At 39.9% G+C, this 122,192-nt stretch overlaps 8 protein-coding genes across 8 annotated transcripts; 5 read left to right on the forward strand and 3 right to left on the reverse strand.

The window, feature by feature from the left end:
- Positions 1–6,238: 6,238 nt before the first annotated feature.
- Positions 6,239–27,340, forward strand: LOC148160130 (V-set and transmembrane domain-containing protein 2B-like). The gene is made up of 5 exons (XM_088004651.1): positions 6,239–6,702; positions 6,993–7,165; positions 8,389–8,418; positions 8,808–9,243; positions 26,697–27,340. The coding sequence occupies exons 1-5, from the start codon at positions 6,630–6,632 to the stop codon at positions 26,783–26,785; spliced, it is 801 nt and encodes a 266-aa protein (XP_087860777.1). The 5' UTR covers positions 6,239–6,629; the 3' UTR covers positions 26,786–27,340.
- A 23,810-nt stretch (positions 27,341–51,150) lies between these two features.
- LOC148160131 (cytochrome b-c1 complex subunit Rieske, mitochondrial-like) lies at positions 51,151–53,881 on the forward strand. The gene is made up of 2 exons (XM_088004074.1): positions 51,151–51,415; positions 52,963–53,881. Exons 1-2 carry the CDS (start codon positions 51,166–51,168, stop codon positions 53,571–53,573), a joined length of 861 nt encoding a protein of 286 aa, XP_087860200.1. The 5' UTR covers positions 51,151–51,165; the 3' UTR covers positions 53,574–53,881.
- Positions 53,882–65,948: 12,067 nt separating this feature from the next.
- On the forward strand, positions 65,949–73,700 carry LOC106930654 (uncharacterized). The gene is made up of 7 exons (XM_088004075.1): positions 65,949–66,120; positions 66,338–66,474; positions 68,365–68,417; positions 68,506–68,889; positions 69,170–69,292; positions 70,412–70,502; positions 70,582–73,700. The coding sequence occupies exons 3-7, from the start codon at positions 68,378–68,380 to the stop codon at positions 70,907–70,909; spliced, it is 966 nt and encodes a 321-aa protein (XP_087860201.1). The 5' UTR covers positions 65,949–66,120; positions 66,338–66,474; positions 68,365–68,377; the 3' UTR covers positions 70,910–73,700.
- A 3,315-nt stretch (positions 73,701–77,015) lies between these two features.
- LOC148160132 (ras-like protein family member 12) lies at positions 77,016–88,229 on the reverse strand. The gene is made up of 5 exons (XM_088004076.1): positions 88,059–88,229; positions 87,671–87,727; positions 86,949–87,022; positions 79,782–79,976; positions 77,016–78,359 (listed from the first exon to the last, which is right to left on the reverse strand). The coding sequence occupies exons 1-5, from the start codon at positions 88,138–88,140 to the stop codon at positions 78,030–78,032; spliced, it is 738 nt and encodes a 245-aa protein (XP_087860202.1). The 5' UTR covers positions 88,141–88,229; the 3' UTR covers positions 77,016–78,029.
- Positions 88,230–89,735: 1,506 nt separating this feature from the next.
- On the forward strand, positions 89,736–92,436 carry LOC148160133 (kelch repeat and BTB domain-containing protein 13-like). The gene has a single exon (XM_088004078.1). The coding sequence runs from the start codon at positions 89,798–89,800 to the stop codon at positions 91,265–91,267; it is 1,470 nt and encodes a 489-aa protein (XP_087860204.1). The 5' UTR covers positions 89,736–89,797; the 3' UTR covers positions 91,268–92,436.
- Positions 92,437–93,103: 667 nt separating this feature from the next.
- On the reverse strand, positions 93,104–98,593 carry LOC106930658 (uncharacterized). Its single transcript, XM_015008338.2, has 5 exons — positions 98,486–98,593; positions 97,564–98,151; positions 94,606–94,812; positions 93,883–93,984; positions 93,104–93,804 (listed from the first exon to the last, which is right to left on the reverse strand). The coding sequence occupies exons 1-5, from the start codon at positions 98,591–98,593 to the stop codon at positions 93,670–93,672; spliced, it is 1,140 nt and encodes a 379-aa protein (XP_014863824.2). The 3' UTR covers positions 93,104–93,669.
- Positions 98,594–100,821: 2,228 nt separating this feature from the next.
- On the reverse strand, positions 100,822–107,953 carry LOC148160134 (programmed cell death protein 7-like). Its single transcript, XM_088004077.1, has 5 exons — positions 106,586–107,953; positions 106,362–106,500; positions 102,903–103,133; positions 102,724–102,811; positions 100,822–102,164 (listed from the first exon to the last, which is right to left on the reverse strand). The coding sequence occupies exons 1-5, from the start codon at positions 107,531–107,533 to the stop codon at positions 102,026–102,028; spliced, it is 1,545 nt and encodes a 514-aa protein (XP_087860203.1). The 5' UTR covers positions 107,534–107,953; the 3' UTR covers positions 100,822–102,025.
- A 350-nt stretch (positions 107,954–108,303) lies between these two features.
- Positions 108,304–121,515, forward strand: LOC148160135 (maspardin). Its single transcript, XM_088004079.1, has 8 exons — positions 108,304–108,664; positions 117,090–117,251; positions 117,677–117,757; positions 118,258–118,403; positions 118,480–118,588; positions 118,695–118,802; positions 118,895–119,035; positions 120,974–121,515. Exons 1-8 carry the CDS (start codon positions 108,602–108,604, stop codon positions 121,097–121,099), a joined length of 936 nt encoding a protein of 311 aa, XP_087860205.1. The 5' UTR covers positions 108,304–108,601; the 3' UTR covers positions 121,100–121,515.
- Positions 121,516–122,192: the final 677 nt, after the last annotated feature.

Raw genomic sequence — 122,192 nt, forward strand, 5'->3', positions numbered from 1 at the left:
CTAGCAACCACTAATCTAAGAAGACCCTGAATGCCACATGAAGTGAGTTAACAATCTGGTGTCGGCCTCAGGGCAGTGTCGCAACTACGTATTTCTACGCTCCTTCATCTCGGGGGTAGTGCATATGCACTACCCCCGAGAACTGAGGGGGTAGTGCATATGCACTACCCCCGAGACGAAGACACGTGAAAGGTAAAACTCGCTACATTTACCCCGTTATGTGAGCGAGGTGAAGGAGCGTAAGGGCGCTCTGAAGTGTATGCGAGGACATCATTGGCGCGCCGCCCCCTCCAGACGTGGTTTTGATGCCCCCTCTGGTGCAGCGCCCCTATGCATTGCATGTCTGCATACCCACTTTTTGCGCCACTGCCTCAGGGGTTCCATCCCTATTTAAGCTCTCATATTTAAGCTCTTGATGAGCCCCAGCTGGAGACCATACCTGCCAGTCTTACCCTGTAATGAAGGTAGGAGAAACACACATATATAAAACACACATTCTATTGCATGCCACCCTATAGAGTTGACGTCCATAGGTGTAGATAACATATCAATCCCAAACTGAAAAGATTATCTAAATGTAGCTTAAAATTTATACCCATGTGTTATCCAGAGGAAACTAGAAATTCCTTTCACTGATTGCTTGATGTGATGACACTAGAGTACATTACTATGTCTGGATATTAGCTGCAAAACCAATTAGAATAGAATAGAATAGAATAGAATAGAATAGAATAGAAACAGCCCTTATTGTCCTGCAAAGGGGAAATTCACGTGTAGCAACAGCGTCAAAGATAAAGGTTCACACAGAAAGTTCTTAAAGCAATCACTAGAGCAGCCGTGCCGGATTCATTTTTGAGTTGGGGGTGGGTCCATAACAGTGCTCTGTCACCTCTGTTATGCACCTTGAATGTCGGGCACATGTGTTCAGTTGACATGATGGCACCCGTTAGTCAATCTGGTGGCTCTGTTGTTTATTCCATTTCGAAAACTGGAGTCTAGAAAAATGTAAAAGATGGATAAATGTCTGTGCCCGATCTAATCAATAGTGGAATACTACAGTATTACAGCAACACAACAACATGTTCGTATAATCATCATTATATCATATGCTTAAAGGTTAAATCAAAGACTCTTGCTTTGTCATAGCTAGATAAGTTCAAGATATGAGTCCAAAAGTCTGTACAAACATTTGTCTGGATGTAAAGACACATGTTGTGAAATCATCTGTGTGCTGCAGAAAAAGAAGCAGATTATGCTAATCTCTATGGTGTCAAATGTTTCTCTGGCTTTTAATCCACCATCTGTATATTTCTGAACTGCCATAAACTCAGGTTTCCCAGCTTTTAACCAGAGAATACCAAGAATATTGATAGGACATCCAAAGGCACAGGGGAAGCTTTGTGTTTGTGTTTGTTTGTTTTTATATCAACCTTAGGGTTTTGTCTATATTCAGTTGTACAATATGAGTTTTAATATTTGAATACAGTGTTCCCTGACATTAAGTCCAGAACACTGAAAGTCATATCTGATTGTTTTTTGGGAGCTATGATGAGGGATTACATTGCTTATAACAAAACTGTGACTTCAGCTTTGAGAGAAAAATTATGTGGAGGTCTGTGTCACCATCTAGTGGTGAAAATTAGCTTTACGCAGGAATAGAATTACTGTTATGACAGTAATTACACTACTACTACTAATATTGCAAATAATAATAAAGTGTACTGTACAAATTGTGTTTTTTCTTTTTGTGCAGAATTCATACATACACCAACTGTTAAATCAGTGGTGGATGTATTGTATAAACAGCCCCTGAAGCTGAGGACATTTTCAAGTAGCAGATTTTCTCCAGGACTGATATTAGAGGAGCTACAGTTCGGCTCTCTCCCATCTCTGCTCTTTATCTGTGAAGCATCACAGGACAAAGCTGGTCCTGCGATGCCAGTTTATTTTGACTAGCATATTTTGAAAACAAGTTGGAAACTGCATTTCAAATCTTAATCTGTTTGTCCCGTTTTATTAGATGCTTTTTGTTGTGCCAATCTGAAATGAGGACAAGGTAACGCATACCCAGGTCAAGAATACTGTCAAAAATAAGCAGTGTTTTAAAATAAACACATTTGTCTTCAACAAGTTTTCCTCCATTCAGAGAGAATGGAGGAAAGCTTTTGAAAAGGGGAATATCTCTAAAGCAAATGGAATTAGAGACGTGATCTGTGACTTTTGTGTTAAAGTGTCAAGGGAACGACTAAGGAATTTTTTTCTGTTTGGGAAAAAAGTACAATGGAAACAGTACAAAACTAAAGAACTCACCCATTAAACCTTTGTTGCGTGTGTGTGTTCATGTGCATGTGGATGCGCGTGTGTTTATATGTGTTTAAACAGCAGCTAATTAAAGCTTAAGTAAATAATTGAGAATTCCCAAACTGACTCACACTGTATGATTAATTCAGTTTATTTTCAGTTAAAGGACTTGGGAGAAAGGTTGCCTGGAGTTTGCTTTCAGCTGTTGTGCACAATTTAAATCAAATGCAAATGATTTAAACATGACTGTTTTCTAAAGTTCTCTATCTTACAATTAGTACATTTAAAGTAGCTATTAAGATTTAATTGTTATTCTTTGCTTTTCATTTTGTTTATAAGTGGTTGAAATTGAGCTCTTCTAGGTTTTAGAATAAATTGTCAAAAAATATTTAAACATAAAATATAAATGTTGAAGTCAAATGTTTACAATGACTTGGTAACTTACGTAAACAGCTTTACATAGTGTTAGTGTCTGATTTTATCAATGTGAGTACTAGCAAGGATGCTATGCGGTTGTTGACAGAAAAAAATGTCTCTCAAGAAGCTACAGAAAAATCTGCATACAATTTCATCATTTTTTAAGCTGAATCTGAACAGCAGACAAACATTTTGAGCTAAAGCCTGGGAGGCCTGATGTTTGACCAAGACAGAGAAACACAGAGCAGGGATTTGAACCAGCAACCCAACTGTTACAGGATGAACTCCTACTACAGTTGTCAGTGTCACCATACCACCTTAATAAAGAAAATTCTGAATTTGTCAACAAAAGCTCAAAATAAATATCTCATCATATCAATTAAGGAATGTAAATAAACTTTCTCGGCAGCTTCTCAGCTTCAGATGCATCTGCTGCATGGGACATTGACGTTATTCTGTGTGACGCTGCAGTCTTTCTGATCTGACACTGAAATTTATTCGCTGCTTTGAGGTGACAGTGGAGCGTGAGCATTCAGGTCACACTGGCATACACAGATTTTTATTTTATTTCTGTCAAATAAATGTTTTTATTTAGTCGTTTTTTCCAATCTCAAAGAATCAAAACATTATACGTTCTAGCAGAAAAACCTGGGTTTGTCCTGTTCATTTAAACTACGTTCATTTTGAACATGCATAGCGCTGACAGCACTGCCATCTCAGTTGAAATCTTTGTATCCTCATTTACAGTGTGAGCAAATTGTTGGACTTGCAAATATCTGTAGGACAAACACATGTTTCTGGTGAAGGAACTGAAAAAACAAACTACAAGACTACATAAATTAAGCTTATAATGCTCAGAGATGGAGAAAATAAAGAACCCTGGAGTCTCATGTATTAAGGGGATGAACTATAAAATGTATTTAACACCTTTTTTCACACACGTATCAATGATGAACTGAATGTGGAAACATGGATTCATGGTTTCTAGAGTTATTGGAACTCCCAGAGACAAACAGTAAATTTTTGTGAACAATTAAGAAAAAATTTGTCCAATTCATCACCACAGAAAAGGCTGTAGATGGTATGGTGGGCCAATCAGTGGCGCTGTAACACTGCCACAGAATGAATGAAAAAAACACTGGGCATGCTTAAAGAAGTCATGTGAAGTAAACGGCAACATTTAGACATTCAAGTTGAACTAGTCTGAACCTAGGACTGATTTTACTGTGCGCTGTGTTTGTACCACCTGCCATAATGTATCACAACTGTCATTAAGAAGCTCCATTGATTTTAGCAGGATTAACTTCCTATGCAGTCAGCTCCTGTATCATTCCTGGAGCTGAAAGTAAAGAAGTTCTTGGACTGCATATCCACCAGATATGAATACATAATGCTATACTAATGTTCCTGTTGTAGCATGCTGGACTGAATTGTACAGTACATCAGTCTCCCCTGTTGTCCAAGGTCTATATAAATGCTAATGATGGCAGGGCAGTGAAAGGCCACGCCGCTTTTATCATGTTAATAATACATTTGTCTCAGAGAAAGTTGCATGGCTGCAGATGAGATCTGGGGCTTTGAAGATCTGAAGTAAAATCTCATAAAAAGGCAATGATTCTACAGAATGAGAGAGTCCCCTTAAATCATGTTCACAACTGTTCACCAAAAGATGAGGGCAGATAGAAACAGGAGGACTAATGCAAAAGAAAGACATCGTACCCAAAACACGGTTGGATCCACTTATAGCATTCTGATTTTTAATTAATCCAGTCTGGTCTGTTATAGTAATAGTTATAGTATTTTCTTCAAATCTTGTGGCATGAATTCTTGCCATATAATTTATACTTGTTTGTCATGAACTGATTCCCCTTGCGTCAAAGCTGAGTTAAAGGTGTAGAAAAGTCTCGATGCGTGCCACTTTTCTGTCGCTGTCACCGGATAAGTGATACTCCCACATGGACTGGACATCTTGTGGACTTGATTATTAATGCTAATGTAGTTTTACTCATGTAGCCCTTTGGCTCACTGTATAAGAAAAATAATTTAGAAGCATTTAAGAATCTTTTAGCTCTGTATGTAACATTTGAGTAAAATTTAACATCACATTGCCAGGCAACCTCATCAATTCTCCACAATAATTTATTCGGAGTATTTCAAAGTAAAGAAACAATGCAAGGCAGGTTTTAGTTTTCTTCCAGAAACTCTGCCCTGACCTTAGCCTGGTAGAAACCAGCTCCTTGAACTAGTCACTTCCTGGAGGTGTAGACTGTGTTGAAGTTTTAAATATTACCCAACCGCTAATATTTGTTGGTGATATGGGAAAAGCTCCAGTTCATTGTTATGACGCTTATAGGACACTGCCTGTGATGTAAACAACCAACCTCCACTGTCAGAGAGAGGAGTGCCGATCCGAACCAGATGGCTGTTAATGTTTGGAAGTGTGACCAGTACGGATTGGATGGCTTCATTCACTTGCTCTGCTGCCATTGCTCAAACTATAGGCAGACTACAATTCTAAAACTACATAGAAAATCAATGTCATTATTTACTAGTTCTCTTTCTGTTCACTAATTGGCTTGGTTGAAATTCTACCTGATGAATCTGAGAAAACCCAGACGACACTCACTGAAGACCCTCTGTTTTTTTAAGACAGTCTCATGTAAAGGATAGTTAGGGTTGCCCATAATTTTCTTGATTTTATGTAAAATCCTTCTTTTCATCATCATCTCCAGAGGTTCCACAGTTGTCCCCAGAACCAGAACAGAACCAGATCAGAACCAGAACAGAACCAGATCAGAACCAGATCAGAACCGGCCTTCTTTATCAGGTTGTTGAGCTGTTTTAAATCCCTGATTCTGATGCTGCTGCTTAGCAAAAGAGACAAAACTCTCAAAAACAGACTGCAAACCTTGACGGATCTAAGTTTCCTCAAGAACTACAGTCTTGCACGGTAATTATGCACACTTGTTCAATAATTGTGCACAAAGACAGGAAAGCTATAATCTTACTTTTTTCCTAGTTCAAAGACGGAAATAGCAACAACAATGCTGCATTAGATTTATTCTGAAAGTCACAACTCGATTGTGGGAAGATAATTTGTCTTATTGACCCAAACATTAACGGAACATGTTAAAAATAAATTAACATGTCATAGAATACATGTCAAGTCTGAGGTTTATTAACATTTTTCATTGGCTGAGAACTCTAGAGTTGTTTCATAATTGTCCCTAAAAAATGCAGCTTTTCAAATAGTGTACATCATCTGAAATATCCTTATTTGTTGGCATGAGCTGTGAGTGATCAGATGTCGTCAGAAGTGCTAGAGTCCCAGTTAAGTCAGGAGGAGGAGAGCAGTGTGCTTAGACCACAGTCTGCCTGCAGAGGAGAGAGAGCTCAGCTCAGTGCAGTGGGAGGACTCCAGTGCCGTGACAGCAGCAGTGAGGACACACTCAGATTATCACCAGGGTGAAGTTCTCCTCCCCGGTCTCAGCCTGCTGCAGCCCCACGCTGCCGCCTCTCCCTGCTCTATCTGGAGCCAGGGATGTGATGGGGTTTGGATCTGAGCCCAGCCCAGTAGAGGTTTCCTACAGCTGGATGTCGGGCTGATGATGGAGCGCCGCTGACCGCAAGGAACTTGTCTGTGTCCTCCCAGAGGCTTGGTGGGGAATAACTCAGCCACTGGATCAGCAGGAGATTAAAGCCGCCTCCCTGCACTGCTACTTCCTGCCCCTCTGCTGCCGGGCTGAAGTGTGGGCAGACTCAGTGTCCAGCTCTGGGTGTCGGAGCAGCTGTATGTTGCTCCTGGGCTTCAGTCTGCATTCCCACTTATTGGAGCTGACTGGTCCCATCGCTTCCGGGTACAAACCATGAGCTTTTCATGTCTGCCGTGAAAGTGCCAGCCTCCCTGTGACATGGAAAAGTCCAGACTCTATAGACTCTTCTGCTACTTCATTCTCAATTCCGCCTTGGTGATATATGCAGATGGTGAGTAGCCTGAAGCAGACAGTAGAACAACCTGCACCAGCCAGCGCTTCTCTTTCTAATGATAAAACTTAGCCAGTACAGCCTGCTGGAGCATCAAAGCACATCAAATTGCTTTTGTTCTAATGACTTGATTTGATAGAGTCAAATTTATTGTGATAATGAAGCTTAAGAATAGCAAAGTCAGGAGAAGTGGGGTTATATTGTTGGATTTTCAGAAAGTAAATAGATCCAGTTGCAGTTAAAAGTCATTTATAAAGCTACTGTTTTCCTCTTCATGCATGGAACCGAAGCCGCGTTCACTGAAGTCCCGAAGGATACGAGTGTTGGGGAAGGAGAGAATGTGGAGATGCCCTGTGCCTTCAAAGCCCTCAGCTCTGCTCCCATGTCTTTGGAAATTCAGTGGTGGTACATCAAGCTGGACGGCCCCAAAGAAGGACCTGATGAGCTGCAGTACAGGGCCAAGGTACCTGCAGCCCCGCCTGGTCTGTCAGACATTTCTAAGACATGTCAGACATGTCCCAAGAAATATGTTCCCCAATAACAGGTCTAGTTTTAGAGTTCTGACAAACTTCTAAAAATATGGAAAATAGACCAAATAGCTACCAGTTTTAGCTTTCATAACTATGGAACATTTAGATATTTTTAAACATATCTTCAGCAACAGCATGCCCCCTACCACAAAATATACAGTGTCTCTGTCCATTAAGAAATTCCATGCAGTTTTTAGTGTTTGAAGCTTTAACCTATTTAAATGGACAGGATTGTGTAAGATTGATTTTTTTTTCACTTTATGTTATGTTATAATGTTATTCCCTCATTATAAACATACCTGGAGTGTTGCTTTAATTCTTTCATGCATGTTTGAGAAATCCTTTAATCTCCATGGCAACCATTCAGTAGTGCAAAACATTTCCAAGCTACTGAGCTTCTGCCTCATAGGCCACCCCGCCTTTGCGACTCTCCCATTCAGCTCCTTCTAGCCAGCATCTATTATCAAACACCTGATGGAACTGCGTATCTGCTGATCTCATTATATGAGCTGCTTCTCAGAGCAATGCTGGGAAAAACATTGTTAAAGAGTTAATAGAGCAGCCATGTTGTGATGACTTCCTGATGGTGGAGTTTCAGAAAGTGCAGGAGTTTTGAAAAAGATAAAGGTCCGATATCAGGGCATGAAATTATAACGTCAAATTTCTTTTAAGTCATATTTGATAAAACATTTTTATGCTAACTGAAGGTAACTTAGTTATTCGATTGTGCTATAAGATGGCACTATGACCCTGGAAAATACATAATAAGCAGTTGTTCCAAGACAACATCCTTTCCATTTTATCTCCATAATAACATTGTCATATGTTCCACTGTTGCTGCATCTGTTTGAACTGAGACAAGTCAGTACCAGGGCAATACCATCCTGACTGCAGGAAGGGCTCTTGTATCAGTAACCATCACATTTAGACCCTCCACTTGACGGAGGTGCTGCAGCAAGATACTCTTCCCTGCACCATGACAAATAAACTCATTGATACAGTCACATCTGCAGCATTTCTTCTGTTGCTGTTTCCAGTGAACAAAATGCAAATCCTGTTTGAAATTCCTTCAATAAAACGTTTAGGTTTTTGTTTGTTTGTTTTTATTTATGTACGTACTGTGTCTGTTTAACTCAATATGCTTCTGTCGTTTCAGGGCAGCTTAAGAGAAGCTACAAAAATAAGTGTAAGTGACCACTTTTACAAAACAAGCTAGAAAAATACAGCTCCAAGCAAACAGTAACTATGTTTATTAAAGAGATGAGTTTGAGCATTGGCATCAGTGCCTCATTTCATTCTTTATTTACTCATTTCTGCTAACATAACTTTTCTCCTTCTACTTTTAGACTTACTCAGGTTCAGTTGTCACATTTTAGTCAAGGAAAAGGTTCATTGAAGTTTTGTAAGACTGACTGACGGTCAACAAAGTATCATGATTTGGTGCTGGAGCTGTAGCTTCCCTCGCCCCCAAGCCAGCCTCATTAAGCCGATGATTAATGGCTCCTAAAACCAGCTGTTATCCAAACGTTAGCCAGTTTTGTAATACTTCCACATGTCTCTGCCTTGGGCTTTCAGACTGTGCGTGTTCAGGGGAACGCCATCTCCCACCGCCTTAGCCTGTCTAAAGTGAAGAAGGAGGATGGGGGGGTGTATGAGTGCCGTGTGTCTGATCTGTGGGCTGAAGAGGATCAGGACTTTACAGCTCATGCTACACTGACCATCACTGCGGGAGGCGGCATGGTGGCAGAGGAGGCTGTGTCACACATTCAGAACCGCTGGTCGCTAAGGAATGCCAACACAGCTCTGGGAGGGGGCCAACTGGGAGGAGGCACTTCCAAACCCAGCCAACTACTGACAGGAGGATCCAGGGAAGGGCAGGAGAAACAGCGGGTTCCTCAGCTGGCCCAGTCTGACCTCCTGCCCTCTATGTCATCCACCACTACTACCTCAGTGGCCAAGTCCGCCGCCTCGCAGCTGCCGGGGAGCGCAGCAGTCCTCTGGCACAGAGCTGGTGAGTACTGGAAGGTCGACTGGGCCTGAAACAGAGCCGCAGTACCAAGAGTATCACCAGATATCTGGATAACCAGAAACACACACACGCACACGCACACATTCATCTCTCTATTTTCACAAGGACTTTGTGTTGGCTCTCATTCATCTTTCATTAATTTCTAAAACCAAACCATGAGCCTTACACACAATTGGTTTTTTCCAAAGTAGGTGCCTCGGACCCTTTGGGGGCCATGAGGAGGCCTTTAAAGTATAAAGAAAGATATGGAAAGAAATGTAATCTAATCAATTTTAATCATATTTTTTTAATCCTCTTTTTTTAATCATAAACTCATCTGTTTTTCAATCATTATAAAATATGAGTTAAGATAATTTATTCAAATATTATTTGCCATTCTCATTTTCTGATTGGCAAATTTATCCAGCTGCTTTACTTATCAAGCTAGCATAGCTTGATAAGTAAGGTCTGAGGCAGCATCTGCTAAACAAATGTAATAATTATTGAATAGTTATTAAAAGTGAGAAAAAAAATCTAAAAGTTGATGTTTCATTACATATTTTGAAGCATTGTCTGTGCGTTTGTAAAGGGGGTCCTAGGCCAGATGCTACTGCTCTTTGGGGGGCCCATCCATTACCAGTACATGCCTAACCCAAGACCTAACCTAAACTCAATTCACACCTTAGTCCTTGGGGCCCAGGCTTTGGGCCCCATGACGGGCTTGTGGTCCCCACAATGTCACATTTGTTGGAAAAATGGTCCTTGCAATGTATCAAATTCAAGGCCACACACACACTCAACTCAACAAATAGTGTGGTTACGTTGCTCTGTCTGCTCTTGTTCTGTTGTAGAAAATAAAACTTAATGTGTGCCTTTGTTATCCTGACAAGAGCTTGTTAGCTTTGAGTTGTTGTGAAACACAGCGTTAAATCTGCATGAATCTTTCTTTTTCCAGACCTTTTCCAGAACTCTGTCACACTTCAAACCTTTTGGTTAAGGAGGAAAGCTCTAGTTCACTCGTATATAGATGTTTGCAACCTATTTCTATCCACCTGTGCCAGCAGCAAAGCAGATGGTATGAGAATGAGGGTTGTAATCTACCACCTCATTGCTTTCTCCTGCCCTACTTCTGTTTGTTGAAGCATGCTCACAAATAATTAAAACTCTAAGCAGGATTGTAGATTTTTGTCCAGCAGGCTGCTGAGGCAAAGAGCCACCAGTCTGGTAGAAAAATCAAACAGACATTTAAATACTGTAGGTCAGGAGTGTCCAAAGTGTGGCCCAGGGGCCATTTGTGGCCCTAGAAATGATTTTGATCAGTCCCTCAAGCCACAAGTCAAGAACATTAAAAATGTAGCCAACAAAGTAGAAGATAACTAATAACCCCCACAATTGTTGATATTGTCTGTTTTTCTTTTAATAAGGACACAGCCCAAAGCCTTTTATATGATTTGGATCTTTAACAATTTATAGGTTTCAATAAAATGTTATTATCGAGCAGGTAAAGCAAAACAAACAAAGAAAAATTACAATAAACTAATTTTTGCAGTTTTGATTAAGTGAATTGTGTGACCTGTGAGGTGCTGGAATTTGCCAGTTGTGGCCCCAGGGACAAAAGGTTTGTGCACCACTGCTGTAAGTTGTCATGATGGATCCAGCTTTGACACACTCAGGTGTTCATGCGTCCATCTTGTCTGTGTGTGTTGCTGGATGACTGAGGCCATTGAAAGGTGTTGCCCTGTGTGCTGAAGCCCTTCCAAGGGTCAGAGCAGGAGTGGCAGCTCTCACTGACACAACTAGTTCTCATTTTAACTACAGTTTGTGGAGAGTTCATCCAAGTATAAACTGAACTCAATCTGTAAGGAACTGGAATCTGGAACTGGCACCAGGCTGCATTAGTGCTGGTAAAAAGCCATCAATGATACCATAATAAGGCATAGTGACGGTCATCTAACAAAGATCAGTGTTTTCCCTTTCAATATATAATATAAATACATATATTTAATATCTCAGCAGACACTCTTTAAATTTATGTCATTACTTCTGAATGAAGAATGAAAATTAATCTTTGATTTTTATAAATGCCTTTGCCTAATAAAAAGCATGATAATTGCATGACAGCTTGAAACAGGACAAAATTTAAACGGAATGTTAACACTCATCTGTGTTCTCTCATGTCCCTCTCAGTCTTTGTATTAACATCAAAGCAACTATAAATACAAATTGTCTGATATTTAAGAACACAATTTTGTGAAATAATGTTTGATGTGTTTATAGTTAATATGTTTATTCAGCTAGGATCCTACCAGCCAATATCTATACTTAGCAATATCTATTTATGCAGGCACTTTTAGATATTGGTGTTTTGTGTAACCTGGAACTAGGCCGCTGTACTTGTTGCAGGTATTCTCTGTTTCGGTCAGCAAATGGAGAATACCTTATTGTTAAATACTTGTGTTTTCAATTCATCAGATTGGTCTCCAACAATCAAGCCTCCCCCTTCGTTGGGAGTAAAATTTGATTTAAATCTAAATGATTAATTTTAATCTTCAGAAATAAATACTACGGTTTTTTTCTCAGAACAAAAATCATCTTGTGTACATTTGAACTCTATGGTGAACACTTTGCCAAAATAAGACTACAGCTATAATTCCATGTGATCTCTGTTCATTTATGTAACCTGCATCTGTTATTTGTGCTCTGGATGATTACTGAAGCGGTACATAAACACTCACAGCCCCAACAGTTGTGGCCTTACGTTTCAGGATTGACAACAGTGATAGAACCTTTACTGCCTCATCAATGTGTATTCATTTAGTCTGCTATGAAGAATGATGGGATGTAATGTATTTGCAAAATGTATTTGTTTAATTTAATTAGCTAAAGATGGACAGTATGCAGGGATAAAATGCATCCAAGTACAGGCGAAGGCTGATTTCCAATACTTGCCCCCCTCCTAGGTGATACTGGTCGAACATTGTAAAAAATATTAAATTAGTGGCTATTATGCATCTTTAAAAATATTACAATCTATGATAAAGTGATTGGTCAACAATAGAGAAAACATAGCAGCAAATTTCAGGGATCACCACAGTGAGTCATCCTCCTCCATCTAACTCTGGCTTCTCCTCTGACTTCATCCACATCTCCTCTTTGTTTCCTGGCAGCTGCATCTCTAACATTTGTATGCATACTGTATATTCTGGCAAATATCGGTCAATACAGAAGTGACCTAGTATAACTTGGAGCACAGCTTTGTAGGCAACTGAACCAAAATGGCTGATCATGGTTTTTGCTTTAATCCTTATCCAGATGATCCTGAGCTGCCCTCTTTGATCCATATGAATTATTGTGGCTTATGAATCAGTAGTTTCCTCCCCCACTTCTCTTCTTTTACTGTTTTACGATGTGCTGAAAGAACATGGGAGTTCACTTGTTGGCTTTGCCACTAATTGCAGATTATTATGGATAAGAAATCCATTTTTCTCTGTTTATGGATCAGAAGACATCATTAGGCTTCCTTGTCATGATTTGTATTCTTATTTAATGAACTGAATTGCTCCTCTATCAGCATCCATTAATCACAACCAGAGAACAACTCATCTGCATGTGAATGTTGATGTTTAATTTTTTTAATGTGGGTCTTTCCACTGAAGTTTCCTTGGAGCTGTAGAGAGCTGTTAGCTCACAGCATACAGAAGCAGCCGTGTGGTATTGAGACTCTGCTAGAACTCTAACTCTTTTTATTTTTCAGAAGGTTTACGTGTACAAAAACAGGTGCAAACCTGATCAATACGCATAAAGGACTGCATCAACAAACTAAAGAGAATAGGCACAATAAAGCAAAACGCTCAAAACACTGGGAGAGGGGGGTGCAAATATAATGACTTACCATCCACAATTTATTAAACCTAACCAGATTGCGTTGCTGTTTTGCATCTACATTGAGAATGTTTGAAAAACAGGTGCAAACTGGGACGCAAATGCATAAAAATGAAAGGCATAAATACAGTTATAGAAGGCAAATATTTCTAACATTTAGAGACTATAAAGTAAACATACTAAAATACAGATTAAAAATATCCTACAGCAGTGCATATTTTGAGTTGCATAATTACTGAGTGATTCCAGTGCACCAACACACCGTTATGTTCTGATGCTCTGCAGCATGTCTGTAAAGCCCAGAAAAGGAAAAGCTGGTGCAGATGATATTCTTCTGCTGCATGTTCCACAAATTGAGTGGGGCAGATTAATGCAGCCAGACTGCTGACAATATTTATGCAATTAAACCAAAACACAAAACACCGACACTAAAGTTCAAATTATGGTACTTATACAAAACCGAACATTAATAAAAAACATCACAGATCCACATGGATGTTGAAGATAAAACAAATGAAAAGAAGGGCTCCGTACCGTACCGTATAGAAGGGCGCATTAACATTGTAATATATTATAATGAGCGTCCCTTAACGTACAATGTTTGGTCAGGTCAGTAATATCACTTATTTCCAAAATGTCATGTAAGATTGGAGTTAAGATGGAAAGCATGTGGATGGATGAGAGTTAAATACAGCTGTTTAGAGAGTTATTTTTAGAGATATTTAAATGTTTTTATTGTGGAGTTGTTCCACATTGAAATGTACTCTTATTACTTTTATGCCTCCAGCATAGTGATTTTAAGCTTCATCTTTTTGTTATTACCACCGCTCTCCGACACGCTTCATGAGGACAGCCAGTAGGACAACCTGAATGAAAACTTCCTCTGTGACTGTTTTGATTGGTCAGGAGGAGTGTCTTCAGTAGTTTTTCCTCTGAATGGTGATTTGGAAGCATTTGTCATCAGATCAACTAGCAAAACTGAAGGGTTATTTCAGCTCGCAGGTCCCCTGAAAATAACCTCTGACACAGTGAGCAATCATGGAAGATTCTGCTCAAAAAATACAGGAACTGTTACTTTTCTGCAACGTCATCTGATTGTCACAAAAGTGCTGGGTCGGATACAGTGCAGGAGAGATGGGCTGCTGTGTGCTTCAAAGTACCTCTCACATTTTTATCTCTCCTCTTTAATCCATTATCATTGTACCCTGCTCTGTTTAGTGAGCCGCTGCTACCGCTGCCAAACATCTGGAGAGCAAGTTGTCTGTCTCCATGAAGATCCACGTCAGTCAGGGTAACATGGTGAATCATTTATCTCTGTAAAAATGAATAGCTTCACCTAAGTTGTCAACTAGTCCTGGTATTTTAAGAACGCAAAGGCTCAAGTGAATTTAGAAATAACTGCTGACTGACTACAATGCTAAGGCTGAATAAAAAGCACTGAGTGGACTTGCAGGCTCAAATGACACATTCTCCACAAGACTAGAGCACGTTTTATGCTAACATTAGCATTAGCTTCACAGACAGAGTCCCAGAGGTCCTGATTCAGAGGTTTTAGTTGACAGATTAACAAAATGATCTGGTGGAAACATATAGGACAGTCTGCTCACTGTCTGATCAAGCTGAACTCAACATTTTCTCAGTTTCAGCATGCTGATGTTAGCCCAATAGCCTTTGCCATCTATCATCCCCATTTCACTGTACTTTAAGTGGCAATAGTTGTACAGATGAATGTCATTACATATGAGTGTTTGTTCCTGACAGCTGACCTACTTCTGAGGTAAAATACCAGCCTTCTTTGGACTGCTATTTTTATCGCTTACTTTTAATTTCTTCATTCTTAATGTCAACTTTCATGATTAAGTAACTACTGTTATGTCAAGTTAACTATACTCAACATTCAATTCTGATGTGGTGTTGTGGATGTACATATCTAGTCACTAGAATCATGTGTCATTTATTAGCTGAAATAAATATTTTCTAATTTAATGAACAGGACAATTTTCTGCTCCAACAGAAAAGTTTGTTCTTTTACTGAGGCGGCAAGAAGAAAGTTTGTTCTGTCCATGATGTTTCATGCTTCAGAAGAACTCAAATGTAGAACACATCACATTCTCATAGAGCCATCCAACTGCAGTATTTATATATAAAAGTTGTCTGAAGGCACTCAAGAAAAAAAGGTTTGGGCTTAGATGTTGTGTCAGGAAATAGCTTCAACAACTCCCAATCAGAATGCAAAAACAGAAAGAGATTTACATTCCTGGAGGAGAGAACACATTTCTGTGTTCTTGCAGACTTTGAATTGGCTGTAAAAGTCAAGATGTAGAAAGAGGATGTTTCTTTTGTTTTATTTTATCCCAAAAAACCAGACATGCTGGAAAACTGATAATAAATATATTAAGATTCAACTATTTGGACAAATAAGATAAATGACAAAACCAGACTGCAAACACAACTAATTACTATTTCAGGAACATTTACCTGTATTGATTCTAATCAGTAGTTTAAGAAACCCATCAAACTGCATTGAACATTCCCTTCAGTTGAATTGCTCAATAGGAAATGAAGTATTTGGAAATATATAAGAATAGCTCCAAACATCATTTTCCCTAACAGTGTTCCTGTAGGTAACACACCTGAAGGCATGACTAATCAGGGTCGTGCAGAGACCACTAAAGGGGCAGGTACTCAAAAAAAAAGGGCACATCTAACTACATTCTAGGACAGAATATTAACAAAGCCTCTCAGCTTTCACAGTTTAATAAACAATGATAAATTAGAAAATGTGAGATATACAATCAAAGCTAAGGTAAATCTCTATACAGAGCATACAACTATGCATATGTAAGATATTTTATTAGTAATTTCTTTCTGCAGGTCTATTTTGTTATAGGAAAGTATTGCAATATTCAAACCTACAATTTAGTAAGATATGTAAATCAGAGCTAGACCACCAGACATATTTTGCCTTTACAGAATTACACTATTAAAAATATAAACAAGGGGCACAATGCAACCTTTTAGTGGACTGTAATCTATGAAAAGAGCTGCCTGGTTGCTACACTTGCAGTGGAGATGAAGATGGTCCATTCAGGAAAGCAGAGCTGCATCACACTTTAACGTGGAACTGCAGAAAAAAGAAAAAAACAAAAGCAAATATTTAATTGTTAATGCAGGTCACCATGAGAAAAGCCTACTGAGTTTTGCTTAAAAAACTTTTTTTTAAATTAAAATCACACATTTTTGTCTCATGAAGTGATTTTTTTTTCTTTTCAAAGTTTTTGTTTGTGACTCAAAGTTTTGCTTGTGATTCTCACATGACATCGTTGGCAGGGCCTAAAATCGCAAGAAAAGATTTCTGATGTGTGCAAATAAAAGTTTATGTTTGGCAAATAACTTTTTAAGTTCACGAGACAAAAATGAGTTATTTAATTAAAAAAAAGTTTTCAAAACAAAACGTTTTGTTTTTAAAAAAGGAATTATTACAATTCCAAAAGTTTTTATTACAGTTTTATTTTCCATTGAATAATTGGGGAAAAAAATTTAACTACATACTCTGCGAACCAGACCCTAAACTTAAAGTCTGGGTTGAGTTTTTTCCCCTTCATTAATGACACGCTTTTATTACATACATTATATTTATCATGGTAATTCAGGGTGAGTTATTTTTAAGTCTAAATGAATATCTTTGTTGGACTATTATTTAAGTGCTATTCTCCTTCAAGATACATTTATCTAATGCTAGAATAAATACAATGTAAATTATGCAGCAAAGGAAATTAGAACACATATATCAATTATGGAGATGATAGGTTTTGGACGGGCGATGTCCAAAACCCCTCTTATTCAATATTTATATGCTCCCACTGGCTCAGGTTATAACAGGAAATAAGATCAGCTAACATAACTATGCGGATGATGCACAGCTTTACATCACGATGTCATCAGCTGACTCTGAACCCATCCAATCACTAGATCAGATAAATGTGTGGATGTGCCAAAACTTTCTCCAGCTGAACAGAAACAAAATTGAAGTTATTATCTTTGGACCTAAAGAGGTGTGAACTAGAATCAATGCACAGCTTCAGTTATTACAACTGAAAACCAGCGATCAGCCCGAAACCTGGGAGTAGTGATGGACTCTGACCTGAACCTTCAGAGCCACATTAAGACTGTCACAAAGTCGGCCTTCTATCACCTGAAGAACATCTCCAGGATTTAGAGGACTTATGTCTCAGCACATTCTATAGAAACTCATCCATGCGTTTACCTTTAGCCGCATTGATTACTGTAACATCGTCTTCACAGGTCTGACTAATAAATCAATCAAACAAATGCAGCTGATCCGGAACGCTGCTGCTCGTGTTCTCACTAAAACCAGGAAGATAGAGCACATAACACCAGTTTTAAAGTCCCTACACTGGTTCCCTGTAGCTCAAAGAATAGACTTTAAAATACTGTTGTTAGTTTATAAATCACTAAACGGTTTAGCACCACAATACATTAAAAATCTGTTATTGTTGTACCAACCGTCTAGACCCCTCAGATCTTCTGGTTCTGGTCTGCTCTGCATCCCCAGAACCAGAACAAAATGAGGAGAAGCAGCATTCAGTTTTTATGCACCACAAATTTGGAACAAACTTCCAGAAAACTGTAAAACAGCTGAAACACTGGTGCCTGTAAATCTCAACTTAAAACCCACCTGTTTAGAGTTGCTTATGGCTAAATTAGGGTTAGGGTTAATGTTTTTTATCTTTATTTTTTATCTATTTATTAATTTCTTTTTATTTCTCTTTCTCACTGTCTACGTTTTAATGATGTAGAGCCCCCCCAGAAAACATCCCAGTTAAACGACGTTTATCTAAAGTCCTACGGGTTTAGAATCCCAGTTGACGGCATTTCAACTAACACGATAACGACAGCAACGTAAATGAATTTTAAAATTGCTAAAGTTCTAGAGGTTAGAGTCCTTGTCAAACGGCGTTCTGACTAAAGTCCGAAAAACCTAGAGGTTAGAGTCCTTGTCAAACGGCGTTTTGACTAAAGTCCAAAAAACCTAGAGGTTGGAGTCCTTGTCAAACGGCGTTTTGACTAAAGTCCAAAAAACCTAGAGGTTGGAGTCCTTGTCAAACAGTGTCTTTGACTAAATTCCCAGAGGATTAGAGTCCCAGTTAAACGACGTTTAACTGAAGTCCTAAAGGGGGCGCGGGTTTTAATGTTTTTATCTTTTTTAATCTTTTTTTTTTTCAAAATCTTTCTCTTTCTCACTGTTTATTCAATGTCACATGCTGTTTTTATTTTAATTATGTAAAGCATTTTGAAATGCCTTGCTGCTGAAATGTGCTATACAAATAAAATTAGATTGATTGATTGATTGATTGATGTGCCCCTTATTGCATAAGCAATACTGAAGAATGACTGCTATCATTAACGATACAGGGAAGAAGCTTTTTAGTTATCTTGCTTTGCTAGCAAAGTTGTTAGCTAGCCGCAAGATAATAGCACAACAACAGCAGCCTAATGTCTGTATGATAAGAATACTGAATCGATAGATAACAGTTTTTCCTCACCTGGCTGTCTCCTCCCGCTCAGTAGTTCTTCAGAGAAAGGCAGACGCAGAGGCCTGTCAGTGTCTGTTGTATTTCATTACCTCTCTGATTAAACCGCGACTCCATGCTGAAGCAGAAACTATACTTCAACGTTTTCCGTCATCTGACAAGTAGCAAGTCTACTCCACTTTATAAATCAAAAATGTTTTTTTTTTAATTCACCAAAAACTGTTCTGTAATCTGGAACATTTGCTACGTTGAGCTCCAGTTAGCCGCTTTATCTCACTGTGCGAGAGGCAATTGCGTCATGCGTCATGGGCAAAAGGTCAAAGGTAAAAAAGGTCAAAGGTAACAAGGTGACCGGCTTATTATGTTGTACAAAAAAAAAAAAAACTAATAATTTTAGTACATGTCCTTATGTGTCAGAAGAGGGCTTAGGAAATACCAAAAAAAAAAAAAAATGACCAAAAGGGCACTTGGGGCAAGGAGCAAAAGGGGCAGGTGCTCAAGAACCCCCCCCCCCCGCACGTGCCTTTGACTAATGATTCGTCCCTAACTTTGACCTTAGTTTAGTTCTCATCTTAACAGCAGAAAAACATGTAAAGATGTCTGCCTCACTGTAGGTTTTGATTTGATCAGCTCAATGTTTTCTGCTCAGGGAAATTTGATTGTGTAAAAAACAACTTAATGCATCTTAGGACCAATAATATTCAAATCTGATCAAATTGTCAAAAGTGAATGAGAAAAGCCGAAGTGTTCATTTCACCACTCAGATATGTCATTAAAATGCAGATGTTTTGTGCCTGGAACCAGAGACTGAACATGACAATAAAGCAAAACCACAGTCCCATTATTAAAGGTGTAAGTAATTTGAAACAAAAAGAAAAAAATATTTTTTATTAAGTTGGAGAAAAAGTATGCCATTCAGCTCTTTACACAGTCTAAGCACATGCAGCCCCACAGTTTCAATACTTCATGAGGCTTAAAAGAAATGCATAAATGAATATCATCTGCATAGTGAGGAGCATATTTAAATGTGCTCAGAATGTGTTGAACAGGGAGCATGTAAACCATAATAAGGGCCCCAAAATAGACCCCTAAGGAACACCGAAATGTAGATTATTTCAGAAATATCTATAATTTATAACTACAACACAAAATGAATGATCAGAGACATGAAAAAAAGCAGATTTTAATACATCAGCTCAATAACTCAGCCTGTTAAGCATTATTTAATTAACAGAAAGTCACATTGCAATGTTCAAGAATTGTGCATTTGCTACTTTCAATTTGAACAAAATCAGCACGACCAAATGTGTACTTTCGAGAATAATTTTGTTTAAAACCAATCAAGTAACAGGGTATTTTCCTTTTATTTATTTTTTTCAAAAAATACTTCTTTTTTTTATTTTAACACAATCAAAATTAAAACTTTAATATCAAAGAAAGTTATCATTTAAATTCATTGTAATTAAAAGACCTTGATGAGTGTTTTTATAGCATTATTATAGTTAGACACTGGATCTATGAATATCATTTAAAAAAAACTTTTACCATAATGCGTTAGTGAAGGTTTTATAGTCTTGGAAGGGGACAAATGTTGCACAGAGGGACACAATCAGACTGACAGCAGCCACGCTGTGTTTAGTTGCTGTGTTGAATCTCACTTGGCAGCTGCTTCAGTCCTCTCTGTGTGTGTGTGTGTGTGTGTGTGTGTGCGTGCGTGCGTGCGTGCGTGCGTGCGTGCGTGCGTGCGTGCGTGTGTGTGTGTGTGTGTGGGTGTGTGTGTGTGTGTGTGTGTGTGTCTATGGATGAGGGAGAAACATTTACCTTAACTGTCTGTCTGAAATGATAGGGCAATGCTTTGATGTGCTCTCTGGGACACTTCATCTGAAACATAAGAGGAATTATGATCAAGTCATGCGTTTTATACAATACATGGATGAGTCAGGGAGTGTCTGGATGACATTCCTGACACTCCCTAATGTGTCAGGTATGTGTCTGCATACATTTTACTACATAGTATTTAGATAATCTAAAATAATAAACATGTTTTAAATTTAGAATGACCCACAGATAATTTTGCAGTTCTAATTGTTTTCTTTCCCTTTTTCCTTATTAACATTAGGTGAACATTATAGCATCCCTCAAATTTGGATGACATTCCTGACACATCCACTTCTGTCATCCATCTTAGTTAAGCACATAGGTTTATTAAGCTCCCACTCATTACAAAATCTTACTTTTCAAAGTACGGATTTGTTGTATCAAATTTTTCTAGTAATATTTTAGGAGTGTGAAATCTTGAAATTTCCCTTCATTTCATACCAGCCAACCTCCATTCTGTCATGTGTAGTAGTACCTGAATATCTGCTGGACTTTGTCAGCCAAAGTTCAAACTATGCCAATTCTCTTTCCAAAACACAGCTTTTCCTTTGCTAAACTTAGACAAGAATGAAGAATTCCTCTGATAATGCAGATATTTGACCAGTTGCCTGGTAACAAGAAGATCCCAGCCAGGGCCGTCTCTGCATGCATGTGTGGTTTCTGCCAGGGACTCTAGCTTCCCCATCATTCTGTCATGAAGCGTATGGTTGGTGGTGAGGAGATGACGCCGAGGCCCAGGTAAGATGATGAGTGAGAAGAGTTTAAAGATGATAATGCTCGGTACACAGTCCAGGAAAGGCAGCACGGCAGAAACAAGCACGCAGCTAAACGCCGGTAGCAACAGACTATACGGACTGAACGGGAGCAAGCAAAAACCAGGACTTGGCAGTTCTACTGGAGAGTGCGGACTACATTAGACAAACAACTAGACATTCGTAAGACACAGTTAGACAAGGACCCGACCAGGAACACAGACAACAGGTGGTTTTAAATACACAAGGGGTAATTAAGGGAATGAGACACACCTGGGAAACAATCAACGGGGAAGACACAGAGACAGACTCACAGGGAACAGGACTACACAGAAACTCAAAAACACAAACACAGATCGTGACACATTCAGGACTCTGCATTTTAGCTCAAGTAGCCAGTCTAATTTGCTACTAGGTATGGCTATGTGCCTGCAGGTTTGCTGTACTGCATTTTTAAGTTGCCCTGTGATGAACCCAGACTGCCCATTTAGATTGTTGATTGTGAACCATGCTGTTAATAGTCAATGTTCCTCATGAGAATTAACTCATTCCAGAAAGATACTTTATTCTAGTTTTTTTCTCATTTTCCTAGTTTATAAAGAATTAATAATTTCCTAATTAATAATTAAGTAATAATTAATAAATTGTCAATTATTCATTGTAGCAGACAAGTTTAAATCTGTCTGCTATTTTAATCAGGAGGCTTGTCATTATTTAGTAGAAACTGGCAGATCACGCTTCACTGACAAAACAAGTAATGGAGATTTTGCTCTTTTTCCTGACACCATCCCGGCCCAAAGTCATCAGCATCCACAACAACATTTTGAAGAAAGCTGGATAACATGAGTTCTAACAACATTTAATTTCCCTCTAGGATTCATAAAGTATTTTTGAATTGAATTGAAGCGGCTTCTTTTTACAAAGCAGATGACACGAAACTCACCTGCACAGACTTTATGATCAATATCAATATCTGATGAACTCCATCAGAAAAGTTTTTCTAAATAAATCCATGATGCTGAACTGTAAAAAATAAATTAAAAAGAGAGAATACAATGATGCAATATTTTTAATAGATTCATAGGAGACATTAAAGTAAGCATTTCATTAGACAATGAAATTATTAAACAGTCTACACAAATGTATTCTGCATACATTTGACTACATAGTATTTAGATAATCTAAAATAATAAACATGTTTTAAATTTAGAACGACCCACAGATAATTTTGCAGTTCTATTTGTTCTCTCTCCCTTTTTCCTTATTAACATTAGGTGAACATTATAGCATCCCTCAAATTTAAGACTGATCAATATGAATATTGGATAAATAAATACAGAAATTGGGCAGTAATTATAATAAGCGTGTTTGAGAGGAGTGTTCAAACATAACTGCAGCTTTTAAATGCACAAGTTATGTCCTAAAAAACACAACAGCTCCTGAACACAATCATTTGACTGCAAATTAGAAGAAAACATTATGCCTGTATTGTTTCCTATTTATTAATATGAAACATTTTTTTAAATTAAGATTTCATAAATGTGAGTTATTTTTATTAAGTCATTGACATTTAAAACATTATTACATCCTTTCGGTTAATTCATATGACTTGAGTTAAATGATTTAAAGAATGTTTATTGATGTTCTTTAAAACACAGGTTGGAACTTAGGAATCGAGAAAATTGATTTTTGTAGATTAAAATCACAGCCTGTAGGATAAGGCATTTTGTTCAAGGGAGTCAGTGCCTTTTCACTGCTCTATTTAACTACAGACAAGGAAGAAGAACTTCCTGTTGGAGGAAGAACTTGGAGGAAGTTCTTCCTCCAACATGAGAGTGATTGACAGTGCTAACACCCTCCTCCTGGCTCTGATTGGTTGGTTCTAACTGATTTATGTAGTTCTGTAAATGATAGTAAGAGCACAGAGAGAAGGCAGAACAAAATTTTTTCAGATATTATCTGTTTCATGCTGTCACCACAGGGTGACAGTTTTAACAAATATGTAAAAAAAAAAAAGTATTTTTTTTTACAAAAGTTACACACTGCAGGTTTACGTTATTTAACACGTTAAGACTTATTTTATGACTGTGTGTCATGATGTGTGTTGGTTTTGGACCCAAATGCAGCAGACTGAGACTTTGAGTTAATTTTGAATATTAAATAAAGAAAGAACATACAAAAATTTAGAACAAAAAACCATGAAGGAGCCAGGGAGCCAGAGTAGAACAAAAATAAAAGGAACAACAAGAAGGTAATAGGATTGGACATGATTTAACAAGGTTTGATAGGAAGAACCAGCAAGGAGGAACTGAGAATGAGCTTTACATATACTCGGGAGCAGGGGTCCAACCAGGAATCGTGGGCCCCTTGACAAAAAATTTGTTTGCCCCCCCCGCACAGCTGCTGTTACAATTTTTTGAGTCTATTTGACCCATAAAAAGCGTCACAATTTTAAAGGCTTGCATCTGCCTTGCTTTCTTTGGTTCAATACTGATACTGGCACAATATTTACTGCTCATGAATTTAACATCCAACAGTCCACATCCAGTATGCAAGTAGGTTCCTTAAATTTTTTCTTAGTTTTAGATTACTGAAATGTCTCTCCCCATGAGCAACAGTCAAAAGCAACGTGCAACTGCACATAAAGCAATCCAGACTTCTCAAAAAATGCTATGTAGTTGCATTTTATTCAAACTGCAGTACATAACTTTAATAAAAAATATGTTTTCTCCATATTTGTTAAAGTTGTCATGATGTCGTAGCACAGTGTTTCTCAACCCTGGTTCTCACCGCCCCCCTGTCCTGCATGTTTTAGGTTTTTCCCTTCTGCTACACACCTGAATTGTATCTCTGGGTGATTAACAGGCTTCTGCAGTACTTGATGGTCATGCAATCATTTGAATCAGCTGTTCTGGAATAGAGGCAGATCTAAAACATGCAGAGCAGGGGGGTGGTGAGGACCAGGGTTGAGAGTTCAGCAGAAAAAGTGAACTTGTCTTTCCTTTTCTTTTTTTCACTTCACGCGTCCATCTTAGAAGTCGGATGATCTGGGAAAGCGTTTGTTTAGAGTTGTATAACTGTTTTAAAACAGAGACTCTCACGCTGCCCAGCTTAATCGTTTCCGGATCTCTCTCGCTTACACACTCAATGCTGCGGAAGGGCGGGTCCTGCAGCAGCAGTCCGAATTCTGATTGGTTTAAACTCACTGGAAACTAAACTTCCTATTGGCTAGGTAGACCACCTAGCTTCCCTAACCTCCGTTTCTTAAAGAGGCATCCACATTTTATGTGGGTTACAATTGGTAGCTATTCTAACTAAACTGAGCATTCACAGTTTCAATCTGCACAGCTCTGTGCTATGCTAGCTGCAGCACGGCAGCACAAATCGAGGGGGAGAAAGGAAGAGCAGCACCACATGAGATTGTGATTGACAGCACTAAAACTCTCCTGTCACTGACTGGTTGTTTCTAGCACTGGGAGAAGGCAGATGAAATAGATTTTTCACAGATTACCTCTCATACCATACTGTCACAACATAATGACAGTTTTAAAAAATATGTGAAAAATATATTTACATAAAAGTGACAAACTGCAGCTTTAATTTCACTCAGGAGAGGACGGGTCAGGAGGGACGTGGGTTAGAGCTGTGGCTGACTGACTCATCTGTTTGTTAAGTGGTAAAAGGTACAAGTTAAATATACTGCTCAAAAAAATAAAGGGAACATTTCACTTTAATTTTGTGTGTGGCTCCAAATCCAGGCCTCCATTGGTTAATAAATTAGATTTCCATTGATGATTTTTGTGTGATTTTGTTGTCAGCACATTCAACTTTGTACAGAACAAAGTATTCAATGAGAATATTTCATTCATTCAGATCTAGGATGTGTTATTTGAGTGTTCCCTTTATTTTTTTGAGCAGTGTATATGAATATGTTGGTAATTTTTACCTTAATTCATTAAATGCTAGTGAAATTGAGGCAAACAGTAGTCTGTTGCTAAGCTAATTATGCTGAATGGTTGATAATCTCACACAGTCTACTCATTTCTCTTGGAGAAAAACTGGGTTATAAATTAACACTCTTGCCTTTTTCTCTCTCTCCCTCTGTTTTTTGGGGTTTTTTTTTTTTGAAAACCTGACTTTATAACTTTTCTTAGCAGCATAATAACTGCCACAATCGTTCATGTCTTCCACCGACGTCACTCTCAAGCGCTCCAAGCAGGAACAAACCACTTAACGCAGATAGCGGGGTTCAGGGCAAATATGGATGTGTGTTTTTTGATCTGGGAGTGGGAACATTAAATTTTTACTGCTAAAAACAATCTTTGAAAATACAATATAATTAATTTTGTAATTGACAGGGCCCCGATTTTTTTTATTTATTTCTATGAACAAAAAATAAATAATTAAATTGTGGAGGGCCCCCTGTAGGTCAGAGCCCCTAGAATTGTCATCACTTCCCTATACCACACCCCTGCTGGGGAGGTTGATTACTGAAGAAGGAACAGATGACTGATTAGAAACGAGTTCCAGGTGTGAAGGGAGAGAGTAGAAGGCAGGCCGAGGAGAGAGAGACAAGGAAGAGACAGAGAGAGTACCACAGGAGGGAGAGTACACAGCGAACAAGAAATAAATCTAAAAGTAAAGAATAACTAGACATAAATTAAACTACAGTAACAAAATATAACTACACACAAGACATAAACATGAATCACAAAGGACAGAACTAAAGTAAAACAGAAGTAGGAGCATAGAAAGAAAGAGACTAAGGAACAAAGAATAATAAACAAACTTCAAAACAACCCAGGATCCTATCACAGTGTTTATTTGTCATAAATGTAGATACACAGTAAAAATGCCAGTGTTGAATTAACACCTAAAAGTGTGTATATGTGTCCAAGTCAGCTGGTGTCAAAGTAAAATTTTTGAAAGTGTTAAAAGATCGTCGACACCCTTTTTTTTTTTTTTTTTTTTTTTTTTTGTTAAATTAACATCGGACAATGGGTTTAATAAAAATTAAACTTTCCATTTCTGTGTATTATTTTGAATATTTTTCCACTGGATTTGGTTGATATTGACACTTATGTTTTGTGATCAACACTACACTGATGTTACTTTTAACATTATATTTTAACACCAACACCGCTGTAATGTTATTATGACACTCGGTATTGTTGAATATTAACAGTGTGCGGTGTTAATTTAACAACAAAAAAATGTGTGTCATTCTTTTAACACTTTCAAAAGTGTTACTTTAACATCAGGTGATTTAAACACATATACACACTTTTGGGTGTTAATTCAACACTGGCATTTTTACTGTGTACAGTGTAAAGTTGACATCATTCCAATGTGTTCTAATGCTTTTCCCCACTCTCTGTCTTTCATTCAGCCTGCAGCATGATGAGCACTATGGACCCTCTCTGCTTCATTACTCTTCTTTTCTTGCATAAACTCATATTTATACTGTTGGGCCATTGAAGAAACTATAGAATGCAGTTGGGCTTGCAGGTTTTCACTTTCAAAACCAAACTGAAACCAAGCAAAAATCCAGCTGTGGGAGCCATGCAGCTCACAGATGGGAGACAGATCTGCCGTGGACGTGTAGCAGCAGGACCAGTGACTGTTAAGAATGTGGACAAGAGAAACTAGCTTAGAGAATATAAGCATCAGTACTGTTCCCCAAGAAGCCAGAGCAGCAGAATGGATGAGTTCTGCTTCACACTTTCTCATGTTTTTGTTAGCCTCTCCACTGTGTGACCATCAGAGGACTGAAAGCCAGCTCTTCATCTGTAAGGGGATGCTCACTTTTGTTGTTTCAGGGACAAGAGACTTCCAACATTCTTTGTTCTTATTTTCTTTAAAGACAGAAGTTTAATTAGCATGGCATATCATTTCCGATGTCTATTTCTCCGCAGCTTCATCACACCTCCTACTGTTCAAAATGTGTTTCAGTTTAACGTCCACCCATTTCTCCACAAATACATTTGCACTAGTCTTCCCATTACTCTGTTCCATTATGAAAACAAATTTGTGATACTATATTTTCAGCAAAATGCACCTTAGTATTGTTATTATCAAATACTTCCTACAATGTCTATTGTTGTTGAATTTATGGTGATCAGTGACACATTTCATCTCTTTGACACAGATCTATTGACAACTTGCACCAGCTATTTAGATGAAGGTTAATATAATAAAAGATTACAAACATGTTAAGTTAATGTCTTTCCTTGTATCACAAGATGAGATGTCGGCCGTCCTTTCTTTGGTGTTGCCTTTACCTCAGTACTTCTATGCAGTAAACATTTTATATGAGAGAAACTTTGTGATTATGCGTCAGTTTTCAGTGAACATCTGGCATTGTTATGACACTCAGAAATGAGTTAAGTTCAGTTTTGATTTAATTAGGTACACAAGCATGCCACTGAACATGTATTCCAAGGAGCTGCCAGGGGTGGAAAGGCTAGTGGAATGATAGGTTACAACACCAGAATTAGAATGAAAAGCATTAAACAGCCCTTCAAAACAATGAATTGACTTCAGCAGACATATCAGATGTCTCATAGATACATTAAACAGCTTCACTAGCGCTTGAACAGGTTGCTCTTGTCATGATGTCATTCAGTCGTTTTGTCCAGTTGCTCAGCATGAGTAGACCACAGTTTGCCCAAAGATTGTTTGATTGTGTGCCAAGCATCATCAGTATCTATGCCTGCCATTTAGGCATAGATACTGAACAATTTGCAACACTTTGTGTCTCCTTGCACAAAGTCTTCAGCAACTTTGGTTTAGTGTTTCAAGGACTGACTGTGATTCACAGAATATCAGAATATCATCTGGAGTAATGCCATAATCCAGAGGCATGGACTGATGAGTGGTGCATCACTCATAACATTTCATCTTGCATTACCATAGATCATGGGATGTGTGCATGTCATAGTCCCAACGGGAGGTGCTTGCACACTTTCTCGTTCCTAAGACAATTTCTTGTTACAATTTCTTAGCCAGAAACTGATTTTCCAGAAACATCCAAATTATTGCTGGACATCCTGCATGATGTGATGCTCGTCCTGTGGCCTGACTAGTTCCTCAAATGTTTCCCAACAAAACCAGTGTAGATCTGCTGTATCTCAATGACGGGGTTACAATGATTATTATCTGCACAGAGTCACAACTGAGAGGGTCCAACACCCTAACCAACCTGGGGGCCAGTCTAGGACCATTAGTGTACCCACACTTTGCAATACACAGAGGGCCAATGTTTCAAATTCAGTGTGGAGTAGATCGAGCATTCAAATACCCAGAGTGCCAACCCAAAGTATGGGTGAAGAGAACCATCTGTTTTAACCTCAAAAGAATCCAAGAAAGATGAAGACTGGTAGATGATAAAGCAACAAGAGAGTTGCTGATGTCATCTTCCATGGACTATGCCACTGATCTGGACAGGTTGTAAAGGGAACTGCAATGAAGTTGGGCTTCTGGAAGGAGATCTGTAAACTGCAGAGTCAGTGAGGTGGTAAGTAGAGTACAATTCAATTCAATTTACTGATGTGGCACCAATTCACAACAAATGTCTCAAGGCACAAAGACGTAATTTCAATCCACACATACATTGCAATTGATCCATACTTGGATCCATACAAAGCATTAGTATGCTTTGTGTTTACTGAATACTTGATGTACCTTAGGGGACTACTACCCTGGTAAAAACCAGACCCTTGCTCAATGCTTTGGTTCCTACAGAGTGTCTGGACCAGGGGGGGAAATTAGTACCACTGGCAAAATTTGGGTAAAAGTATGAAGTGGCGTGTAAATTTGAGCAGTTTGGGTTGAAATTGGGTTGACAATTTCCTCTGAAGTTCTATTTCCCATTTCAGCTAACCGGAGTTACATTAGACACACCCGAGTCAAGATTAAACAGCTAATGTATCTTCTGTTATCACCAAAGGTAACAATATGTTTTCAAAGTAGCTATTTTAAATGTTTGTGCCCTTGCTGAACGCTCAATGTCAAATAGTTTTAAATTTCAAAGATTTTGTGCGGGGAAAAAATCAGTTCATAATATTGTATGTTCTGCATATGCTAAAAGAATGACATTAAACATCCTTGTTGGGAGATTAGGAGACTTAATAAGACAGATAGGGTTGTCAGGAGGTGACTCAATTTGCATGTCCTGAGATGCAGCTTTTCAGATTACCACAGGACCAGAGAGCAAATATCATGTCAGACTGAGTCAGAAGCTGCAGATTCACCACTGAACTAATCTCATCTCATGGAAGCTGAGCCAAGCAGTTAAAATATGACTAACTTGCATCTTACATAACCCAGAATGATATGTCATCAAGCATATCCAATAACCAGTGCTTGAGAAAGCTTTCAGTGTGTTATGTGCAGCCAGCCTCTGACAAAAAAAACCCTATCTAAGCTGCCAAGGGTTCACTGTAGACTTGACAAGGGTGTTCTTATTCTTGTCTTATTCCTGTTATTATTGTATTATAGCATAGCAAAAAAAATAAAAGTATATATATATATATATATATATATATATATATATATATATATATATATATATATATATATATATATATCGCCCATTTCGAGAGATAAACACCAGAGCAATAGAGGCTCAGATCTACCACACCAGACAAGACCCAAGGTGTAGATTGTGCAAGGAGGCCCCTGAGGCAGTCCAGCACATAACAGCAGGGTGCAAGATTTTGGCAGGGAAAGCGTACATGGAACGACATAACCAAGTGGCGGGCATAGTGTACAGAAACATTTGTGCAGAATATGGACTGGAAGCCCCGAGATCAAAGTGGGGAACACCCCCAAAGATGGTGGAGGATGACCGAGCTAAAATCTTGTGGGACTTCCAGATTCAGACAGACAAAATGGTAATGGCGAACCAACCGGACATTGTGATGGTGGATAAACAACAGAGGAAAGCCGTTGTAGTGGATGTAGCAATACCAAGTGATTACAACATTAGGAAAAAGGAGAACGAGAAACTGGAGAAATACCAGGGCCTCAGAGAGGAACTGGCAAAGGCCTGGAAGGTGAAGACCACAGTGGTGCCTGTGGTCATCGGGGCTCTCGGGGCAGTCACCCCCAAACTGGAGCAGTGGCTAAAACAGATCCCAGGAACAACATCAGACATCTCAGTCCAGAAAGGTGCAGTTCTAGGCACAGCCAAGATACTGCGCAGAACCCTCAAGCTCCTAGGCCTCTGGTAGAGGACCCGAGCTCAGAGGATGAGAGAGAGAGACCACCCACAGAGGGTGAGAAGGGAATTATATATATATATATATATATATATATATATATATATATATATATATATATATATATATGTGTATATATATATGTAGAGAGAGAGAGAGAGAGAGAGAGAGAGAGGAAACTGTGGGACAGTTTAAGCACAATGATGATGCCACAGTGAACATCTGGCACTCAAGCACATGGTGAGCTGCAGCTCACATATCAGGCAGGGCCTCTGGTCTTTGCACTAATCTGATTGGATTCCAGGTCACAGAAGGTCAGAAAGGAAAGCAGAGTGGAAGGCTGCAGCAAATGCACAAACACACCAGCAATATATAAAGTGGACTGATCCTTCACCTAAATAGTAGTTCCAATACAACTCAGTATTTATGCTGTATTTATGACCCTGAAATTGAAGTGGGTAAGTATGTTTATTTTTTTATGTATGTACAGTTATATCATCCAATTATTATAATTGTTGTTATTGTTATTCCTCTGTGTGGATTCATGTAAAAGAGGGGTAATATTGTAGTTTGACTTGAACCCTTCAGTATAATCCTCCCACTGGTGAAGCTTGCACCATCAGTGAAACTTCTGTTTCCTTCCATCACTGGCTTTCCTTCAGTGGCCTGTCAGAACAGTCCTGTGCCATGAGGCGGACATGTGATCCATTTGCACTTGTTCTTGATTTTGACTTCACCAAGACCAGATTATACTCAGTCTTCTTACAACAGACAACAAGGTAATCTCTACCACAAGCTCTGCCATTGGTGAGAGAAAAATACATCTTTGTATAAATTAAGGAAATTAAGGAAAATAAGTAAAGCACAACAATTTCGGCAGGATCTATTTCATTTTGGTCACTTTTTAAAAGTAAAATATGAAAAATAAGTGAAAAAAAATGTTTATTTCTAGGAAAAATTATATAGTCCATAATTTCATGTTATATATTATTCTATGTTATACCAAGTACATTTCCATTATACTTTGATGGCATGAATGTTAATGATCTTCTAAACCTTTTATCCATCCAGTCATCTAGTTTTTATACTTGCCTTAATCGGACCATAACAGGCCTATCGCTAACCCTAGGCTGTGCTTGGAGTATTGGTTGTCTGATAGCCTGAGGTTGCTCTGTTTTGTTTGTATTTCTTCGCTTTCCCCTCTCACTAACCAGGATAAAAGGTAAAGGCAGTATTGTTCTTAGAAACTGGTGAGATACTATTTGTTTATCTCGGCTGCTAGCGCTAAACTTCTGACAATGCGATTGCTGAGCCTCTAGTTTCAGCCTTTCATCAGTCCATCAGCCTTCCTAGCCTGAACACAGTTTTGTCATATATCTTGGTTGTTAGAGTTCTAATTTAACAAATGATTTTTGAAATATAATTTATTTTGAAAATACTGTTGTACTCTCCATCTTATTTTGCATTGTGAATTGGTTATTTGAACCAATCCACAATCTGTTCTTTGTTGGCTTTATAGCTAATTTAGCCTTATTTACAATTCCTCATAACCTCTCCCCCATCCCTGTCTGACAGATATTCTAAATATCAAAGCTGAACTGCATTTTTATTTCATTAGTTCGTTCTTTCAGTTTTATTCTTCTTTGTCCCTTTTGTCCTTTTTACTGGTATTATTCGGAGGTATTCGGAGTTAGTTTTTTCTTATTTGTTGCCAAGTCAAAGAGTAGTTCAACTGAAAATGTTACTCAGTTGCACATTCCTGTGGATTGGGGTACACCATTTTCAATAACTGCACAGTATTTTATGTTGGAATTTTGCCCATGCTGTTTATGTTGCAGTTATATTTATTTATTATTTATATACCCATATACCTTTATCTTTGTCTGAACCTACATGTCTCAGTATTCTGTCATGCTGCTGGTTAATGTTTGTCTGAACCTACATGTCTGACAAAGAACATGTAGGTTCAGACAAACATTAACATAGTATTATGTATGTTAAATTGGAAGTTTAAGTATTTTGTTAATAAAGTCTTATAATTTGGAGAGATGTTTATTCTGCAGGTACAGGATGTCCAGCGTCAGATTGTCTTAGTGTTTTCTCTGGTTTAACACACCTGAATCTAAAGATGGTGTTATCAGGCCTGGCGGGTCCTTCATGACTGACTTTGGACATTGATAGGCTATATGTGTGGAGTGTTTGCTGTTTGAGAACGCCAGTGAGCAAATCCCATTGTTCTATAACACAAGTCACCAGATTGTCACAGAACAATAACTTACAAACTGAGAGCTGTTTGTCTATTAAATTCTGATAATCAAGCAGTGACCCGACTTGTTAGCTTTGATTAAAAACCCTAATTTTGCTATTATTTTATTTTATCTTGGCATTAAGTAAGAATTATTCCTAACCAAACCAGATTATTGTCACACATCATAGACTAAATATGAGACTGTTGATTATTGAGGAGGGTATAACTATTTTCTGGCATCTGAAAATATCTACTATATCTATATCTGTAATATCTACAGATAGACATCTGTCTTATTGATCAACAAATGGGTTGGCCTGGCCCAACTAGCATGAATCTTCCTTTGAATGCTGAAAAAGTTCAAGCATATCCAGTATTTGGATATGGAGATTCAAATGCTAATAAAGTTCCAGAGAAAGCAGCAATAAAATTTATGTTGCATAGTAAAAATTGAAGCAACAAAACTAGCTTAGCTTGGTTGATGAGCAGGGAAATAAGAAAACAAGATTCAGTGAAACTGAATAGAAAACATGAAAATACAGCAATAAAGGAGAAAGACATCGTAACCTAACACACTATCATAAGATACAGTTTTATACAAAACAAGAACATTATTCAAATAAAACCAAGCTCCGACCCTTCAGATTACAGAAAGAACACGTCAATAAAGTAATAAATATTAGACATCTTATGCCAAAAGAACAATCAAAATGAATCATTTTTTAAACTTTTTGGAGAGTTCCAGGACACAGATAATGAATAAAAATAAAAAAGATTGTCTTGAAAACAACTCTGGCAACCTGACATAGCAGTAAGGATGTTGCTAACTGGATGCGTTTCGCACACTATTAGCTGCATCTGCTGTAGTAGCTGGGCAGATGTCCATCGTTCTCTACACTCTAATCTCCTTGCCGCCTTAATCTAAAAAAAAGACACACAAAGCCCAGAAACATAAGAAAGAGCAGAGTCGTAATCTCTATCAAATCTGAAGGAAGACTCATAAGCTTCATTAGTTTCTACTTTCATCACATGATATCAGACAATTTTCAGTTGTTTAGTTAAATGACCTTCCTCCCTGAACGCACTTTCTGTGATCAATTTGTCAACTGGAGTTAATGTTTATTTGATTACATTTATCTAAATAACCTCACTTATTTATATTTCAATTACAGTAATTAAAATATATCAATAAATCACGTTGAAAAGCCATTTGATTTTATTTGGAAGATAGTGACCACAATAGTATTAAGTAGAGATGTGCCGATCAGGTTTTTTCCTGCCGATTCCGATCACCCATGAGGGCCGATCACGACCGATCACCGATACCGATCACATAATAATATTATTTTTAATCATAAGCACTACCGGTTACATTACGTGGAAAAAGGAACCATGAATTCACCTTAATTTAGACAAAAATTTGTTTTTAATAACTTTTTCCAAGAAAAAAACAAAAGAAAACAGGCATTGTGCAAATTGTACTGCTATTGATAATACTATCTTTAACAGACTGATAACATATGAAGGCTCTGAAGAGGCTAAATAATGCAAAAAGTCCAAATAAAACCTCTCAACATTGCCAAAACATTCAAGTATAAAACTTAACATTCAAAGGCAAAAACAGGTTCCATTACAATAAACAATCCAGAGTTACTGAATGAAAACTTCCTGATAGCATGGCGGCTAGCTGATTACTGCTAGCTCTGATTGGCTGTTTCTGACTGAGCGGAGTGATTATGCAGATCAGGGAGGAGATTGATTATTTTTTCAGAGATTATTTGTATGATGTTAGGACAGCGAAAGTTTTAATACGTATGTAATTTTTTTTTTTAAGTTAGGTGCTGCAGCTTTAAGCAGAGGTTCAGTGTGAGAGTCACTACCAGGTGGAGCAGAAGCGAAGCTCCGTCTGTGAAATATTACTACCTGTAGCGCGTAGCAGCGGTTCAACAGTGAGAGCAGAACCAGCGTCTTACATCGCAGCTCGAAGACTTAAATAATTTTCCAGGTTATTTGTTTAGCTTTCTGACCGTCATGCTAATCCGGGTGAGTGTTTGTAGCTGTGCGCTGCTTTACCTGCTATCTGATCGCTCCATATGTCTTTTTTACTGCAATGAGCCTCGATGTAGCCAAACTCCGTCAAGTATGGCATTGTTTTTATGTCGTATTAGATTCGTAGTTGTGATGCATTTTGACGCGCTTCACCCCACGTGCTTCAATTTTCGGTAACACTTTATTTGAAGGGGGTTGAATAAGACTGACATGACACTGTCATAACACCTGTCATGAACATGAATGTCATGGTCTTTGGAATATTCCGAACCCACATGCAGCAGGCACTCAGGAGAAAACTGAAGTTTAAGGGTTTTATTCAATAACGAAAAAAAAGGTGATTCGAGCTGGAGTGGCCTTGAACAGCAGACAGGTCGGAAACGCCGGGGCTGAGTTTGGGGTCCAATGAACTCCGGCTCAGGGGAAGTGAGGGAGAGGAGAGCGACTCGGTGCTGGTCGCGGTGCAGGGCCCTCCAGGGCGAGGAGATCCAGATCCCTTTCAGCGGGCTTGACTGGGTCCGGATCTTGCCCGGGTCCAAGGCTCGATCAAACCTGAGACGAGGAAACGAGAGGTTAGAACAGGAACTTATTATAACTCAAGGCTTTCAGATGGCTCTTAGTTACCACAAGGGTCAACACTCTGGCGTTGAAGTGTTGGCTAGAGACTCCTCTTATAGTCCTGGAACTGATCAGATGATCTGCAGGTGTGTGCAGACACACCCGCAAGGTGGAGCGTCAGGAGAGGGACTGAGGGGACCCCCTGGTGGCGAGCTGGCGGCAGCACGGAGACAGAGGGCGACAACAATGAATAAGCCTTCATGAATATTTATGACTGTTGTCATAAAGCGTCATTCGGTAAATTATGACACTTTTAATACAAAGTTGACATTATTCAAAATGTCTTTGTTACGACAACTTGACATTAACCAAGAAATCATTACTGATATAAATTTGTTATAAAAGTATTATTGATTGCACTTTAAAAATTAGGTAGCTTTATGTTATTAAAGGTAAAGTTTAAACAGTGATGATTTCCTGGTTAATGTCAAGTTGTCATAACAAAGACATTTTGAATAATGTCAACTTTGTATTAAGTGTCATAATTTACCGAATGATGCTTTATGACAACAGTCATAAATATTCATGAAGACTAATTGATTTTCATGACAGGTGTTATGTCATGTTTATGAAAGTGTCATGACAGTCTTATTCAGCCCCCTTCAAATAAAGTGTTACCCAGTTTTCTTGTAGCAAATTTGTTTTTTTTGGCCCTCAGTGTATTTGACTTTGACCTTCCTGCTTTAAGGAGTGTAGGAAGACAATTGTGTTAATTCTTAAGTTGGCATTGTGATCTACCGGGAGAGGAATTCTGACTCACTCTGCTCTGTTTGTCTTTGTGTCACTTTTAATTCACGGCAAAAGATCTGTCTTTGGAGGAATTGCTCGGCAGGGAAATAAAATTAGGTCTGTGATAAGATAACTTTTGGTTGAACTCTGTAAATAAAAATAATCTTTGTTCAAACCGAGGAACTGTGAGAGAGACTAGGTTTCAAACTGACAAGAGAAAATCCTGTCTAAAATTAACTTTGATCTCCCTTGTCTAGAGAATGAAACGCCGTTCTGAGATCAAACAGGTCTCAGAAGATAATAAAATTTACTTCAAACAACCCATTTTAGTAATTTGAAACTTTTTGCAGCTATAGGAGAGAACACACCGCATATGTTAAAAAACAAGAACACCCCTTTTGATAAAGCGTCTCCACCAGAGCAACAAGTTAGATTTGCTATTGCAGCTGCACAGTAATCTCCAAACGCTTTTTTGCCGTTTTCTTCTATCTTTAGGCCCGAGCAGCTAAGCGCTGCGAAGGCCTATTGAAATCGTGCTGTTTATGTGATTTTATGCTTTTGATTGTCTGAATAAACTCTGAAAATGTGTGATGTGGAGCGCTGACTGTTATCTCTGTGTGCTTTCACTTTTACGCACATGGCACCTTGGACTTGGGGAGAAGAGAATACAACGAGCTCAAAGTTTTAACAATTTTTCTGTTTATAGCATCGACCAAAATAAAAAATTCAGCAAAATAAAAAAAATTGCTTTTGTTTATATGTATGATGTAAAACCATAAACAAAAATATTTTACACCAGAATAGAAAGCTGGTGTGATATTTTGGTTTCTTTTGTTTTTTAATAATTAAATTTATAATGCCTTTCATATATCAAACTGAAATCTCAAAGGTAGACCAGGGATTGAACGGGCGACCCACCAATGGGGTATATGCCACGAGAGGTGGTGACGTATTTCCGTTTGAATTTATTCCACATAGGTTGGTTCCGGGTCCTGCTTGCTCCTATTGTTCTTGGCCGAAGCTGCAAGATCTGTACCATGAAAAAGACGCAAAGCTTAAAATATCTGTGAGCTGCTGGTACAACGACTGAGTTTTGTGGTGTGCCGTTGTTTCCAGTAATTAGTCGGTACCATCCAGTGCTTAGTTTTTTCATTTTCCAGCTGATATCAAGGCGACAGCGGACTGTAGCCAAAACTTAGCCACTACAGCTAACACGCGGTTTGTAGCTGCCTGCTATTTCAAAGCTTGAGGATATTGAAGATCCAGCGTCAGAAATGGGAAGATGGGGGATATAAAGGGAGTTGTACGTGGTTCATTTAGTGGAATAATTTGTTGGAGGAAAATAATGGCGGAGGAAATCCACTGCAACGGGAACAGGCTGAGAACAGAGGCAGCGATTTGGCACAAGGTAAGTCAATACGTGTTTGTTGATGTGCGTTTATGTTATATGGAGTATGAAATTATTTTTAGGCAAATCCTTAGTTTTTGTTTATGTGACAATTATATAAAATACATTTAACATGCAGTCGGAGCGATACCGAGCACGGTAATTTAAATACAGCCGAGAGCAGCAATGCTCCAAACCACACAAGAAGTCAGTCAGATTAAGGTCCAAAACCTTCGCTTTACAGCCGTTTAAGTGGCACCGACCCACATAAAAAACCCACAGAACAAATGGTGCAAATCACGTATTTCCCGAATCCCGAATATATGATTATCTACCTTTGCTGTTTCATAATTATTATCCACGTTAGAGTGAATTTTTCCACTTGACTGCTATAATCTGTTCTTGCGTTACACAATGTAATTTATCTTTTTTCTCTCTGAGATTCTGCTTAGAAAATGAGGTTATGAAGTTACATCCTCCTGCTGCTTTTTGTTTTTAAAATTGTTAACGGTTACTGTGGGCAAATCCAGCAAGGACCAAGTGAAAAACTCCATCTCTAACACAGAGAGCAGGCTATGTGGAAAAAAAATGCGGAAGTGCTAAAACGGAAGTCCGTGGCATATACCCTATTACAAGGCAAATTCCTACAGCCGACGCCTAGGCCTGTCGCGAAAAACGATAAATCAATTAATCGCACGATAAATTAAACCTATCGACCTCATTTTAATTATTGGCTTTATCGTCTCTTCCTGCCTTTTTTCTTTCTGTTGATGACACTGATTGAAAAAAGGCTCAACTCCGGTGCTCTCCACTGACCCTCCCTTCCTCCTTTCCTTTGTGTAATGTCCAGCGCACACTACACAAGTTGTCGGCCGATTGTCGGCCCATTTTCAAAACCTGAGAGACCACACATCAGCCGACAGAAATCCTAGGTATAACAGTTTCATCGGGTTCGATCGTGCCGTGTGGAGTCCAGCCACATGGGCACAAAATAATGCCTGACTTTAATCATTTTAAAGTCAGGCATTAATCAATGCTTTACTAGAATCTACCTGTGATGCATGTGGCTAGAGTCAGCGTAAAGTCCTGAGTGAATGAAAATCGTCAGCTGTTCACGTTAACGAAGAACAGCTGAAAAGTTACAGGGTTTATCAACTGACGTAGCAATTTGGCTCCAACTTCTCTCCTCGTCATTTCTATATTCTTTGCACGAAATGTTGAATAAATATTAATGTTGTTTCCACATATCATCTCCAATGTCCACTGGATTTTGGGTTGCACCGTGTCAGCTGTTTGGGATTCCCCTCGTTATTTCCCCTCAGAAAGCACGGAGAAGAATCCGCTCTTTCTGATTGGCTACCTATCACATTCAGCAGGCTGCGTTAAGCTCCCAGTCAGGTAAAACCCCTTAGATCGGAGCGGCCACGACTATCTACCATAACACACCACACACTGCAAGACAATCAGTTACGAAATCACCAGCAACAATCTTAGATCGGCCAACGATCTAAGATTATCGTAAGGGGAAAACGGGCAAAAAATCATGTAGTACTGCATTAGGTAGTCGGATGTGCCCGTCTTCTTTATTTAAATCTAGTGATTACTGAAGGGCAATATAGTATACAGACTTCATAATCTGCAATATTTTTTGTTGAATGCAGTATTTATTTCTACTTTGGCTTTATGTTGTTTAGTTATTTCATTCAAGTACGTTTTTTGTTAATGGAGACTAAGAATCCATTAACACTGGAACTAATTTACTTTATCAGTTCCAGTGTTATGTGTTCTTTTGAAAATAAAATGTATATATAACAAAATAAAGTGTTCTATGGCAGGAAATCGCATGCATTATTAGTCATTTCCATTAAATCAGTGTCAAAAGGTCTTGAAACAATATTATCGTTTATCGCAATAATTGTTTAGACAATTAATCGTCCAGCAAAATTTGTTATCGTGACAGGCCTACCGACGCCACCATCATTTATGAGAGGGTTTGATTAAATTATGTATTTGGGGTTATTTAATTTTATGTCGACCATAGATTTGTCATATAGAGAACTGTATGTTAGGCCCTGTTGCTTGGACGAAGACGAAGTGGTTCCAATTCGGGAAATGGCTAAAGGGCGATTCTACCTAATTTTTCACTACCGTCAGCATCTTTAATTTACTCTAGCTAAAAACTACAACACCTAGACTCTTCAAACCTGGACTGGATTATTCTCAACTCATAGAGCAGAATATTTAAAACCAAGTGTGGGGTTTATCTGATTTGTGAAACTTCAATAAAGAACAATTCTAGTGTTACCCAAAAGCATAAAAATTATGAAATCAACTCATTCACAATGACAGGGGTGTCAAACTCCAGTCCTCAAGGGCCGCTGTCCTGCAGTGTTTAGATGTGCCACAGGTAAAAAACAGTGGAATGAAATGGCTTAATTACCTCCTCCCTGTGTAGATCGGTTCTCCTGAGCCTTGCTAATGACCTAATTATTCTTTTCAGGTGTGGTGCAGCAGAGGCACATCTAAAAGTTGCAGGACAGAGGCCCTTGAGGACTGGAGTTTGACACCCCTGTCACTAGAGGACCCAAATTTGGGTCCTCTAGTGACAGACAGGTTAATTGAAGTTTCACAAATCACACATTTGGTTTTAAATATTATGTTCTTAGTTGAGAATAATCTGGAGAGTTTTTCATTTTATTACTGTGTTAAATAGCAGGGTTTACAGTTAATTGAGTTACTGTTATTTGTCATGTAAACAAAGAATTGTCTAGTTTGTATTTCTGCTTGATCCTACAGCATCAGTAGCAAGACACTTTTAACTCTATTACTGTAGTTGAGCGTGGCTCAGGATACTGTGGTGTCCTGAACTCACCACAGTATAGTCCCACTGCACTAGCTAAGGCTGTTAACTAGCAGGTGCTTGCAATGGTGCTGAGAGCCTTGTAGGCCTGGTCCTTATCAGGATGCAGGTAGTCTTTCAAATCAAGTTTCTGCTATTTTTGCGCGTTCAGGAGGAGAAGGACACATTTCTGCATCACAAGTGAGCCCCTTTCATGGTGTCGTGAAACCTGGCTGGAACTAGTTGAGATCTTTCCAGAACACACAGAAAACTGGTCACAAAAGCTTTAGCTACTAGTAATCTTGTATTATGACTTAATGTTGATTGAAAAACATGTAATCTTTGTTTTTAAATGCAAAATGAATTTATTATGTTTTAAAGATGAGTAAAATACATATAATAATTTCTTTAACTACTGTATGAGGTTGAAGAGTAAAGAGTAAAAAGAGTCTGATACTGTGTCACAAATATAGACTGCAGGGGTGAAAGAATGGAGGAAAGAGGAAGTGAGATTTTGAGACTATATCTGCACCAGAGGTTTTGAGTTGTTGATCTTTGAGTTTTAAACAAAAGGGAAGGTTAAAAGTTGAGTGGAAGAAAGGTTAAGGCTAACTGAAGGCACTTGACGTCAAGGAAAGTACGCACCGGACGTTCAGTATGCAGTATAAAAATATATGCAAACGCAGAATCGAGGTTCTTTGTTCCGCGGCGTTCGAGTCGAGCACACATCGAGATGCAGAATCAACGGAGGGCTGCGTGATGATACCCCGGGACGACTACGCGCTGCACAAGAAAGGAACAAGATCCGTTTACCCACAACCCGGGATTCTGATTTGACTGCGGCCACGCTCAACCCAAAAGATTCCAACGATGCTGCAGTGGACATGGGGAATAGACAAAGATCTGTTATGGATAAAGAACTGAGTTCGTTGAGGATTCTCACCAGTTCAACTTTGGATCTATTCTAAAAGGATTCTGCCAAGACAAAGACAGGACTCCATCCATGGACGTTAAAGTTATCTGCTGCCAAGATCGTCTCTGCATCTGGGTTCGAGTAATACTGCCTCCCCCAAAGCCTCTGTTTAGATTAAGACACAGTGTGGGGTTAGAAGTAGGAGCAATTTCTAAAAATTCTTAAAAGTATTAATTTCTTAATTTTTATTGATAAAAAAGCTAAAGCTTGCTAATAAAATACTAAAGTCTAATTTGATGTTGTGGACAGTTAAATTAATTGAGTCAACTAGATTTAATTCTTCTGATTAATGTAAAATCAATGTTAATGGTCTTAGTAAATTAGGGTGGCTTTGTACGTTTTTTTATGAGGGGCCGTTTAGGACAAAATTTACGTTTTGTCTCTCACACACTACCAAAAAGTCTCGCATACTCAAAAAAATTACGTTTCGTCTCTCACACACTACCAAAAAGTCTCGCATACTCCAAAAAAGTAGCCTCGCATACTCCAAAAAATTACGTTTCGTCTCTCACACACTACCAGAAACTCTCGCACACTCCAAAAATTACGTTTTGTCTCTCACACACTACCAGAAACTCTCGCACACTCCAAAAAAGTAGCCTCGCACACTCAAAAAAATTACGTTTTGTCTCTCACACACTACCAGAAACTCTCGCACACTCCAAAAAAGTAGCCTCGCATACTCAAAAAAATTACGTTTTGTCTCTCACACACTACCAGAAACTCTCGCACACTCCAAAAAAAATAGCCACGCACACTCAAAAAATACTAAAATGTCACACACACACAAACGTTAACTTTCTCGCACACATACACTACTAACAGCTCGCACATTCACAAACGTTAACTGTCTCGCACACATACACTACTAACAGCTCGCACACACACACAGACGTTTATCTCTCACATACACAAGACTAAAGTTGAACACACACACACACAGTACTAAGACTCGTTTTTTGAATGTGTGAGAGCGAGACTCTTTTTGAATGTGTGAGAGTTGTCACGGAAGAGGCGGGGCATAATTTTTGGATCAAACTGCGCATGCGTAGATCCTAAACCATAAGTTTCGATTGTTGACTCACTGTATGTTCTATTACTTAGTATATTTGTGCTATATATATTTTAAATATATATAGAACGTTTAACTTTCTTGTAGATTAAATGTGCTATAAAAATAAATGAATTTGATTGATTGATTAAAAATAGCTGTCCACTGGGTGCCAGCATTACAGGAATTATTAAGAGGTCTTGTGAGAAATTCTGTTCCCCCGTGAAAATCTGTTCCCCCTGTGACGGGAGAGCTCATTGCAGCCAGAGACGTGGATCCGGTGAATCTGACCATTTTCACGGCGCTTCTGATCGATTTCTCGGTAAAAACTACTCATATGATCATATCAATGTGTAACTTTCAGTTTAATCGGCAGCTATCAAAATAAAAATACATACATAAATAAACGAGGTCTGGTGTGGAGGTCTTTTTTCGCTGTTTTGTGTTATTTTGAAAGCGAAGAAAATCGATCTTTTTTCAGCTTTTGTCTCGTAAGCCTGACAAATAAAAGTCAGTCAACAAACACAGGTTCCCAACACATAGTGTGCATTTATAATTTTTCATTTCTGATGAAGGAGGAAGGAGATTAATATACCTGCAAGATCTTTTACTTTGTTTTCAAAATATTTGCACTATGTTTGACATTTGTCCTTAACATAGTTTAATATAAGGTAGCTATTGAAAGATAGTTTCAATATATTTATATATATTTAAAAGCACAAATATACTAAGTAATACAACATACAGTGAGTCAAAAATGGAAACTTATAGTTTAGGATCTACGCATGCGCAGTTTGATCCAAAAATTATGCCCCGCCTCTTCCGTGACAACTCTCACACATTCAAAAAAAGTCTCGCTCTCACACATTCAAAAAACGAGTCTTAGTACTGTGTGTGTGTGTGTTCAACTTTAGTCTTGTGTATGTGAGAGATAAACGTCTGTGTGTGTGTGCGAGCTGGTAGCAGTGTATGTGAGCGAGACAGTTAACGTTTGTGAATGTGCGAGCTGTTAGTACAGTGTATGTGAGCGAGAAAGTTAACGTTTGTGAATATGCGAGCTGTTAGTAGTGTATGTGTGCGAGAAAGTTAACGTTTGTGTGTGTGTGACATTTTAGTATTTTTCGAGTGTGCGTGGCTATTTTTTTGGAGTGTGCGAGAGTTTCTGGTAGTGTGTGAGAGACAAAACGTAATTTTTTTGAGTATGCGAGAGTTTCTGGTAGTGTGTGAGAGACGAAACGTAATTTTTTTGAGTATGCGAGGCTACTTTTTTGGAGTATGCGAGACTTTTTGGTAGTGTGTGAGAGACGAAACGTAATTTTTTTGAGTATGCGAGGCTACTTTTTTGGAGTATGCGAGACTTTTTGGTAGTGTGTGAGAGACGAAACGTAATTTTTTTGAGTATGCGTGGCTACTTTTTTGGAGTATGCGAGACTTTTTGGTAGTGTGTGAGAGACAAAACGTAAATTTTGTCCTAAACGGCCCCTCATATTTTTTAGTTCAGATAAATAATGACCCTGGGACTTATTCCTAGTCGCTAAAATTATCTAAGCCGGTAAGAAGTGCACGTTAATGACAGGGAAAGAGCTACCGTGAACAGATGTGGTTTATGAGCTCGGACACCGGCGGGGCTACTCCGATGTCTGAATCATAGACTGAAGCGGGTCATAACGTCTTGGATGAAGGTAGTTAGAGCTTAGACGAATCTTTCTCGCTCCCAGCTTAAACAAAAGTTCTCTATATTCTTATTTGCGGTAATACCCAGGAATTAGAAGCTTTTCGGACCCGTGAGATGGAGAGCTGGTCAATAGTCAGTCCGCTGAAGGTTAGGAGGAGTTAGGGGCGTGGCTGAGTACTGTGGATTAACAATGGTTTTAACTGAAGTTAGCTAACTTTAACCAACTGAATAAAGAAATGTTTTTCTGTAATTTCTGAGCCACACTGTTTATGTACATGCACTGCATCTAGACATTTTTGCTGTATGGAACATTTAATTTTCCCAGACACAACACTTTAATGTTTCTGTATGGATATATTTAGATGCTTCAAATATTATTTCAGGTCTACTTTAGACTGCATATGCTTTAAGTTATTCTTAATGGCAGAAGTAACTTTTTTGAAAGTTTGGTTCAGTGATTCATTTTAATTACTTCGAGTGCAAAATGTTCATGCATGCAAGTTAAAACTGTGAAGCTTGTATAAAGCTTGGCATCAGAGGTAATAATGTTTCATATTTTTCTTTAACCTCTTGACTGTCACCTCCAAAATACTTACATTAAAGTCACTGGGTCCATGACAGTTAATGGGTTTTAAGATAAGAAAATTTAAATATTAAATATTTTACAACTTTTCTCAGTTTGAGTGCATTTATCAGAACAGAATTTAAATTCTTAAAACTACTTGTTCAATCTTCAAATTATTGTGTCACTTGGCTGCCATGGAGATCCAAGGATGTCGCAAACATGTTTTGATGAGGAAATGACTCATAATGAACATGGAAATATAACAAGGTATAAATCTCAAATCTAACAATTGATGGTGATGTGCACACTAAATAAGGGCTGTTCGCTTTTTAAATAATCTGCTCTTTTGTTTTTGAATTTTCTGGGATTTTTTCTGATATTTTTGGACATTGGTATTAGGCCAGAATCTTTCTGCTTTTAGTTTGTCTCATGCCATCTATCTTGAATGAGAGATCAAAAAGTAAAAATTTGTAAACAAAAACATGTTTTTCCTTAAAGGGAGAATGGAAGATTTTACCGTAAAATCTATGTTGTTGTTTTTTACAGTGCAGCATCATATGAAGGAGCAGACTGTGAGTTTATGTCAAAAGTTACATTAGCAGATATGTTGATGATGTCACCACCAGCAGAGTGATAATCCACCAGAACTAGAAGAATTGGCTGACTGCAAAGGTTAGCTATCTGCAGAGGGGAAATGATTGAAGCATTCAGGACTGGAGATGCTGAGGTGTCCTGGGCTTCCAGACCCTCCCTGGATCTGACTGGAATTGAGAGGAGCACCAATGTCTAAAGTCCTGCCTCTGCCTTATGCTATCAATACAGGCTGTGTTTGCTTTAAAAATAGGAACATTCCTGTTGTCATAGTCCAGTCACTCTTGGAAAAGAACTTTTACATAAAGGACACATACATACATGAATCTAGTGTGAAGGATGAACACAGGGTGCTGAGACAGATTTGAAAATTTAGACCCTAAAGGTTTTGAAGCAGGATTGATAAGAAACTCATAAACGGACGGCGGTATGCATGTCACAAAACTGTGGAGAGAGCAGAAAGTTTATTCCTGGCACATATCAACATTTAGTTGGTATATGGATCACAGTTGGATGTAAAACCTGTAAGGATGTAAAAATCCTCAGGTTGACAAACACTTTCCAGACCAGCTAAGACATTATCCATAAGCCCAGGTTGAAAAGAAGGATTAAGGCATAATGGTGGGGAGATATTACTGTAAGACAGAGTGCAGTTTATATTTGCCTTAAAATATTAAAAGGATACAATAATTATCTTATTGTTTATTTAACTTGCAAGTTAAATAAATAGGTAATTAGTAATATTACTTGAATTTTTGTCTTAATTTTAATTTTGATTCTTAACTTAGATAATTTATTAGTCTCCCATAGGAGAAATTTATCATGGAAGAAGGGGCCAAAAACTGCAGTACAACAATAAAAAGGACATAACAATAAAATAACTTCCCTGCCTGTTACCTGTAAACTAGCACTGTTATGTGTTCTTGTTCTTACAATGTATAGGAGAAGATATAAAAAGAATATTTACTTCCATACAGTTCAATCAGTATTCAAAGGTGTCTGAAAATCTCCTGCTAAATGTATTTGATCAAATAAAACAGTCTTCCTTGGTTTTTAGTTGGTTGTAGTTATAGGTGCCTCATTAGCACGTTTCCCTCTGCTTCAGAGTCTGCAGTTACCTGACGTCATTGATCTCACTTGCCATGGGACTCTACCTGTGGCCCTTCATTGTGACCCCATTCAGTCAGCCAAGGTTCCTGCCAGCTCTCCTCCCGTTGCCCCGGCTCACAGAGGCGGAAAAGAGCCACAACAGCCTCTAATCATAGCCGCTTCACTGTTTCTGCAGTCTGCAGAGATGATTATGTCTTTAAAACCAGAGAGTGGAAAAAAATACAGAACAGTGTGTTCAGTAAGAGAGAGATAGAAACATGCCATATGGTCAACTTCCATCTCTCACATGAAATATTTGTGGAATAGTGGATTTACACTTCTTTAAAATCCTAAAACAAAGATCTAATCCTCAGCTGTACAAATTAGCTTGTTAGCTAGATAATGTTAATGTTTATTATGTCATGTTTGCCAAATATGTCATGTTTGCCAAAATATGATTTTAATAGTACAGTCATAAAACATACTGCCGTTCACATATACATATATTTTATATCTCACATATTGCAGATTTAATTTGTGGAGAATGTATGTGTGTATATGGAAGAATATATGTATATGAGAGAAGAATGTGAATGTGATGAAATATGTGTGTCTGAAAGTGTCCCTCAAACCATGAGGGATATGTCAAACCATGTCCCTCATGGCTTGGCATGAGGGACATGTAAGGCCCCTCATGTCAAACCACGTAATGACAACAGTCATAGTGACAACAGTGACAGAAGCTACTTTTGCCATTTCATTTCTTCATATCCCTGATATTAAGAAAGTATTTCTGTCCATACAACTTCCTGTTTGCTGCATATTTCCTTTTAATTTTAACATTCTTTGTAAACTCAATAGAATGATTGTGCATGAAAATCGCAATAAATCATCTTGGAGTTTGTGAAATACATATATGAACTGTTTTCTTATACATTGTGATCCTTGTGTTTTGCTTCGTCTAGGGGCCCTGACAAACAGGGGGCCCTCCACAATTTATTTTTTGTTCATAGAAATAAAAATAAAAAAAACACCGGGGCCCTGTCAATTACAAAATTAATCATACTGTATTTTCAAAGATTGTTTTTAGCAGTAAAAATGTATTGTCCCCCCTCCCAGATCAAATAACACACATCCTTATTTGCCCTGAACACCCCCTATCTTCGTTAAATGGTTAGTTCCTGCTTGGAGCGGTTGAGAGTGACGTCAGTGGAAGACACGAACAATTATGGCAGTTACTATGCTGCTAAGAAAAGTTCTAAAATCAGGTTTTCAAAACAAAGAGAGGGAGAGAGAGAAAAAGGCAAGAGTGTTAATTTATAACCCAGTTTTTCTCCAAGAGAGGTGAGTAGACTGTGAGATTATCAACCATTTAGCATAATTAGCTTAGCTACAGACTACTGTTTGCCTCCATTTCACTAGCATTTAATGAATTAAGGAAAGAATTACAAACATATTCATATATTTAACTTGTACCTTTTACCACTTAACAACATATGAGTCAGTCAGCCACAGCTCTAACCCACGTCCCTCCTGACCCGTCCTCTCCTGAGTGAAATTAAAGCTGCAGTTTGTCACTTTTATGTAAATATATTTTTCACATATTTTTTAAAACTGTCATTATGTTGTGACAGTATGGTGTGAGAGGTAATCTGTGAAAAATCTATTTCATCTGCCTTCTCCCAGTGCTAGAAAAAAACAGTAAGTAACAGGAGAGTTTTAGTGCTGTCAATCACTATCTCATGTGGTGCTGCTCATCCTTCCTCCCCCTCGATTTGCGCAGTGCTGCAGCTAGCATAGCACAGAGCTGTGCAGATTGAAATTGTGAATGCTCAGTTTAGCTAGCATAGCTACCAATGACGGCAGATAAACGGTTCTTGTAATGATAAGTTGTTTCTCCACCATCAGCACATTTAGCAGTGAGTGAATGAGGCTAATTGACAGTGATAAGAGCATCCTAGTAGTTCTGATTGGTTGTTTTTGGTCAGAACGGTGCATTACTTTAACCAGCAATAGTAATTCAGGAAGGAGCTGGAGGAGATTGATTGTTTTCACAGATTATCTGTCTCATAACAAACTGCTACGACATTGTGACAGCTTTAACAAATATGGAGAAAACATATTTTTTTATTAAAGTTATGTACTGCAGCTTGAATAAAATACAACTACATAGCATTTTCGAGAAGTCTGGATTGCTTTATGTGCAGCTGCACATTGCTTTTGATTGTTGCTCGTGGGGAGAGACATTTCAGTAATCTAAAACTAAGAAAAAGTTAAGCAACCTACTTGCATACTGGATGTGGACTGTTGGATGTTAAAGTCATGAGCAGTAAATATTGTGCTAATTATCAGTATTGAACAAGCAAGGCAGATGCAAGCCTTTAAAATTGTGACGCTTTTTATGGGTTAAATAGACTCAAAAAATTGTAACAGCAGCTGCGCGGGGGGCCTAAACAAATTTTTTGTCAGGGGGCCCACAATTCCTGGCGGCGCCCCTGATTGCAGCTGTATGATTGGCTGATGCTAAACTGTTCAACAAGTACGTCCTGACCATTTCATCTAGAAAGTACATTTTAAAGCTTTACACATCTTTAGAAGGCGAAAGGAAAAACTAATACTGGAACATATTGAAAAGTGACTTCAATTCAAATTCAAAAATACTTTATTAATCCCAGAGGGAAATCTAATTTTTTTCTGTTTCAAATTTTTACATTTAAATAAAACAATAAAGAAGACCTGTATTTTCTGAAACTGAGCATAAGTACAATAAAACATGCACTAAAGTAAGCTTGTCAAGTCATAGGTCGTATCAGCAACTGCTTTAAAATCAAATAAGACTGTTGCAAGTGATTTAAAAAAAACTATCAGCCATTCTCAGGAGATAATCAGTCACTTTAGGAAATGTTGAAAAATACATTTTGTCTGTATAATAAATTTCTCGTGGCTCTGGCTCAGGCCATTAGTGTAATTAGAAAGTCAGCTTGCATTAAATTGATATGGATGTATTGCCTGGGGACAGCAGAGGAAAGCAAGTGTGTGTGTGTGTGTGTGTGTGTGTGTGTGTGTGTGTGTGTGTGTGTGTGTGTGTGTGTGTGTTTCGTCAAGCAAATGAGGATAAAATTTGGAGTCGAATATGCAACAGTCACTAATCAAAAAACAGCATTGGTTCGTGCATGAAGCACACAGCAGCCATTGTTACATGGAACGTTAAGTTTAAATGGAATAAGCTCCATCAAACACGTCATCGTTGAACATCTGCTGGACTTGGATGAACCATTAATGAACCACTGCCTCGTTAATGGTGCTTGAATTGTGGGAGAATTTACTATAGTCTGTCAAAATGACAGTAAATAATAAAGAAAAGCAAAAAATTGACACATGGAATTAAACATCTATGACAATACTTTTATTCACCTAAAGTCAGCCAATAGATGGTACAGAACAACAAAACCACTGATAAAATAACAAAAACAGACAGTTAGAATCTGAGTTAAACAGAAGAAGTCACTTCATGTAGTTACTACTACTTGCAAACAGAATTCGGTAACACTTTATTTGAAGGGGTGTGCATAAGACTGACATGACACTGTCATAAACACGACATAACATCTGTCATGAACATAAAGAAGTCTTTATAAATTTTTATGACAGTTGTCATGAAGTGTCATTCGGTAAATAATGACACTTTTAATGCAAAGTTGCTCTAAAAGTTGCATTGAAAGTCCATTAAAAGTGCCAACTTTGCAATAAGTTATCATAATTTACAAAATCATGCAAAGTTGGCACTGTTAATGAACTTTTAATGCAACTTTTAGAGCACCTTTGCATTAAAAGTGTCATTATTTACCGAATGACACTTCATTACAACAGTCATAAACATTCATAAAGACTTCTTTATGTTCATGACAGGTGTTATGTCATTTATGACAGTGTGATGTCAGTCTTATGCACACCCCTTCAAATAAAGTGTTACCCAGAATTCTACCACATTATGTCCCAGAAGTGTGGAATCATGTGAGTTGGAATTGAATCAAATCGCAAATTTAATAACTTCAGTTTCAAACAGATTCCAAATCAAGTACAAAATTTCCTGATTATCAATCAATGCACTCAAGTTCTGTTTATTATTCAGATAGGTTAATTAATTTATTTAATCTAAGGAAGCCCAGCAGATTCCATCAAGTCATCGATTTACCCAGCCCTAGTAAGGTAAGGTAAGGTAATTCTATTTATATAGCACATTTCCAGCAATAAGGCAATTCAAAGTGCTTTACATTAGTTAAAAGTAAATACAAACAAATACAGTAGTTACTATTCTCTTCACATTAAACTAGATTACCTGAAATTTGAGGACTGGGGTAACACTGAAAAAGTACCAACCACTGAGCTTACATGTATCTTACCTGTATATGATTTTATGAGACTGGCTTTATCATGAAGTAGAGCAAACAATGTCAATGTTATTTGTATAGCACATTTAAAACAACCCTAGTTGACCAAAGTGCTCCACAGTTTACACCAACCATCACAACATAAGCAAAAATTAAAACAATAAAAATATAGCACATCTGTATTAAACAGGAAAAAAAGGAAAGAGAAATCAAGTGTGAGACAAACAGAAACTCAAGTTGTATTAAAGCCGGTGAGAACAGATGTGTTTATGAAGCAGTAGTTTATCTCAGCTCCGGTTGTTGTTCTTCCAAATATGCTTCCCTCAGTAATAACAATTTGCTTACAGACCAAAAAAATAAATTAAAAGTCATCCAGTGGACTTCTTTTTGCTCAGTGTTACGTATTTGGTCACGTTAGCTAGCAGAGTGCGCATGCGCGGTGCACAAGGTCGTCTCAGCAGTAGCGTAAGCATGATGTCCCTAGCTGCCCGATCGGGGGCATTTTCCCCTTATATGCAGGCTACAGCTTTTGCTGTGGCCGGGCCTCTGAAGCCTCTGGTCCCGGGTGTTTTTGTAAAAGCAGAGAAGTTTCTGATGGACCCAAAGAAGCCGTTCCTGTGCCGAGAGACGCTGAGCGGTCAAAGCCCAAAGACAGGCCCTGCTGTAACTGTTAGCATCAACGGTGAGTGCTATCATTGGCTTTAGCTTAGCTGGCTCACAGTTGTTTAAAAGGCAAATTCAGGTGTATGTTGTATGAGAAAAAGATTAAGTGATATCATAATCAGTTGATAACAACCAATTATTGATTGGCTTTATTTCAAGTTGAAAGCTGGCTTTGCTGTGTTTGTAGCTAGCCACCGGTTAGCGTCAGCGCTCTGAGCAGCTTCACTTCTAGGTTAGTCTTCACTTCAGTTAGGCTATACCAGTTTAGCTTGATGTGACCCGATGTTCTTTCCTCTCTGTAATAGTAACACATTAATAGTTATTAAATAAGTTGTTTCTGTGGATATTCTAGATGCATTCCAGTGAATTCTACATGTCAATAGTACACATTAGCCCAGTGTTTCTCAAGCATTTTCAGGCCGACGACCACTTAACCCATTTAACAAACAGTCACGAACCACCTAACCTAAAATTTCCCAGCGATAACACATCTTAATATATGATGCAACCTGAAATAAAAATATTAGCTTCTTAACTCACATATTGCTGTTTTCTTTGTTCATCCCACTGAGAAGAGTGGTGCTGGTAAATGTGACAGGCCACAACAAAGCCATGAACAGGTCTTCTTGGGTATTTTGAGTTATTTACAGATTCTGAAAGTATGGAGTCTAAGCTTTCCAATGATGTAAAACACGTGGAAATAAAAAAAAAATAAGTTGTTCTTTACTACCAAGTGTTATGTGCATTAATAACATTTAGGGTTATTTGTGATTTAGAATCACAGTTAAAGAAAAATAGACTAGAGTTGCTTTAACAGAAACAAAAATCATTTTCTGCATCATTAAATATAAAAATAACCCACCCATTTATATCAGTTGTATTTATAAATTGTATTTAATTTATTTAATCATTTAATTAAATAAAAATAACAGTAGCTGTAGACATATAAGCAGAGCACCATTCACTACCAAACAAAGTCATAAAAACAAAGAACAGTTCTGAATAACTGAGATGAGTCCTAGCCTCACCGCATGGAGTCGTTCAAAGGAATCCAGTTGCTAGTGAACGACACATCAACGATCAGCAGCTATAACTCAGCTTCCTATTACCAAGTAGTCCTGGAGTTGTTTTTTTTCCCGGTATCTGAAGCTTTTCTTTTGAGTGACCCGGTTATAAGCCAGTTCTCCGTCATTATTTTTAAACACAATCTTTTGGTATGCTAGCTGTAACGTTGCACTTTGTGCTCACGTCACGTCAAATAAATGGTCGTTTAAATGCAGTACCTCGCGGACCACAGTTTGAGAAAGATTGCATTAAACATACTGCCACTTTCACACACATATATTTCATATGTAATCAGTGATTGGCCAGAAAACTACAGTTGATGCAGCCCTAGTCTCACAGAAATGCACTAGAAAATAATTCATGTTGATCTCTTGTTGTGGAAAGTTATTCCATTAGTTTTTATTTTTTAAGTGTTCCTAAACAGAGGACATTGAATCTGCAGCTGAAGTAAGGATGCTGGGTGTGCTGGCCTGCTGAACTAATGACAGACTGTTTTTGCAGGATGTGCCGGAGTCCGGTTCGCCCACACTGACATCAAAGTCCCAGACTTCTCTGACTACAGACGTCAAGAGGTGCTGGACCCCTACAAGTCATCCCAGGAGAGCAGCGAGTCCCGGAGGACCTTCTCCTACCTGTTCACCGGGGTCACTGCTGTGGTCGGCGTCTACGCCGCAAAGACCGTGGTGACTCAGTTCGTCTCCTCCATGAGCGCCTCCGCCGACGTTCTGGCCATGTCCAAGATCGAGATCAAGCTGGGTGACATCCCTGAAGGGAAGAACATGACCTTCAAGTGGCGAGGCAAGCCGCTGTTCGTCCGCCACCGCACCGAGAAGGAGATCGAAACCGAAGCCGCTGTCAACCTCTCGGAGCTGCGGCACCCAGAGCTCGACAAGGACCGGGTGGTCAAGCCCAAGTGGGTGATCGTCATCGGCGTATGCACACACCTGGGCTGCGTGCCCATCGCCAACGCTGGAGATTTTGGAGGTTACTACTGCCCCTGCCACGGCTCGCACTACGACGCCTCCGGCCGCATCAGGAAAGGCCCCGCCCCTCTCAACTTGGAGGTCCCATACTACGAGTTTCCAGATGACAACACGGTGATTGTGGGATAAACGTTCCCAGTCAGAGAAAGGCTGAGCTAACCCAACTGGGAGCAACAAGACTTCAGTTCTCCATGGCAATATTTGTCTTTAATTTCATAACTATAAATCATCTCCAGTTATGCTAAGATGTGGAGGCTGAAGCTGCTCTGACCTTAGCTCTGGTTATGCAGCTGGACACTTGGAAGATGCCATCCTGTTTGCTTCTTCTCATTGGTTGAATATGATGTAAATGTAAATTAAACCATAGCTTATCACATGTCTTGCTCCATCTCCTGTTGTGCTCAAGTGTGCTCAATAAAGATTTCTATTTTATTTGACCTCTGAGAGTCTGCTGAGCCTTCTTCAGAAAAGAGAAACTTCAGCTGCTTCAGAGCCGCATGGTTCTGTTCACACACCACGAGTTTAAAGGCCAGTGTTATGTAAAATCCACGATTTTGAACTTTATATGAAGTTATAAAGTTATTCCCTCATCAAAAACGTAACCTGGATTGTTGTCTTCATTTTCTTTTTTTCATGCTTTCTTGAGAAATCCTTTAATCTCTCATGGTTACCCTACTTGGCTCCTTCAGACTAGTCAGCAGCAATTGGCAAACACTTGGTGGAACTGGTCTGCTGAGCTCATCATATATTCATCATATATTCTACTTCTCGGTGCAACGCTAGTTAAAACATTGAGGGTTAATAGAAGAAAGACGCGATAACTTCCTGAAGGCGGAGATTCAGAAAGAGCTGGAGTTTTTAAAGAGACAGAAGCCCAATTTCAACACATTAGATTGAAAAGTCAAATGTCTAAGTCATATTTGACAGCATTTGTATCACAACTGATGTAACATAGCTTCTTGATAGTTCTATAGAATTACGCTATGTGGCTGGAAAACATAATACTTCCCCTTCAGGTGACCAAAAAAATTAAAAACAAGGTGTGTTTGCAATGTTGGAGACTTCTAATTGAAGCCACGTCAGGCAAATAGAATGCCAGACCAGGTGTAGCTTCTATGGAGATAAAAAAAAAGAATGAAGAGAAAAAGTCAACAGTTGAAATTACAAAAAAAATATGAGAAAGTGAGGAAAAGTGGTGAGTTTGTCCTCCAGCAGCCTAAGCCTGTAGCAGAGAGTTCCTCCATTAAAGCTCTTTGCTGTGGAAGAAGCAGAAACTGACAATCTTTTTCAGGGTGACAGCTGGAGTTCAGATGGAGTTTCAAGTCTTACTGAGGATGGAGTTGAGTGGGAGAAGAATCCAGGGTTCTGTTCTGGGAGCAGTTATCTGACGATGGCTCTCTATGGTTACAGCCTTTTCATTCTCACACAAGCAGCAGCTGATGGCGTGCAAAGCTCCAGCAGTCTCATTCATGCTGCCAGTCAGAACCACTGATCATTCCCCTGCACACACTGCAGCCTGGAAGCATGACAGATTCACCGTATTTCTCAATGTGTAATCACTTTTTAATCATGTTCATTCACGCCTCTGATGCCTCTGGCCTCATGGTGACAGAAAAAAAAAAAATTCTTATCCTATAAAAGTACTTACAGAACACACTAAAGAGACGTTATCTATCCTGACCAAAAGTTGCTGTGATTGGAACATAACCTTAGTTTAATCATGTGCAAGATGAAAAACAGGACATGTTGTGTGACATGTCTGTGTTGCATGACAAGCTTGAAGGCTAGAAAATGTTGGACCCAGAAGGAGGTGGTTGGGTTTCCTTCAGTCAACTGAGTTCTCTGTAATATTCCTCTCTGTGCAGCTTTTATTCTCCTATAACTTTTACAGTTACATCCCATTCATCCACTCTATCTCGACACTATCAAGGCATTCCGGAGAGAAATCTGCTGTCTAGTGTCAGAAAGCTTGCTTATGGGTCTTCCAATAAGATCAATCAATCAATCAATCAAATTTTATTTGTATAGCACATTTCAGCAGCAAGGCATTTCAAAGTGCTTTACATAATTAAAATAAAAACAGCATGTGACATTGAATAAACAGTGAGAAAGAGGAAGAAATTTAAAATAAAAAACAAAAAGATTAAGAAAGATAAAAACATTAAACCCACCCCCTTTTTAGGACGTCAGTTAAACCTTGTTTAACTGGGACTCTAACCCTCTAGGAATTTAGTCAAACACACCATTTGACAAGGACTCCAACCTCTAGGTTTTTCGGACTTTAGTCAAAATGTTGTTTGACAAGGATTCTAAGCTCTCGGACTTTACTCAAAACGCCATTTGACAAGGACTCTAACCTCTAGAACTTTAGCAATTTTAAAATTCACTTACGTTTCTGTCGTTATGGTAAAATTCATTTAGGTTTCTGTGATTATCGTGTTAGTTGAAACATCGTCAACTGGGACTCTAAACCCCTTAGGACTTTAGTTAAACATCATTTAACTGGGACATTTTCCAGGGGGGCTTTACATCATTAAAACATAGACAGTGAGAAAGAGAAATAAAAAGAAATTAATAAATAGATAAAAAATAAAGATAAAAACATTAAAAACATCGAAGACATCAAAACCCACACTCTAACCCTAATTTAGCCATAAGCAACTCTAAACAGGTGGGTTTTAAGTTGAGATTTAAAGGCACCCAGTGTTTCAGCTGTTTTACAGTTTTCTGGAAGTTTGTTCCAAATTGTTCCAAATGCTGCTTCTCCTCGTTTTGTTCTGGTTCTGGGGATGCAGAGTAGACCAGAACCAGAAGATCTCAGGGGTCTAGACGGTTGGTACAACAATAACAGATCTTTAATGTATTGTGGTGCTAAACCGTTTAGTGATTTATAAACTAACAACAGTATTTTAAAGTCTATTCTTTGAGCTACAGGGAACCAGTGTAGGGACTTTAAAACTGGTGTTATGTGCTCTATCTTCCTGGTTTTAGTGAGAACACGAGCAGCAGCGTTCCGGATCAGCTGCATTTGTTTGATTGATTTATTAGTCAGACCTGTGAAGACGATGTTACAGTAATCAATGCGGCTAAAGGTAAACGCATGGATGAGTTTCTCTAGAACGTGCTGAGACATAAGTCCTCTAAATCCTGGAGATGTTCTTCAGGTGATAGAAGGCCGACTTTGTGACAGTCTTAATGTGGCTCTGAAGGTTCAGGTCAGAGTCCATCACTACTCCCAGGTTTCGGGCTGATCGCTGGTTTTCAGTTGTAATAACTGAAGCTGTGCATTGATTCTAGTTCACACCTCTTTAGGTCCAAAGATAATAAATTCAATTTTGTTTCTGTTCAGCTGGAGAAAGTTTTGGCACATCCACACATTTATCTGATCTAGTGATTGGATGGGTTCAGAGTCAGCTGATGACATCGTGATGTAAAGCTGTGCATCATCCGCATAGTTATGTTAGCTGATCTTATTTCCTGTTATAACCTGAGCCAGTGGGAGCATATAAATATTGAATAAGAGGGGTCCTAGGATAGGATTGAACCTTAGAGTACCCCACATGTGACCTTTGACCTCTCTGATGAGAAGTTTCCGATTGAAACAAAGAAATCCCTGTTCTTTATGTAAGATTCAAACCAAATGAGCACTGGACCAGAGAGTCCGACCCAACTCTCCAGTCAATTCAGTAAAATATCATGGTCAACAGTGTCGAAGGCTGCACAGAACCAGCACTGTGGTTCTCCCACAGTCTGTATTTATATGGATATCTTTGAACACTTTTACAAGGGCCGTCTCCGTGCTGTGGTGAGCACGAAAACCAGACTGGAAGGAGTCAAAGCGATTCATTATTGTTAGGAAGTTATTTAATTGTTTAAAAACTGCTTTTTCAATAACTTTGCTGATGAATGGGAGGTTGGAGATCGGCCTGTAATTCTGCAGTAGTGATTTGTCTAGATTGTTCTTTTTTATCAGTGGTTTGATAACTGCTGTTTTCAAAGCCTGGGGGAAAACACCTGAAGACAGCGATGAGTTTACTATTTGGAGCAGATCATTAGCAACGACAGGCAGGACTTTCTTAAAGAAATGTGTGGGTAGAACAGCCAGACAGCAGGAACTGGAGCTTAATTGGCTTATAATTTCTTCTAGGGTTTTATAATTTAGTAGTTGAAATTGGGTCATTGTTCCTGCATTTGTTTTGTTTGGGCACAGCATTGGTACTGGCTTTGGAGTGGATGTGCAGATTAGTCCTCTGATCTTTTGAATTTTCTCTGAAAAAAAAAACTGGAAAACTTGTTACAGGCGGCATTAGATTGAAATTCAGGTGGTAACGTCACAGGAGGGTTTGTGAGCCTGTCAACAGTAGAAAATAAAGCTCGAGCATTTTGTTTATGACATCTGCAAAGAAAGCCTCTCTTGCATGTTTTAGTGTTGTGTGATAGTTACGTAGTCTTTCTTTGTAGATGTCATAATAAACATGCAGTTGAGTTTTACGCCATTTCCGTTCAGCCCTGCGGCAGAGTTGTCTTGCAGATTGAACTGTTTGTGCATTTCTCCATGGAGATTTCTTCCTACCAGTCACAACTTTCACTTTAATGGGGGCAATGTAATCAATGATATCTGAAAGTTTGCACTGAAAATCATCTACCAACTTATCTATGTCATTATAGCTTAAGGGCGAGGAAGAAGAGTAGATTTGATTAAATGTTTCTGCTGTGTTTTCTGTGAAAGTACGTTTTGTGATAGAAGTGGGTTAACGGATAAAGAACTATCAAAGATAACAGCAAAGTGATCCGACAGGGCGACATCAGAATGACAGCAGAGAGCCGTGCAGAAACATTGGAAATATTCACACCCTTACTGATAACCAGGTCCAGTGTGTGTCCATGAGTGTGTTGCTTGTTTGACATGTTGTGTTAAACCAAAACTCTCTAATATATTACAGAGCTTTTTTGCCCCTCGGTCTTGGGGGTTGTCAACATGAATGTTGAAATCACCGACAATTATTAAACAATCATAATCAATGCATATGAGAGATAGAAGTTCATTCAAGTCCATAAAGAAATTTTCCACATATGTTGGAGTTTTGTATAAAGTTAGTGTCAAAGTTCGTTTGTGGCCTTTTACCTCAATTCCAAGATACTCAAAAGACGTAAAATTACCGAAAGAGATTTTACTGCAGTTCATGGTGTTCTTAAATATTGTGTTTTCAATATTTTTTGTGTTTTCTATTCTCACTTAAAAAATTGTATGTAGGAGGCGCTGATTCAATTAGTACGATTGCTTCATTATTGTCATTCAACCATGTTTCTGTCAGAAATAAAACATCAATATTATGCTCGGTGATGAAATCACTAATTAATAGAGCTTTAGCACAGAGAGATCTGGTATTTAAAAGAGCCAGTTTAAGTGACTTGGAGGCTGAAAGTTCTTCAGTCTGTGGTTCCTTTAGGCAAGGGATCAGTCTGAGGTTTGAATTAAGACTGCTGTTTTTTGTATGTCTGTTTTTTGTAACTTTTCTTGTAGTAATCCGGACATGTAATGTCCTGCTATGTGGTGCCGGGGGGCCAGACAAATTCTGGAGGAAGATAATATCTGGACCCTGGTCTCAGACCTCAGAAACCCAGAGTGCTGGATCCTCTGGGAAGTCAGAGGCAGGTGGCTTAGATGAAGTGAGGTCTGCTATGTTAGCGCTAAGGAGAGTTGTGCCGAGGCGAACCTGTTGATCCATTCAATCCGTAAATTTGAGAAACTGGTCCGGAAGACATTTCTTCAAAGGTATCTTGTGAGTGAGTGTAGGAGCAGAGAGGGATGGGGGAAGGAGGAGGAGAACCAGTCATTCTGTCCCCAGTCGATGTTTATCAGTTTGTTTTGGGACACTTTGCTTCTGATAAGCGGAGGGTTCCATCCTAGTCAGACATCCTTGAGCCTGTTCTTCTGAAGTGATGATCACATTGTTGTTCTTGTTGACAAAATGAAAAATGTTTGCAGTGAGCAGCTTTATCCCATGTTTGTTAAGTTTGCGTCCGCCTCTTCCAAAGAGGTGAAAGCACTGCCAATAGATCCAGAGGTTATCAATGAAGGTCACTGAGCTGGCAGAGCAGGTTTTAATCAGCCATTTGTTTATCATGTCCAACCTAGAATGTTTTTCATCTCCTGTTTCAGAATCTCCGATTTTTGCTTTGCCAGATCGTTGGCTCCAACATGCACAACTAAAGTCTCAATGTTTGGCTGATCAGTGGTTAGAGAGAGCACTTTGCGAGTCAAATCAGATACAGTGTCACCAAGAAGAAAAGAAACCACTCTCGTTTTCTTGGGGTTGCAAACATGACTGATTCCATTTACTGTCTCATCTCCAACAAGAAGCACTCTTGGCATACCTTTCGTTTTCCTGGTGGTCACTTTGTCCTTCGGCGCTTTGGGGGGTGGATGTGTTGGTCTAGCCTCATTGTTGATGTTTGAAGGTGGGTTTTCACTCCGAGGCTCAGGCTGGAGTGCAGAAAATATGTTTTTCAGTGGGATTCCCACAGAGTCGGAATGTTTTGAGGCTTGGGCTGGTCGCTTTGTCCTTGGGAGCGGGGTCGGTGGAGGCGCTTTGGTTCCAGCTGCTTGTTTGCTATTCTTTGGCGGAGGAGGAGTTGACATTGAAGGTGGGTTTCGGCTCAGAGCCGTCCACGCTGATTCGTCCAGGTGAGGGGTTCTCCCCATTAGTCGTCTCATGGGATCCGCAGTGTGAGACTTTTGTTTTGGCTTGGCGCCCTGAGCGATCCAGGGCGAGCTGCTTTGTGCTGGGCGTATGACCTCTCTGCTCATTTGAGGAAGAGTTGTTTCATTCCCACAGGTAGCGTTGATCTCAAAGTTCACCTCCAGCCGTTGAATCTTCATTTCTAAAAACTGAAGTCTTTGTAGAATGCTGCTAATGTTCTTGGGGTCGGACGGGGGCATTTTGCCCTAGTTCAAGTTGGAGGTGAAGAAAAGTAAGGTAAAAATAAAATTGAGAAAATCTCCCAGTCCTTAGGTTTGGAGTAATCCAGTTATGATGTCTATAATGTAAATATAATTATAAAAATTGTGACTTTAAAAATAATTCACAGGCAAAGTTATCAGTAAGGACAAGAGAGAGCAGGATAAGCTGATCCTCCTTCAGCTGCCAGAGAAAACAGCCCAAGGCACAGAGCTAGAAACACAGAAGAATAGCTAAACTGTCTGATGTACTGCAAAACTTTGGTTTAACTCTCCATTTTGGACACCCAACACACAACCGAGGACACACTTGATTATTAGTAAGGGTGTAAATATTTCCACGGTCTCTGTAATCGATGTCGCTCTGTCTGACCATTTTTCTGTCATCTTTGAAAGTGTAATTTTCATCGACTCACTCAGTCATAGAGATAAACAAAATGTTTAGGGAAAGCTCAACTATGACCTTCAATCACGTTAACTCTACCTTGATCCTTCATAATGCAGCTCAGCTGGTCCATGGTTTCCTTTTTAAAATTTCAGACATCATTGATTCCATTGATCTCAATAAAGAGAATATTGAATCTGGCATGAAGAAATCTCCATGGAAAAATATTCCACTAGTAAGAAGTGAAAGAAGCCATGATGGATGGGCTGCAGAAAACTGACTCCAGGTTCAATATGAAATCTACAAGGTACATATATAAAGAATCTTTAAAAAAAAGTTGTGTGCCTAAACATTATTTTATCAATCAAATCAAAGCAGTTTTTTTCCTGCATTGTTCCAGATTACATCAATTTGAGAGGATCTTCAGTATATCACATTTTATTTATGTTGCATTTTATAACAGTGAGAAATGCACCAAAGTGCTTTTCCAGTAGTTCAGGGATGAAAATGAGAAAAGAAACCAAAATAAATAAATAAATAAATAAATAAAATAACATTAGTAGAAACAGAAATGACAAACTACTTCAATGTACTAAAACCCATTCTAAATAAATGTCTTAAGGTCAGCTTTGAACAGACAAAGGATGGATGGATGGATGGATGGATGGATGGATGGATGGATGGATGGATGGATGGATGGATGGATGGATGGATGGATGGATGGATGGATGGATGGATGGATGGATGGATGGATGGATGGATGGATGGATGGATGGATGGATGGATGGATGTGTTTCTGTCTGCTGTAGCAGAGTGCTGTAGCGCTGCCTTTCCTCATGACTGCCCTTAGAGCTTTAGAAAGCAGTCAGGTGTGACTGTGGAAGGGGAAGGGGGTAATCTCTCCCATCACTTGAGGAAGAGCAGAGTGGAAGCTTCATACTTGAATCCACAGTGACAGCTTTGCTCCAGGGCAGAGAGCCGTGCAGTATGACCCAACTCCTTTTTCTCTGGGATTCTTCTGCTTCTCTGACATCTCTTGTCATCTCTGCTCCACTACAGATCTTTTCACTTGTCACGGCTTTCAGGACGGAGCGCCACTGTTAAAGGTGAGTGGGTTATGCCAGGAGGTTCCCAACGGCTGAGCCGCCCTGTTGGCATGCAGCTCTCTTAAGTATCCTGTTTCCCATCAATTCAACTTTTGCTTCCTGCTTTCATTTTTATTTTATTTCATGAATTCCTCTGGACACATTTAAAAAAAAATCTTACTTACTCAATGAAGTTGCATGTGAAGCTGCTTTTAAAATGATTTACAGCCACAAATAAAATTCAGTTTTCTTATTTTGTGTCAGATGTTCTGCTTCTCCACTCTTTTTTCACTCTTTAGATCAGGAGTGTCCAAAGTGTCCAAAGTCCAAGATGCAAATTTGGGCACCTAGTACAAGAATTTTATATAAGTAGAGACTTTCTGTCTTTAATTAGGACAAGATTATCACAAACAAGTAAAATCTTCTTAGAATAGAAAATATTGGCTATAACACAAAGATTTGTCTTTAAATAATATTTTTGCTTTTTGCATTCTTTTGAAAAACCAGTGACTTTTACTCAAAAGCAAACTTTGCTTCACCCAAATCTGCATTTAATTAATTGAATAAACTTGGTAAATACAGCAAGCATTTTCAAAGAAAGAGTGACATACATAATTCTTGATTTTATTCATAGGGATTGATTAAATTGTGTTCTATTTTTTCTAGTTGAAATAATTCTTAATAAGGTAAATCTGCAGAACTCTTTTTAAGTTTTGGATCTAGAATAATTACATCCTTTTCCAGCAACAAATCTGACTACTTTATTTGTTTAATTTAAGTATAGCATATTTAGTTTATTGTTGAGTGGGTAAAAAACTTTTTTAATTTTGGCCCTCCAGTCCATTTGACTCGATCATTTTGGCCCATGCGACACCCCTGCTTTTGGTTAAATGATGCAGAAAGTAAAATGAATGCAGCAAAACACATGGAGGATAATTACTATCTCTGTGCAGCGATGCGCAGCTGCAGACCAGGTGATCCACAGAAACTGAGTATCCCTGAGCCAGTCATCCTGGCTGTGACCTCCAACCTCTCTCTGCCCTGACCCTTACTAAACACTGTACACTCTTAGAGCAACAAAATCTCAAATATTAATAAATATTCAAACTGTAATCTGGGAAGTTTAAGAAAACAGCATAATGTTCTGAAAAGGTGGAAGCTGGGAGAGCTAGAGGACAGTTGAGTCTCTGACATGGGAAATGAAACAAGACTGTCCTGCTGCAGACTCCACAAGTACAGTGAAACAGACCGGTTAGTCAGGTCTTATCAAGATGTGTGGTACGCTTACTGAATGTAGCTCATCAGTCTATCTGATGATGAGTGAGTACATCAGCTGGGATCCATCTTTCACAGCAGCTAGCCTGAACTGCTGAGATGCCAGGCTAGCTGCTGTGAAAGAGTTTAAACCCTTCAAGGCCTTTCTACTGTGGTCTCGCTGTCATTGGGTTGTAAACATAAACAAAATGTAAGAATATAAAACATTTAGTTTTGACCAAATATACTTCATTTCCTCTAGAAATGAAGTTCTCTGCCAAGGTTTCGAAGGAGCAACAAGAACCCTGGCTGGTTGGTTGTTTTGTGTTAAACAGCCAGCCTCAGTGTGTTTAATGTGAAAGCTTTCCATGAATTATGCATTAAACACTCAGTGTAGTGTGGAGTCATTTCAGCAGCTTCATAGTGTCCTTCACCCTCCTCAGCCCGATTAGTACATATGAAGCTTCACATCCCAAACAAACAAGTGAATGAATGACTCAATAGAATAAAGCTAACAGCTCAGTGGCTAACAGATGAAGGTCTGTCTGCTGCTTTGGTCTGTTAGGTCACCACCTAACACACAACCTGTTTTTGTGTTTTTGCAACACATTGATGCACATAAGGCGTATTTGCTATTGTCAAAAGCCACAGTAAATCTCAAACATTGTTGTCATGGAAATGAGTGACTTCTGGTTTTATTTTGGTTTTTCAGCTCTTTATTTGTCAGGGTCTTTTCTGTTAACACCATAGATTGTTTCATCCACTGTCTGCTGTGCAGGACAGTGGGCATGTCTTTGTGGGTGCACGTGTTATATCTGCAGCGCCTTCTTGTGGCCATTGAAGGTTACAGCACCTTGCGAAAAAAAAAAAAGAAGAAGAAGCAACAGAACAGCGATTTTTATTATTGTTAGTATTTTTTAAGGAGAATTACATCCATCAAAATCAAAAAGGGTCTAGCAAATGTTTTTGGTGTAGTTTATGTTCTGTATGTTAAGGCAGATGGTTCAAGTAATGATGCTACACAGCTGATGCTGCTCACCCTGGAGGCTGAGATAATTCTAACTCTGTGTCTGATGTAATCCAATCACCCACACATTCCAGTTGATCCTAGTTAACAGTACATTAAGTTCAGTTTATTATTCACATGAGTTAAAAAGTTTCTATTTAAGGAAACCCAGAAAATTGTATTGAGTCAGTAACCTGCAGCATCTACTCCTTCTGGACCAACACACAGCAACAATCAGCACAGCCATGCCTCATATAGAGCATGCATGTAGTGACAGTGGAGAGGAAACACTCACCTCTAACAGGAAGAAACTTAAAGCAGAACAAGAACCTGGTTCAGTACAAGTGGCCATCTGCCATGACTGACTGGAGGTTTGAGAAGACAGAGCAGAAACACAAGAAGAAACAGATTGAATCCCCACTTCCACTTCCTGGCCACCCTGCAGCTCCCCTCTGGTTCAGGCCTCACACTTCAACACCTCACAGCAGCTACTCTGATCTGACCAGGATCATCCTCCCTGTGATGGACCGAGCAGTTAAGGAACAGCCAGGCACCGGTTTAAAGTCAAAAATAGTTGTTTTTTATTTAACCCAAAACAAAACTTGGGTAAATAATAGAAAAAATGACAAAAAATGGGCCCATAAAAGAGGTCAAAGTAACAGACATCAACTCAGACCAACTCAAATAAACAGACCTAACAAACAAAAAAAGGGGAAACTTAAATACTGGCTGATCAGGCCACATACAAAACACCAAGGGGAAAATACACAAAAACCTAACTGAACTAACATAGAAAAATCCCATCCCCCCTCCCCCTCTGGATGATGAGTAGTGGTATGAACCAATTTGCAGTCTCAGCTGGCTTGCTCCACCCCTTCTCCACCTCTCTGCTCTCCTGAAGGATTGGAGCAGCCAGCACGGAGGAAACTCAAAAACCAAACAAAGGTTACATCAAGCAAAACACAACAATGTAAACTAAAATGTGCGCACTTGTTCTAGAATACAATGTGATGTGTTGCCTTCTAAACAAAACCAATTACTCTGTAAATTAAATCCTAGACATAAAGAAACCCAAATATAAGTGGGGTGAACCTGTTTGTAGTAAAAGTGAATGTGAACCTGTTGCGTGTGGTGAAAATGAATGTTACCACATTTGTGTGGCTGTAACTGCAGCCATCACACTCCCTCCTCCATACTGAATCTCCACTCTAAGCAGTAAGCCTCCTCAGTTCACTTCCTTCCAACTTTCACCTCCATATCCACACCCTTTGATAGTTCTCCCCACTGAACCCAGAGAGCTGAACCTACCATCACTTTCTACAGTCTTGGTTATTTGTGAATAAATCCTTTCCTTTCATTCTGCATTGGATTCTGCATATATTGGGTCCTTTCGTAACGTTAACAGCTGTTTTGGTTTATTTAGAGAAAACATATTATAACCATGTTATTCATTCATTTATAAATGTTTGGTGGTTCGAAAAGGTGAGAAATTAACATTTTTGGGTGGAACACCAATAATTACCCTGAGAAACAAAATCAGCTCAACAGAGCAACAGTGACATCACAGCCCTAATCGTACGGTCCACTTTAACTCTGTAACATTTCTGTTGGTAAAGAAATGCTGCATAAGCAGTAAGACATGTTTTGTTGCTTTCTGTTAAAATACATAACAGTATAATATTCACATCTTTTCATTCATACAACTATTAGTTTAATTTAAAATGAAGGTTTCAGATTAATTTTTAACAGCACAGACTAAAGCCGCAGCCCAACCTCAATGGCATAAAAATCAAATCCCTTAGCAGTTAATTGTATGTTTTGTGCTCTGCAGGAAGGGATTTGACCGATGAGTCATTTACCTTCACACACACAGGAACCAAGGCTACTATGAGGCTGTGCAAGCAGTAGCCATATAACAAGGTCAAAGACCTGAAGGATCTCACTGAACTTTGTTTTACAGGCTCTGCAGGAACACATTTGTTAGGGTGAGTTTATGTTTCATATCACGTTTAGATATTCTCAATATGACAAGGAGAACTGAATTGGTAAAGCAAACATGTAGTGATCTATGAGCTTGTTAGACAAAAATGTAAAAGTTGAGACAGTAAACATCTTTGAGTAGCTTAGTTAACAGAGAAGACTTTTTGGAGCTAAATAAATGTAGCTTCCTTCTGCGTTTCTGAATCTTCACTCCCTCATCAGGAAAACAAGCAGAGTGCAGACTCCTCCCCGTGACCTTTGGAAAATCTTCCAAAGTTGTTAATTCTGTTGAGTACCTGCTGAGTTACATGTTCCCTCCTCCTCATCTCAGCCACAGACGCAGCAGAAGTCAATCCACAGTGAGTACAAAAAAAAAACAAACAAAAAAAAAACATGTAAATTTCAAGCAGATCAGAGCTCCGGGGAAGGAAATATTTGCTACTTTCTGTGTATTAGGGGATGTTTTTGTCCATCTGTTCAGTGTAGGATTCATCCAGAGAGGCAGAGTTGATCCAGCTCCAGTTTTAAACTGCTGCTTATTAACTGTGAATATAATTTCTGGTTTATACTAACAGGGTATTTACACTAACAGTGTAGTGGGTTTTGCTTTTCATAATGCAGGAGGAAATGGTTGGAAGGATTGAACATTGAAAACCATCCTACATCAGTTCATCTGTTTCTTCTTGTGTCTCTGCTCTTTCTTCTCAAACCTCCAGTCAGTCATGGCAGATAGCCGCTTGTACTGAGCCCAGTTCTGGTTCTGCTGGAGGTTTCTTCTTGTTAAAGAGGAGTTTTTCCTCTCCACTGTTTCTGTTTTTTGTGAAGTGCCTTGAGACGTCATTTACTGTGAATCGGCATTATTTAAATAAACTGAATTAAATTGAACCACTTGGTAAAATTGTAAGTCCAATAATAATTGGCAGCCATGAGAAGATATGGCATTTCTTTTGAAAATCCATCATAAACAACAGTCAGGTTAGCACTAATTTTCCCTGCTGTGATAGATTACAAACAATGACAAACAATACAGTTTTGTTTTTTCAATACGAGTTAGTGCTAATATTAACAAAATAAGGGCAGGAGATGGCACACCATGAACAAATTTGTAATTGTATATTCTGGCAGTCTCATAGCTCAGTAGGTTACAGTTTCGTAATGTTGCAGTGGTGATACTGTCAGGTACTTCTAGACACTTTATTGCCAAGTAACTGAAATGTGAACTGTCCATTCTTGCATAATTTGGCTGCCTGCATTGATAAATGTGACCAGGTGAAAATAATTTGTGATTATTTTCACAAATTATTTTGTGAAAATAATATAATGTCCACAGTCTGACTAGACTGTGGACTTTTTACCTGGGATTTAAAAATTCATTAAGATTCAATCTAAACCCAATGATTCTGAAACATCCCACTCAACATTGGATTCAGTTCAGTTTATTTATATTGCACCAATTCAGAAAATATCGACTTAGAGAAAATAGTCATTTCAGTCCAATCATGCAGATATTCTGACTGATTCCAGTTATGCTGGATCTGGTTTAAAAACAAATTTTCTGTTTTTGTTACATGAAGCGTTAACAACCTTAATCTAATAATTCTATGTGATGTTAGTCTTTCCACAACTTGTGTCTTATTGTAAACGTATGGAAAATACTCTATCATCTGCACATGTTTTGTTATTAGGATATGCAGTAGTTATTAGGACACTGAGGTGAAAGATAATTTATGCAAAGGGAAAGGAGTAATGGTCCCAAAATACATTCTAGTGGGACACCTGTGGACAAATAAAGGGGATGTGTGCAGCTACTGATTTTAACAGATTATGATCAATTAGATAAATAAGTTTCTATTAATTTTTGGCACCTGATGAGAAGTTGAATCCGTAAGATTTTACAGTTTATACAATCAAAGGTCTAAGTCATATCTAGTAAATATTTGACTCTCTTTTAGATATTTTATTTCACAATAAAACAGGGAAGAAAACAGTGACCTTAGCATTGCCAGGCAGGCTGAATATGCAGAGAGAGTAGATCAGTATCTTTATTGATCCTCATTCAGTGAAAAGTCATATGACCACCAACTATGATAAAGATCATACCACCATAAATTCTTAGATGAGATGGAGATACAGATTACCATCTCTGTTAGAACTGCAGCTGCTTTGGCTATTCTTTAAATGTGACTACATAAATCCAAAACTGTAAAAGATGGTAGAAAAAGTTCCTTCATTTCTGTGTGTTCTTACAGTTCTTTATCAGAAATGCTTGACTCTTGGGTATTCCTGCTTCTCCTTGTCCCAGGTAAATGATCACTTTGTAAAACAAAGTAGACACTGACACTGAGTTAGCATCTATGCTTTTAATAAAGTCAACCTTTTGACCTCTGCAGGGGGGCGGATGTTTATGATCCATAACACGCAGTATGGCCTGTGTCTGGAGGAGTCGGCTGGCACAGGTCACGTTCTCCTGAAACAGTGTGACCTGGACTCTCAGGCTCAGCAGTGGCTCTGGATCAACCAGGGCATGCTGATGTGTGTCGGATCCTCCAGGTGTCTGTCGGCTCAGCAGGACCATCCGGTCCAAACCCAGGCCTGTCCAAAGTCAGACCAGGAAGCTCCAGAGCTGATGTGGGACTGTAGCAGTAACAGACTCAGCAGCAGAAACACGTCCTTACTGCTGTCCACCGACGGCCAGCATGTGATTCTCACAAACCGCCTCAAGCACTTTGAGTGGAAATCTCTTGATGAGGTGGACGTCTGTAAGAAGAGCCTTCGTAAGTCTGAATGAACCAAAGCAGATCCAATGAGGTTGATCTCAGAAATATTTGGAATATAAAGGCAGCAGCATCATTTCTTTGTAGCACTTTCTTGCTACAAAGAAAGTGCTGGATTACTTTAAACAGCAAAGTAATCCAGTAATACTTTCTCACATGTAAAAGTCATGTCAATAATAATTGTGTATTAAATTATTTGCAGACTTTGATGTAACAGCACAGTAATTGATCTGTTTCTGAAAACCAAAGGATTTGCCATGTTCCTGTGTGTTCCTCTCAGGGCTCCGTAGAGCATCAGAGGACCAGGACCTGTTAGACGATCCGGAGGAGGCAGCAGACGGGATGAAAGACAAGATGGAGGAGAAGAGAGAGTATTTCCGCTGGTTCTACCGTACCGAGAACCGTAAGCACCGCCGCTTATCATAAAAGTTATAAAGTCCTTCAGCCAAATGTGGTTCAAGTTAAAATGTTTGGTGAAATCAGAAGCTGAATCTGAGTCTTTCACACGTAAAAGCATTCTACTAAAGCTAAAGTATGTAACTTTTATAGAAAAAAGTGCTTTTACATATTTGTTTAAACTGCCACAATATTGTGACAGCATATTATGAGACAAATATGACTCAACCTCCTCCATCTCCTCGTAGTGATCCTACAGTCATGTAGAAAGACACCGCTCAGTCAGAAACAACCAATCAGAGCCAGGAGGTGGGTCTCAGTGCTGTCAGTCATGCTCGTGTACATACAATGTGCTAATGGCAGAGAAACAACTGTTACAGGAAAACTGTTTATCTGCTGTCATCAGTGGCCATTCTAACTAGCCTGAGCGTTCATGATGGCTCCACTGTGGTGGACCATATGGAGGAGGCAGAGCAGCTTGAATTTTTCACAGATTGTATTTTTCATATTGAACTGTCACAACATGGTGACAGTTTTAGCTAAAGTGTAAAAAAAACACCCAAACTTACATGCTTATCACTAGCGGGTCCACAAGGGATGCTGGTGCCCATCTCCAGCAGACAACAAGCGAGAGGAACACTGGGAGAAAATACAAACTGCATTTTAAACCAGGACCTTCTTTCAAGGCAACAGCTACCAACCGCGCCACTGTGCAGTTCTGTAAAAGTTATATTTTTTAATTAAAAGTTACAACTGCAGCTTTAACATAAGGTCAGTCCTTATGTTAAAGGACTGACCTTTAACATAATCAAAATTTCTTCTTATAAAGAAGAGAATTTGATTGTAATAAATTAATATTTTAAAAACTAAATTTGACAACACCTACAGTGGCCTCTCACTTTGAGTCACAGAGCATATTTTCCCATCTATTTGCCAGCATAGAAACACAGTCAGCAGCAGATCATGTACTCCAATGAGGGGGAGGGGAAAAGATTTGGCAACTGAGAGCAGTGGCGTGTGTAATTTCTGTGGACCAACATTATTTCAGAAGGTTCTAGCTTAGCTAGGTCTTGACCCAGTGCACATATGGCATAACTTTGTGATTATGTTCTTTTCTGTCTTGCAGCAGCTATTTGGACATTTGTGCTTCTGGTTCTGGCTTTTGTCTGTTTGCTCATTGGGTTTTTGCTGCTGGGAATGGGAGCCATGGCCAATAAGTAGGAAATTACACATCAAATCAACAAAGGAAAACATGTCATGTTCCATTTTAAGGGTGTTCTGCTTCATCTTCAACAGGAGCAGAAAGAAGATAGCTAAATACAAAGCCCAGGCATCCCTTGTTAAGAAGCATGAAGGCGAAGAGCTTCAAGTCGTTTCTGCTCTTCGGGATAATGGAACATCTCCGCTGCCCCAGGGTCACACATCATCCATGTCTGAAGGAGACACAAAGGAACTAAAAGCTGGGGACATTGTGGTCACATGGAAAGACAGCAACACTTCCTGCTTGTATCCAGATCATGTTGTAGAGGAGAGACAGGAGGAGCTGGAGAAGGATCAGCAGGAGAAAAGGGAGGAAGTGTGGCAGGAACGAGAGGCTCATGATGAGGGGAGGATGACAGAGTGAATACTGGTCTGTCCCTCAGCTTTTAAGTTACCGTATTTTCCGCACTATAAGGCGTACTTAAAAACCTTCAATTTCCTCAAAAGCCGACAGTGCTCCTTATAATCCGATGCGCCTTATATATGGACCAATATTGAGCCACAACAGGTCTAGCAACTACGGTAAGCAGCCGCCGACTTCATTTTCACCCGTAGAAGAAGAAGCGCACGGTGCATGCTGGGATAGTTGTCAGAATGCTGGTTTGTAATCTATTAATAAAGTTTGACTGACCTATCTACCTACCGACCATCTAGAATCAGGTTGTCTGCAGGTCATTTAGCACCACGTTCTCCACGAACATGCTGTGCGCGAACGGAGAAGGGTGACCATCGTCCGGCCATGCCTCTGCCCAGTCGCGGAAGGCTCTCCTCGCAACCAGAGTCGGACTGTTTTGTTGACATTCCGTTTAGTGTAGCTCCATCTAGTGGATGCATAACGTAACTCCAGCCTCTACTGTAGCTTCTATTCTATGCGCCTTATAATGCGGTGCGCCTCATATATGAAAAAAGTTTTAAAATAGGCCATTCATTGAAGATGCGCCTTATAATCCGGTATGCCTTATAGTGTGGAAAATACGGTAAGTTATCCGCCATTAGTTGGAACAATAGACTTTATTTGAGAAATATTCATTTAGATATAAAAACAATACAGTAATAAAAATACAGTTTTTATAAATTTAAATAAAATATTGTCACATGGATGTTGCCATATTCGTTACACTGCAATGCATTCTGGGTAAATGACGTTTGCTTGGTCCAGTTGTGCTAACTCCATCCGGCTAAAACTGCAATGAGTAACATTAAGACTTTTTAATTTGAATTGGAGTGCGTTGAAATTGAAGGGAATGTAGAAAATCACAAGAAATAACGAAGAGGAGGAGAAACAAACAGAGGAAGAGGACAGGGTTGGCTGAAGAAGTTGGTCTTTATGCTTCTTCAGCATAAAGAAGAAGTCACCTAGGTGTCACCTAAATGACAGTAGGTGTCATTTATTTTTTATAAATGAAAAAATAAATGACACCTACTGCTGCTCAGACTGTGTGATCTAGTAAGTAGTTGATGTGCTCTGTATCAGGTCTGGTCTTCGGTTCGGTGTCAGGTCTGTGATTTCACATTTAGTACCAACAGCAGTAGTAATAGCTTCCTTATCATTTCAAATAGCTTCCAGCGCTGCTTGTCTGATGTTTCTCCCAGGGTCTTTTTGCTCGCTAGCTGGCAGCGGGATTTAGGTGCTTTGTGGATAAAAACTGTTGGCACTACATTTGGTTTTAGCTTGTGAAGGTAACCTGCTAGATCCTTCATCAGTTTTGCTCATACAAATGATTCAGTCTTCTGGAGAGAAATGTTGGGGGCACAAATGTGTCCTTCAGAAGTTGTATTTGGCTCTTTTCCACTGTGCTTTTTTTCATGTGGGAAGCAAAGCAGACTCACCTCACTACTTTTTTTTTAATTACAGCCAACTGCGACACAGTGTTGCACTGTCTGAAATTACACCAGTCAAATGCAATATGATAAACAACAACTCGGGTTAAGTTAGCCTTCCTGTGTTTACTCTTAGATTCCCAACCGCATCATCAACCCAGCAAGGTGAAAAAATGGCAACCTCCATGGGTGAAAAATATAATGAAAGATCTAACATTTTTGAAGTAATTATGGCTTTTTACATATCACAAACTGCAATTTTTGAGTTAATAGGAAAATGCAGGACATGTTCAACTAATCGTGGACTACTTTAACGTTTCCTTTCACTTAGATTTAATGAACTACAAAGCTCTAAAGATGTTTTTTCAACAATCATGTGACTGACTAAATGCTCAGTACTCTTTGATGTGAACTGTTAACAAACCTTTAAATCCCTTCAACCTCTTCTGTTTCTGTCTTGTGAAATCTTGACCCAATGATGACTGCTGCAACAAGCTCACCTGAAACCACTGCAGGTCTTAATCCAGCCAAGGTGGTGTATGCATCAGTCATCCGGTGAGGTTCATGACTCCTCTGGAGCAGGCGTACAAGTATTTAAAACCCAAAATAGAAGCTTAAATTTAAATTTAGCTGATATTTTGGCCTTAACTTAAACATTTAGTTGTATTAAAAGCTTTCAATTGTGCTTTAATCAATTAGCACTATAGCAAGAACAACAGAATACTATTTTATATAAACTGAAATTAGATTTTTTTTTTTGGCTGATTCCTTTTTAACTGAAATTTAAAATGATCTCACTACGTTTTTAATATAAAATCCATGCCCACAAATATTTGTGTCACTTTTGTAAAAATTGCCCATTTGCCTTCATTTTTAAAAATCTGGCAGCTTTAATGGAGCTGATCAGCACAGAGTAGAATCGTTCAGGAACAGTTCTATTCTCACCGAGTGTTCTTGTGATTTTCTTATTGTTTTCAGCCTTTTTAATTTATAGAACACCTGCTGCCCTTTGCGTCTATTTGGTTCAGCACCTCACCACCATCAGTGCGACATTGTACTTTCTGCCACATCTTATTCATTTTCACTGCTCATTTGTGGCTGATCAGAAGGATTAAATATGTGTTTAATATGTTAGACTATGAAACAGCAGCATGTAGAATTAAACATGTATATTGATAATATATAGACAGTAATGTTCATGCATCAGCTGCCTGCTTCATTCACTCTGTGACACAGTGCCTCACCCTTCCCTCTCTTCCTCCATGTGTTTGAACAAACAATGTTTCAATTCAGCAATTTTGATAATAAAATTGTTTAAATTATTCATAAAACAATCGAATAATCAATTTGCCAACATGACTTGGGCTTCAGTTGCATTAGTATTTAACTTGCCATGATGACAGGTGAGGACCTGTTTTCCCTGACTGCAAGTCACTGCTTTATTGCCAGTTGATGCACATTTCACACACACCAAGGGTCATATTGAAAGCACTTTGCTGCCATGTAGTGGACTGAATCAGCTAAAGTATGTCTAATTTCACAACTTTGAATGCATATGGTAACTTGTGTGTGCTATATTCAAAATCAGTTTACAATCTTCTTGACACCAAAACCACAACATCAGCAGTAAGTGGTTAAAGTCTCCATCTATAATATGTCTGTCTTCGCTGTAATGTGTTGTTAAATCAATTTTCCATCTTGTTTTGTTTAAACTTTTTCCAAACTGGAACAAGGTTAAAAGAGGTAAATGGACTGTATTGATTTTCCAATAATTTTAATCACTCAAAGCACTTTACACTAGAGTCACATTTACTCATTCACACACACATCAGAATGCAGATTGGTAGGCAACTTGAGGTTATGTGCCTTTCCCATTGACATGTGACAGGAGGAAGCTGAAACCTACAACCGTCCAATCATAAGAAGACTACTCTATCCATAGAGCCACAGTTGCCCAAATTCTGGTCTAGTGAGAAGAATTGGGTTTAATCATGACATAATTTTGTGTGAAACATGGCATCTGAAGCTTGAACCTGTCATCCTTTTCTTGGAGACTAAAACTGTACACAAGAGAGAAATCCCCAGTGGTGGAGAAAGTACTCAAAAAATGTACTTAAGTAAAAGTACAAATACACTGACAAAAATGTACTTAAGTAAAAGTAAAAAAGTATTGGCTTTTAAAAATACTTAAGTATTAAAAGTAAAAGTACTTGCTGAATGCATTACCTAATCCCTAATACAATATCATTAAATGAACCGATCGTATTTAATTTTAATACATTAGAAATGTGCCATTTTAATGAACAATGCCACAGATAAAGGATGTTTTTATTATGTTTACTCTCTGTAGCACAGTTTAGACTTAGACATGTGATTCTATGCATCATAATTTCAGGGATGGAAACATCTTGTCTCCTGTCCTAACATAGCATAAACTTCACTTTTTTTTTTCTTTTTTTTTTGCCACTACTGGCATTTATTTTTAAAGAAATCCAACAGAAAGGGGATGGAAAGAAGGTGGGTGGGGGGGGGACATGCAACCGAGGAGCCACGTAGCAGAGTTGTAGTCAAGACCACCTACCCAAGACCAAGTCAAGACCAGCACCCCGCGCTACGCGGCACAAAAAAATCAAGTTTTACCTATCAAAATTGCTTCTCAAATTGATCTGAAAGATCCACATTCCCATATAAGACCTAGATATTAAATACTTAGAGCTGAAATAAATTTAATCAGTAAAGATCCGTCCAGAAGAATCGGATCGTTCCTGAATGCAGACTTTGGTCACAGCGTTGTCCCATATATGCGACACCTCAGTCAACACCTCCACACAATAATTCAGCACATGAGTGACAACATGTGTGTCTCATTCAGTACAGCTAGCTTTGCTAGCATCACGTCCACAGATCTTACCTTTCTTTAAGCTTTCCTTCGAAGTAACGCTAAAAGTTGGACGAAGTCCCCACCGTCTGTGAAAGCGAAGCGCTGCTTATTTTACATGTTGCCATATCTAATGATTTATGCAGCGCTATTACATTACTGACGATTAGACAGACATCAACTCCCACTCAGAGGAAACCACTGCACATTTCATGGAGCTCCGCGTGCGAGTAAAGGGGGAGGCGATGGGTGACAACAGACACTAAGTCACGTCATTGCTTGGATTTTACGGCGCCACCTTAAGACCCTGAACTTCACATTTCAATTGACAAAAAGCGCAACGCGACTTGGATGTAACGAGTAACGCGACACTTTTGTAGAAATGTAGTGAAGTAGAAAGTACAGATACTTACTGTAAAATATAGTGGAGTAAAAGTAAATCCCTAAATCAAAGTCTTGCTCTGCCAGAGAATAAAACCTCTAGTTTTGCAATGAGGCCACTAAATGATAGGAAGGGACCAGGTCTGAAGCTGAATTCAGACCTGGTCCTGGTCCATATGAATATAACCATTTATTGACGTGTTATGCAAAGTGTCTGTCTAAAGTTATCTAAATTGTCAAGTGTTATCTGTGTTGCAGATTGTAATGGACTGGGTTAGGCCTCTATCACTGTTAGGTATTTTTTTGTTATGGCAAAAGAACTTTGTAATAATGACAGTGGAAAGATCAGTCAACAAACTCAACAACCATATGCAAGCAACAAAAGATGGTTATAGTTTTTTGTTTCTTCTATTGTTGATAAGACTATGGCTACACTTACACCAGCCCTGTTTAGTCCCTTCAAAGGGGACATGACAAGCAAAACGTCTTTAGCCCTCAACCCCTTGTACCTAATGTCTCTTTTTTTGGAATTTTTTTGGAGAGTTCTCAAAAATGACACCCCCAAAATGATTTCAATATATCTCAGGAACTACAAAGTGTTTTCGACTAGTTCTGGTATCAAAATGAAAGTAACATTCCAGAGAATGTTACTTTTAGAGGTTTAAAAATCAACATTTGTATTACAGAGAGCAAAAAAATATGCCACATGGTGTGAAAAAAATTTTTTTTGTAAGTATGTAGTTGCAATATATAATATTATTACAATTAATAAAAAATGGCTTTTGAAACGTTACGAGTGAAAGTATTGCTAAAAAGTACACTTCTATAGGAGTCTACTTTATGTACTATAGGAGTGTACTTTATGTGCTCTGGTCACACATTTTAGAAGATTCTTAGGCAGCAGAAATAAACCTCTAAGGTCAGTACTGATGCCTTCCCACTTGGCACTGATTTGCCACATGCCTAACCCAAACAGCCAAATTCCTGCTGTTATAGCTGTAGTTAAACCTGTTAATGGTTCAGTAATGTGATCTGTTGGCTGTTTTCCTCTTAAACCTCAGAAGAAGCTAAAACTGTTCACTTGGTTCTTAAGTGAACAGCTTCATCTTTGCTCCCAAACTGATGACAGTGTGAAATCTAATGTGTGTTTCTGCACAATATAAGTCATTTTGGGACCTGCTGAAAACCTGGGGCCCAGGTTTTTTACCATTAAGCCAAAACAGTTTTTTTCCGCTCAAATAAATAAACAGCTGAGAATGACTTCAGGGACTAATTCCTTTGAACTTGGCTGAAGTGGCACAATATTCATGAAATGATTCATAACAATTTGTTTTGCAAGCTGGAAAATTGTTAAATTTGCTAATAATTTTGGTCATTACTGGCAAGAAGATGATATTGTTGTATTTCTCTTTATTCAATATGTTGAAACAATAAAGGAACGTGCTAACAAGGTCACAAACATCATCTGTTACACCAGCTTAGTATGATAAAAACTTCCAGAAGTGCTAATAAATACTTAATACATGCAATTTTCAAATTATAGACCATCATGGGAAAACATGACGTCATTAAATTGGCTGCAGTCATATGGTGGCACTGAAATGAAAGTATTGTTTACAAGAATTTCAGATCAGCGTTACATTTACTCCTAAAACAAATCCTCCTCTGCGTGGCTTTCAGATGATCTGGGGCCTCATGCATAAAGCGTGCAAAGGAAAGATGCGCAGCCACGTGCATGTGCACGGCTTTATACATCTGATTTTTTTGAGCGCCGCACTTTTAAAATTTTTCATACCAAGTTTTAGTGTGAAAACTGCACACTCTTTATGCATGAGGCCCCAGGTCATTTTATTTTGCTGTGATAAACCTTAGCATTAAATGATGGTGTTTTCTTTGTACCATGGTAAATGGCCTCTACTTGTATATAGCTTTATCTAGTCGAAAAGATCCCAGATCGCTTTACATTACATCGAGTCATAAACCCATTCACACACATATCTACACACTGGCGGTGGTGAGGTACATTGTAGCTACAGTTGTCATGGTGCAGTCTGACAAAAGCGAGGATGACTTTACATCTTACACAGCTGTCTACAGGATGTGATGACTGATTCCTTTGAGGGATTTCTGGTCTGCCACTTGTTGGGATTGAAGGGTGAGACAAAAAGCCTAGGGTAAATCAGAATCAGACACAAACAACTGAAGCATACAACCAGAACATTTAGAACAACAACCCTGCAGGAGCTGTTCAAAGGCTTTTATGAACCAGAATTTCTTATTTCCTTACAAAGGAAAAATATACCCTATTAGTATACCAGCTCTTCTTCCTGCTCTGTTCTCTGCTGTGTTGATTCGAGCTGTCAGTCTCAAAGTCATCTAAAGTCACAGTTGGATGACAGACGTGTCAGAAGATCTTAAAGCCCTTGAGCAGGGTGAGTGTGGCAGCCCTCCGTTTGCTCTGAGCTCTGGATGCCTTCACCGTGACCAGCTTGGCGGTGGCAGGCGTCGGCAGCTCCTTGTAGCATAGAGTGGAGAAGGAGTGGACACCCAGCAAAGCTTTGTCCTCGCTGACGTAGGCAGCATTGAGCAAGTTGCTGTGCTCTCCACTTCGCTTGGCCCTCCGGACTGCCTCGTGGAAGATGTGCTGCACAGACAGGAAGTCCCAACAGGCAGACACCTCAAAGAAGGAGCAGTCAAAGCGAGTCGCCACAGCCTCACCATCACTCTGACTCACCTGCCTGAAAGGACAAATCAGCCTTTAGACCAGGGGTGGGCAATCCTGGTCCTCGAGGGCCGGTGTCCTGCAACTCTTTGATGTCTCCCTGGTCCAACACACTTGAATCCAACAGCTGAATCACCTCCTAAGTGCAGTCAAGTTCTCCAGAGTCCTGCTAACAACCTCATTATTTGACTCAGGTGTGTTGAAGTAGATACACATCTAAAAGTTGCAGGAGACCGGCCCTCGAGGCCTGGAGTTGCCCACCACTGCTTTAGACATTTGTTTTGAGTTCATTTTTTTGTTTCTTCTTCTTTTACAAGCTGATCGTTCAGATGTCTTTGTGCAGCTGAACGATCAGCTGCATGCAGCTGAAGCTGATGAAGCTGATCATCAGCTTCAGCTGACTTCATGTGGTGGCTGACCGGGTATTTATACAAATTTACATATTTATTTATGGAGGCGACAGGGCGGACCAGCAGCTGTGCTCAATTTCCCGCAAATTGGTATCCACAAAGGAAAGATGCGCAGCCACGTGTGTGCGCACGGCTTTATACGTTTTAAGGTTAATTAAACCTTTTAAACCTTTAAACACATAACCTTTAATTCTTCATTGTCTGACAGAAGATCAGACTTTGTTTTTACAACATCAACTAAAGATGCACCAATCCCTTATTAATATCAATTCAGCTGTTTTTCTGTATTGGATTGATATCTGCTGACACTAAGCCTCAGACATTTGTATCCGTACCAGAAGTGAAAAAAGTGGATCACTGCATCTCTAACCTTCACCTGATGTTTCTTGAGAAATCAGCTTTGGTCATCTAACTCTGAGAGACAATCATCTCTCTCTGAGCATTTCAGCCACACTTTTGTGTGTGCTGTTTGCACAATTACACAGTAAAAAAATTACCAACAAGATTTTGGTTTATTTTGTATGAAAACCTAGAGTAGACATTTTCTGCATTTACTTTTTCCCAGTGGGTTTCTTGAGATAATGAATGAATCTCAAGAAAACAAAGTTTGTTTTGTTTTCTTGAGCTCTACTTCTATGTTTCTTTGATTTCCTGCACAGGTTTTCTGTGAAGAACTGTAATACATTACAGATCAACACATTTATCTCTGCAGTATACCTTTATGTTGCCAAAATCCTCTAGGTTTATCTCAGGCAGTGTTCAAAGCTGTTTCCATGTTACTTACTGGACCACCATGTAATGAAAGAGCTGTTATCTTAATGTAGCCACTGTTACAAAGAAATAACTTTCACATCAGTTATTGAAATATTATGTACATAAGGTGTTCAACATAGACCCCCAACAGTAAAATGCTAGCACAAACTTCAGCTCTATGGAGCCTGAGGACTGAGCTTTCTTCTTGCAGACCCATATAACACAAATCAAGCAACCTGCCAGGTATAAAAAAGACCCACAGAAAGATTACATGCCTGTATCTGCCCATGTCCAGCTTGTTGCCCACCAGGATGATGGGAGTCTGGGAGCTGAAGATGTTCTTATGGATGGAGAGAGTCTGCAGGTACAGCTGGCAGCCTTTAAAACTCTCCATGCTGTTGATGCTGTAGACCACCAGGAAGGCATTGGCCCATGACAGATAGCGCTCACAATTCACTGGACCCTCCTATACCCACATACATGCACACACACACATTCATGACAATTTATCTTTTCACCATTAAGCCAAAACTGTTTTTTTCCACTCGAATAAATAAACAGCTGGGAATGACTTCAGGGATTAATTCCTTTGAACTTGGCTGAAGTGGCACAATATTCATGAAATGATTCATAACAATTTGTTTTGCAAGCTGGAAAACTGTTAAATTTGCTAATAATTTTGGTTATTACTGGCAAGAAGATGATATTGTTGTATTTCTCTTTATTCAATATGTTGAAACACTAAAGGGACATGCTAACAAGGTTACAAACATCATCTGTTACACCAGCTTAGTATGATAAAAACTTCCAGAAGTGCTAATAAATACTTAACACATGCAATTTTCACATTATAGACCATCATGGGAAAACATGACGTCAATAAATTGGCTGCAGTCATATGGTGGCACTGAAATGAAAGTATTGTTTACAAGAATTTCAGATCAGCATTACATTTACTCCTAAAACAAATCCTCCTCCGCGTGGCTTTCAGATGATCTGGGGCCTCATACATAAAACGTGCGTGCGCACAAAAAAGGTGCGGTCCCATATTTTAGGCAAAAGTCGACATGTAAATTAACTTTGCGTCAAGGTTTGCGTAAATATACGCACATTTTTTGGCTGGCATGAAAATGTGCGGCAGCCACGCAAACGTTTTCTGTGGACAATATCAAACTACAAAGCGTCAAAACTCACCTAAATACACTTAAGTCTGACTGCATTCGGTGTTATTTAAACCAAGCACCAAACCGATGTTTTTCATGATTTTAATATTTTATTGTTTAAAGGTAAATGATGAAACTGAACCGCATTTATCCTCAGACAATTAGCTAACACACACACACAAAATAAATAAAATAAAAATAGAAGTATGTGAAAACCTCGCTCGAATGTAAATAGTACTTTTCCTCAGTTTTTGTCTCATAAAGATGTAACACATTGGTCTGTGAGCCGAAGCGCATGAATTGTATCTGTGGGATAATTTCACTCTCACTAAAAAAAGAAAACGGGGTTGGATCAGCAGATTAACTCAAACCTGCTGATTAAAAATAATCAACAGGTTTGATTATTTTTAATGTGGTAATGTGGCCTCAGTTTTTCCGTTTTGGAATTCTATTTATGTTTTCTTTTATATTGTTTGTTTTGATTGCTTGTCATATTTTGAATTTATGTATTTTCTTAGGTTTAGCTGAGTTAAACTTTTGAGTTATTGTTTTGCATGTTTTCCGATTGTTTATTTTGGAGGTCACGTGTCCGGATACCCAAAGAAGCCCTGCACCGGTGCTATAGATCTGCTTAATTAGCGTGGAGATTGTCATGACAATTGAAAAGGACACAAGCAGAGAGGACGGACAGGAAAAAAAACAGGGAGAAGACGGAGCGGCGGCGATTGCGTGGCAGGAGCGGGGAGGCGGTGTCACGATTTGCGCTCGGCCCTGCTGGCGGATTGTACGGGAAGACTGGTCGCCGTCGAGGAGCGGCGGCTGGGTCGCTGACGGGGTTCGCCAGGAACGGGAGGACTGGATGTGGTGGAGGACCGCGCCCTTCCTTTGCTCAGATAAGGACAAACTATAGACTGGCTTATGGATTGATTGTCATGGACTGTCCGCACCCCCTTCGCTTCTGATATTGTTTTAAAATAAATTATTGTAACTTTTACGGGTTTTGTTTCGTAACTGTTCACAACTCCTGCAGTTATTTTAGTTGGTACACCACTCGGGTGCCACAGAATCTGGCGTTGTTGGCAGGACAGCGCAGGATTGTGAGCAGTGTTTTAATAGATTTTATTTTTATTTTTTTTAGAAAAACGGTATTTTTTAAATCTTTTTAAAAATGATGATGCCCATTTATCCTGGTGCCCCATGGATCCCTAAATTTGAAGGGCAAAATGACGATGCCAAGTATAGTGAATGGAAGGAGCAGATACAAGGTCTTTTAGATGCAAATGATTTGGCTGAATCGCACAAAGTAAAGATTTTGATTGGTGCCTTGTCTGGTTTACCCAGACGCCAAATTAATGTGCTCAGTGATGATGAACGTGATAGGGTGACGAAAATATTTTCCATCCTCGATGACTTGTATACAAAGAAGGTTCCTGTGTCTGTTTTACGGTCACAATTTTTTGGTTGTGTGCAGAAACCAGGCGAGTCTGTCCAGGCGTATGGGCTCCGGTTGAGAGAGCTGTACCAAAAATTACAAAAACATGATGAAACAGAAGCACCCACTGATACTCACCTTAGGGACCAATTCCTGCTTGGCCTGGAGGATGGTGCCATACTTCAGATGTTAAAGCGAGTTGTGCGCCTGGACCCTGACACAACCTTTAGAGCTGTGCAACAGGAGGCTCTTCTGTTGGAAGAAGAACAAAGTCCCAGACGGCCCGAAGTAACATGTGCTGCGGTAAGGGACCCTAATACTGTTCAATCTCACCAACAGAGTGACGTGTGGAAACAGGAGCTGAAAAGGGAACTCATGGAGGAGGTGAAGGCTCAGATGAAGGACCTTGCATGTGAACTAATCAGACAAGAGATTGATGGGCCCCATGCGAACTTCAACACGCCCCAGGACCACCTCTCCACATCCCCAGGTGAAACCACACCAGAACCGCCACACCAGTTACCAATGGGATGAAGACGGTAGGCCCATTTGTAGGGTGTGCAAACAACTGGGTCATATCGCCCGATTTTGTACAGGGTCCTCAGTAAACCAGCCAGCTTTAAACTAGTGCACCCTACTGTAGAGGCCCATGCAGTGGGGTTAGGTCAACAAGACCAGAGGGCCACTACTAATTTAGTGGGGAACTGCCCCTATGTGGATGTGTTCGTGGGAGGAATTAAGTTGGAGGGACTTTTGGATACTGGCTCACAAGTGACTCTTATGCAACAGAGCCTTTTTCTCAAACACTTCCCTGACTGTCATGTTAATAATGCTCCTACTTACATCCAGCTTAAGGCAGCGAATGGCCTGAAGATCCCCTGCATAGGCTACGCCCTAATGGACTTTAAGATTGAGGGTGTTGATATTAACCAAAAAGGTGTTTTTGTCGTGACTGATGAATGCTCCACCAGTCCCCTCATCATCAGCATGAATGTAATCAGACCATGTTGGCATGTGGTTTTTAATAACCCGGGGAAGCCTTTGTCCTTTTGCTGTCAGAGCCCGCGGTCCCAGCGGGCGTGGCGAGAAGCTTTTTCCCTTTGTCAGAGGACAGCTGTCACCATGGAGGATGAGTTTAAGGGATATGTCTGGCCAGCTCAGCGACGAGGGGTCAAGATTCCCGCAAGAAGTGAGGTGGTGATTTGGGGACGAGCTCGAGCAGGACCAGCAGGGACAAACTACTGCGGCCTGGTGGAAGCCCTGGAGGAGCTCAACACTGTCACAGTGGTCCGCACCCTTGCTATCGTCAGAAATGTTAGGCTCCCTGTTCGTCTAAAAAATTGTAATAATTTTCCAGTTACTCTAGGGCGCTACCAGAAGATTGGCCGCCTCTACCAAGTCGACGACGTGGATGTCCATGGAGGTCGAGATGTGGACCTGGCTGTTGATGACAGTGGCGTATTGCAGGTCGGCCTGGTGGAAGCTGTGGACACCTTAGAGGAGGGCAACAGCTTCAGCCTAGAAAGACTAGTGGAACGACCAGGTTTAACACCTGCTGAAGCTGGTAAGCTGACCACCTTACTGCAAAAATGGGAGAAAGTGTTTTCCAAGCACGACGAGGACTTTGGTCGGACGGATGCCGTCAAGCCCACCATTCCAACGGGAGATGCATGCCCTACAAGGGAGAGATTCAGACCACTGCTGCCACTCTTGTATAAAGAAATGAGGTCCCTATTAGCGGATATGTTGGACAAAGGTGTGATAACTGAAAGTTCCAGCCCCTGGGCTGCACCCATTGTTATGGTCAAGAAAAAAGATGGGAGCTGGAGGTTCTGTGTCGATTACAGAAAACTGAACTCTGTTACTCACAAAGATGCTTTCCCTCTCCCTAGGATTGAAGAGACTCTAACCTCCCTTTCCAAGGCAGAGTGGTTTTCCACTTTGGACCTGGCCAGTGGATATTGGCAAGTTGAAGTGGATCCTAAGGATAGAGAAAAGACTGCCTTCACTACACCTTTGAGCCTTTTTGAATTCCAGCGCATGCCATTTGGTCTTTGCAATGCACCTGCAACGTTTCAGAGACTAATGCAACAATGTCTGAGTGGTCATATTGCTGAGTCCCTGCTTGTATATTTGGATGACATAATTGTCTATTCACCTGATTTTGATACCCACCTGCAGCATCTGGAAGAAGTCTTCATGTGTCTGTGGAAGCATGGCCTGAAGCTGAGACCCGACAAGTGCAACCTGTTCCAGAGAGAGGTGAGATTTCTGGGTCATGTGGTCAACCAGAGGGGAGTTATGCCTGATCCAGACAAGGTGGCTGCAGTTACAGAGTGGGCTGCTCCAAAGTGCATTAAAGAAGTGAGGGCATTCCTGGGCTTGGCTGGCTATTACAGACGTTTCATACAGGGGTTCTCCAAAATTGCACGGCCACTTAATTCTCTTTTAACAGGCATCCCTACTGACAAGAAGCATGGTGCCAAATTAATTGACTGGACATCAGACTGTCAAGCTGCATTCGACAAACTAAAGGAGGCATTAACTCAAGCGCCGATACTAGCTTATGCAGACTATACCCAGCCTTTCAGACTGTACACTGATGCCAGTTATCATGGATTGGGTGCAGTCCTGGCTCAAAATCAAGAGGGAGAAGAGCGAGTAATCGCTTACGCCAGTCGCAGTCTACACCCTGCAGAGCGAAATGATGCAAACTACAGCTCATTTAAATTGGAGCTCTTGGCACTGAAATGGGCAATCACTGAAAAATTTAAGGATTATTTAACTGGCGCTAAGTTTACAGTGTTTACTGACAATAATCCAGTCGCCCACCTACAGACTGCTAAACTTGGGGCTGTGGAACAAAGGTGGGTTGCACAGTTGGCCTCATTTGATTCTGAGGTGAAGTATCGAGCTGGAAAAGAAAATGTGAATGCAGATGCATTGTCCAGATTCCCCAAGGTTACGACCAATATTGGCTGCGCTGTGGCAGCTGTAATAGATGCAGATACAGAAGACACAGCTTCACTCGAACTGGGGGAGGACTGGCAGGCCCTACAGGGGGCAGATCCAGACGTACATCAAATACGAGTGTATGTGGAAAAGGGGAAAGCCCCGACTAAGACTGAGCAGGCAGCTCTAAGTGAACCAGCCAAAAAGCTGCTGAAACATTGGAAACGACTCCGCATACACAAAGGGATTCTCTGCAGACATGTGTTTGACTCCTATGTATGTGAGCCCCGTTTCCAGATTGTGTGCCCAGATTCTAAGCGTCAGGAGGTCTGGAGGAAATGTCATGAAGCTACAGCCCACGCAGGAGTGGAGAGGACCCTCGCTCATCTGAGGCGCCATTTCTTCTGGCCAGGCATGGAAAAGAGGGTACAGTGTTTTCAGAATGGGTGTGTTGTTTGTAGTCTACAAAAAAATCGTGTAGAACAACGAGCACCTCTTAAGCCGATAGTGGTGTCTTACCCTTTAGAGGTAGTAGCCCTTGATTTTCTCTCGTTGCGCCGACCAAGTGACACTTATCAAAGTATTTTAGTAATGACTGATATGTTCACCCGTTACTCATGGGCTGTCCCTACACGTGATCAAACTGCTCAAACTACTGTTCGTGCAATTTGGTCTCATGTCATTCAACCGTTTGGCTGCCCAGCACGTTTCCATTCGGATCAGGGACCAAATTTTGAATCGGAACTTATGAAAGAACTGTGTAGCTTGTATGGCGTTTCTAAAAGTCGCACTACCCCATATCACCCAGCAGGTAACGGGAGAGTAGAAAGGATTTATTAAACATGCTTCGTTCACTTGAGGTTGAAAAGCAGAGTAGGTGGCCAGAGCACTTACCAGAGTTGTTGCATGCTTATAACAATGTTATTCACAGTGCTACTGGTTTCGCTCCATCTTACCTCATGTTTGGTCGTCATCTTAGACTCCCGGTTGATTTGAGTTTGGGTGTATTAGATACACAACCCCGCAGGGATGGGTTTTAGAACACCATCAGAAGTTGTCTCATGCTTATGAGGTAGCCCGGAATAAGATGAGTAGTGCAGCAAACAATGAAAAACGGTGTTATGATAAGAAAGCCAAAGCCAGTGCGCTTAAACGTTCACTTTCCCCACTGAACGGACTCTCTGACTCTGTTTTTAAATCCCGGCTGAACGTGCTGCTGTTCAGACAGGCATTTGTACGATCTCTTTATTTTAATTTTTTTATTTATTTGGATTTTTCTTTTCTTTAAAATTTATTTTATTTTTGTGAGGTGGCATTATGTGCCCTCTAAGCACTTTTTAAATAAAATATATTATTACTATTATTATTATTATTGCAAATACTTATACTTCTTCAAACAAGGACGTTGCCATGGTTATTGCTTCACGTGTTGGCTGACTTCCGGGTATTCATACTAAATTACATATGTATTTGTGGGTGGTGACAGGGCGGACCAGCAGCTGGGCTCTATTTCCTGCAAATTAGGATTTATAAAGAAAAGCTGCGGGCCATGTGCTTGCGCACGAATTTATGCATCAAATTCTTTTTTGTGCGCCACACTTTTCTAAATTTGTTCGTACTCCACGTTTTAGTGTCAAAACTGCGCACTCTTTTATGCATGAGGCCCCTGGAATGTTTCAAGAAGGTCTGGAATCAGTAGCTGACTGTTCCAGTGTTTCACCACTAGAGAGAGCGCCTTACCCACATACTTGCTACTGACCGTCTGTAATGTCTTTTCTATGAACTTTCAGAGCTAACCTGTACCTGCAGTAGAATCAACTGACGGCTCAGAACGACACTGCAGGTCTGATGCTGTTCTGGTAAATATGGAGCCCATTGCTGAGGCTCATACCTGGTCGCAGGTGTCCATCACTCGAACTGTAACAGGCTGCTGGTCCACAAGCTCATCTGATGAATAGATATCCTCTGAAAAACACAGACGGCAGAAGAGCTGAGATATTTCCAAATGTCTTGTGTCATAGCTGAATGAAGCTAAGTTTGCTAATGGTCAAATATCTGTTTGATTTCATGATTTTGTATGATGTGCACATCATGGTGTTGTAGACCAACCCTCATTTTGTTCCTGTAGAAACAATTTATTAAATCTCCTCCAGTCAGAAAATGAAACTTTTTGTTTGTAATCCGCTGATGTTTGTCAAAGTGTTGATCAAAAGTCTGGACCCAAATGTTCAAACCAAATACATCCCAGCAATTTATTATGCTCCAGTATCTGAGATGAGGATTGTTTTTTTCTTCCACCATCTTTAGAGAGATCAATTGAATAAAATATACAGTGGATGTACAATTTATGACAAAAACAAAATCTGTTTGTAGTTTGGAATTGATCTATATAATGTTTCACTCAATGAATTGACTTACTGGTAATGTAGCGTATTATTATTATTGAATATAACTGTATAATGAAATTTTTACTGTATTTCAAAGTTCTTTGTGGTCTCTCACCCACCTATTGGTTTCACATTGTAGTCCCATGTTAGCATGTGTAATGCAATCACTGCAGTAAATGTACTAACTTTAACTAACTTTTTTAATCAGTGAGGAAGAAATACTCACCAAGATAAGGATCATATTCACTGATGAAGCGCTTTGTGAGAAACTTGACAATGAGAGCTGTAAAATGAGAAAAGGAGCATAAAACAAGTTGTGTAAGTGAATCTGGACCCCAAGGGACCCATGGGGTCGGGGGGTCAGTCAGAGTCCTGGGAAAGTCAGAGCTTCATAAACTGTCCCATTTACCAGGAGAAATGGTGGAACTGTTCTGATGGACCACCCTGAAAACAATTTCTCTATGCTGCAAAAATAATAGTTGATATAAAGTCATCCAGATTCTCTCAGAACTAAAAATAGAATCTAAAATCCTAATCAGAAGCTTTACAACAAAGAAATGAACGTGGCTCATGCACAATGTTTTCCTAACAAGTTGTTAAAAAGGAACACAGACCTGATTTTCCACAGCCCATTGCTCCGAGTAGAACCAGGTTGCACTCAGCACATGGCTTTACCTTTCCAAATATCCCGGTCATGGTCGGGTCCAGACTGCTGCACGCTGATTCTGACTGTCCTCTCTCTGCTGGGGATCATGTCCTTACAGACGAGCAGAGACAGGAAAGATGTGCGCTCCTCTAGTGTCAGCCTCAAGCTGACACTGAGGAGGGAGGGATGATGATGATGATGATGATTTAGACCTGTGGTCACAGTCCAGAGCGAGCAGGGCTGTGTGCAGCTTGTTCACTCATCTGGCCATTTTAGGTAAAAAAGCTTCAAAGAAAAGCAATAAAAACTAAACTTAATAGAAACATCGGCTGAGTCTAAGCTTCCTTGTCAGACTCAATAATTCCATACAGTTCAATGGTTGTGTTCCGGCATTCATGTGACATAGATATGTTAGACATCCTTGTTTTCACTTTTGCAGCTGTTTGTTTTGGTTCTGTACAGGAACATTTCCAACTTTCTTCTTCAAAACAGTTGTGATGTTTGACTTACAGCTTTTAATTCCTTCTGAAAAATTCTTAAAAATGTCAACAAGGTTTATTCAAATCACTCTGATAAACACATACATTAGCTGAAAATCGGTTTCTCTGAATTATACCAGCAGAATTAACTTCACATTACCCAGAAGTTGGGCTTTTTATTTTGGTTGATTTAATATCGGCCAATACCGCTCTGATACAGAGTAACAGTGCCGATTTGACTTAAAAGTTGTTTTAAAATATAAATGTACTGAATTACAAGTTTATTTGATAACTTTGCACCACTACAGCACCTTTAATTACACCAATAGCTTGACAAGCTTGATCAAACATGTAAAAACAACACAATTTTCATTTGTAAAGTCTATAAATGCTATGAGGAGCATGCAAAATAAATAATTAAGAAACTAGAACTGACAAAAAAATTAACTGTAACAAACTTATTTGAAATGGTTTTAAAAGTGCAGTTAGGAATTCTAAATATTAAGTAAAAATAAATAAAGCAAGACGCCACTAGAAAACAAAGCATAGAATTAGACTCAATAGATTCGCCCTTGTGGATCAGGCACATTGTCACCAATACCTGATCTAGAAATTTTTTCAACATCGGGATTAATACAGATATTAATATTATATCAGTGCATCTTCAATTATCACCCAGACAGGTTGATTTGGTGAGAGTTTATAATCGGAGTAACATAACATAACCAGCAGATCAGATGATCAAAGTCATAATGTAAAACCTTATAATAAAATGTTCCACCACATCTCTCTGTATCTCAGTAGAAGATGAGCCATAGACCTGACAGCACAGTTGTCCTGTGAACAGATTGGGTGTTGAAGTGGTGGCATGTGTGGCACTTCCCCCAGATGAGTCAACCATTGTCATCAAGCCATCGACTTGGCTTGATGCTCAAGGTCGGATCTTCAGCTGTTCCACAAACAAAAAGGGAATCATTGTTGATTTCCAGTCACCATTCCATCATCCAGCTCACCTCTCCACTCAGGTTACATTTGGTCTTCGACTGTGTCACACCTCTGCATCTGCTGCTGCTATGTATAGAGTGTGCTCTCAGAGTTGCACCAACAGATACAGAGAGGAGAATACTGTCTTTGGCAGTTCAACAAGTGGTGCATGTAGTTGGATTTCAAAACAGATTGAACTGCTTTTAATGAATGAGCGTTTGGTAGGGAGCTGCAGCAGAAACTGATGGCGGCCAGCAGCTGCCAGGAGTCCGGACACAGTGAGGCAGCAGACATGTTGAAGGTCAACGTCAACGGCAATATTTTCAGCGTGGACAGAACCGTCATGGCAGACAACTGTGAGTACTTCAGAGCGTTGTTCCAGTCTGGAATGAGAGAATGCCAGCAGGAGGAGGTACACCTGCGAAGCGTTGGCGTTCAGGGATTCCTGGTACTGTTGCGGGTGCTGCGGGGGGAGCGGCCCATGCTCAACGGTGACCAGATTGTTGAATCTATTGAATGCACGGCTTTTCTCCAGGTACCAGCTCTCACCAAACACATGATGAACATCATCAGCTCTGAAAACTGTTTGCTTATGTATCACACAGCTGCTGTCTACGGGGTATGGGAGCTGTCCCACCACTCGGCCTTATTCATCAGGGACATGTATGCTGATCTGAAGGAGGACGTGCACGCCTTACCCAGGCAGATGGCGGAGTACGTGGAATCTGTTTCCCCAAGCAGCTACATGGCCGTGTGCAGCCACTCTCCATCCTCAGAGCTGCTGCACAATGTCCAGAGAACGCTTTGCTATCTGGATGAGGAACACAGGAAGTGGAGAACCCTCACTCAGCTGCCACTGAGCACCAGCACCACCATGGCAGGGGTGGCTGTCCTTAACAACAAACTGTATATCATTGGAGGAGTACATGATATCAGTAAGAGAGTTGTGGAGGCCGGGTTCTGCTACAACCCTACAGATGACACTTGGTCCACAATCTGTGGTCCCCAGCAGCTGCGCTACAGCTTCACACTGATTGGTCTTGAGGGATGTCTATATGCCTTAGGAGGGAAGTTCAACATGAAGGATCTGTCATCGGTGGAGAGACTTCAGACGTCTGAGGGGAGCTGGGGCTTCGTCTCAGCCCTGCCCTGCCAGGTAGCGTCTGTGGTGTCAGCTGTAGCCATGAACAGGATCTTCATCTGTCTCTGGAGAGGGAAGGGGGCCACAGATGTCCACGAGTACGTCCCAGAGGATGACCGCTGGCTTTTGGTCACAACACTCATCCGTCAGCAGAGCTATGGACTTTACATGGTGGGCCACAGGGATAATCTGTACATGATGCGGAACGGACCGGGTGAGGACTTCTTGCTGTGTGTGATGGACTGCTACAACCTGACCTCAGGTCAGTGGACAGCCATGTCCGGTCACTATAGCAACAGCAAAGGCTCTCTGTTCACCGCTGTGGTCAGAGGCGATTCAGTGTTCACCCTTAGTAGACATGTTACCACTGAGTACAGGGTGGAGAAGACCCAGTGGAGGAGAAAGCGTGAGATGGAAGGTTTCGGTCGGGTTGGATCCATCTATACGTTCCAGATGAGGCTTCCTAAGCACATCGTCTCTCTCAGGGATAGATGTTTGGATCAAACTTCAGAAGAAAGCTTTAGAGACAAACAGATTGTTACCCTTCCTTTACAGTGCTCCTATAACTTCTGAAGGGAAATTCTGAAGTTGGCTTTTGTGGATCACTAATAAGCAGTCAGCATCTTCCCCATAGAAGTGAAAAACTTGTTGGAGCAGGATTGTTCCAGAGTAGTATGATCTGAAACATGAATCGCAAAATGGAATTTTTTCATCAAGTGCAGCCAAAGAAACTTTCTGATAGAAAAACAGTTCAATAATATTTTAAGCTGGTTGATAGTTTAAGTTTTCACATCACATTTTTGAATAAGGTGCTTAGTCATGTTAGTTACACTGAACATGTTTTGAAGAATGTTTCATGTCGAACATTTTAGCTTTGTGAAAAACCATTTCTGATCTATGTAAAGTTCATCATTCCACAGAGAGGAAAGTTATTCATGAGTGGAAAACAACCCAGATTTCAGTCTCCCCAGGAGTGTACATCCCAGTAAATTCCACCATCCGTCAATACTCAGAGAAAAACAAACAAGAAGTCTGTTTCAGACTGCAGGTATTAGATAATATATTAGATAATATTAATGTTCATAGATGAACAATGAGAAAAAGACTGAACCAATATGGCAGATGATCATGGATTTCTGTGTGTTGGGTACTTTCTCCTTTCACCACTTAAAATGTGTTGTGTTGAGTTCAGTTTTATGTCATGTTATAATGTTATTCCCTCATCAAAAACATACTTGGAGTTTTGATTTGATTCCTTCATGCATGTTTGAGAAATCCTTGAATTTTCCATGGCAACCATTATGGATGCCTAAATGCCAGACTCCCAGAGAAGCACTCGCTTTTCTGTCTGTTAAACTATAGCAGCTACAGTAGCAACATTTTATTTCTTTATGTATTTATTTTGTATAAATACATGATTTAGTATACAAACACGAAAAAAAGCAAAAAGAAAGAAGTCATTAAATTCAATCAGAAGATGCAGTTTTTATATTGAAACATGTTTTTGTTATGATTCTAAATTACATTTGAAGCAATTTGGGAACTCTGTGAGCACACCATCCAGCACAGATAGTCTTGATAAAAAGAAAGTACACCCTGCTTCAATGTTGGTATTTTCCATATCAGAGCATATGACAGATATCTGGTATTTATCAGGTTTGAAAATGATTCAGATCTAAATGTGGAACAGGTTCTGCACTGTTATTTATTACACAAAGAAGAAGTAAAACTGGAAAAGTTGACCCTGGGTGCTTTCTTGGTGCTGTGTGGTCTCCCACTGTGCTTCTGGGAGTTTGCTGTTCAGGAGCAAACAGGTGTGTGTTCCAGCAATGCCAAGTAGGAAAGACATCAGCAATGGTTCAGTACTCAAAGAAATGACAAAACACTCTTAGCCTACATCCTGCAGACACCTTTGAGAGCAATTGATCAGAGCAAACCAAAGAGAAAAAGACTGAACAAATATTTAAGCAGCTTTCTCTTTGCACCCCCTCATTGCTGTGGTGATAATAATTCATCTATAATAATCATTTAAAGGCTGGTATAAACTAGATCATTCATATGTTCTGACTCTGGAGCTGGAGCTGATTGAGTTTGTATTTTCTGTTTACTGTGACTGTAGATATGGAAAGACATTAATGACCAGGGCCGGATATAAAAGGATGTGGGCCCTGGGGTGCAGCCAGCTTTGGTGTCCTATCCTCTAAGTAAGAAATATCTTGCTAATGCAAATTACAGTAAATAATATAATCCTACATACATCAGCAGGTATGAACTGATGCTTGCTCGGTTAAATACATCCTCCAGACAATAGCTCCTTGGTCATTGTTTATAGTCTAAAAATCCTAAAATAATACAACTCACATGACTTTTATATAAAGTGAAATGTTGCAAAAGACCCATTCATTAAATAAAAAAAGAAAAACATGAAAAAGACAGGAAACTCTTTAGGGACCACCCAAAAATGGGGCCCTGGGCTACTGCCCGTGTAAGCTGTCTCTAAAACGTGGCCCCATCAGGTGGGCTTCTCTTTGTAGTGGGTTTCATTAATGAGCTACATTTTGTAGTGTAGTCTGAAGCATAAACCAGAGCATTTAAAAGTGGATGCAGCTGCAGATCCACTTTGATTGAACATTCCAGACCCCTCACTCTGCAGTAGGTCAGACCAATGAACATCAATGTCTTGTCAAACTCAGGCAGAGGAGCTAAATGGAGAAAAATAAAATGACATCTGGACCTTATTTAGTTTTAGATACAACACAATAATTCATGGTTTAGTTTCTATCCTTCCAAAAATAACTTCTACGAAAATAGAACTGTTCTAAAACTCACTATGACATATGCTGAGAGTTTAACTGGAGTGCTTTAGTACAAAAAAATAATATGAAAATCATGAATATAGCATTACTGAACACAACCAAAACCTACTGCCTAAAACCCACTCTCCAGTTTGAACCGAAATGCATGTGGCCGTGCCGTCACGCCACATGCATCATCAGCTCCTCAAGCGCCCGCTCTCTGTGATTCTCATGGACAAGCAGCACTTCTTTGATGGTGTGTGGCTGGAAGCCCATCTCATTGAATTGAGTCAGGAGGTGGAGGAACTCCTCCGCCTAAACAGGAAGAAGTTGAAATGAGTCGAGTCTTGAAATGAGTCAAATCTCCAGAATTCATACACTGCTGCTTACCACCTTTGTTTCACAGTTCTGAAACATCTCCAGGGCTTCTTCCACCTGAGCCATGTCATAGCCCAGCTGACACAGGTGCTCACATGCAACCAGGTAATTCAGGATCTGCAGACAGAAACACATTCAAACATATTAACATGATTGGTGTGCTTTTTTATTTTTTAATATATTTCATAATGTAATGAAATAATAAACATGTTTCAATTAAATTTCATTTATGAAACAGTTTTATGGTATGAGTTTCCATGTCTCCCATAAGTTCCTGTCCTGTTGTCCCAGTATGTCCCAGTATGTTCTGCAGTTTGGCTTTCTCTCCTCTCAGAGCAAAGGGCTTTTCGTGTCATGGGAAAACACATAATGCACCACAAGCTGTGGAAGTCTTGGCTCTATTTTTAAACTGGCTTAAAGTGGCTTAGCATACAGTATTTCTGTTTCACCTCCCACAACCCCATACCCACTACTGCTTTGTGCTCTTCTGTTTTCTATTTCCAGATTTGAAAGGACTTACAGGAATCCTGGACATTTACTGATCAAGACCACTTTAAAGATTACAAGATGTCTGGCTGATTTGGTTCTAAATATAGAGTCAGGACTTTTAGAAGGTACTGTATGAACAGACATCATGAGTTGGTAATGTGTCCGATACAGGATGATAGCATCTCTGTTTCAGCCTCAGTGGTTGATTCCTTACCTGGTAACAACATTTCTGGTGAATGCAACACTAACCTGATCTGGGGTCTGTTGTCCTGCCCTCTGCAGGGCAATGATGGCAGTGCGGAGGGGGTATCCCCGGGCAGTGATGACCCTGAGCAGCTCCCTCTCCTCTGGGCTCAGAGCTGACAAGAGCTCCACAGACGAGTCCAGAGCAGAGCTCAGGCTCCCGCACAGCGAGGCTCTGTGGTGAGCTCTGCAGCAGTTTGGTCTGAGACGCATCTGGAAGACACAGCAGACAACAGTCAGTTATTAAAACATGGCTTTGACAGCTCATATTCTCTAGAATGCTGAGTGCAGGGCAGAGTGTCACACAGCGGTGGAAGGAGACAAGTCACACACTGTAATCCTGATCAAGGTGCTAACCTGTCTGCTCTCAGGCTTTACCAAGTCTATTTATACACTATGAAAGTATATTAAAGTTGCTAAGAAAAATAAAAATAGATGCTGAGAACTGATTTAATCTTTAAATTACTAAATATTAAGTGATCATATCCAAGCAGAATTTTTCCAGCATTTGAAACTGTGAAGAAAACAGAATTCTTTGGGATTGAATTTAAATTGCAGCTCTAAAACATTCAAAGGGTCATCTAATGAAGATATTCATAGTAACTCTGATAATGGAGCAGATTTATGCTAACTTGTAAAGGCCCATGGACCTGTAACAATGAGTCTCAGCTGCTCATTTGACAGAAACACGTGAAACCGTTATCATTTTGCAAATCTGTTGTGTAGAGGAAAAAAACCTCACTGACAGAGATTTTCTCTACGTTGAACTTGTTAAGAGAGGAAAAATTCTTGAACTTTAAAAACCTTTTGACTCGTTAAATCCTCTCTTATGCCCGGGTTCAGAAAAATGCTGTGCGCAAAGACTGAGATCACGCAGAGATAACAGCGTCACAATAATCAGCATTTATTCAAGACAGATGCATACTATGACCAGACAAACACATCACAAAACATTAGAAACCTCAGAGCACAAACAACACATGAATTTACCGGAGAGAGAAAAAGACAAAAGATGAAACGACAAACAAAAAGCAAAGACGTCTTTGGAGAAGTTGCAAGCGCAAAATCTGATTTGTTACTTCTGTGTAGAAAGTTTTATAGTAAAGGCGTATTCTTATCTTTAATTTATTCAAATAAGGCTTATCTTTGCTCATCCAACCAGGAGCTATCTCTGACCCTCTCTCAAGCCAGAAACCCCTGCCGTGTTTATGGCCTTTCACAGATGAATGTGAAAAGCTAGAACTTCCACTGTATTGTTTTCCCACAGACAAAAGGCAGTTCAAACGATCCTAGCAAACCATCTGCTGTAACTACAGGTAAAATAAAGGTCAATAGGCCAGAATAAGTTACTGATTTAAAACCACAATTTAGGCCATTTGAATCAAGATATGTTAAGTTTTAAAACTAGCTTATTTTAAATTTAATTTCTCAACAAACTGTTCTATTTGTTCTCAAAGAACTGAATATATATTTAAAACATAACCTGAATGAGTTTGTTGATGTCAGGTCTCAGAGATCAGAAGCTAATAGCTTTAATTGTGTTCATACAACAAGCTGTGGAATTATGAGTTAATTTACTTCTACCAGAATAAATGAAACAGGGTTTAAAGTCATGATTTCACCTGTCAGTACTTTTCATTTGGGTTTCTGTGTTATGGTGGAAACAGCACTCCCTGTTGGTGGTTGGTTGTAACAAGGGCAGAGGGCACAGGGGTCACGTTGCCATTCTGAGAGAGACAGGCAAGAAGTGGGTTCACTGATGGTAAAGCATTGTAACTGTCCTTCCTCTTTTATTATTCCTGGCATGGGCGGTTCTACACAGGAGCCACAGGGGCCAGGTCCCTGTAGGACTGGTCATGTACAGAAAGGAGTGGACCGTTTTTGCCTTCATAACTTTACTTTAATGATGAATTGCACTTTTAACCTCAGCTGTATTGAGACAGGATCACAGTTTTCATGTGATGTATCAGGGCTCTGCAACCTGAAGCTGCAGACATGCAAGTGGTTCACTTGATATATTAAACTATGAATTATTGCCTGTTCTTTTTTTGTTTGTTTCATTCTTTTGTTCTGTGCTCTCATGAAAAAGCACTGGCCCTCTTACCCTGGCCTACCTAGTAAATTTGGTCATTGGGTCACTGTTAGATGTAATGATGTCAGTCAGGATCCTAATGAATTGCATGTTGTAAATTTGTGGGTTTAGTAACAGTCCAATGGATTAATACAGACTTTAAAGAAATCCACTGGTTTGTTGCTAACGTAAAAAAAACTGTTGTTCATAAGATGCTGTACCCACTGCAGTGAATCCATGATTTTGGACCAGTGCATATTTTGCTCCATACAGATTAAACAATTATCAATAACTCCTGGACATTATTAAACACAAAACAGAGAGAAGCAATATGAAGATATAAGAACCGAACAGGTTTACATTTGAACTGGACCAAGTTAGACTATGGCCAAATTCAGCACAGTTACATAAACACATAAACTAAATTAAACAGTGTGACACTACTGGCCGAAAGGCATCTGACACAATGTAAATATCTAAGTATCTAGTATCTAGTGGCGCAATGTCTGGTTTTAAGTTTATTTGAAGTCTTTGCAAAGCATATTATGAGACTTTTAGCTTTCCCTATATCCATTAATCTCTCTACTGCACTTTATAGCTTTATAGTACGTTTATGTTCTCATATTGTGCAAAAACCCAATAAAAATCCTCATTTGAAAGAGAGTGGTAATGAGCTCTGAGACTCACTTCTAGCTGAATTAGTCGTAATGATGGACAATGTTTAAGGGCAAAGCAAATTATACTGTAAAGAATACAACTCAGTGCATGTATATTTATGTCCTACTCCACACACATAATAACGATTGTCTCGGATGAAAGAAAAAGACAGATAGAAGTACTTTTTTCCACAAATTATCAAGTTGTTGAGATGCAATATGAAGAATATATCTTACCATATCTGCTGTTTTATGGTTGCCAGTTGATTTCTCGGTGGTATAGGTCCTGGTGTTGGGCGCTTTGTATGAGAATGAGCTCAGAGGCTGACTGTCCATGTCTTGTTTTTTGGACATGTCTGTCCCAGAGACAGAACACTGCCGCAGGTTCTTCCTACGCTTGTGGGGGAGGCTGCTCAGGCAGGATGGAGGATTCAGCAGGTCTGGGATGAAGGCTCTCTGTGCTTTTCTTTGACCGCTCTGACATGAAGCAGCTGGGTGCTCTTCCTTCAAACAAGCTTTAGCTGTCAGGTTTTCCTTGGCTTCCTGCACAGTATTTCCTCCTTCATCTTCCGAGTCCGAGATGGTGAAGGTGGTGCGAAGTACAGCAGGATTGAGGCTGTGGGAGCGTTGTCGAGGATTTGGTTCCCAAAAGTCAGAGCTGTGGCGGCTGGCTAGACGACTCTGCTGTGGGCTGCTGAACATCATCCAGTACGGAGGACAAGATGGTAAAAGTTCAGATGGAGGGGTGAATGGCTGAGGCCGCTGATGGTGGGTGGGACCATTCTGTAAGCCAGTTAACACCCAGTTCTCCAGGCTGAACTCATACTGTAATATCAAGAAACAATATGCATCCTTTTACTACCTGTTTTACTGGAGCAAAGAACTTTTAAAATTAACTGACTTTTTGTTAACCCCATTAAGGGAAATTATGTGGCTTCTGTCTTTATTTTCATTGTTTAGCAAAATTGTATCCATTCTTAATGTAAAATGTACTGAAATTTGGTTCACATTCTGATGACATGGGCCATGTCATGTAAGCTAAATTTACCTCAGAGGCTAAATAAAATTTTGTTCTCTAGCATGCTAAGAGCTGCATGAAACATTGAACACACAAACAAATGAAACACATAAAGACACAGAGTAAGGAAAGCATCCGTACTGCTGTTTCCCGTAATATGCTGAGGTAATCAGGCACTGTCACTTTGACATCATCTTTGACTTCTTGTAAGACGACAGCCTGGGGCATCTTCAGTGGAAGACCTTCCATCCTATTCGGTTCACTGAGACACACACACACACACACACACACACACACACACACAGGATGTGTAAAGAGTACACCCATCTTGTAAACACAGTTGACTGGCATTGTTTTAAAACCTATATCTCCAAAACACTTGTCACCATTTCAACAGTTTGTTTGTGTATTATTTATTTAATACATTGCAGAGACTATTTTCCTAATACATATTACATTGACGAGAAATTCTGTTTTTTGGGTTATGGGTAGGACTAAAGTGTGAAATGATATTTGGTTAGGCTTAGGGTTATGCATGTACTGGTAATGATCAGTGTCAGGATTAGGGTTATGCTGTAGAAATGAATGGAAGTCAATGGAAAATTCCTGCAAAGGTAGAGAAACAAACATGTGTGTGTGTGTGTGTGTGTGTGCGTGCGTGTGTGTGCATGCGTGTGTGTGTGTTTGTGTTATGTGAGATTTGCTTGGCCATATCCAGATATTTTGTAAACAGGCAGCTTGTGCTCTGCTTGTGTTGTGAACCTTAAAGCTGGAAGGATTCTGATGAGTCCAATCTGTTCCTGACCAAACAAACGTGTCCTCTCTAACCTTGCTTTACCAAGGAAATAGATGTTTACAGCTTGAGCAAATATTTAAGCCCCTGAAAGAGGTGTTTAGAAGTTATTTTTCAGTTCAGCAGAAATGTTCAGGTTAAAAGATGGCAATACCACTCCCCCCCTCCCCGGGGAAAAGAAAAATACAGTGTAGCTGTTTCCTTCCCAGGAACCCTGACTGACTTCACACTCATACATTAATTTATTGGTTCGGTGAAGAGTGTTACACAATGAATAAAAGCCACGTGCTCTCCTGTTAGATACTATGCAAGTTTGTGGCAATGCATCGGTGAATAGAGGGAAACCATATAAACATTTTGCACGTAAGTATTTATGTGCAGTGATGTCAGAGCAGAGTGGACAGAAGGAGCTTCTGCTCCTTCTGTCCACTGAAAGTTAATCAGACATGTGCTGCAGTGAGAATAAAACCCAGAGCAGATGGTGCAGGACTTCAAGCAGCAGAGGAAACATGTTTCTTGAGCTTATTGTGTGACCTGATGCTAATAAAGAAGCTCATGTAAAGCTAAACCAGAACAAAGGTCTGTACAAAACATTCTACATGATACTAACCACTTTTACACAGCACTACACTGTAACACCAGACATAATGTTATCTTGATGCCTTTTTTGAAATAGGTTTTAATGAAATTTTAGTTCTTCCAGCAAGCATTACGCAAAGCTAGATAAATCCTCACCACTATTTTTCACGACAAAGTGCTTTTCTATGGAACCTTTTAAGAAGAGCTAGGAAACAAATAGAGCAACATCTCGTGATAACAAGAAATGCTCTTGTTTTAATGAGACTTAAATCTTTGTGCCTTTTTATGAAGTAGTAATCTTTTAGAGGAATATATTTTCATATGTCATTATAAAAATATAACTGTCATCCTAACATGTCTGACTGGCACTGATACACTTCTGTACTTTTCTACAGTAATTCTACTGATGGTTCTTTGAGACTTCCAGGAGACATCAGGCTTTGATGAAAGAATGTTTCACTTCACCTCAGCATTGAACTTAACAGGAAAATCCCAACAATATTTTCCAGATTCAGCAGTCATTTGATGGAAGAACTTATTTCTCAATCTCTGCACTGTCAACCAATAACACAGTCAGCAAAAGTATTCCAAGACTTTGAGACTCAGGAGTTTTGTAATATTACTTTCTAAGTTCTTGTGAGCTTTTATTCTGAAGCAAAGAAAATAGACGTAAAAGACGATTATACACAGAAATTTTATAGTAACAATAATCCTGAAAATAATCAGTTACACATGATCCAAAACTAGCATGAAGAGGGAACCTACCTGTGATTTATCTGTGCCTCAGTGAAACACTGTGAAGCTGGAGTGAAGCCTCCCTCTGAAGGTTCTGTCAGAAGCAGCTGAAACTCTAATCCATTAACCTCAGTTAACCCTATTAGCTGACACAGAGTGCGTATCAAACAGCGTCCCACATTTGATAACATTTTGCCACACTGCTAATGTTTTGGCACTCTCAGAGCTCGCGCTATAAGGCTTAGTTCATTGTATTAATTAGAATTTAGGTGATTAGGTGACAAGAATCAAGTTTCTGTAATTTCCTGACTTTACGCTGCATGGTAAACTCTATAAAACCTTCTATAAAAGATTTGAAAACACACTCAGCTTAGAGCACCACATTTATTTCCTTTCAAGTTTACATTTTTGTTGTTAACAGTCACTTCAAATAGATGAAACTCATCTATCGCCTGGCAGAAGTGTATCACTGCCAGGCAGTAGAACGTACTGAGTTCCAATACACTTTTATAATAAAATGCCCCCTTCTGGCAGAAAGTGGTACCTGCTTTAGTCCAACGACGTGCACAGAAGAGGATGTTGGTCTTCATGGTAACTTTATGCTTTGCTGTTCCGTTTTTCTCTTATGTGAATTACTGAATTGGTGGGTTTGTAGGTTTCTTGGCACTGATGAATCTATTAAGTCACAAATTTTAACAAGGGTTGAGATCTTGGCCCTTTCATTCACCTGATATTATGCAGTTTAATCCATCCAAAACCTATCTGGGTGGTCATTATCCTATTGAAACACCCAACTGTGTCCAAATATAAACCGCCAAGTTGATTCAAGATGACGCTGAGGAAGTTTTGGATAGTGACAAACTAGCTACACTCTATAATAACTGCCATCAATGGGATCCTATAACCTTCAGAACCATATTAAAAGATTTCAGCCATAATTCTGAAATTATTAAAACCTAAAACTTTTACATAATCATGTTACCTCTATCAGAAAAAGACATTAATTTCTGAAACCTAATTAAAGGTATACAACAGGACATGTAAACCTCTGAGGAGAATGGCTTGTTCCCAGTCAGGTCTGCAGGCCAGGTTCAAAACCAGCAAAACCAGACACCGTTCATCTCTCTTTCTAATCCAGCCACTTTGAGCACCAGGGTTCAATTGTTTTATTTTTAATTTGCAAAAACTTAAAATTTAGAGTTTACTTCCACTTAGCCATGACTCAAACTGACAAATACATTGTTTTCATTTAGCTATATTTTCAAATGCATAGGCTGGCAAAAAGGAAAATGAACATTGTTGTTTTGAAATATCGCTCCAAAGCCACCAGCCTGTCCCACTCCACAGCTGAGTGAAAATGGAATTGGCAGACATTTTACACTAGATGTCCCCCCTCCACAAAAATATCAAACTACATGTCCAAAATACACATTTTGGTGTATAAAAAAGCCAAACCCATCTCAAGGATGACTGCAACATTAAATTAGAATCCACATAATGAAAATACCATCTTTAAAGAAGACGGGTTCGCTATAAAGTGAGTTCATTGTCTGATCCAGCTGACTGGATGTGAGTCAGAGGCCGTCAGGATCAGCAGCCTGCAGGGCCGAGGCCCAGTTCTGGTCAGACGGAGAGTCAGGCAGTACCCAGCCCTGAGGAACCCCGGATCCATCAGGATGATCTGCTGCCGCCAGGAACACGTCCCAGTCTCTCCTGAAACAACAGCACACCTTATCAGGACCTTCTGTCAACACAGAGCTCACAATTTCTGCTAATGGAAAACAAAAAAAAACAGCTTCGCTAAGACTGGATGGTGTTCAGTCACCTTGGTAGCAAAAAACTCAAACCAACCAGTTAATTCGTTCCACATCTAAAGACCAGAGCAGGCCCAAGGCAAGGCTCATCAAGACTCTGCTTAGGGCCCACACACCACGCACCAAGAAAACCTTTTCTGTATTATCTGTATAGTTGCTATACTTTATAGTCTACTGCCACAATTGGTGAAATATATAACTTGTTTACTGTAGTGTTTATCAGTTGATGTTACTTTTAAATAAATAGTATTACGGTTAAATAACTACGCATTTCAAAATCCTTTTTTTTTTTCAGTTTGCTACTCTTGTAAGGTTAAAACCAATAGCCATAATAACACTGGACATACAGAATGGCTTTAGGAATGACAAAGCATCTGGTGTTGATCAGATGCTTTGTCATCTGGTCAACACCACATTGATAAAGCATCAATGTGGTGTTGATGCTGGTGCAGACCAACCTGATGTGTATGAGCGCCTGCAGGGAGTGCTCTGCCTGGCTGTAGTAGTCAGTGAAGGGCTCCAGGATGCTATCAGCTGGAGGCTCATCTGCAAGACAAACACAGCCATCAGGAGGAGGATGATGAAGATCCAGAGCCAACCTGGAGGAATCTAACAGCCTGGCTGGAAAAGCTGCTACCTCCAAACAACATGGAGTCCACCCTACGCTTCCTCTCCAGCTGCCGCTGCCTCTCCTTCCTGATTTGCCTCTCCTGCTCCCTCCTCCGCTCCTCCTGCTGCTCTCCTTCCAGCATCACCATCAGAGCCTTCTCCTCGGCCGAGTACAGCTCCGTCCTCCTCTTCATCACACCCCTCAGCTGCTCCAGCTGACCGCTGAACGCCTCGTCACACTGCAGCTCTGTGCCGATCCCTTTAAACAACACGGCTTACAGAGTTATGGCTGTGCTTGCAGCTCTGTAGTCAGCTCATTAGAACAGCAGAAGTTATGCTGAGTTAGCCTTTAAGCCACTTGATCCAGAATGTCATCATCAAAGAAGATTTTTGGAAATGTTTTGATTTTTTGCTTCAGAGCCTAAAAGAGTCTGCTGATCTGGAGGAACAAACCATCTCTGCTTTTATTTATTTATTTTTACTTTTTTAAAATTCTGAACAATATAATAAGACATACTTCATAGCATAAAAGGGAAATTTAATATAACTGAACAGAAAAGTAAATAAAGGATGATTCAAATATAAAACAAGCAACTTAGTATAAAGAGTAAAAATCATCACAACTTTCAGTTGTTAAAGTGAATTAATGGTATATGATATTAATGACTGAGACAATTTAGTGCTTCCTTAAACGCCTCCTTCGCTAGAGGACCCAAATTTGGGTCCTCGGCGCTTGCCGCAACAAGATCAGTTGAAAACACATGCTATACATTTATCAATATAGGGATATTGCATATCCACGTATCAGGAAAAAGCTCTTCTAAATGATAGAAACAATATTTTCTACCTCAACAACACCCAGCTTAAACACTAAGCAGCTTGATGAAAAGAAACACAATTAGATGCTAACGAGGGTAACGAGGCATAACAGGTAAATCCGCGTTTCCCCATCGTAACACTGTACACCGGTAAAAAACGCAACAATGAAAGAGTGACGAGGCCCAATGCCCACAAACTATTTATCAGAGTAAAGCCGAAGCTCTGCCGTTTCCAACAATACCAGAGTCACCACGCTACGTGCAAAACTAAAGAAGAAAAAAGAAATAGCTAATTTCACGAAGCTAAAAACATAAATTCAGTCCTACCTTTGCCGTTTCGTGGTCATAATCGTTATTAGAGTAAATATTTCCACTTGGTTCGATAATCCATTTTCCCTGCGTCCATCTCACATTGTTTTCGGCTCTGCCCAGAGCCTCTTCCGTCTCCTAGCTACCATATACAAAATCTAGAGGCGAACTCAGTCAATGTACGCCACACATAGACATAATATAAGGATATATATTATATATATTATGCTTATATTATGTCTATGACGCCACATGCGTTTTCCTCGCTGTAATTAGTGAATGGCTTTAGGTTCCGTATTAATGTCAACGCCCTCGGATTCTATTGGCTCTGACAGTTCAAAAGACATGTCAATCATCAAAATTGGCCAATGGGTTCCCGAGAAACTGCCCAGCGTAATTTTGAATGTTTGAATGGAGAACTGCATGATTTTACGCGCAGTGCATTGTTATTGTAATGTAATTGTGAGATATATTAGTTTTTTCCTGTGATCATATCATTTTGACAAATTAGTTTTCATTGCTATTTGCATTTTCATTGTTATATAATTATATTTGAAATGTTATTATGAGTTAATCTGTTCCATTTTCAGACTATTACAATTTGTCTATTTTTTTCTCTTTTTATGAATGAATGCAATGTGGATTTTTAAAAGGAACCTCCAAAAACAATTAGATGTAATTACTTATCTATGATAAATAATCATTTATTATATGATAAGAATAATTGATTGAAACAGAACCTACAGGAAAAAAACTGAGAGTTCAAATGGCACAAATTGTGCCAAAATGGCTAATTTGGAAGGTCCACCTAGATTTTTATCAAGTAGTACCTCTCTAAAACTCATATGATTAACTTTTTTTTTTCATGAAACTTGGCACAATAAAAGGTCAGACTGTGTACCGTTGTTTACTACATGTTTTGGATTTCATCTGCATTGCTTTGAAAGGAATCTTAATATATTGAACTGTTTTTTAGGCGGAAATAGATTTTTTTTCTTAATTTCTGCTGTGTATCATATTAATTTACTTTCCTCAGTAACAGACAGGGTGCTTTTTAGAGGTGTAACATGTTCACTAGGGTCGTGCCTTTGTTTTGATATCAAAACAATTAAAATAAACTCTGTAGTTCTTGAGATACATTCAATTCATTTTGGGCATGTTATTTTCAGCCATATTTCTCAAAAACAGGCCATGAGTCTGAGAAGTTTTAAATACAATAATATCAATTTAAAAAAAGAACTGTTGGAACTGGGGGTGCATTATAAAACAACATAAAAATGTAGTTAGAATATTAACTTATTATTGCAGTTTGATTCTTGGTCCCTGCTACAAGACCAACTTCTACTAGATCAACAGTTTACAGTGGAAGAAGTAAAGATTCTTATTTAAGATCCAGCTTTGAAAATGTTTCCAAAAAACATTTATGACAAGAAGTGGTATTATGTTAAAGTTTATGGATGGTTTTGAAATGGAGATTATTTTGCAGGAGAGTAACTACGGTAACACCCAAATCAACTTTTGTTATGCTGATAAAATGTCTAAATGTTATTTATGCTTCTATCTTTACAATCATAAATATAGAGCCATAAATATGGTTGTGTGAACTTGAACATTTTCATGTAAATTTGCTTAGTTCTGCATTATTTTGCCTAAAACAGTCTCACTGCAGTTTAACGGTGCAAAAACCTAAAACAAAATTTCCAATATTACAGAACCTGTTCATGAAAGTCCGAGTTTTATCACATATATATTCAACGATATCTTTAAAGATCTGACATGGAAAATGAAAGCAGACTTTTGTACTTTTTTACAACCATCTGAGTTTGATGGAACCAATTGGTTTAGAACCAATCAGATTTAAACCTCCACAGATTTAATTACATCACTCCACCTAATGGCATCTAGTTTCCAAATAAAATTACAGCTGACCTGACTTATTTTTTTGATCATTTGATCAGATAAATATGAGGACTAATCTGGGTAAGTAAGCTGAGACAAAAGTTCTATTTTAGGGAGTAGAAACCATTAAAAACTTAGATAAATTTGGAGCAGAATGTTGAGAACAACTTCACTTTTATCCATTTTGGATATTTCTCTTGTCTTTCATATGAATAATTCCTGATACTTCACTTCTTTTCTAACTGGGACATGAAAAAAGAGTCTGGGGAATGATTGTGAAGGATTGTCCCTCTGCAGATCTCAGATTTTGCCGTCTCTTAAAAACTGGCTCTGTCATCTGCTAGCTGACTTACTACTAGTGAGTTTCCATCACATTTTAACGGTTCAACAACTGAATTATTTCTGAGAAAAATGGCTTAAACTTCTGTCCCAAATAAACAGCAGAACAGCATTAACCCGACCTTTCCTGGACGCTGCCTCCTTCCTGAGCTGGCGTAGCTTCTCCAGAGATCTCATTATGTCCTGCATCCTCTTCACATCGGCCTGCTTCCTCCTCACCTCACACAGGACGGCATCTGCAGACAGCTTCAGCTCCTGCTCCTGAGAACCAAAGGCATTCAGAAAAACCCTCATCTTCATCCTTCTCTACATAAACATCTTCATCCTTCTCTACATAAAGTATTACCTTCTTCTTTTCTTCTACTTTTTGTATCTGTCTCATCCTCCATTTGTCTATGGAGGCCTCTTTCTCAGTGGTGAGTTCTTCTGCCAGCATCTGCTCCACCTGCCGGTCCTTCTTGGCCCTCAGGCCTCGGGCCCTCCTCTCCGCTATGCGGGCCACTTTAACTTTAAGTAGATCTAAATTCTGGGAGTCAGTGAGTTTCTGAACTTTGGCCTGAACTTCTCTCTTTATGTGCAAAGCCATCTGATAGGACTCAGACCAGTCGCTGTCTGAGTGAAGATTGTGCTGGAGAGAGAGACAGAGCTCCTTCAGCCGGGAGAGCAGCCGAGCTGCGCCGTAGAGAGCCTCTTTGAAGACGGGGACAGAGCCGAGGTCTGACCGCTGCTCCTGCGGGTTGTCGGGAGGTCTACTTCGGCTCTGGAGGAACCGGGTTAACCACTGCTGGTCCTGCCACCTCAGCAGCTCCTCCTCATCCTCTGGGTGTGCTGCAGTTTCCCAGCTGCTTTCCCGCTGCAGAGAATGAGGCTGTGGGGGGCCCGATGAGCCCCGGTAGGGGAGGCCTCCATCGCGATAGTCCTCCCGCTGCCTGAGTCCGCAGTCTGCCAGGAAAGGAGCGGCGCCGAGCTGCTGGAACGCAGCCTGAAACGTAGGGACTGCAGGGCTACGGAGCGTGTTTCCAGGGGCGGGAGGCGTCATTCCCGGGAAGTGTCCCGGAGGAGGACAGACAAAATTAGGCGGAGGGACAGATGGGTCGAATCCATAAGGAAGGGGACACTGAGATGTACCGAAACCTGCTCCCCCAGAAGGAGGTGCGGGGAAGTTAGCCGTAGGAGGAATCCATGGTGGAGCGGTGTGGTTCGGCTGCTCGGAGGCGGGCTGTTGTATCCCTCCTTCGAAGACATGATGAAGATGGGGAGCATCTGCCTGTCCGCGCTGATATGAACCATCCATGCTGACTGACCATTACTACCTTCATACAGCCATGATTATCCGCTTCTTCTGTTGCCGATTGGCGGCAGACAAACTAGCTTTTGGTGCATTTACTGCCACCGTCTGGACTGCAGTGTAGCAGAACATTTTCCAAAATCCTTTTTTGTTGGACAGTGAAGCGCTCCAGAGCAATAGAGGGCGGTATAACATCAGCCCTGTCAAACTAACACAAAAAAGGCAAAATGAAGTTTGAAGCATAGACATAATAACTTTTATTATGTCTTGAAGTACTGTTCATTTTTGTTTAACAGACGTAGTTAGATTTCTGATGGCTTTCAAAGATGGCCACATGCAAATACTAGAAAAGTTTGTTGCATTCAGTGACATCAGAATATCTGAGCGTTTAAAATTAAAAAAATGTGAAACGTGTTTTTCGTAAATATGTGGACTTATACGTCTTCCAGTTTCTTCAGGTAGCGCCAGTTATAAATTAATGCCACATACATGAAGTGAATTTCAAACATAACCGGGTTGCTCCCGGTTTGGACATTTTATGTAAAAAAAAAAAGAAAAAAGAAGAAGCTAGAGACGAAATATAAATGTAAATGTAATGGTTCTGTTAGTTCTAAAATATTGCAATACGTGTGGCAGTTGTAATCGTTTAATAGAACTGCAACACAGCCGAAAATATTTTGATTTTAAATAGCAAAACAAGGAAGATAATATTCCGTGGTTGGTTGATGCAGCCAAAAAAAACTATGTTTTCCGACTTCCGGTCGTATCTAAACGCACCTTTTTGCGTGAGTCGCGGTAGACGCTTTGCGGAAGTAGGTAAAAAAGAGTCATAAGACCATAAGACCAGCCTGAAGATACAAAAAACATGCAACCGTGACATGGATGAACACCCCCGGGCACCGTGACTCACCGCCACCCGCAGCAGGACGGCAGCAGTGGCGTGAAGTGGCGACTCGACCCCTTTGAATTTGTGAGCAGCGTTAGCAGCTAGTAGCGGGTTTTGTTCGCTGGCTGTTCGGAGGAGAGGGAGCGCTTTCCGAGCTGATTCAGTCCCGCCTGCATGTGACAGCTCAGATGGAGGAGATCAAAGTGTCTCCTGACTACAACTGGTTCAGAAGCACAGTACCCCTGAAGAGAGTAAGTACACCCACCTCCTGGTGTTTAGATCCATCAAGTTATCCGGAGACAGCATTGGAAGGTTGATTAAACACTCATGTTTTTTGTATTATGAAGCATAACTGCTTCATAATATGTTTATGTTTTAGCATCCATCTGAATAATGTGCAGTTGCGCCACTGCTCCCAGGCTAAATGCGTATTTCAGAGCTCTAGGTATAATTGATCAGTATATAGGCAATAGGCTGCTATATGTCAGTGTACGTGCAAGTTGCTTAAACCAGAGGCTTGCCATGATTTGATTAAAACATTTGGAAATGTCTGCATTTGAATATTAAAATGGAAGTGTTATGTAAAATCTAGTTTCACATCATATTATAATACTCCCTCATCATAAACATACCTAGAGTATTGCTTTGATTCTTTCATGTATGCTTGGAAAATCCTTTTATCTCCCGTGGCAACCATTCAGGGGTGCCTAAACTCTTCCTCTCACAAAGCCCCGCCTATTTCCACAAAGCTCCTCCTTGAAGCTGTAATCTCCAGCAGAGCCTTTCCTCCCCTTGCTCCTCCAGACAAGTGGAAGCAGCAATTAGCAAACACCTGGTGTAACTGCAAATCTTGTGAGCTCATCAAATCAACTACTTCTGAGTCCAATGCTCCTAAGAATAATTGTACAATGGAGGAGCATTATTGTGATGACGTGCTGAAGATGGAATGGTCCCTCCACAGCAACATAGTCTGCCTGATCTGAGACCTTTTCGATCAGGCAGAGGTCGACCTGTTTGCCACAGAGGAGTCAACCTTTGTCCTCTATGGTTTTCCCTTACAGGGGCTGCAGGTGCACTGGTCCAGGACGCCTTGGCCCAGGGTCCTCTATATGCCTTTCCACCCCTTTCCCTGATTTGGCCGACTCTTCGGAGAGTCCTCAAGGAGGGCCAAAGGATTGGCTGGCACGGCCATGCTTCCTACTTCTGTGGAATCTGGGTCACGGGGTCCCATTGTGTCTTCCGACCAAGAGGAATTTACTGTCTCAGTTGGGGGGTTGGATATGGCATCCTCATCCTCAATGCCTCCGGCTGTGGGTGTGGCCACTGGGAGGCTTGAATAGCAACTGACTGGGTATTCAGGTCCCGCCAGGCACCTCAACTCGTCAACAATATGGAAACAGATGGCGTCTGTTTTCCCTTTGGTGTTCTGCCCGTATTGATGATCCAGTCGCCAGTGTGGTACACACTATTTTGGAGTCTTTTCGGTCTCTTCTTGATAAGGGCCGCTCTCCTTCGACACTTAAGATATATGTAGTGGCTATATCATCTAGTCATGCTGACCTTGATGGCTGTACAGTGGGGACCCATAATCTGGTTTCTCTTTGTTTTGTGTGGTGTTCGTAGACTGCACCTGCCAATGGTTCCGCGAGCACGTGTTTGGGACCCGTCCTTGCTCCTCAGTGCTTTATGGCACCCTCCATTTGAGCCTTTGGTTTAAGTGGACCTCAAGTGGTTGTCGTGCAAGACTGCCTTTTGTTGGCTATTGTCTCAGCTAAGAAAACTACATGCCTTCTATCAGCCCATCATGTCTCAGATGGAGCTCAGATGGTTATGATGATATATTGTGGCCAAACCCAGCATTTGTCCCTAAAGTGTTTTCTCATTCTCCTTGTAACCAACCATTGGGATTGGTGCGTTTTCAGCCTACGTCAGGGTAAGCTGGTGATAGATCTGAATTGCTGTGCTCAGTGAGGCCACTGGCGGCATATATTGCAGCCACTGCTGCTATAAGATGCTCAGACCAACTGTTCTTGTGTTATGGGGGCCCTAGATTAGGTTGTTCTCTGTCCTCTGTCTCTCCTATTGTGGATGTCATCTGTCACACCTACACTGCAGGACGCCGGCCCGGCCAGTCAGCGTGAAGGCACACTCTCCCAGGAGTGTCCACTTCCTGGGCAGCCTTGAGAGGAGTTCCACTGGAAGCTATGTGCTGCTGCATCATGGGCTTCTCTGAGCACGTTCACTAGATTATACGATGTGAATGTGGCCTCCTCTCATCCTCTAGACCAGGTTCTTTTACAAGGGTCCTCTGGGCCTCCTTAGTGAGGTTTGTGCTCAGGACATCGCTGGTATTAGTCATTCAGTGCTTTCAGCACCGCCCTCTGGCGGTCAGTAGGGATGAAATAGAACGAAAGTTACGAATGTAACTACGGTTCTATGAATCCCGGATGACCGCCAGAGATTCTCTGTCACTCAGAATCCTTGCATTTCGCGAGAAGATTCTGTAGGAACAGAGCATCGGATGACGTCATGCTATATAGCCTCTGATTGATCATCCGATAGGTCACAGGTGTGACTCTGTTGATATTATTGCTCGAACGGCGCATGCACGAAGGGAACATTCAGTGCTTTCAGCACCGCCCTCTGGCGGTCATCCGGGATTCATGGAACCGTAGTTACATTCGTAACTTTCGATTTAATTAAATGCTGCTAATGTGGCTTTAGTAGCTCTTCCATTTCGTGTCTGTTGAGTTTTTAATAAGCGTCACAGAAACTATTCTGGTTGGTCGAGTTTATGGGACGAGTTTCTCACATCTCAGTGCGGCCGCGAGTATTAACTCTAAGTAGACAACGCATCTGATATGGTTTGATGCATCGTGTAACCGGAAAAATAATACTACTAATAATAATAAAATGATATAAAATCAGCGTGATGCATGACTCCGAGGAGAGCGCAAAAGCTCCTCACCGGGCTGAACCTGCATGATCAGGTTAGCGCTGCTCGTTATCCACAAACTCTCCGGCCAACCGGGACCACAGACATAAACTTTACAGGGAAGACAGACACAGAGCCACACACTAGGCAGCGTGTTGAGATGTAAACGCCGCATAATTGTTCGTTCACAAAGATAAATCATTCTCGCCGCTCCACAACGCGCATCTCTGAATTCGCTACAAGTTATTCTTGCAGTTCACATTGAGCTGCGCCACCAGAGCTAACGCGGCGGGTTTTAAACTCTTACCTACAGTTCTCCAAAGGATCATAATTCCTCACAGTAAGTTGATGTAAATATCCATACAGGTCAGCCTGTGTACAGTTTGAGTGAAAGGAGGCGTGGGCGATCCCGCTGACATAAAGCAGCGGCAGCGTGCGAGGCAAAGCGCAGAGGCGCCAGCGGTGTGATTGGTCCGCACGCTGTCGGGTTTAAATGCATAAACTATAAACCTATCTATTATAAACCTATCCTTTAGGATAAATCTGCTCTGCTAGTGAAATGCTAAGAGCAAAAGAAACGCTTGCAGCCCAGCTTTAAAAAAAAAAAATTTTTTTTAATTTTTTTCCCCCTAGAAACGTAAACAAGCAACGCTTAGCCTGGCGGCGGGGCTAGTAAAGCATGGCGGGCCGCCATGCTTTACTAGCCCCAGGGGAAACCCTGTAGAAGTGTGAGTTGAAAGTAAGTTCATAGTTTGAGAATGTCACCTGCTATTCTGATATAATAAACTTGAACAACTGAAATGTTCCTCAGCTGATGTATGTCGATCTAAAGCCAGACGTGTAGTCAAACCCTCCCAAACATTGTGCTCTGAGCCCAACCAACTCTGAGCAGCTCAGCTGCTAAAACCTTCCTTTTTTAAGAGCTACAACGTAAATCCTGCTGATCTGGGACTGGACTTTGACTAGTCCACTAACCTTCTCCTGTTGGATTAAGCACAGCCATTTATTCAGTAGTTTTACACTGTACTCCAGGCCACTGTCAGTGTTAAATAATCAGCCACTCACTCCATGTCGCTGCGGTTCCACTCAGATGTGAGGTTCTCACAGTGACTCTGTGTTGAGCTGTGGTGCATCAGCAGCTTATCAGGAGTGGATTGTTTGCTAATCAAAGAATCTATTTGGCCTCACCGGTGGAAACTCGCTGCTTTCTGCCCTGAATGAGGACTGAAGGTGTTTGTCCAGCAGCACTGAGCTCATTCAGTCATGGTCACATGATTCCACTCAGAGGGGCCTTTGGATCACACTCTGCTCACTATCACATGTTGCATCTAAGCTGTGAGAGAGGCATGATTTTCACTGGAAAATCTGAAGGTAAGCATCAATGTGGTATGAGGGTTTTTTCTGAATATTGTGAGGAAATGTTAAAATATCAAAGTCTAGCTGCAATTTTTGAACATGTCGTATTTATAAAAGAAAATGTAAAGCTGCCCTGTGTCATTTTTAAGATTGTACACATCAGGCCACAATATCTGAAACATCTGAGGTGTCCTGTTGATGTATGTCATAAATTCAAACAAGAGAATGTGTCCAAACAAACCTGTATGAAAGAGTGAACACATTAATCCAAGCATCTTTACTTTATGGGCTGAAGTGTGGAGAAAGGAATATAAGCTTTCTCTTTTGATACACTCTCAGTTCAGTTCAATGAGGGAGTTCCAGTCTTCTTTTTCAACATGTCTCCATTCTCTTTTTGCATGACCCAATATCATCTCCACACATGAAGAAAAGAGAGGAGAATCTGTTTAGAGATGGTCCTTATGAAGCAAGAGGCTGTTAACAGGAGAATCAGACTGTCCTGTTTTTGTTTTATTGCACCGACATGGACTGGCACGCTGTTGCTGGAAGAGAGCATGGGAAGGGAAGAGACTGAGGCATTTGAACCTGTAAACCTGTAAACTTGTTTATTGGCATGACTATACTGTGAACACAGAGGCACTCGGGGGGCGGGGGGGGGCTTGACAGAACACTGGAAAACTAGTTTAACCAAGTCGCTCACTTGAACCACTGACTAGTAATTGTCTTGAAGTTGATATCGGGACAATAAATGAGTGTATTCTTCATGAAGCCACCAATCTCTCACTATGACACTTTATGATCTGTTTATAACCATCTGTTTACAAAAGTGCACTGTGCATTGATCAAGGATACCTCACCTCCAGGTTGGTTAGATGCACATCACTTATTTTGTACAATGAATAAAAATGCTTCTCATGTTAATCCTGGGGTGAGCCTCTAAATGCTCTGTTACATCTGACAAACTCTAGAGGGACTTTAATCAGTCCCACTGCTACATCCAGGATTCTACAATGTTTTTTGTAATTGTTGCAGCCTAAAATGACTGTTTTTTGAGAAACCTTTTTTAAAAAAAAAAAAATAGCAGTCAAAGTTACACATTTTAAAAATCTTTATTTTTGCCATACAATAGTCTTACAAAAAGATGGATAAAAATGTTGCTGCGGTAAACTGTTTCTTCATTTTAAGAGAAAAATAAAATGTGTTTTGAAAGGAAAAGCCCAATTTGTGCTTAAGTCAACGAGCAAGACACCAAGATACTTACGTGAACAGCCTTGATGATATTTTCAGTGAAGGTTCTGTTGCTAAGATCTCCAGAGTGGTGGGCAGAATAACCCCTCAGTGTCTTGCTCTCCAAAACCAACTGCATGTCTGAGCACAGTTCCAGGAACGCTGCTGTAAACTTCCCCAGGGAGGTTTACAGCAGCCTCCTGACTAAGGTTGTTTAATTTTATTGGTTCTACAATATTTATCAAATTTATTTTACTCAGAAAGTATCCATTTTTCATCCCCGAGTATTGATACATTAAATCCTACTTTGAATTTTATTTCAAATCCACAGGAATTAAATGACAGCTATCACAGATGACATTCTTTACCCAGTTGCACATGTACATTAAAAATGGCATGTTACACAACCAGTGTACAATTACAACCAATTGTAAACAACCAGTTACAATTAAATAATGAAATTAAATAGATAAATTACATTATCTAATATAAGTACATAAGACAAAAAAGGTTCCTTTTATGCATAACTAAATACACAATTAACATTTAAACCAAGTAAATGTATAACAAAAACATTTATTACACCATTAGTTCAATTAATTCAATCCAAATCTGTGCAACAGTCACAAAATGTTATCAAAATCACTCTGTCCCTCTAAAATCTCTCAGAAAATCTTACAAATGTAGCGAATTGCATCAAATGCTGAATATCGTGATATACATCGTATTGTAGGAATATCACATATCATATTGTGAGAATATCACATATCATACTGCATCGTGAGATTAGTGTACCTACTCCTTACGAAGAGTAGGTTAGAAAGATGAAATCTGATACCGTCTCTTATGTTTAGTGTTGGTTTTTCATATTTAACACAGATGACTTCTTTCATTCCTCTCAAACCACCTGTATTCCTGTGTGAAATGTCCACATTGCTGTCTTCAAGAAATTGTCCCTAAGATGTAAGTGAAGTGCTGGTTCTTCTGTGTTGGGCTGTTCTTTTGTATAGCTGCTGTGTAGTTTCTCCAGCATAGAGGTTTAAACACTACTTACTGGACCGGGCCCCACCGCTGAGTTTGTGTTTGGGTGTTTTGTCCTTCGGGTGAACTACTTTCTTGTTGAGGGTGGTGTTAGTTTTTAAATGCATTGGTACATTGTGCTTAGAAAGTGCCATGGTTTGGCCACTTTCAACAAAACCTGAACATTGAGCTCAATGTTCAGGTTTTGAGAGGGAAAAACCAGTAACTCCTGTGTCCTAACTGTCTCATCAGTAACCTCACTAACCTTATTATTGTGAGTGTTCTTTAACTTTTAAACCTATTTGGACTCCCATATGTTCAGAACTGAAGAAGTCTTTTTGAAGAGAGGAAAAACTTTATTAATAATCAAGAGAAAAAGTCAGTTACCACTAGGCCTGTCATGATAAAGGATAAATCAATTAATCGCACGATAAATTAAACCTATCGACCTCATTTTAATTATCGGCTTTATCTTCTCTTCCTGCCGTTTTTTCTTTCTGAATGAAAAAGGCTCAACTCCGGTGCTCTTCACTGACCCTCCCTTCCTATTTCCTTAGTGAAATGCCCAGCGCACACACTAGCGCACACTGTCGGCCCATTTTCAAAACCTGAGAGACCACCATTAGCCGACAGAAATCCTAGGTATAACGGTTCGATCGGGTTCGTCGTGCCTTGTGGTGTCCAGCCACATGACATGGGCACAAAATAATGGCTACAAGTCCAGTTAACTAATTTTAAAACCAGGCATTAATCAATGCTTTACTAGAATCTACCTGCAATGCATGTGGCTAGAGTCAGCGTAAAGTCCTGACTGAATGAAAATCATTATAACCTATTTATGTCACGTTAACGAAGAACAGCTGAAAAGTTACCGGGTTTATCAGCTGCGGTAACAATTTGGCTTCATTTCTATATTCTTTGCACGAAATGTTGAATAAATATTAATGTTTCCACATATCATCTCCAATGTCTGCTGGATTTTGGGTTGCGCCGTGTCAGCTGTTTGGGATTCCCCTCGTTATTTCCCCTCAGAAAGCACTGAGGAGAATCCGCGCTTCCTGATTGGTTACCTGTCACATTCAGCGTTAAGCTCCCAGTCGAGGAAAACCGCTGATTTAGATCGGAGCGGCCACGACTATCTACATCACACTACGGGATGATCGGTTACGAAATCACCAGCGACAATCTTAGATCGGCCAACATTCTAAGATTATCATAAGGGGAAAATAGGGGCAAAAAATCGTGTAGTGTGAACTATTGCATTAGGTAGTCGGATGTGCCCATCTTCTCCATTTAAATCTAGTGATTACTGAAGGGCAATATAGTATACAGACTTCATAATCTGCACTCTTTTGGTTGAATGCAGTATTTATTTCCACTTTGGCTTTATGTTGTTTAGTTTTTATTAAAGTACGTTTTTTGTTAATTGAGACTGAGAGTCAATTTTATTTTTGTTTTTGGTTGTTTTGTTTATTTAGTTTATCAGTTCCAGTGTTATGTGTTCTTTTGAAAATAAAATGTATGTATCTATGGCAGAAAATTGAATGCATTATTACGTCATTTCCATTAAATCAGTGTCAAAAGGTCTTGAAACAATATTATCGTTTATCGCAATAATTTTTTAGACAATTAATCGCTCAGCAAAATTTGTTATCGTGACAGGCCTAGTTACCACCTGCTGAAGCTAGCCATCTCAAACTGCAGTTCTCGAAGGCCAGAGTCCTGCAACTTTTAGATGTGTGCATCGTCCTACACACTGGAATTAAATGGTAAAACTTCCTCACCCTCGAACTTGACTTCATGCTGATGAGCCAATCAGAGCTAGGTGTGCTGAAGTAGAGAGACTTCTAACAGTAGTACACTGGTCCTTCAGGACTGGAGTTTGAGACTACTGCTTTAAGCTGCCAGGACCATCATGTCTTGAAATGTGTGTACAGCAGCGACCAGGTAGAATAGTATTGCATGATGTGGTATTTTTATTATTTTTATGGGCATTTAATAAAGATTGTTTCTTTCTAATATGGTGTAATAATGTATGGTACATCATTTTTAAGACAAATGCAACCATCAGGTTACAGAACAAGTGTTTGTGTTTGTTTGTTTGTGTGCGTGCGTGCGTGTGTGTGTATGTTTTCCAGATTATTGTTGACGATGACGACAGCAAGGTGTGGTCTCTGTATGATGCCGGCCCAAAAAGTATCAGGTGTCCAATCATCTTCCTTCCCCCAGTCAGTGGGACTGCGGAGGTGTTCTTCCAGCAGGTGCAGGCCCTGACTGGCTGGGGTTACAGGGTAATCTCGGTGAGTTCACCACAGCAGGAGTGCTCATGTAATCACTGGCATCTACAAGAGGATAAATCATCTCTGCTTCACTCATATCTTACCTCTGACATTATGTAGAAATACACAAAAACGTAAACTTTTCACAGTCTAAAGTTTTAGTGTCTTGCCCAAGGATACAACGGCTAAGATGGATGGAGCTGAGGTTTGAACCAGCAACCCACTGGTTACATAACTGACCCCTGCACCGCGGTTACCATATCTTCTTACAGAGCCAATGCAGTGCAAAGCCTGTTCCTGTTCTAGATTAAGCTGTTGTGACTCTTTTCAGCCATTCCTGATGCCTCACATTTGTTTTTGTATCAAATCTCAAATTTATTGATAAGTGATCAGAAATATTGGCTGCTTACCAATATTTGTTATAATCATATGTTGTTCTGTTTTAGCTGCAGTATCCGGTATACTGGGACCTCCTGGAGTTCTGTGATGGCTTCCGGAAGCTTCTGGATCACCTTCAGCTGGACAAGGTCCAACTTTGTTTTCATAGATCCCTTGTGGCCCATTTATGTCTCCTGACACACAATAATAAGTCCCCTTGTCTGTTACCATGTCGAGTAAAAGACAACCTCATGCTTTTAATGTGTTGTTAGGTTGCCATTGTGTTAGGCAGTATAGCCATCATAAGACAGTTCAGAGTTCATTCAGAGGAAAATAAAGGTGGACATTTTGATAATTCACATTCTCTGAAAAAACTTAAGAAGAGGCTTTGCAGTAGACAGAAGTTTTCTGTGCAGCCATCAGGGTATGTGGAGGGAGATTAACTTTATTTTTCGGTCTTCTTCTTCTCTTTGGTTCCTTGCACTAGTCATGCATGAGGTCTGCCACACCATCCCCATGATTATTGGTGGTATCGCACCTTTTGTTGTGTTTGGCTATGTATTTGGAAGCTACCTGGCCTGATATGGCTGGTTTATGTGTGTGATGTGTGTATGACATCTGTGTAACGCTGATCCCATGTCACTCTCAGGTCCACCTGTTCGGGGCGTCTTTGGGAGGATTCTTGGCTCAGAAGTTTGCAGAGTATACTCACAAGTCTCCCAGAGTGCACTCTTTGATCCTGTGTAACTCATTCAGTGACACGTCCATATTTCACCAGACATGGACTGCAAACAGGTGCCACTGACTCACTCTCACATGATGGTTTCATTTTAGAGTCTCTTCATTCATGCTGCTTTTGTGTTGCTGCCAGTTTCTGGCTCATGCCAGCTTTCTTGCTGAAGAAGATTGTCCTGGGAAACTTTGCTAAAGGACCTGTGGACCCTAAGATGGCAGATGCAATCGACTTCATGGTAGATAGGGTATGTAACCATGGATGTCAGTCAGCTTTAATAATGACATTAACAGTTGAATCCTCATGCTTGTGTTTATGTGTTAACCAGATCAGTCTGTGTTTTCCTAATACAGCTGGAGAGTCTGAGCCAAAGTGAGCTAGCTTCAAGGCTAACACTTAACTGTCAGAACTCCTACGTTGAGCCTCACAAAATAAAAGATGTTGCTGTGACCATCATAGATGTAAGTTCTGTTGGGTTTTTTTTATCTTCTTTATCTGATTCTATCCTGTGTATTCCAAGCACGTCTGACCTAGCTATGTTGTTGATGTTTAGGTGTTTGATCAGAGCGCCCTCTCACTGGAGGCCAAAGAAGAGATGTATAAACTGTATCCCAATGCTAGACGGGCACATCTGAAAACCGGAGGAAACTTCCCATATCTGTGCAGGAGCGCTGAGGTCAACCTTTACATACAGGTTGGTTCTGATTCACAATGTTTAACCCACTAATCTACAGTATTTGCATTCTCTCTGAAGTGAGGAAAGTTATTTTTTGCAACCAGAAATGGACCAACACCCTGCGTGTATTCCAGGAAGCTTTCATTGTTCTGAGTACCAAGGAAGATCTGTAACTTAGGATGCAGAGAAGGTTTTTTACTGGGAGTATTCTCAATCTTTGGGAAGCATTTTTATCACCTGCCCAACAGACAAACTTTTCTGGTCATTTACTGGATGAATTATCTGCAAATACCTCAAAGTTCATCTTGACTTTAACTGGGCTCCTGACTTAAACCCTGATCAGGCAGGAACATACCTGGACAAGCTGATTTAACAGAGTAATAGGTTCTGTTAAACTCTATTAATGTTTCAAAAATTGATCATCTTTAGTAAATATTAATCTGTCATTTATTACAAGGATCAATCTGAAAGATGAGTTTTTTGTGATCTGAGAACAATTTTCTATTTAAAGGACCGATATCTTGTGACTTTATCTATCCATCATCTTCCACCTGTGTGGGGGTTGGGTAGCAGCCCGAGCAGGGAGACCCAGACTTCCCTCTTCCCAGTCACTTGTTCCAGCTCTTCCAGGGTAATCCCAAGGCGTTCCCAGGCCATTTGAGAAATATAGTCCCCCCAGTATGTCCCGGGTCTTCCTCTGGGTCTCCTCCCAGTGGGATGTGTCTGGAACACCTCACCAGGTTAGGGAGGCATTCTAATCAGATGCCTGAGCCACCTCAACTGCCTCCTCTTGACATGGAGGAGCAGCAGCTCTACTCTGAGTCCCTCACGGATGACTGATCTTCTCAGCCTGTCTCTAAGGGAGAGCCTAGACACCTTACAGAGAAATTCACCTTGGTCGCTTATATTAGCAATCTTGCTCTTTTGGTCTTTACCCAGAGCTTCAGAGATGTGACCGTAGATGAGGTTGGGAACATAAACCAACCAGTAAATTGAGTTTTGCCTTTTGACTCAGCTCTCTCTTCCCCACAGTGTGTCCTGGCTGCTCCATTTTTGCCTCATTCTTGAACAAGATCCCAAGGTACTTAAACTCTTGCACTTGGGGCAGGAGCTCATCTCTGACTTGCAGAAGGCAGTCTACCCTTTTCTGACTCACGACCACGTATTTGGAGGCACTGATCCTCATTGCAACCACTTCACACTTAGCTGTGAACTGCTCAAGCTAAAGATGTAAATCCGGATTTGATGAAGGCAATAGGACCATATCATCTGCAAAGAGCAGAGACATGATCCTGAGAACACCAAAACGGATCTCACCAACACCTTGGCTGCGCTTAGAAATTATGTCCACTTATTCTGTTATGAATAGAATCAGTGACCCACCATGGGTTCCCACAATACTGTGATGGAGGGCTTTGAGTGTCCCAGTGATTCTAATAACTATGTTGTCAGGGGCTTCATGCCTCTGGCAGGGTCACCCAAGACAAACTGATTCTAGGTGAGGGATCAGACAAAGTCAACCCAAAGATGCACTTTGTCTGGGTGAGGGAGCACCAATGGAAACAGAGTGGGGTCATTGAAGAGGAGATGAGGTACCCCTTCACATGGGCTCAGCACCTGTGGGAGAGGTTAAAGGGGTCAGGTGCAATGTGGGATGGATGGTGGCCGAAGGCGGGAACCTCGGCGGTCTGATCCTCGGCTATATTTCATTTAAGATGAAATGTAATTAAGAAATTTATTCCAAAGCAGATTGTGTTTACAAGAGGACCAGACAGATTTATAAGAGTATCACATCATGTCTATGATATATTGTGACTTTTTCACAAAAGTGATGAGAGTGAATCTACTTTAGACAAAGTCCTCTTCCCTGCAGACAGAAATCTGTCCACAAAACAGTATCTATTTGATGTGATGTAAATTTTAAATTACGGTATTTTGGTTTGTACTACTTTTCAGATTCACTTGCGTCAGTTCCATGGAACCAGGTATGCTGCCATAGATCCTGCCATGGTAAGCGCAGAGGAGCTGGAGGTTCAGCGGAGCCACCTGAGCTACAATCAGGACTCTGAGGACAACCAATGAGCCGACGTTGCCCTGCAGTCTGGCTCACCAGGACACATTGATTCCTGAGCTCATTTCACACCAGGCTCCAGGGACTTTTCTGTGGAGTCTAACATTCAATCAAAAATTCAACTAAGAATGTTTTTATTTGTCAGATGAAGCAATATTTTCATATTGACGTGTGGTACATTACCGCTGCTTTGCTCTGGAAACCATACACAACACCTTGCCTTATGTGGAATGATTCTTGCACTCATAAGCTGCCTGAATGGTGTGTTCACATCTGTTTGAAAGAGAAATTGTAGTAGATTGTGCCAGCTGTTAACAGAATATTGAACACACTGGATATACAAAGATACACTGTACGTCTAAAAGTTTGCTTAATTTACCAATATGAATTTTGTTTTTTTGGAATACAGTTTTTCTTTTTGATTTCATATTTTATTGGCTTTTGTCTTTTTTTTTTCCAACAAATTTTTAGTGCTTCAAGTACTAGAAGCACCATCCGTGCAAACCTGCTCAGACAACTGGGGAGACGATGGATGTAACTGAATTTTAATGTTAAAATGAATGATCCAACTCTTTGAGTTGACCAATGTTGTCATGTCTGTTCCAAAGACATATATTCACTTTTATGTAATCTCAAAGTAAGAAAATGGTTTGAATCATAATCTCAACATGTTATGAAAATGGCAATCTTCATACGGTAGTTCCTAGTAGTAATACTTTGCAGCAAACAGGGTCCTGGATTCTGGAGTTTTTCTGCATTGATTTTGCATATCCTCCCATTGTATGCTCGTGTTCTCTTCAGGTACTCCAGCTTCTCCTGACAGTCCAAAAACATGACTGAATATGAGCTGGTGCTTGTTAGGTCTGTAAGACTGTATTGCCCTGAGAGACTCTGACCCTGGATGAGTGGGTCCATAGATATGAACAAGCTTTATGTTCATATCTATCTCAAGGACCCGACAATGACAATTGGGTCAATGACAATCAGTTGAAACTTGACATTTATGACCACTGCATAATGACATGTCCATTTTTTTTCCACAGTCTGAAGTGAAATCAGACCTACCCTTTCTTGTTTTGGGTCAGTTAGAATTACCAAAATTAT

The sequence above is a fragment of the Poecilia mexicana genome, unplaced genomic scaffold (genome assembly GCF_051168715.1).
Source record: "Poecilia mexicana isolate PSO_F unplaced genomic scaffold, ASM5116871v1 scaffold_3, whole genome shotgun sequence".
Lineage (NCBI taxonomy): Eukaryota > Metazoa > Chordata > Actinopteri > Cyprinodontiformes > Poeciliidae > Poecilia > Poecilia mexicana.

Excerpts from the sequence above, each read along its gene's own strand:
- LOC148160130 (XM_088004651.1), top strand. The coding sequence starts at position 6,630 with ATGGAAAAGTCCAGACTCTATAGACTCTTCTGCTACTTCATTCTCAAT. Across the intron at positions 6,703-6,992 it reads CTTGGTGATATATGCAGATG|CCGCGTTCACTGAAGTCCCG; the intron begins GTGAGTAGCCTG and ends ATGGAACCGAAG. Across the intron at positions 7,166-8,388 it reads AGCTGCAGTACAGGGCCAAG|GGCAGCTTAAGAGAAGCTAC; the intron begins GTACCTGCAGCC and ends CTGTCGTTTCAG.
- LOC148160131 (XM_088004074.1), top strand. The coding sequence starts at position 51,166 with ATGCGCGGTGCACAAGGTCGTCTCAGCAGTAGCGTAAGCATGATGTCC. Across the intron at positions 51,416-52,962 it reads TGTAACTGTTAGCATCAACG|GATGTGCCGGAGTCCGGTTC; the intron begins GTGAGTGCTATC and ends CTGTTTTTGCAG.
- LOC106930654 (XM_088004075.1), top strand. The coding sequence starts at position 68,378 with ATGCTTGACTCTTGGGTATTCCTGCTTCTCCTTGTCCCAG. Across the intron at positions 68,418-68,505 it reads CCTGCTTCTCCTTGTCCCAG|GGGGGCGGATGTTTATGATC; the intron begins GTAAATGATCAC and ends TGACCTCTGCAG. Across the intron at positions 68,890-69,169 it reads CGTCTGTAAGAAGAGCCTTC|GGCTCCGTAGAGCATCAGAG; the intron begins GTAAGTCTGAAT and ends TGTTCCTCTCAG.
- LOC148160132 (XM_088004076.1), bottom strand. The coding sequence starts at position 88,140 with ATGACCGGGATATTTGGAAAGGTAAAGCCATGTGCTGAGTGCAACCTG. Across the intron at positions 87,023-87,670 it reads TGAATATGATCCTTATCTTG|AGGATATCTATTCATCAGAT; the intron begins GTGAGTATTTCT and ends TGTGTTTTTCAG. Across the intron at positions 78,360-79,781 it reads ACATGGGCAGATACAGGCAT|GTGAGTCAGAGTGATGGTGA; the intron begins GTAATCTTTCTG and ends CCTTTCAGGCAG.
- LOC148160133 (XM_088004078.1), top strand. The coding sequence starts at position 89,798 with ATGGCGGCCAGCAGCTGCCAGGAGTCCGGACACAGTGAGGCAGCAGAC.
- LOC106930658 (XM_015008338.2), bottom strand. The coding sequence starts at position 98,593 with ATGGAAGGTCTTCCACTGAAGATGCCCCAGGCTGTCGTCTTACAAGAA. Across the intron at positions 94,813-97,563 it reads ACCATAAAACAGCAGATATG|ATGCGTCTCAGACCAAACTG; the intron begins GTAAGATATATT and ends TGTGTCTTCCAG. Across the intron at positions 93,985-94,605 it reads GACAACAGACCCCAGATCAG|ATCCTGAATTACCTGGTTGC; the intron begins GTTAGTGTTGCA and ends TTCTGTCTGCAG.
- LOC148160134 (XM_088004077.1), bottom strand. The coding sequence starts at position 107,533 with ATGGATGGTTCATATCAGCGCGGACAGGCAGATGCTCCCCATCTTCAT. Across the intron at positions 102,812-102,902 it reads GGACTCCATGTTGTTTGGAG|ATGAGCCTCCAGCTGATAGC; the intron begins GTAGCAGCTTTT and ends TTTGTCTTGCAG. Across the intron at positions 102,165-102,723 it reads CAGGCGCTCATACACATCAG|GAGAGACTGGGACGTGTTCC; the intron begins GTTGGTCTGCAC and ends CTGTTGTTTCAG.
- LOC148160135 (XM_088004079.1), top strand. The coding sequence starts at position 108,602 with ATGGAGGAGATCAAAGTGTCTCCTGACTACAACTGGTTCAGAAGCACA. Across the intron at positions 117,252-117,676 it reads GGGGTTACAGGGTAATCTCG|CTGCAGTATCCGGTATACTG; the intron begins GTGAGTTCACCA and ends GTTCTGTTTTAG. Across the intron at positions 118,404-118,479 it reads CAGACATGGACTGCAAACAG|TTTCTGGCTCATGCCAGCTT; the intron begins GTGCCACTGACT and ends TGTTGCTGCCAG.